The sequence below is a fragment of the Lampetra fluviatilis genome, chromosome 11, assembly GCF_964198595.1.
Source record: "Lampetra fluviatilis chromosome 11, kcLamFluv1.1, whole genome shotgun sequence".
Classification (NCBI taxonomy): Eukaryota; Metazoa; Chordata; class Hyperoartia; order Petromyzontiformes; family Petromyzontidae; genus Lampetra; species Lampetra fluviatilis.
This window is the reverse complement of record NC_136285.1, coordinates 13,807,735-13,933,598: the sequence shown is the minus strand read 5'-3', so window position 1 is coordinate 13,933,598 and position 125,864 is coordinate 13,807,735. Positions and strand designations below refer to the sequence as shown.

Here is a 125,864-nt window from a genome sequence, read left to right as displayed (position 1 = left end):
AAGGTACCAGCCACGCGGTGACGAGCCGACACTAACCACAATTGGCCAAGCTCTGCGTTGCTCTATCTATTCAGGTGTTTTAATCCCATTAAGGAGTGTTTTGTACACATTACAGCAGTTTCGTTGATTTCGGACATACGTATACAAAGGAAGGAACAAACACTTGAATATGCGTGGATTATGTAACGCATTCCAAATAGTTTTTTTTACAGATGCATTTAATTAACTGTAAAGAACGCGTCTTCCGCCATGTCTGTCTTTACAAGTACAGCATTTCATAATAGGTATGGAAGCGTCTGCACATTTGCAAAGTGGTATTTTTGTTTCTTCCCCATGGTTTGTTTCTCCAAGGGGCGCCGCTGCGGTGGCGAGGAGAGGGCATCTCCCTCGCCTGCAGGGCAGGGAGTTGCAGGTTCGATCCCGGACCCTGTTGTTATATTTGAAGTCCGCGAATTCTCTTTTTTTTCCCCGTGGTGGTCACGTCAATTTTTCTCCAGGGCCCTACGGGTTTTGCCCTCCACAGTAAGAAAACATGCGTTGAGCTTATTTGGCTGCGAAAATGCAGCCCACGTGTAACGATATACGGCACCTTCTTGGTTCTTTCGGTAAAGTCACGTAGAAGGGAAGTAATAAAATAATAAAAATAAAACATAATAAAATAATTCTCACGACGTTTCGGCCACAACGCAAGCAGCCGTCCTCAGGTGAAGAACAGGTATCTCGAGAAGACAGAGTCTGAACCTGTTCTTCACCTGAGGACGGCTGCTTGCGTTGTGGCCGAAACGTCGTGAGAATTATTTTATTATGTTTTATTTTTATAATTTTATTACTTCCCTTCTACGTGACTTTACCGAAAGAACCAAGTAGATGAATCCCTGCAGTCACGAAAGCTTTAAATCGAGATATACGGCACGTCAATGGGCTATCATGTGTGAGCATGATAGAAAAATAGCTCAAGTGACCAACCCCTGCTGTGCAAAAAGAGCTTCAGAGCTCATCGGATTCCTCCTCCAGTCTAAATAACAAAAACAAACTAAAGATTCTGGCTATGCCTAGGAAATAAAATGTTGAATATATAGTTTTAGCTGCTTCTGTTTAAATTAGGTGAAGCCCATGATAGCAACACAACATCATTCGATAGTTTCCTTAAAATCGGGGTAATTCTTTTACGATAGTTCTCCCAACCCAATAAACGCCTTTCTTGTAAGATAACAACAGACAAAGATTCCCCGTATAGCCTGTAAACAGACTGTTGGGGCAAGTGCTGTTAGCGAGCACCTATGAAGACCGGCAGGGCTCACGAAGGGGTGGGTGGCCAACACCACGGTAGGCCACCTTCGTCTGCCCAGTGGCGATGTTTACACATCACACCAGGTACTCATTTGGGGCTGAGTCTACGTAGGGGAAGCCCAGGACCGGTTCAGATAATCATCACAGGCGTTTGCCGTGAGCGGGAATAGAACTCGGATCGCCGGGTTCGCAGCGCAGCGCGCTAAATATGAACGTCCCTTTTAATTGGCATCGAACAGACGCGGCTGCAAGCAATGCGGTCCTCGAGATTAATTCACAAACGTGGCCACGAAAACGGGTGAGTATCGGCTCAGCAGCCGTCATGCTGGCAGCTCTCGTCATCGACGCGGGTGCCTTAATGATGCCCTCTCACGCGGGCGGGCCCCGCTGTCTGGAGAGGCCATCCGCCGAGGCAGGGAACCCAGAAAAACGTGCCTCTGAATAAACAACGCATCCACCCACGGCGCTCGATCCCATTGTCGACGGTGGATTTCGCCGGATTAAAGGGCCGTCGTTTGGCTGATTATACACGCGGCGTAATGCGGCAGTCTGACAGCTTAATTATTGTGAATGTTCGGGGTGGCGTGGGGGGGGGGTCCAAATCAGGACACCGCAAGGGCCGTTTGTTCTATGAGCAATTGATGTCGTCTAATTTCGACGTGTACACTTGTTCGTTCACTGTCGAAGAGAGAGAGAGAGCAGAGGACGACTCAGAGGCGGCAAGAGGAAGACCCACAGACGAGCAAGGAATGCAGCAGCAGCAGCAGCCAGACGAAGCTAAACTTTTATTTTATTCTACCAGGTAAGGCCGACTGAGTTATATAGCTCGTTTTCAGAAGAGTTCTGGCCGAAACTGATAGCTCAACGGAGTGCGGAAATTCATAGCAGCCAAAAAACTCTAAACGCACGTTGATTCTAAATGTGGAGGTAATACCCCGACGGCCCCCGAGAAAAATCCACGCGACCACGGGGAGAACATACGACCTCCAAATATACAGCAGGCGTCAGTGTCGGGATCAAAACCACGACCTCCCGCACACCAGGCGAGGGAGATAACATCTCCTCGTCACCCCGGCGAGATCAGCCGGCGCCAAATCCACCCTTTCCCAAGCTCCGCTGTCCTTCACATGTGGCGGTGTTATCGGCCAATGAGCGATGGTTTACACGTGGGAGGAAACCCACCCGTGCGAGGGAGGCGGCGAGTCTGCCCAGACGTGTGGAGGGAACACGTGGAGTCCACTCGCCGTAGCGCCATCTCGTGGCGAGCCACGGTAGGACACCTACTCCGCGCTCGCGGGATGGGAGTTGTTACACCGAATCTGTGTGTGAGCCACCAACCCCCGTTGCTGCCTCCAAAGCGCCGGACCACCGCCTCAATTTTGATCGCCTGTCATTTGTCTGGATTTCCAAAATCTGCTGGGTTGCGAGGTGAGAGACCGGCAGATGGCGGTGCAGCAAGCGGGTCTGACAGGATCTTTGCGAGGCGTGTCGGGTTATCTCATCATTATGTGTCTCATTCTCCATAGTTCCACCTATAAAACGAGGTCGAAAATGATGCCATATGCGTGGGTTCCGTAACGCGTTCCAACGAGAGCTTGCCAACACGCGTACGCCATCGGAATGACACAATCGTCTGGATTGATGTGGCAGTGGTCGGTGCAGTGTCGAGGGGGCAGCACGCGTGGAAATCTACAGCCCTCTAGTGGACAATGTTCGCCCTGCTGCTGCTGCTGCTGGAACCTGCACATTCCAGTAAAACACTTTTGTCTCTTTAGTTTGGTGTACCGCGAGGTGAGCACTCGACAAAACCGGGATTGAGTCTCGTCTGCAATAGGGACCTTTGTTGGCATCAGTCTGTCAGTAGGGGACGATGATTGCTGCTGTGTGCTGGGGGTATAATCCCAATTGAACAACCGACCGGACCCTGACGCCCGCCGCACGATGGCCCTTAAGTCTTGCGAATGACGGCCACTGTGAAGCGTGCGGTTTAGTGCACCCGCAGCCGCAGTATTCATCAGGGCGGCCGCTGGACTCGAACCGTGAACCTCTACGGACTTACCGCTAGGCCGTGTCACTGCCCTTTTGGTTGATCCACTGCTAGATGCAGGCCTCCCCCACATCGTCTCGGCCGTGCTGGTCGAATGCCCATACTTCACCGCGCCGGTCAGGGGGATGTCCATGGTGGGTCGACGTATTTACTCCCCACGGATTTTAAGTCGTGACCGGGAAACGGACTCCAGTTTGCTGGGTTCATCGCATAGTGCGCTAACCACTGCGCCACCCCTCCTCTCTGCCCCGTGAAGGTGCAATACAGACTGCAAGAGCATGTGACATTGGACTCGATGCAATAAATAATAAAGTTTAGAAACGTAGAATACCTCTCGTGCGAGTGGCTTGGGGAACACGTCCGGTCAACGGACATTTTTCAAGTTAATGTTCCTATCATTTAAGAAAAATCATCATCATCCTCAGCCATGGTCAATCCACTGCTGGATGAAGGCCTCCTCAATCCGTCGCCATCTCTCACGATCCAGCGATGTAATAATCCCACCCAGCACCTGCTGCACACGAGATGATTCCATCGCTCCATCTCTCGGTGAACTTCCACTCGAACGCGTTCCGTTCCTTGGTGCAACCGATTGCCAATTCGACAGCCTGCATGCCTGCAGCAGAGGATTGGTCATTGCTGCTGCTGATTATGATTGATCTAATTTAGTGGATTATAAATCTACGCAATATCATATTCATGCTGGAGGTTAGTGGGAAAAGACATTGATTTCTCAATATCAATAAACATCTCAATTGGCGCCGTTAACAACACTAGGACACGACACAATGCGAATCTCGACATTGAACCGCATCTGAAAGACGTCGTGATGGAGGTGTAATCGCTCAATTTAGCTCAATTAGATAAAGGACTTAATGTGACGCCCTAGCGATTCAAACGTGGCCCTGGTTCCAAGATCCTTCATCAGACAAAATCAGGGCGCTTAATGGCGAAGCACCACTCCACATCACGGTTGCTAGGAGACGTTAACTACCTCGCCTGGTATGCAGGAGGTCGTGGGTTCAATCCCGACCATGACGATTCCTGTATATTTGGAGTTTGCGGTGTCTCTCTCTCTCTCTCTCCGTTGTCGCGTGGATTTTCCTCCGGGTTTTTCCACATTTAGAAACATGCCTTTCGAGTATTTGGCTGCGATACATTTCCAAATGATTAAGCCGCTATCATTTGTGATAGCCAGGTCGCTTCCGAAAAAGAACTCGAAAGCTCAGTGGACTCATCCGCCTGTTCAATTCCCCCCCCCCCCAACGACCCCCTTTGTCGCCAGGTGCCAGCATAGCCCCCCCCCCCCGACCCGTGGGTCCCGGTGCAGTTGCACCGCCTGCGCACTCGATCGCTATTGCTGCTGTCGTCATCGCCGCCGACAACAATCGAGCTAGTAGAGAGTTCACATGCTCGTCGCCATCATCGCGGCACGGCTCGTGACGACCCGGGTAGATGAAAGAAGCATATTGTGGTGAGGCTGCCCCACGTGTGGCGATACGTTGACACCTACTACCATCACGAGCTCCATCTCCGTGGCGGATGTCCTCTCGGGCGTGTTCCCTCCGCTCGGCTGCCCGCTCCGCCCTTAGCCTCCACCGCCGACCACCAAACCGTGCCCAACTCGTACCCAAACCGTGCCCAAACCGTACCCAAACCGTGCCTAAAGCGTGCCCACTCGACTCGCGTTACGAATGCATCATTGGGGCTGAGAGCGCCTGCAAGTGGCGCTAAACGCACGGGACGCGTGTTAGTACGGCCACGTCCGCTCGGCAAAACTCACCCAGACCCCCGTACTCGACGCGACTTCAATTGCTCAGCCGATTAGCATGGCTGGCGAGGTACCGTGGGAAACAAGTTCAACATGCGTACGTGAAATTGGCGACAGAGGCATAGCCACGCAAGGGTTGGTGTACCACGCAAATATCTGTGAAACGTGCTGCGATAGGGACAGGGCAGTAAGGCAAGTGGGGTTGCGAACCCGTGTGCGTGGCCTCGTGGCGTGCATGGCGAGGTGCGGGTCACACGTCACAACGCGTGACCCACCTCGAAATGTCCCATGCACAATCGTGCACAATACACTGCTGGATGAGCGCCTCCTTATCCAACTACACTTCCCCCATTGCTGATCAGTGCAGGTTTGGCAAGAGCGGGCGGAGCATAGACGTGGGCTCATAGACGTACGGTACAACAAAGGAATGTTCGCTGCACTGCTGTAGCCCACGTGGCCCAGTCTCCTGAGCCTGCACAGTGCTCGAATGGGAGTTACGTTGCGGGCATCAGAGGGCAATGTCCACCGTTGTACTGCACTTCTAGGCTACTGCGTCTTTTGCTCAGCGCCTTCACCAACCGGCAATGGCCAACATGGTGAAGCGTGATCCGATGACCTCCACGACTTGTAGAGACGTGGGGGGGGGGGAGCCCTCGTGTAGCAGTGGGTTGACACAGGGCGGGACGTATCAATGCATCGCGCAGCATTCCCCTGCACGTGTCAATTGCTTGCCATGCCTTCTGCCGCGTTGGTGGTCTCCCATCCAAACGCACGATTCCAGGGCTCAAGCGCACCGCAGCTTCCTAGAGAGAGAGAGACGACGACGACGGCGAGGAGGAGGAGGACAGAGCCGGGCGCATCGGTCAGGCGACCGTGTAAATGCAGATCAGCGTACAAGCGCGCAGCGAATGAGCCATCACTTTTGTTCAGACTCACGCTGAATTATTTAGTCGTGGAGCCGCGCATTTGTCGGATATTGTGCGACTCGCGCTGCTCTCAGCGCGGTGGGTTACGTGCAATGTAAACATGTTCTAAACAAAGGGGGCTATTATATATATACACTGTATATATCCACTGATATACACACACACACACAATGAACATCGTCACACTTTAACTTGCGGTGACGTTTCGCGATACGCTGCTTTGAACAAGGTGCATGCGTCGTGTCACATGATGACGACCCGCTATCCTTCTCAGCGATAATCGTCGCGCTATTATGATTACCCCTACTATTATGATTACCACTACTATTATGATTACCACTACTATTATGATTACCACTACTATTATGATTACCACTACTATTATGATTATCCCTACGCATGCCACAGGCAAAGGCGCGGCCGCGAGCGAGTGCTTGATGACACGACCTGTCAGCGGAAGGGCCTCCGCTCGAGGAAATTCTGGAGAAGCCCCTCGAAGGCACTTGGCCTCCTCTTCCCAACGGGACAGATGTCGCGGAAGAGCCGGGGCAGCAATCCCACGCTGCACCCCACCGCAGTTCGTGAGACAGCGGATCGACTGATTGTGGTGGTCACACATCCATCTGTTATCTATCGACTGTCTGTGGAGTGGGATGCCATGTTTCGCCTGCCGCCCCGGGAGATCAACGATCGAACTGACGCCCTGTGGATTGTAAGGTCACTGTGACGATACTCACACAGGCTGACGATGCTCACGAAAACAATGCGTGTCGCCCCTTCGTCAGCCCATTGCTGGAGGAAGGCTTCCCCACGCCGTGTCGGCAAATTGGGATTTGTTTGAGATCATACTCCATGATGTTGATCAGCGCGGGTTGGTGAAGGGGCGGGGGGGCGATGACATCACCCGCTACGGATGTTAGCCGTGGCCGTGAATCGAACTCGGAGCCACCGGGTTCGTAGCGCTGCGCGTTAACCACTGTGCCCCCCCATCCCACAGTGCAGTACTTCAATTCTGTCATATAATACGGCATATCGCAAGTTATCTCAGTGCACACACGGGCGGTTAGACAATAGATTACACTTCTACGACGTAGGAGTGTCATTCCTCACATATTTATATTCTCAATGTCTCAAATGATCACGGGGATGGTTTCAGTCTCCTCAAGGGACGATGCATTATTGTTATTATCATCATCATCATCATTAAACGCGTAATTTGAGTCGTAACTTGTGATGTTGTGGCCGGTGCAACCAAATTTTCCCAGATTCGTGTGCTGCTGCGCTCCATGCAGACGACCCGGCGTCTGTTCAGTGCGGCCCGACGGCCAAAGGGGAGACGGAGCGACGCGGATCACAGAAAGCACGCGCGCGAGTGAACGCGCGCGAGAGTGAACGCGCGCGCGAGTGAACGCGCGCGCGAGTGAACGCGCGCGCGAGTGAACGCGCGAGCACGGACGGCGATGCAGAACTTCCGCGAGCAGGTGTCCAACTAGCAGTGGATAAAGACTGGATGGCGATTATAATGATCATTCTGCTGGTGGTGATGACGATAGTAGTGGTGATGATGATGATGATGGTGGTAGTGGTGGTGATGACGATGGTAGTGGTGGTGATGATGATGGTAGTGATGGTGATGGTGGTGGTGATGACGATGGTAGTGGTGATGATGATGACAGTGCTTGCTTGTAAATTACTACGTTGCTGGTGGTGATGATGCTAGTGGTGGTGATGATGATGATGGTAGTGGTGGTGATGACGATGGTGGTGGTGGTGATGATGATGGTGGTAGTGGTGGTGATGACGATGGTAGTGGTGGTGATGATGATGGTGGTAGTGGTGGTGATGACGATGGTGGTGGTGGTGATGATGATGATGGTAGTGGTGGTGATGACGATGGTGGTGGTGGTGATGATGATGGTGGTAGTGGTGGTGATGACGATGGTAGTGGTGGTGATGGTGGTGGTGATGACGATGGTAGTGGTGGTGATGATGATGGTAGTGATGGTGATGGTGGTGGTGATGACGATGGTAGTGGTGGTGATGACGATGGTAGTGGTGGTGATGGTGGTGCTGATGACGATGGTAGTGGTGGTGATGACGATGGTAGTGATGACGATGGTAGTAGACCCTGGTGATTATAATGGCGCCGGTCACTGTGACGTGCTGCTGATTGCGGGTCACTAGAATATGACGACTGATGATGCTTATTGTGATGCCGGTGCTGGCGATGATGATCGTGATTGTAGTTTGTTGGTGGTGCTGCGAACAATAATTGCACTCCTGATGATGACGGTGATGCTGGTGGCGCTTGCACTGATGATGATGTGCAACTGGTGGTGGTGGTGGTGATGAATGCTTGCTGGTGGCGATGCCGGTATAACAACAACATCACTAGCGATAATTCCGCTTGTACTGATGCCTCTGCCCGCACAAGGAGAGGGACGGGGGGGGGGCAGCTTTGATGATCCTCAGTGACGTCGGCAGACAGACCTGCGGGTGTTGCCCGCGTCTCTCCTCGCCATCGTGACGCGTGCGCAACCGCACGCAGATACAAGGGAGCGCCCACTCATCACAGACTCGCGGAGAGAGCACCACCACCACCCCCACCACCACCACCACCCCCACCACCCCCACCACCACCACCACCCCCACCACCACCCCCACCACCACCACGCGCGCGCGCGCTCTCTCAACAGTCGCCACGACCCTCGGTCGCACTCCGCGCGCACCGCTGAGCGCGCCGCTCATTGGATCAGTAATTCAGAACAACGAAACCACCACCAGCAGCAACAACAACAGCAGCAGCAACAACTGAAATAAAATAAAACACTAAAAACGAATAGACACCTGCTGGGCGGGTGCTTCATGGACCCTCGGATCCAATTGCTGCAATCGTTGTCGACGGTCCAGGTACGTGCCGATGGCAGTGTGCATGAGTTCCGTTTAAAGATGATGATGATGATAATACTATTATAAGTTACACGCGCAATATGTATTGTGCTCACACGCACTGATTGCAATGGCCACACTTGATACATCGCAGTAGCGGTTGTGAAGTGTGGGGATAATGATGTTGATGATAGCTATCGAGTGTGTGTGTGTGCGTGGTTTTTTGGGTTGTACCGCCGCGCATTATTCGGCAACGACGTCCCGATGTTTCGCCGGGAGCCCTGGGGGCCTCTTCAGTTCCTCGGAGAAGCTCATCGTGCCGTGAGCAACACGGGGGAGCAACCCGGACGCAACATCAGAGCGAATGATTCAACACGACGGCGGCAGCCTGTCACTGCACGGTGTTGCTGATTGTGGCAGAGCGCTTTTCTAGCGAATATCTTCTGCGATGAGGCACCGAGAAATTCCTGTGTGTATCGTGTGTGTGTCGTGTGTGTATGTGTGTGTGTGTATAATGTGTGCTACATTCCCTACTGTGTGCCCCGAACCCAATGTTGCTGCTGCTGATGATGATATCCATTGTGCCAATCCCACTCGGGAACACACGCGTAACGAGCACAGTACATCAGCTTGTTTATTTTTGCCAGGCCAACGTTAGCAGGCGGGAAGTGTTTAACAAGTGCACGTTGTGCCGATTTAGACCTTGTGGCTCTCATCAGCAGGCTTGTTAAAACAATGCCGATAGATCACCGAATGTTGCTGGCAAAATAGCACTGCACGTATCAGCAGCAGCATCCGCTAAAACGTGAGCCCTTTGAAGTTGCACGCCGTTTGCTATTTGTGGTAAGCTATTTTTGTCCGTCTAGATTTGACGAAATTTGGCAAATTAATCTCAGAAAATTATCACTAACGTGCAGCAATTAGCAGCGATGATGGCACCTTGAGTGCAGTAAACCGACGCATATATATATTGCTTTCGTGATGCCACTGCGTCGGCAGTGGGTGCACAAGCACAGACAACACAACCTCCACACATTCCTTCCATCGCACCGTCAAAGTGTGGACAAATACATATAACAGGTGATGTTTCGGGCCATGACCCTTCTTCGCAGCAGAGACATGAAAATGATCCAACCGTGCAGCGATTCGCAGCAGCAGCGGTGCTATAAATGGACGCAGTAAATAAAAAACACAACGATTTGTGTAGTAATTAGCAGCAGCAGCAGTAGCAGCAACAATAAATAACATGCGCATTCAATCCCCACGCAACCCCCCCCCAGTACCTCTGAAGATAAGATGCAGGGGATAAGCCATGCGGAACGCTTTAATCAGACCCGCTGGTTTAGAATCCAAATTTCGTCTCTCCCAGTTAACTGCTTGAGCAGTGTCGGCGAGAAGCCACGAGCGAACAGTGCGGGTCCCAAGTAACTCAAGGGGAAGCCGAATTCGTTTTACACAAATAGGGGGCGCACCGTATCTCAGCTCCTATTCAAATTCCCATATAGACACGCCGAGCTAATTGACGTCAAATATCGTTTAAACACTCTCGTCTCCACCCTGTTCGCATCTCACTTCTTCTCTCATCTCACGACACCGCTCAGCTCAGTCGACTAATCCTGCACGGCAGAGGCGCGGGTTGGTGTGCCGGGAGAGGGCGGCACAGAACACGTGGACTCCACGTGCTCCGCCTGCATGGGATCGAGTGTTGCCCCCTCTCCGGATGTTCCGGTTTCATCTCACGTATGAACACTCATCAATTGGCCGATATCGCCTTCACATATAGAGAGAGGACCGCAGCGCTTGGGTCAATTGTTTGTAGCGCCAGATCCGCGGTTCGTGGTTTCGGAGTCGTTTTGTTTTCTCCCCCCCCCTCTTCGAGAGCGAACGACTCCTCTGTGCCGGCGGCGCGTTACAAGTTTGACGTCATTCTTATTCTTACATTCATCTTATCTCACACACTACATCTCTAGCTATTGTGTCTATATATATCGTCATCTCGCTAGCCTTTGAAATGGTGGAGGAGATAGAATGAGGAGGAGGCGGAGGCAATTAATATTTGATGAGGGCCCTCCAATGGGCTAGCGTCATTGCACTGTTGCTCGAGGCTGACAGAGAGAGGAGTCGCGTTCACAAACACAAAAAAACATTTCCAGAAGGAAGCGAGGCTCGTGCCCACGTGCCCGCGTGCCCGCGTGCCCGCGTGCCCACGTGCCCACGTGCCCCCGCGATCATGCGCAGAGGCGACCGCGCCGCGACCACCACGGTGGAGGCGAGAGGCGACGTGCATCGTGGGTTGTGTGCGCAGCGTCGTGTCTTGCTTTCTCGTTGTGTGTGCGCACGAATGTTGAACCTCTTTCGCACCGTGCGTAGCCAACCGCGCTAGTCGGAGGCGCGCGGGGTATTGACAACAACCTGAACACAAAAAAGCAGTGCTCAATAAATGAGTTTTCTATTTTGATTTTAAAGTGCACAGCACCGGTGGCTTCCTAAAATCGGACGGAAGAGCGTTCCAGACGGCCGCAGAAGCGCACCTGCACGCGCGCGATGCAGTGACCGTCTTTGTTCGATGGCCAGCCAAAGCTGCCGTGAGGATGATCGGAGTTTGCGTGATGGTTTATACTCCTTAATCAGGGCCCTGCAATGTAGACGGAGTGCCCTTGTCAATAACATCTGGCAGCATTTGTTCCACAAGCCTGACTCCGCTGATGAGATCCAGGAAGACTCAACATCGGTCCGGAGCTCCCTTTTGACGAGGCACGTGTCGCTGGATAGACACCGCTCGGGAAAGCGAATGTCGGCGCTTGGACAACAACGTGTTTCGTGTATGTGTGTGTTGAACTTCTTTCGTACCGTACCTAGCCAACCGTGCCAACCCGGAGGCACGGTGCTGAGGTCTGAATGTAGCCACGATTACCCCGCGACGGCTAATTCGAATTGTGAAGCAAAGTAGGCTGGGGCAAGACTCGGGTGAGCACGCGTGTCTGGATGGAGCGTCGACCCCGGAGATGGAGCGATGGAATCCGCTCCGGTGCAGGTGTTTGGGTGGATCGTGAGATATGGCGGCGGGCTGTGGATTGACCATAGCCGATGATGATGACGATGCGATAATGAATCAGTTATTGAGTTAAATGGTTGAAGTCTTCGAACGCAACACTCGTTCACGTGTCAACAATAATCACTTCAAGTCGTTTTACAGCCGCCTTGTCAATCCCACTGCTCTATCGAGATGTCCCCGTGCGTTGCGCAACAGCCACGAGGACTGTTTCACCATACTTCACCACCGCTGCTGATGACTGATGATGATGATATCGTGGCAAGACGGCGGCTGCGTGTCTTTGTCTTCGAGTGTCTGTTTGAGTGTCTTGCTGTGGGAAGCGGTTCGAGCGCTGCGCTACGAACCCGGCGACCCGAGTTCGATTCCCGCTCACGGCCAACACGAGTGACGATTATCTGAACCGGTCCTGGGCCTCTCCTAGGTCGACTCAGCCTCAAAACGAGTACCTGGTGCGGTGTGTACTAAACATCGCCACTCGGGAGACAAAGGCGGTCGGGTGAGGTACTAGCCACCTCATCCCCTCGTGTACCGTTCCGGCCTTCATAGGGTGCTCGCTAACAGCACTTGCCCCTACAGTCTGTGAAAGGCTGCACGGGGTATCTTTGTCTTGCCGTGGGTTTAACTTTGAGATAAGATGACGATTACCCGTCTGTTGTAGTGTGTGTGTGTGTCCGCGATAAATCACCTGTTACGCAAATGCATTTTCCCCGTCTTGTCACAAGGCGGATTAAATATTAAAGCGCCGGCGTTGACAGCAGCGGAGTTCGAGACAAACAACCACAGCCACACTCAGGAGCATTGTCTGTAACGCCACAGCGATGTAGAATAGAACTACACTGTCTGTTCATGCTGCTGATGATCATGCTGCTGATGTCGCTGCGTTGGCAGTGGTGCACAAGCACCTAAAGTAAAAACAATATATATAACGTGCGACGTTTCGTGCAATGGTGCTTCTTCATAGCAAATGAACGTATGATATCGGATGATGTTTTTGGGCAATGACCCAACCTTCGGAGTTATTCATACTGCAGTGCGCTAAGCACTGCGCCGCCACTGCATCACATTGTGATATCACCACCCCATCATATATTGAACTGGAATAGAGGCTATCGCCTCGTTGACATGCGATAGCAGTCCTATGCTACGAGTACTTGTCGCCGAGAGGGGGGGTTTCCAGCCTTCTATCGGCGTATGCGTCACACTCCACGGCAGGTAAACAACTTGATGCTGTTGATTCTCTCTTCAGCACACCGGTGGGCTAAAGAAGTCAATTAATTTGTCCTTTGAAAACGTGACACATTTTTTACTGTTTGGCCGCGTCGGGTGGTGGAGGGTTACGACACATTTATAAATAACGCGATCTGACCCAAAAACCTATATTATGAATAATATTGGTCGCGAAAGCCTGCCACGTGTTAAATTGATGGTGGGACTCGTGTATGCGGGAGTGTTCAGCACGAGACTTGGAGCAATGCAAAACCTTAGTCCGACGCTGCACCACGAGTGAAACCAATCTGTCTCCAAGCTGTAATGCCGGGAGCCACAATGCAAACATTGTATTTGTATGATTAATTATAAGCACGTATTCATAATAAAGGTTTTTGGGTTAGATCGCGTAAGTATACATGTGTCGTAACCCTCCACCACTGGACACAGCCAGTAAGGTTTGTCACGTGAACAAAACGCGCCAAATAGTTTACTACTTAAGCCCACTCTATAGGCACATAACTTGATTATGGAATAAATTAATACTTTAACAACCTTTGTTCATCCACCGCTGGATGAAGACCTCCGCACGCTGGGTTCATAATTGGGGTTGGTTGACCATACTTCACCACGCTTGTCAGTGAGGGGTTGGCAAACGATCGAGCTCCAGTATGGGTTGAGATAACACTCGCTACTGATGTCAGCCGTGGCCGGGAATCGAACAATCCTCTTTTCTGGTTTCATATTGTGGTGCGCTAACCACTGCGCCACCACTCCTCTGTTCACCGTGCTGTTACAATACAGGCTGTAAGCGAACGTCTAGGTCGTTAGGCTCTCCTTAACTTCTTACGCGGTGTTTTTTTTCATGAATTGCACGAAACTATTCCCGACAGTCAACTCGACAAAAGTAATAATGGGAACAAAGTTAAGAAACGCAGAGGATTACGTGCCATCAGCATGGGGAACACGTTCCGTCAACGGACGTTTTGTAAATTATGTTTCAGAACGAATTTGTGTAGACAATGCTCAGGACCTGTTCAGATATCTCACTCGTCATTGATGTTAGCCGTGGCCGGGAATTGAATTCGGATCGCCAGGTCCATAACGCGATGCGTCAACCACTGCGCCACCGCTCCGACCCAGACGAAGCCACAGAATGCATCTTCCTGTCGCTTCTCAAGGGTCATGCGAATTGACGTCAGTCGCCCAGTCACATGCTGGTCTCTAGGCATTCGATGCCATACCTCGCGGTAATATTGTGGCATCCGAATTAAACTATTTTGGGTTTCGGATATTTCTGATTTAAAGCACAAACCTGACCATAACTATGCTTTGGTTCTTTCGGTAAAGTCTCGTAGAAAGAAATTAAGTAATAATATAATACGACGTTTCGATTGCAACACAAGCAACCATCATCAGGTACAAATGCATGAGAAAACAAACATAGTAAACGTGGAAATATAATGCAATACAACACAGAGAGTCGGCCAACACAACAGTCAACACCCCACCTGGTTGATTACGTTCCTCCAGAGATTGCTAAATTTGAGAGAGAGACAAAACATAGACACACAGACAGACACACACGCAGAGAGAGACTCACACAGAGACAAACAGAGAGAGACACACACATGGGCACACATAAAGACAACTTCTCTGTGTCGACCATAACTGTTCCATATTTCAGCTCACTGTGCCTTCTGGAAGACCACTACAAATGACATCAGTTGCTCAATCGGGAACGCCTGCATGCACGAGCTATAATACCCAGTTGTACATTTGGGTGACCCAAATTTAAACATACGCTTACGTGGTTCTAAGCGTATATCCGATTTTAATTGTCCCAAATTTCAGCTTCCTATCTCTCGTAGCACATCATTATAATTTGCGTCAACCAGTGGCTCCGTCGCGATATTCGATGCACACACGAGGCGTCGTGCGCAGTGTTCGAGGCTGCTCACATTCGCCCTGTCGATAAGCATTGTTTCAAGATGGCTCAGACTGCTCAGATGAACACGGCTTTTCCTTGCGCTAAAAAAGCGAGGCGGCCTGCTTTGAAATGGCACAGCGGCGTCGGCGAAGGGATAAGAGGACGAGTTACGTAACATCATCCGCCACGCTCTCCTAAAAATGACGCTGACCTTTGTGAATTACTATTTCGAGATTGGCATGTATCTGGTGACGAGGTTGGCAGTGGGGCACGAATAACAAAACTAAACAAAAAGTAAACACGATCGTCAATAAACACCGCTCGAGCCTCGAAAGGAAAACAAATTATGTGATATGCGACGTTTCGCACGATGAAGGGCCACTGACTGGAACGTCGCACATTGGTATGTTCTCCCTGTGAAGGCCACGGTGTTATTGACGAATGTGTTGAGCTTTGTTTGATATATAAATATAGAAAGAAAGAGAAAGAGGGGGCTTGTAAAATGCCACCCACGCCCGAAAACCTCGTTGGTGTTTGTGATTGAAGTACTTGGTGCGGCGAATCGCACCCACCCCGTCTGATCTGTTCCATCTTCGCCACCAACTGCTACAATTTTGCGGTAATGTTGTCTCCCCGAGACACAAAAAGGCGTCACTCGGGATTTTTTTCCAGAGCTCTTCCGTACCTATTCTGCGTACAGCACATCATCGCTCACATCATAGGACGGAAGCATTCTCTTTGCACGAGGAGTAGCAAGAGGCCTTCTAATCCTGATAACGAGCTTGCAGGACCACGTGTTGTGCAGCACGATGCCCTTTGCCAGCTCACTGCTCGGGGGCATTCGTCCAATGTACTTCACCACTACCGCTGCCCACTACTTAGCCTCCGCAGCCTATAACACCTGTTATTAACATATGAATGTATGTTGGACTTCATTTGCACCGTGTGTAGCCAACCATGCAAATCGGAGGTGCGTGGGAAGGACAAACAACTAAACACAACAAGTCGTTCTTAAGAAATGACTTTGTCAATCTAGATGATGATTTAAAAGTGCATAGCTCCAATGGCTTCCTAATGTCGGACGGAAGAGCGTTCCAGACGGCCGCAGAAGCGCATCTGAAAGTGCGCGATGCAGTGACCGTCTTTGTTCGATGGCGGCTGAGCCAAAAGCTGCTGTGAGGGTGATCGGAGTTCGCGTGATGGCTCACGTTCCATGACGAAATCAGCAAACTATCGTGGTTCATTTGTGACAAGTACTTTGTGTTTAATGAGCGCTGATCTAAGCACTCGCCAGGCTCAATTCTGCTTAGCATCGCAGATCTCATGAGACTGGGTGCGCTCCCGCTCATTCGGTCACAGGTATCCCGTGGAAAATCGACCTCAATACATTTTGACCGCCGCTCAATTATCACCAGCAGTTGTTCAATGGATGAACTGGCCTTTGCCATGGTAACGTGGAATTTCCATCACTGGATCAAGGTCACAAACAGAGATGAATTTCTCCATCACTCGATTGAGCACTTTGACTTGACGTCAAATATTGACGATCATGACGGAGTGACGCGGGCCTTTTCTAGATTCTCTAGAAGGGCCACTAAGATGAAATGTGGCACAGAAGTCGGGCAGTCTTTGCGTCACCATTGTTATCATCGTCCATTCTCTATCCACCGCTGGATGAAGGTGTCCCCCATGTCATCCCCATCCCTCCTGCTCCTACAATTAATGTTGTCCAATTGTCTTTGTCCGTGTTAACGATCCATATATCATGGCTGGCAACAAGCAGCGGTTGAAATCTCTCCTCACTTGTTCACACGGGCTAGCACGTGGCCTACAGCACTGCACCCTGCTCTTGTTCGCTCATTATTTGATCGTCTTCATCCCATGGAGTCCATCTTCATTCGTGGCCCTTCAGACATAATGATTTAAAACAACACAATTTTAAAATTTGGGCCCTATAGATATAGATGTATACATCCTGAAAGTTGATTGATTTCACTCATTGGGTACGGGCAGCCTCAAGTTCAACGTTACTTTAATGTTTCGTGAACACTCACAAACACACTATCCCCATTACTAGTGAAGCCAGTAATTCTATTTCGGTGGGATGTGACTCTAAAGGCAGTTTATAAAGACATAAATACGCTCTACAGGTGGAATTATATCACTGCGCGAGGTATGCCAAGAGCAGCTACGGATGATAGCTGACGATACAGCGATACAGCGAGCATCCCTGTCGACACACCAGTGCGTGATGTCGCTGTGTGTTTTGTCCGTGATTGCGTGTGTGTGTCGCTGTCCGTGATGTGAGTGTGTGCGTGTGTGAGTGTGCGTGTGTGCGTGTGTGAGTGTGCGTGTGTGCGTGTGTGAGTGTGTGTGTGAGTGTGCGTGTGTGAGTGTGCGTGATGTGAGTGTGTGTGAGTGTGCGAGTGTGAGTGTGCGTGATGTGAGTGTGTGTGAGTGTGCGTGAGAGTGCGTGAGTATGTGTGAGTGTGCGTGAGTGTGTGTGAGTGTGCGTGTGTGAGTGTGTGTGAGTGTGCGTGAGTGTGTGTGAGTGTGCGTGTGTGAGTGTGTGAGTGTGTGTGAGAGTGCGTGAGTGTGCGTGTGTGCGTGTGTGAGTGTGTGAGTGTGCGTGTGTGAGTGTGTATATGTATGCGCGTGTGCAAGGTGGGAGCGGTGATGCAGCGGTTAGCGCGCTGCGCCAAGAACCCGGCCACCCGAGATCGATTCCCGCTCATGGCTAACACCAGTCACGATTATCTGAACCGGTCCTGGGCCTCCCCTATGTTGACTCAGCCTCAAATGAGTAACTGGTGTGGTGTGTAAACATCGCCACTAGGGATACAAAGGCGGCCGGGCGTGATGCTGGCCAACCACCCCCTCGTGTGCCGTGCCGGCCTTCAGAGATGCTCGCTAACAGCACTTGCCCCAACAGTGTGTTAAGGTTATACGGGGAAATCTTGGCATTCGTGAAAGCTATGAATATGCTAATGTCGCATATATGCTCATAAAAGCAGATGTTTGTGTAAGCGTCTGCATGATAGTAATGTCAGCGCGTAAGGGGCCTTGCAAGGCAATCTCACCAGCCATGCGCTGCTCCGCAGGACGTAGACAGTGTTTGGATTGTGCCACTGTGTCTACTTGACTGGCAGCGGTGGGCCCAGGTATTTGAAAGTATCGGCGAGCATAGCATAGGGCGATCGCGTGGGCTTTCTAGGTAGCTGCCCCATGGCTAAGACCTCCGTCGAATTATCAGCAACGGTGCAGTCTTTGCTCATGCCACTGCTGGCAAGAGGGCCTCGAGAAAGCCACTCCAGAGGGTGCTTGGCCTACGCTTCCAGCTATCTTGGAAAAGGTGAGCGTACCCACACTTTACCCCACCACACGTACGCTGCCATGCGACTCTATTGTACCCAAACAAAAGGAGTTCAGATGTCCTAACACCAAATAGACACCGATACCAGGTTATCAAATCTGCAGTAACCATACATACTTATGGTTTTATAATGTATGCACTGTCCTTGAATATGATTGGCCTGCCCCAGAGACAGCTTCTATGATGGCTTTATCTCACCAGGCTAAAGCCCAAAGGCTGCCAGAAGGCGAGCGGTACAAGGACAACGCAAACACCAAAGCATCAATATCTCAGGTTGTGCAGAGCTTTTTATAATCATTCGATGCAGTGTCTCGATACTGGCGAAAGGGTCCTCGTGGAGGGATTCAAAGAAACCGATTTCCGCGGTTGGCTACGTACGGTGCAAAAGAAGTGCCACGTCCGTACGTACAGACCTTGTTTCAAACGCCGTGGCGGCAGACCGAATCTAGCCGCCTACCGCAGGATTGCAAGTTCAGTGCCCGAACCGTTACACCACGGAAGCCTCCCCGGTTTAATTACCAGCAATACACAGCACAACAAAATTGCAATCAACCGCACGCAATTAAACATCGTTCTTACCGCAATTAAACATTAGCTGCATATTCACTGTATGCAATGCATCAAATTAAATTAAAAAAATATATATATAACGCCTCTTGGAGAAGCGCTCCGGGTGATTTTATTTGAATGCAGTTCAGGGACGGTGGCGGGTATTACGGGCAATAAGTCAGGGCCACCGTGCAATTTTCATTGCCGTAATGAACGGACTGGAACCCGTGACACGTGTGGATATCTCCGGAGAGCCTACGACCGTGATCTCCTATCTCATTACAGCTTAATGAATTGTACCGTCCAGACATGAATGTAATTGTGACGTGCGGCAATTGTTATCTCACCTGCTCCTATGCAGCAGCGTCGTCGTCGTCATCGTCGTCAGCCACACTTTGATCCACTGCTGGATGAAGGCCCACCCACACCCCCCCACCCCCCCAAATCGCCGACACCTATCACGAACCTGCGACGTATCGGTCCACCTGACACCTGTGCACAACTACCTCGCATGGTATGCAGGAGGTCGTGGTTCGATCATGACCCTAATGCCTGCTGTATATTTGGAGTTTGCGTGTCTTTCTCTCCCCGTGGTCGCGTGGATTTTTTCTCCGGGTCCTCCGGTTTTTTCCCCTCCACATTTAGAAGCATGCGTTTAGAGTATTTGACTGCTACACATTTCCACGTGATAAGCCACTTCGTTGAGCTGTCATTTGTGTCCAGGTCGCATCTGAAAAAGAGCTACATAGCTCAGTGGGGCCTTACCTTGTAAAAGAAAAATTAAGTTTTAGTTCATCCCTCCTCGCAACGTGTCCTGCACAAGCCCCCCGCTCTACGCGTGTTTATTATTGAATAATGTCATTACCCTGTGGATGTTCTCGAGTTCAAGTGTTCCTCTTTCTATGGGTCATTGTGAGTATCCAACGCAATCGTGATACTGTATATAAAAGAAGGACCATGGCCTGAAACATCGGCCTGTTAACACTGCAGAGTGGTCGAGGTATAGATGCCTCACTGAGATATCAACAAACTTGAGATTGGTGGGAGACACGTAGATGGCTTTGCAATTAAAAATGTCTTTATCTCGATTATTTTACCCTATTTTAGTGGGGTGTCTACAAATGATTCACCCGATTTACATAGCGAGTTTTTTTTCTGTTATAAGGCAGTGGTAATAACTACCTATGCGATGGAAATATTCTAAATTTGTTGGGCAGCGGATGTGGCTCGAGAAGAGACGCAGGAATAACATCCAAGCAGCCAACTCCATGGAACAGTGGGACCCAGGGGGCAGGAACCTGCATGGCAAGCCTGTTTGGCTTCTCCCTTGCTATGCTTTGCCCCCCCCCCCCGCCCTTGCGGGAAACCGTTAAAAATGTTCAAATCTTCAGAATAATTTAACGTAGAAATAATTTTTGAAATATGGCAGGGAATTGAGTCACTATGGAACCTCTTGGTGTCGACAAAATGTACAACAGTCAAACTCTACTCTTAAAGAGGACCTAGGAGGGGTGCGGGGGGGACTAAACAGACGCCGTTCATCCCATCACCTATTTGTTCACTTCCGTCAGAATGGAAGTCTATGAGTCCCTATGGATATTTATATAAAATTCATGAGTCTCAGAGTATATGGGTCTCTTTGGCAGTACTCTATTTTTAATTGTACCTTCTCTCTGTGCGTCTGTGTTCTCCATGTAGGTCTGTGGGTCTTCTTATGTCTATATGGGTCTCTATGTAAATTGATGCAAATGTATGGGTGTCTATGTCAGTCTATGTTTTTTTTTTATGTAAATTCTATACTGTATATGAGTCTACGGATCGACTGAGTATGAGTGAGTTTGTGGAACACTCTGTCTGCAAGGACAGTGGATGTGGGTAGAGGAGAGGTGCAGAATAGAAGTTAATGGAGGGAATAGAAAGAAATGCGAACAGACGGCCCCCCGATGAAGCCACGGGGGGACTTCTGGCTGAGAAGAAGAAGTAGCGCCGTAACAGGCGGTGATGAATCCGCGACAGAATGAATGATACATTATGTTAAATACTCTGGCCCAAATATGGAGTTATTTGGCGTGCCTTCGTCCATATAAGAAATACTGGAATGGGAATCGGCCGATTTTTCACGATCCGACGCTCGATCGCAGCTCGGTCTATGCTCGTACACATAGACGCAAGACAATATCCAGAATGTCATAGCTTGATCAATACTGAAACACAGATGACAATTTGTAGATGGAAAGAGGCCATATTATCCCGCCCATTGACGCTGATTGGCTTCCCTGCGCATTAACATAAACGAGTCGTTATATCCTGTTGCAGCGCCCGCACACCCCAGCCTGGGGTGCATTCATCGTCACGGCGGGGGGGAAACGCGCGATTGCCTTTGCACGCCGCGGTTTTCGTCTTCGCGGCTGCCCCAGAGAGAGAGAAAGAGGGCGCGGGGTGGGTGGGGAGCGGGCGGGGGAGGAGGGCGGAGGAGAGAGGAGAAAAAACGGATCCTAAAACGCACGCGACATTTATTTGGCGGAAACTAATTACACCTGTAACAATTCATTTGGATGAAACGTTTTGCAATTAGGCTGAATGGAAATCCGGCGGCTGCGCGCGAAGATTTAGACGAAATGACATCCGCGATTCAAAGTAAAAAAAAAAACCTGTTGACTTTAACCGATGCATGAGCGTGCGTGTTGGTGACAGCCCCCCGCTCCCCCCCCCTCCCCCAACACACACCCCCCCTCTCGTTCAAATTCAACTTCGTTTGTTTAGCCAGGCGAGGTTGCATTGAAGTTCACCACCAATTTCACAACAGAGATCTACAGAAACTGCAGAATGCATACGGAGAGATACGTTTCTTGGCAGCTGCAGGTAATATTTGAATTTAGGATTTGAGCTATGACATCAGCAAACAGCAGCAGCATATGTACTCTTAAAATTAGCTCTATGGCGTTTGACACATCTGACTGAGCACACTTAATTTAACCTGGGGTAATCCACAAAGCCAGACGTCGGCGGAGAACGGGGACGACACGAAGCCAGATGTGGCGGTGAGACGATCACAAACGGCCCAGGGCCTGAAGTTTTTGACTCTTCAACAGTTACGGGGTCTGGTGGAACGGAATATTGATAACAGTGGCCTTAGCCATGATTAGCTCAGTTTGTTGTAATTTTCCCGACAATTGTATTTCAATCGTGCTATCGATGTTGCTGCACGACACGAAGTATCGATTCTGATATATGTTGCAGAGCTGGACGAAAACAACCCATGGAAGCGGATGATCACAGAGGTCCCTTCAAGCGGATTCTGGTCCACGTTGTGGGGCAGCATGTTCCCACCTGCTCTGCATATGAAATGTTCATCCCATCTCAGAAAATAAATACAAAATGTACCCCATTGTCAACAATTTATTGACGCGTTAATGATCTAACAAGTATAAGAAACGTGGATAGTTTGGGATCTCTGCTGACGGTTGCGTTACACAACGCACTTCTATTTTACAACAAGCGGGCCTTTTCTTCCAAAGGAATGACGTGCGATGTAAATAATGCGACGAGAAATCTGAGCGCCATCTCCGTCCGTCCCCTTCGTGGCGTCGTGCCGTGAGCACGATGGTGGCGGGGAGATGTTAACTACCTCGCCTGGTATGCAGCAGGTCGCCGGTTCAATCCTTGGACCTGACGCCTGCTGCTGTATATTTGGAGTTTGCGTGTCTCTCTCTCTCTCCGTAGTCGCGTGGATTTTTTTCCGGGTCCACTCCGTTTCTTCCCTCCACGTTTTATGAACGGGCGTCTGTTGGCTGCTATAAAATGTCCACATGATAAGCCACTCTCCGCTAAGCTATCTAGAATTCGTGACCAGGTCTCTTCTGAAAGAAGAGCTCTATAACTAAGTGGTCCTTAACTGGTAAAATAAAAGTTTCGTTTAATTCCGCTCGTCTTGTTGGATGTAACGGCCTCAGTCCACTTCGCGATTTGGATGATGATGATGATGATCATGATACTTATGATTATCATAATGATGATAATGATGATGATGGGGTTGATTTTTGCTTTGTTTTATCGTCTGATCGACGGCAAAAAATACACTCCACGCATGCTCGTTATTGGAAGATATTTCTTGAAGAATGTATCGCACTTATTGGATGATATAAAGAACACTTCACATCACCGCTCGTGCCGCAACATGGACACTGGTAAAGGGGAGCTGTTTTTGCTAAGGCTGCAGACAGGGAGGTTTTATGTATTGAAAGCGTTTGTTTATTGAGGACAGCCTCAGTGAGTTTCAATACTGCTTCAGGAGGGGCCTGTGCTGCTGCTGCTGCTATGCACCCAACTGATGATTGTATCTGAGTGTTCGTTTTTGACTTGGCACATGTATGGACCCTGACGGTGGCACGCGTGGGCTACTCATTTTCGAATAACATCGCGGAATATTTGAACCTCCACTGTGAAACGAGCGGCGGGGTCTTTTTTGATTGATCACTGCAGAAGGATTCACACACGGCACGGAGACCCCCCCCCCCATGCCTGCCGTTGTGTGCCCAGGTCATGACCCTTAGTCGAGGCTTTTACGAACTAAGACCCAACGGCAAAGCCCCATCCCGATAAGAGACAGACCCTCAACGGCGGTGACGGCGGATGAGCTCCGATGGCACAGAGAGCTCGCGGCTTGGCGTGGACGAGGTGTCTGAGAGGGACGATGGTGCGAGTCTTTAACAGCATCGCGGAGGAAGGCCACGGGGAAGCGCCCCTCGGCTGTGCTCGCCTCTGGTTTCTGTGACGTGGGGCGAGAAGGAGGCGGCCACGCAACAGCGATCGTCCCACCTCCGATGAGCACGTTTGGCTACGTGCGGTGTGAAAGAAGTTCAACATGAATCGTACATCGCTCGTTGACGGACGCTCGTTGGACATTGACCCTCGGTTACGAGGATGACACGAGGTAGATAGATGGAAGGGGGGGGGGATGGATTTCTTAAAAAAAGTAATGCAATACCGTGACATTTGCCACGCTCCGATGTTACAATTACATGGCATTGAGCGCTGGGTCACATTGGGCTGGGATTAAAAAGAAAACGCCGTTCCTACTCCAGTGTTGCTTGCAGAGACTGCCACGTGGTTTCACTCCGGTGTACTGCGGTCAATGAATTATTATATTAATATTATCGATGTGAATTGCCCCTGTAGTATAGAGAGAGGGAGGTGATCCATGAATAGAGACCCCGCGATATTAATATGGAAATTGAGACCGAATGAAGCCCTCGCGGTGGCTGCAGGAGAAGGATCACGGAGGGGAATGTCGCGAATGAGCTCACGGGACGTGCGGGAGGGTGGCGCTGCAATCTATGGGAGCGGCAGGAAGACGAGAAGGTTGCCGTCTGATGGAACCGTGGCACGCCGCAGCCGCCGTCAATGTTCTCCGTCAGTCGACGACAAAACTCGCGAGCACCGCGAGTCAACCGCCAAACCCCTACCGCCACCCCCACGACCACCGCAGGGGTTGTTTGATCTCTCTCCGCCGAACTATCGGTGGCACCGCTGCGCTTCGCGGATGCGACGGTCGTTTGGCAACGCGGGAACGCTGCCGCTGCTGAGCCACACTTGTCAGTGTGCCTTAGCTGTAGCTCGCCCAGCCGGCAGATGAGGCATTTACAGCGAAGCGGACACCAAAATCGTTCAAACCCAGCCAGGAATATTTGTGCTGTATACGCACAGCTCTTTAGACGACAGTCTCCCAGTGCCGTGTTGATCGTAAACCATGCTTGACCACGTTAGTCCGTTCAGGTAGGTGGAGGGCGGGAGTGCAGAAGTACAGCACAACCGTGTACATTTTGCCTCCCTGCAGATCACATTCGGGGTACAATCCAGAAGCGGCTCGCACGGCGGTCGCCCACGCAAACAGGTAGAGCACCTGCTGCTTAGCATCCACAAGGAATGCGACGAGATGCATAGAGAGTCTTTCAGATCGTATGCGAGCAGGAGAATGGGGCTTTGGATGAAATGCCACGGGGCAGGGTTCATTCTTTTTGATACGGAACTAAAGTGGGGGCGAAGCTGAATATAAATGAGACGCGATGCTACTCCGGCATTATAACGCCGCACGTGCGCGCGCGATGGACCACCCTCGGGGTGAGGATGAATCTTTGAACCCTGAGCTCGAGGCTGCCACGTGTTTGGGTAAAACACACACACACACACACAAAAACACCAACGCGTTAATACCGCGTGAGGCGCCCGATCCCGTCACGCAACGGAAGCTCAGCAGGTTTGATGCCTGGATACTGCTTGGACGGGAGGCGACAGTACGCGCCACGGGTTGTTATAGGATGCAGGTGATACGTGTCGGGCAGCAGAAGGCAGGGCAGCAATCCATTGCTGCATGAAGGCTTTCCCCATGCCTGTTTGTAGGTTTTTTGACCATACTTCACCAAACTGGTCAGTGCAGAATGCCGGGGTCATGTTTGTGGGGAGCGGTGGCGTAGTGGTTAGGGCTACGCTGCACAATGAGCCTGGCGACCCGGGTGCGATTCCCGCTCACGGCCAACACCAGTGACGATTATCTGAACCGGTCCTAGGCTTCCCCTACGTCGACTCAGCCTAAAATGAGGACCTGGTGCGGTGTGTAAACATCGCCACTGGGGAGACAAAGGCGGCCGGGTATGATGATGGCCGCCCACCACCTCGTGTGCCGTGCCAGCCGACACAGGTGCTCGCTCACAGGACTTGCTCCTACAGTCTATTAGAGGCTATACGGGGGATCTTTGTATTTGGTTATTTGACCATACTTCACCAAGCTGGTCAGAGCAGGTTGCACGAAGGCAGGCGCCTACTAGTACAGTACAACGGTGGGTATTGCTGGATGGTTGTCTGCTGCTCACAGCGTAGCCCTGCAGCATGCATCGCCTGCTGTGCGTGGCGGTCGCCCATTCGATGACTAACCAGACTCAACCCCCTGCTTAGCGTCCGAGATCTGACGAGAGCTGACGCATTTCCAGTGATTTGGCCATGAGGAATTTTGAATATATATCTATAAAATACGTGTGTGTGTGTGTATATATATGTCTATATAAATAGACTGTCAAACGGTGCCAATAACAACTCCTAAAAAACACCAACCGCAGATTATCCATGACGCGCTGGCAAAATGAAACGCGTCGCCTCGACGCGTGGAGTAACCGCGTTCTCCGTGTGTGTATCTTCAGCAGCAGCAGCAGCAGCAGGAGAGTTCACATCCGCCCCGCTTCGCCATCGCTTTTACTGGGAACTTCTAAACAACAACAACAACAACAACAAAAATCGATGTCTCAAATCCCCCGCGGACTCGACGTTCGCGTGGGGCCCTCATCCCGAGCGAGCGAGCCGGCACCGTCACCCCGCGTCACGGCCCCGCCAAGAAGCTCGCCCCGACAGAGGTGAGACACCGCGAGAGAGAGGGAGGGAGCCGGGAGCAGGCGCGCCGGGCCGCTCGACCTCCTCCGTCTCCCGCAGTCCTTGCCAGCTCCGTCAACTTTCCTAAACAAGCGCCGCTGCCGCCTCTGCCAAGTGTCAAGGCTTTTCCTGCTCGCCCATTAGGGAGTTTGGGGGCTTCAGCGCTGCCGCTGCTCCAGCCACACCGGCGAAAACAGCATCGCGCGCGTGCAAGCAGTCGATATTTGCCATCGATCGGCCCTCGCACCACACCGCGCGCCATTAAGCGCGGGCCTATTGCCGAGGAAATAAAACACCTTAAGCCGAGCAATGGTCCGTGAGAAATCGGGCGAGATTTACGCTACGCTTGGTAAAGAATACAAAATGCCGCTGCCGCGAGATCGCTGCGCGCGACGGATGGCAGGCGTGCCGGCAGAACGGGTTCTCTAATGTGACGCTCAAGCCCACCATGTGAGCCATTGCCCTCGTAACGACCAATAGACCACCGCCGCTAAGGAGTGAGGAGTTATCGCAGCGGCGGCAGCAGCAGGAGCCGCACTTCGGATGCCGCGTGGCTTATCCCCGCAAGTCCTTTCTCGAAACAAGACACGTGAAAGGTGACACCTCCTGACCTGCGCCGCGCCCATTACGAGGATTTACGGTCATAATAAGTCGCGGGCGCCACGATCGATACGTCCAATTTGAGCGTGTCCGCTCTGAGCGGGCGTCAGCACCAGGGACAGCTCCCCACCCCCCGCCCTCCCCCCACCACCCCCCACCACCCCCCTCCCCCGGCCGAGAGATGGCTCGCGACGGCGGCCCGCAGCGCCCTGCGCGGAGACCCGAGTGCCGCTCTCTCGCCGCCCGGCGTTGACGGGCGGCCTCGGGGCGCGAGCCGCGCCAAACCGCGCCGATGGCCACGACCGCGCGCCGGGCCAAGGCGTTCGTGTGGGAGCAGCTGCCGCCCATGCCCACGAAGCGCGTGTACTGCACCCCCGCGGCGTGCGCCGGGCAGCTGTACGTTGCGGGCGGCTGCGACGCGTCTGGCGCGCCCCTCGACTGCCTGGAGGCGCTGGCGCCCGACGCGAGCCAGTGGACCAAGCTGGCGCCAATGCCCACGGCGCGCGCAGGCGTCGGGGTGGCGGCACTGGGCAAGCGGCTGCTGGCGCTGGGCGGCGTGGACGGGCAGCAGAGGCCCGTGGCGGCCGTCGAGGCGTTCTGCACGGAGGAGCGGCGCTGGGAGAGGAAGGCCCCGCTGCCCGAGCCGATCATGGGCATGGCGGTCATCGTGAAAGGTGAAGTGAATTGTCTTGTGGGGATGCTCCAGGGTCTTCGTTTTCACTGTCATCGTCAGCTGCGGTCGCCATGCGCGATCGACTGCTGGATCAAGGCTCCCACCCCCACCCCTCATGTTACCGTGTCTCATTGTTCCTTCGTGTCAGCATTAATGTTGCTCCTGCGCAGGTGCTGATCGCGTTGCTCCATTTCCATGGTGGCAACGGAGCAACGAGATCAACCTTTGTCTTCCACTCTGTCACCGGTATCATCCATTTGTCATCATCATATCTAGGAATATGGCCTTCCGAAGTCACATCATTTATCCTCACAGTCACCACGAAGGCTTTAGTTTCCGTTATTCTATGATCCACATGCTTCTTTTTTCGTGCTCCCGGTGTAATTTTCCTATCCTCATTTGTGCAATGTTGAACTTTTGTTTCATATCATTTGTCAGTGTCCATGTGCCCGATCCGTGCGCTATGGGGTGGTTAAGCACACTGGTGACATTGTTCTTCATCATCAAATTCACCTCCCCGATAGCCCAGGTGTTGAGTCCGATATCCGCGTGGTCAAAGTCAACGTTCAGTAGGAAACGTGATGACTTAAGGCTACGATTTTGTCACGGAATTTTTTTTTTGGCAAATATCAGAATCAGACTATATATCTATACTGGTGGAATCTGATGAGCTATAAAGCTCTTTTTCACAGATGTCCAGTAGCGGCGGGTAACAAGGTTACAACAGAAAAAAATACAAAAACATCATAGCAGTGTAAAGTACAAGAAAGGTAAACAAATCACCCAATCACACACAAATGAAACCAAACCATCCCCATACTATACTCTTTGGTTCTTTTGGTAAAGTCACGTAGGTGAATAAATAAATAAATAACATTTAAATTAAAATAAATAAAAAAATAGAAATAAATCACGACGTTTCGGTTGCAACACAATAAATCATCATCAGCTGTGACAACCACAGCAATACATTTTTTTACTGAAGTGGGAAAGATGCCGGAGTTAAGGGGTTTATATAAGTCACAGAGGGCTATGGGGGGGGGGGGATGAGGAGAGGGGGAGCGTTGCGTGTGCACTAGGCACTGGGACGTGAGACTGGGCAGGGGGGGGGGAGTGGGCGGAGCTGTAAGTAACCTCACGCGGTGCCAGGTGCGCGGGTGGGGAGAAGGAGAGCAAACCATCCCCATACTTTTGATTTAAAGCTTTCGTGACTGCAGGGATTCATATTCTTGGTTCTTTCGGTAAAATAACGTAGAAGGGAAATAATAAAATAATATAAAACAATCAAAATTAACACCTAATGATGATGATGATTGCTTGTGTTGCAGTCGAAACGTCGTGAGAATTTTTATTGTTTTATATTAATATTATTTTATTATTTCCCTTCTACGTGACTTTACCGAAAGAACCAAGAATATGAATCCCCATACTATCAGGCAAAGCCCACTGAGCTATTAGTTTATTTTGCAGAAGCGACCTGGCCACACATGATAGCTCGACAGAGTGACTTCTCGTTTGGACATTTATAGCAGAAAATGAATCTAAATAATCTCAGTGGAGGCTAAAACCGGATGACCCGGACAAAAATAAAATCCACGCGAGCACGAGGCACGATACGTTCTTGAAGCGCCGAAATTGAGCGCGGTCCCGACGGCCAATTTTTCTTCCCGGCCTCTCGCGGACTTTTTTCCATTTCGCGATTTCCGTGACCTTCGTGACCTCCGTGCCCAAAATGATTACTCAGCGCCAGGCACAACGCACGCCAGCAAGGAATCTGCACGGGGCAATGACCTCCATTATCACTGTCATCACGTCATCATCATCGTCGTCGTCTGCGTCACCATCACTACCCACAGTGCAGGTGATGTTTGTATAACCACGGTGATGTTCCTAAATCACGGACAATATGTTCTTCGTATGCAGAATATCCCATGCCGCCGGCCCCCACATGCAATATGCTGATTGAAGAATTTGACGAATATCCCAGTGCATAACCCTCCGGCAGGGGCTTTGAGACTGAGTGAGGCGTCCCTGTGTAAACATGGGACATTATTAGTCTCAGAGCCATGATCCCACATCAACCCCGGGAATGTGACCTCGTCAGATCGCCGAAGCTAAGCCGAGCCAGGATATTGCTTTGTTGGGTGACCACCATGCACAACCAGGTTTTAATAATACTCAATAAAAGAGAATAATGATTTCAACTTGTCACACGGCTCCACGCTGTATCGTCCTCTATATACAAGGTGCTTCGAAAAAATATTTACACTTGTGGGAGTTTGCAACAATACCCCAAGAAATGTGCTGCCTCCGGGCTCTGGAGACCACCTGCAGAAGATTCCAGGCACGCGTTGACAATGGTGGTGAACAAGTGGAGACTCGTTGACTTTTTGAAGCTATTAACATGAAATTTGTTATCATGTTACAGTGTATTATGCGTTCTTTTTTATTAAAATAGATAGCCCCATATAAGTGTTAAAACATTTTTAAAGCACCCTGTATATATTAAGGCCATTTCGGCTGATGAGTCAGTGTTTACATTGGGTTTGTTATATGATGAGTGAGTGTTTACATTGGGTTTGTTATAGGGCTTGTGGAGCCACGTGATTTCCAGCAGAGGACATTTCAGTAAAATCCAATGTTGTATAGTACTATGCTCCAACATCTACGTTCCCCGCCTTCACCAACCGAAACCGACCAATGTAGTGAGGTATGGTCAAAGAAACCCGCATGACCCTTTATCCAGCAGTGGATTAACAAACGAGCGATATACCTGCATAAGTCTCATGTTCGTCGCCATCATCATCATCAGCATCACATTGCCCTTGCGTTAGGTCCGCCACCGCTGAGGAACATGCGACTCACGCCGTCCACACGATTCAATGTGCCGCTCAGTTGCTCACGAACCGAGTCATCCGAGTCGTAAAACCCCAGAACAAAAGCTACAACAACAAGAACAACAACACGCAACAATGCCGCTCTGTGCGAAGGTCCAAAGGCCAGCAACGGCACCTGCGCCGTGCGAATGCCACGTGACCGTCACGAGGGCTGCTGCCACGATCGCCAAAGCCGCCGCCGCCGCCGCCGACTTTGGCGTTACGGGCGCTGGCGGGCGGTGTTCGATAAAATGCGAAGATTTCCCACGGCGATTGTTTGCCGCTGCTCGCGCGCGCGCGTGCGCGTGCGTGCGCGTGCGAGCGTAATTGGGAGTCGACAAGACCACGGCGCCTCTCCGCGCCGGACGCGCGAGCGCGCGCTGCTCTCGCGATCCGTCAGCGTCGGGGCGCGGTGTCGTTCCCGTCGGTTCAATGACTCCTCGCGTGCAGCAGCCGCGCGGCCGCCGCTGTCGGTCCGGGAAGCACATCGCTGAACGATGACGTCATTTTAAACGTTGGTTGTCAATCACCGCGGATATGAGCGCGCGTGCAACTCGTGAGTCCCGTTCGTGTGCGCTAAGTTTGTTGTCCTTCCCGCGCACCTGCGAAATAGTTTCAACGTGCACGCAACACATATTGGCAGGGTCCAGCCTGGATCGTGCCGAGATGTGTGGTCGTCGTGCGCACCAGGCGATGTAGGCTGTTGCACGGCTACGTTGTCAGCAGAGGACACCCCATTGTTGTACCGTACTACGTTTTAATGGCTATGCTTCCCTGCTAAACTCGCTTTGAAGAGTGGTCACATAGCCGCCCACGACTTGCTTAGGGAGGCCCTCATCCAGCAGCGGATTGTATGATAGTATTATTAGGGCGTCAGACAAGCGACCAGCGAGTACATAGGTGAACCAGCAGTGAGTGGAGATCAATATCACCTGCCCGAACGGTGAAGCATGGTCGCACAAAGCCCTCTAGTCGACAAAGCGTGCGTGGAAGCATGCAGCAGTGGAATAGCCAAGAGGCTGTCATTAAATATAATATAGAGCTGCATTGCATACACAATATACACACGGCGGGCAGATAACTCACGTTTATTTTCGTGAGGCTGAGATTTGTGGGGCTGAGTTTCTTGATTTTAATCATTAAACTTCATGAGAAATAAGTAATACTGTTGACGGCTCATTGTCAATTTATCAAATAATATATCATGCTTGATTTATAACGGAGTAGAAGCTCTCCAGTTTTATTTTACGAGATGACTCATGACAGATTTATCAGATCTCCTCGTGGCCGATGTGTCAGATGTGTGACGGCTGACTTATCGGATACACCACGGCCGATTAATCAAAAGAAATGCCAATCCGAGATGTATTTATCAACTTCTACCTCATTGTTAATTCACTACATGTTTTTTAATGGGAGGCGTTTTTTTAAGATTATGTACATATTCTGTTTTCGTAATTTACATTCTCGAAGTCGCTGTGATGGACATACACTGTGGAAGAATGACCTGTGTGTGCGGATTTGTGAGTCTCGTACCCTGCTGTGCATGCCTTATCTCCAGATTCGTCAGTTTCCTCGCAAGTGAAATCTCTTTCCCTTTAAGTAATTGTCCAGAAATCCCAATGCGGGGAGTCTTGAGAGTGAGCAAGTCTTTGTTGTATAAATAAACACGAATGTTTAAATAAAACACAGAATAGCTTGACTTGGCTATGCATCATCACCGCTCCTGCCGTCAGTGACTGGCTCAGGCTACCACGCCACTGAGTGTTCGATCTGATCAGGTTATATATTCATACTGGAGGAGGAATCCGATAGGCTATGAAGCTCTTTTTCACAGATGTTCCAGTAGAGGCGGGTCCGAACGTCACAAAAACAAACACAAACACGATAGGAGGGCAGATTATAGGAAAAGTAAAGAAATTCCCTTTTAAAACATATACAATTAAAACGAAGCCACTGAGCCATTGGCTTGTTTTTTCAGAAGCGACCTGGCCACAAATGATAGCCCTCTGAGCCAACACTGCCGAGATCCTGGGTTCGAATCCAGGTCTCGGCTGTCTGCGATTGGCTCAGTAACGATTTAAGGGACACGCTCACTTCAGGCGTTTCACTGCAGCTGTTTCACGCAACTGGCCACAGGTTAAATTTCTGTTTAAAGCTTTCGTGACTGCAGGGATTCATCTTCTTGGTTCTTTCGGTAAAGTCACGTAGAATTGAAATAATAAAATAATAATAAAAACTCTGTCTCCTCGACAGACCTGTTCTCCACCTGAGGACGGCTACTTGCGTTGTGGCCGAAACGTCGTGAGAATTATTTTATTATGTTTTATTTTTATTATTTTATTATTTCAATTCTACGTGACTTTACCGAAAGAACCAAGAAGATGGCCACAGGTTCTCTAGCATCAACGTTGAGCAAACGTTGAGCCAACGTTGGTCAACGTTGAGCCAAGGTTAACCAACATTGGTCCGACGGTTTCAACCGCATGTCGTCGTTAACCCAACGCTGGCGTGTGCACTGGCTCGATGGTGTTTAACCTCATTACCAATTACTGTAGAGTAGATTAAATATATATATAATTACATTACACGAGGGGTTTTGCCTCTTCATTTGAAGGATTACAGCGAGGAGAATTAAAGAATATCGGTTTTATTGACATGCGGCGGACACTCTCTGGTAGGTACATAAAAGGCGTGACCCGAGTGCGCACAAAGATCCCCGACTGAAGTGACTTCAGAGAGCGCTGCTTTGATGTCTCGCCTTCAGGGGCCTCGTCTTCTTGGTTCTTTCGGTAAAGTCACGTAGAAGGGAAATAATAAAATAATAAAAATAAAACATAATAAAATAATTCTCACGACGTTTCGGCCACAACGCAAGCAGCCGTCCTCAGGTGAAGAACAGGACCGACAGACCTGTTCTTCACCTGAGGACGGCTGCTTGCGTCCGACAGACCTGTTCTTCACCTGAGGACGGCTGCTTGCGTTGTGGCCGAAACGTCGTGAGAATTATTTTATTATGTTTTATTTTTATTATTTTATTATTTCCCTTCTACGTGACTTTACCGAAAGAACCAAGAAGATGAATCCCTGCAGTCACGAAAGCTTTACATCGAAATGTAACTTCAGGGGCCTGTTCTCCAGCACAGGGTGGTCCACTGCTTGCGGCGCTCAAGGGTTCTTCGCCGTTGAGATGCCTCCTCCACCGTGGAGTCACGGGTTAACGCGCCCGGACTTGCAATCTAGAGGTCGACGGGTCGATCTCCCGGGACGGCAGCTGATAACAGGAGCGCAAGTTTATTAAATCCACCCCCCCCCCACCCCATTTTCCACCCCCCTCCCCCGACCGCCCATTCCTCTATCCATCCGTCAGTCTCCGCCAAACCTGCGACTAGCACGGTTGGCTACCTACGGCGCGCAAGAAGTTCAACACACACGCGTGCAGCCAGGCAACCCCGGGAGCTCTCGTGCGGACGGTGGGGGTAGCGTGCGGGGCGCTTCCCACGTGCGGCGGGCTACGTGGAGCAAGTGGGGATAAGTATGGGGCCAAAGCGTCCCTTCTCGGGCGGTGGGGGGCGGGGGCGTTTCCTGAGCGAGAGAGACAGTCATTCCACGGGAGAGGGGAGTGGGGGTGGGAGTTTGGGGGTGGAGGGGGGGGAGAACGAATAAATAAAGCAAAGACGCCCCCCCCCCCACCCCCCAGAAGTGCGTTGTTGAGTGTAGGGTCAGCAGTGAGTCCCCGGGTCACGGGAGTCGAAGCCAAAGAGGGATACTTGAAGGATGCTTTCAAGAGAATGACAATTTAACGGGAGGTGGTTATTGAATTATTTCGAGTGAGATTTGCCCAATTAAAAAGGTAATTGCCAGTATTTGTACCTAATAAATGTTTTAAATTAAAATCAATTAATGTAAAGTGCTTCCAGAGAATGTAATGTGTAAAATGCACGTGTATCATTTGCACTTGGCAATTATCCCACAAACCAGTAATGGGAGTGCGGTCGTATTCCAGCAGTACAGGTTTTGTGCCATTTTACATGCAAATTTAACTTTCACACAGTAATAACAACGCTACTTTGAGGTTCATCAACCATGACTTAACCTTGTCAAATCAAACCGAGAATAAAAGTTTAAGGCCCTGAAAGTGCTCGCTAACACCACTGCTGGCAAAAGGTCCTCCGCTAACGGGGGCTCTCGTAGGAGTACCCACACTTTACCCCACCACACGCAGCCTGCCCTCTTGACTATTTCCGGTGAGCCCATTTATACCACTGTGTGGACAGAGGTCGATGAACTTCCTTTCACCGGGAGAATGAGCCAGAGGCCTTCGAAGCTCACTCCCCCATCTTCAAGATTTCCCCCGTGGAATCGCCTCTGCCCACTTCTCCCCCTCTCATCTCTGTCCAAGCCTCCAGTCCACTTCCTGCTCAGTGGCACGTCGGCGCATTCTCCTCTACTGCCCCGACAATCTGGTGCTCTCTTCCTCCCAGCCGCCCGTGCTGTCGACACCCTGCCCCCTATTCTAGAGCAGGCTCAAGACCTTCCCTCTTCCTCTGTCGGCGACTGCCTATCTCTATGACATTAAATTTGCCCACTGTTCTGGTACAGCGTCTTGAGATGCAGTTGGCGATGCATTGTATTACATTGTCTTTGAACAAGGTGGCAGGGTGGACTCAAATGGTAATACTCGTGCCTTACAGCAGGAAGGACGTGGGTTACATTCCTGCCTCTGACGTATCTCTCTCTGTATGGAGTTGGTGTGTTCTCTCCCCTGTTCTGCGTGCCTTTCCTCTGGGTTCTTCGGTTCCCTGCCATGGCTGAACACATTCAGTGGAAGCGGTGTTGTCAAATGTGATTGGCGTTGTCCAATCAGCCCAATGCAGGGCTCACCGAAAAAACAAATCTTTGAACTCGCCGTGGCTTTCATGGGTAAGTAAGTCGTTGTTATTCGTATTAGACCTCTAACTAAAAACTACACAGACTATATATTAATTAATATATTTAGTTTAATGTCCTCTTAACACGAGGAAGAAAAAAACGCCTTTTGTATATATTTTTTCTTTACCCAGCCTGTTGCTCATTGAATAATACCACGAAAAGCTTCGGCAATTGAGGCACTTATTGGAGGACAATGAGGTTATTATATCCGGTGACAGCTACGACACACGCGGAATAGCCAAAAATAGACGGCTAAGTGCAAGACCACACACACTGCCAATATCTCATTTCAAACCTGCTGACCCTGCCAAATAAACAAGCGAGGCCGTCGTTGATTCATCTATCGATGTATCTATCTAGCGATGTATCTAACGATTTGTCGATGTATCTATCTAGCGATGTATCTAACGATTTGTCGATGTATCTATCGCCTGCGGCCGTGGCGCAACGGTTAGCGCGCAACCCTTTGGATCTGGCGACCCGCGTTTGATTCCCTGCCACGGCTAACAACAGTGGCGAGCCATACCGGAGCCGGCCCTGGTCCGACCGAGCCTCAGTCTCACGAGGGCCTCCTCACGGCATGCAGGCCCCCCGGGTGAACATTTGACCATACTTCACCATCCCGCGGGCCACCGCGGGATGGTGAACGACGGGGATCGCAGACGTTGGAACGTAGAGTGGAGGACGACAATCGACGTTTCGCTGCCCTCTCTTGACAATGTAGGCACGCAGAAGCCTATAGCACCTGTTTCCAGCATGGTGTAGGAAGAGTGGTTCCGAAACTCTCCGGATGCCGATGACCGCTGTCAGCGCTCAAAAAGTAATTCTCGTTTTTTCACCACCCTGGAGGGAAACGATTTCGGCGTTTTGTGAACAAACATGTAACTCCGAAGACCTGCAACTCATTATTTTACAACGCTGCTGCTGCTGCTGCTTTGACAGCGGTGCGCCCTCCACCGCATTCGTCAACAACAACAACACTATGTGGCCTTAAAAGGGAAAACAATAAATATTAAAATGAATAGGGAAACGATATCTGTGCGGACCACATCCTGGCGGTCCACACACGCGAAGTTGGGCGACTGGCATCGACGAATGCGGTGATTCTCACAGAGGACTGCGAGTTCAATTTGGGGAATAGCGTCCTGGACCCCCCTCCCACCGCCCCCCTCCCCTCCCACGTCAAATCCAATAAGAGGAGTGAGCTGTTATATTTGTCTCAAATAATTGTCACTTTATCAGTATTTTTTCTTCTATCTACGTGACTTTACCGAAAGAACCAAAGAATATCGTTGTCACAGTGCCACGCCTACTGATACGCTGCCTAGCCCAGCAGAGCCCAGAGTGGTGACGCCTGAGCAGCGGCTCGCTCTGTTGTGCCGTAGCCCTGGCCACGTGGCTCTCTCTCTGTCTCGCGACCGCCCCGCTCATCATTGCTCTGCGTCACACGATGGAGGCCCTCTGTGGGTGTTTAGAATTAATAATGGATTTTAAATGATCGTCGGGCGGAGAGCGCTCTGTTTTATCATCATTACCGCCACCACTACCACCGTCGCCATCATAACCACCTGCACCACAACACCTACGCTCTACGGCTGCAAGCATCATCATGATTGCAATCGTCGTCAGTGATATAAGCGTCACCATCACCAGCACGACCACTGCCAAAATATTCATCAGTATAATCAGCACCATCATCATCATCACCACCATCGTTTGTGGCACTAACGGGACGACAACCAGCACTCCTACAATCATCAGCATCATCATCATCGTTTCTAACACCGCCGGCGCTCCTACAAACGTCACAATCCTCAATGCCATCGTCACAACTATCATCATCGCCAGCGTCTTCATTCATTGTCTATGTTCTGCCGGGTGAAGGCCTCCTACTCCCACCGCACAAGACAAAGATCCCCCGAATAGCCTGTAACAGGCTGTAGGGGCAAGTGCTGTTAGCGAGCACCTATGAAGGCCCACGAGGGGGTGAGTGGCCAGCACTACGCCCGGCCGCCTTTGTCTCCTCATTTGAGGCTGAGTTGACCTAGGTGATGCCCAGGACCGGTTCAGATAATCGTCACCGGTGTTGGTCGTGAGCGGGAATCAAACTCGAGTCGCCGGGTTCGTAGCGCAGCGCGCTAACCACGACACTACCACCCCCCACGGCCACCTCCACCATTAAAGACACAGATCCCCCGTGTAGCCTGAACAGTCATTTGGGGCAAGCGCTGTTAGCGAGCACCTATGAAGGCCGGCACGGCACACGAGTGGGGGGGGGGGGGTGGCCAGCACCACGCGTGGCATCTCCACCTCCACCACGATCCACCTCACTGCCGGGCGCAAGGCCGATCGTCTCACCGCCGGAACCGTCTTCACGCGCCGCTCTTCCCTCCCTCCCTCCCTTCACGTGAAAATATCTTATCGCCGCTCGCTAATCGAGCATCATTGTCACCGCCGTCATTCCCAGGGGGCTTCCGCCTTCGAAAAAAAAACCCGCGCGACCGGTTGCCCCTTAATTGCAGTCGCATCGCGCGCCGCCGGTGCCGGACGGCGATGCGCGGCGGCCGTGCGGTCAGGGGACATTCGGCGCGGTAATTGGCGGCTGTGAGAGCAAACCCGGTTAACTCTTTCCTCTCTACCCCCCCACCCCACGACAAAAAAATATAGCACTGGCCCCCCACCCCACCACCCCCCCCCCAGACGAAGCGTAATCACCGGCAGAAGCCACAATCAATTTGCTGCGGGGTTGCCATGGTAGCCACGATTGCTCTCCCTCCCGCCACGCGCACGGTGGGTGGCACGGAACGGGGTCGGTCCCCGGGGGGTGGCGGGGACGTGGGGGTGGAGGGAGCTTCAGGGGGTTGGAGGGGTGACGTGGGGGTGGCGGGGACGTGGGGGTGGAGGGAGCTTCAGGGGGTTGGAGGGGTGACGTGGGGGTGGCGGGGGCGGAGGGGGCGGGCTGGGGGGTCCCTCGATGAGGACAGAGATTTGTGTCTGGATTTGGGCCCAAAATTGGGTGTGGGAATGAATGTTTGTTCTCGCGCGTGCAGCTGATTTGAGCGAACTCGGGCACGCGGGCTCGGGGTTCACGCTCGCGCCGTGCGGGGAGCACGGACGGTGGGGGGGGGCAAGACGCAGGGGCGTGAATGGCGATGGAAACGTACAAATAAATAGTTTCGTAAATAAATGATGCGCCAGAATATGTTAACCGTGATGGAAAGGATTTTTTCTCGCAATATATAAATACCGTAGCGAAATCAAATTTAAATTGAGAGGTGCGAGCGAGACAGACAGAGTAGAGAGAGATGAGAGAGAGATAAAAAAGCACAATTTTAAACTTGCATGGCAAATACAAATGCCGCTTGAAGAGGTGAATATCGCAGCCCGCGACGTTGACTGCGATTACAGAGCGCATGGGGAGCTTCAATATCGACCACGAAGACAAAGATTCCCCCGGTGTAGCCTTTAATAGACTGTTGGAGCAAGTATGGATGTATGTTGAACTTATTTCGCACCGTGCGTAGCCAACCGTGCTGATCGGAGGTGCAAGTGCTGATGAACGAACACCGATGCATGAATGCACGCACGTTGAACTTCTTTGGCACCGTACGTGGCCAATGGGAGGTGCGGGGGAAGGGTGCACGGGGAGGTGGTGTGGCCAATGCTACGCAAGGCCGCATTTGTCTCCCCACAGTGCTGATGTTGAGACACACGGCTGAGTCCACCTCGAGGAAGATTCGGGACCGGTTCGCAGATACGCCCGCTGTTATTGGTCGTGAGCGCTAACCGCTGCTCCCCTCCTCCTCCCCCATCGACCACAAAATAACAACAACAACAACCACCATTCGCCGCTAAGTGGCGGTGACATCACCACGGCGCTTGTGCCAGGCTAGGTGCACATTGAGGCCACACACGCACCGGTTGACACACAGTCACAGTGCATGGCGTAATAAAATGATAATAATATATAATAGTAACATAATAATAGGACCGCATTCCGCCACTCATCCCCAGCAGCGTGGCGGAAACGATTTCAACCGCGAGTTCCCATGGCAACCGGGACTAATTTGTATCAAACACAATTAGCGCCAATTAAGCCGCGGTGGTCTGCGTTAATTCGATACAAATGGACATCTTTCACGTGCGCGCCGTCGACGCTGGGCGCGGCGCGGTTAGCGAACTCGACGGAGCGAGCGGTCGTCTCGCGCGAGCACCGGCGGCAGAGCGCATCTCGTGCACCGCGAGTTTCACATTTTTGACACCGTGGTGGTGCTGACACTGGCCCATTGGGGGGCCCTAAGCAAAAATTACTTTCGGGCCTCCCATCACCACCACCCCTCCCTCCCACCCCCTTTCAATTTATAAACTCCGAGTGAGATGAAAGAAAAGATACAGCCATGAGATAGAGATGATAATAGGGGGTTTTCCCCTTTCTGACAATGAAACAGTTGTGTTAAGATGTTGAAATACAAAACTGAAACCTTTTGCAAGGAATCATGTCTGCATTAACCACATATACTTGTGGTGAAAATGCTAACAAACAAAAAACATGCTCTGACAGTATATGGTGCATTGTCTTTGAAACTGATTGGTCCACACCAGAGACAGCTTTCTTTTGAGCCTCGTCTCAAACGGTGTTAGACCAGAGGACGCCAAAAGGCGAACAGCACAAAGACAACGCCGCCATTAGGACATTGAGAGCTCGGGGTGAGCAGCTACATGATGAGACCTCCTTTGCCAGTATTACATGATGATAATAGGGTTTATGTGGTTAATGCAGACGTGATTACCTGCAAAGATTTCAGTTTGGTGTTTTAACATCTTAACACCTGTTTGATTGCCAGAAAGGGCGAAAAACTCTATTATCATAATTTAATACTGGCAAAGGAGGTCTCATGAAGAGATAGCGATGAAGTGAGATGAGAGGAAATGTATACGAGGTTCGAGCCCGGAGTGAGTGAGATGAGAGAAGGGGAATAACGGAGGAGATGTAGTGACGTGTGGGAAGTGCAGATGAGACGGAAATGGAATTCGACGAGAGGATGAGAGAGATGCAGACAAAACAGAGACGAGAGAGATTAATTCTCTGTTCGATGTTAATAAAAAAAAACAATTGCTGAAATAGGATGTGAATTTGAGCTGATATTTCTGATGCAACCCAGAGTTTTCCATCAATCCAGGGGCCCTTGAGCTGTTTGGAGGCGTCCGCTTTGGCTTGGCTTGCTGATGCCTCGCGCCGCCGCTGATTTTGCAACACCCCCCCCCACCCCCGCCCTAAAGTGGGCACAGAGCTTTGCAACACGCGCTCACATATATATATTTGTTTAACCCTTCTCATCCGTAAATTATTACAAGCAAAACAAAATAGTTTTACTTTTAACATTTTTACATCACGTGATTTCTGTATTCACGTAAATTTTCGCCCTCCGCCCCCCCCCCAAATGTTTTTTTTAATTCACGCAAATGCTCATCTAAATGTATTCACAAATTGTCAGATCGTGTCCATTACAGGGGGACATTGTCGCCAGAGCGCCGTAGTCGTGCACCGCTGGAGTGGCGAGCCGAGTTCGCCGACGTCGTACGGAGAGAGGGGGGCGACTCTTGCGCGCGGTGCAAGTTCCGATGCATGCCTCGATTCGGCCTCGATGCCAATAAATCCTCGCAGTCCACCCCAGCGGATGTCACACACACGAGGGATGCGGGGGGGGGGGTAATGTGCATATATATACAGCAGCGGCGGCAGCAACAGCAGCGGCGAAGCATGCCCCTATCTCTGAGATACAACAACAACAACAACAAAACCACGCTCGTTTCATTATTTACTTCATAGCGGATTGCAACGCGCATCAAAGTGCGGTATGGCGATCATTCTTACGCAGGCGAGGGCGCAGCAAAGCGCGCGGTGCAAGCGACACGGAAGCCACCGCGACATCGATGCAGCATTGCGGCCTCGGCCGACGGCGTGGCTTTTGGAGCGCACAGATAATTTATTCTTTTAAGTCACGCGTCGTTTCATCGTGCGAACCGTTTGTGCCAGTAGGTTGTGCGAGCACGCGCGCGCGCAAGAAATATAATGTAATAATGGTATTTATACAAAATATAAAGATATTTTTTACGGTTCATTATTATTTCGGCCAATATTGGAGGTTTTTGTTTGAAGTTGACTGTCCATTTTGCTGGCAATAGCATCGTCATATTACGTTCTAATATTGCATATCGTCATATTGATATGGCATCGTCATAATATAACGATATAACATCGTTATATGACCGCCCCTGTACATACTATAACGCAGTACTGAATACATGTATAAAATCAACACATTCGTCAATAACACGGTGTGGCCTTTAAACAGAAACGTATGTAATAAGTGACGTTTTAGGCAACGGACCGTCTTCACGGCAGTGAAATTATCGAAAATAATTGACAGCGCTCTGTAAATCAAGTGCTCAACGAAGGCATCCTGAGGATTGTTTGACCATACTTCACCACACTGGTCAGTGCGGGTTGGTGAGGGAGGCATGCGCAGGACTAATGCAAACATCACTCGCCACTGATGTTGGCCGTGGCTCCAGGGAGATGGACTTGTTTCGCCCGGTTCAAAGTGCATCACGGACAAACCGCTGCACCACCGCTCCCCCTCCTGAGAATGGACAGTGTTTAGAGACGAGACTATGCTCGTGATAATTTGCACTCACAAAGGCACCGTACACAGTGTCTCGGGGTGCCGTATCATGTCGAATGATATGAGCTCATGTGCCAGAGCAAGATTGATTATGGCAATGCTAGAGCGTGAGAGATGGCCATTAAGTGTGGGGGTGGGTGGGGGGCGTGGTGGGCGGCGGTCTGCATCCAGCAGTGGATGTATCACGCCTGCTGTTGATGTTGAGCAATGTGGCGCTTAATTGCTCGTCCGCCAAGCCACTCTCGCCTTACGCGAACAAGTTTGTGTGGAATCGGAATCGTTGAGTTTCAATGGCGAGGAAACAGAAATACCATTTTTAAAATAGGTCACATTCAGCGTGCGGCTCATCCACACGGAATAAAATGCATAATCAGTACGGCCAACAAATATGACAAGAGAATTAATTTTGCACAGAGAGAGAGAGTGAGATAGCTCCCTTTGTCTCGGTGCATTCATATCAAGGACGCGAGGCACACAACAGGAAATGAATTTGTTAAAAATAAATTTTGACGTTTGCAACCACCACAAAGAATTGGTTTTCTGATAGGTTTTCAAAAGAAGTTTATATATACACAATGTAACGCTGCAAACAGACCCACCTCCTGGGTGCACAGCTTTTCGGTGGTTCATGCAAATTAAGAATTGCACCACGGTTCTTGATATTTATACGTTAAAAGATGCATGATCTAAACGCGTAGCCTGCGTGAATGTATGAAGGCTGCATTAACCCAGCGCGCCTTTGAAGGAGTTCTGCAAGCAAAGATTGCCCACGCTTAAAATAAACCGCAGCTCCGCCACGATACGAAGGCATCGTCGCGGCTGAGAATAAAATAACATTACAGCAACAAAAAAACCCCAACAACAACAACAAAGCCACCAACGATAATGGAAGGGTCCACATGCCCGACAATGATGTCATCAAGCGCGTGGAGCTCACGCGATCAAAGCCGCGTCAACGCGACCTCCCCCGCACGCCCATTACAACGACAAGGGCGCTTCCCATTCATGCGTAAATCCCGCGCAATCATTGGTACGACCCCAGTTAGATTCCTCGCCACGGCTGGCGTCAGCGGGTGGCGAGTTCTAACGGTGCAAACCTGTGGTATGTACGTGTGTTGAGCTTCTTTTGCACCGTACGTAGCCGACCGTGCTAATCGGAGGTGCCACTCGAAGCGACACGAAGGCGACGCGCTGGTTTGGCAGATATCCAAACGCGGTCTTTGTCTCAAACACGACCGGGATACATTTTGAATTTGGGTGGGGAGAGGTGGGCAGAGGAGGGGAGGAGGAACATGAAACAATGAGTGCTGCTCTATGAACCTCAGCAACCTGAGTTCAATCCCTGGCCACGGCTCACAAAGTGGCGAGTGATATTTGAACAGTTGCTGGCAATTCCACACCCGACGCTTTCAAGAAGCCGCGCAGACCAGCGTGGCGAAGTATGGCCAAACGACTCGCGATGACCAGTGGGGCGTGGGACCTGCAGCGGTTTGACAAAGGGTTGTAAGTTATGGCAATAATAATCATAATATTAACAATAATAATCATAATATTAACAATAATAATCATAATATTAACAATAATAATCGGCGTATGGCGTGTGCGCTTGTCGCAGGAGTTTACTTAGCAAACACGGAGAGAGGCTTCCAGCGGAATCAACGAGCCTCTTTGACGCACGCCGCTGTCCCCGCCGCTGTCGCCGCAGAAAGAAGGCGGCCACTTTGCATTCCTGGGCCACGTTGACATTTGCTCGCGTTTCATAATCAAACAACACGGGCGCAAAGTGCGCCGCAGTGGTAACATATATTTAGTCTTTAAATTGAAACCGCTACCGGCATGTTTATAATGTTAGTGATTGGTGACGCAGGATGCATGGCATAGGGGTGGTTTTCTTCAGCGCGGGTATTTTTTTTATTTTTTATTAACTTTTTAAGCCAGTACATCCCCTCTCATATACCAGAAATGTCTAAATGACCCCGCATTCAAACAATACAAATTCTCATTATTATTTGAAGAAGAAGAAATACATTGCCACATTGCCCTCTCGAGAAGGCAATGAAACTCACGCAATGTGACGGCGTTGTGGCGGAAACTTCGAGTAGCGCGATGGGCTACGTACGGTGCGAAAGAAGTCCATCATGCATACATGCATCCATTTAAATGCCCCCATGTTGATCGAGTTTCCGTGGCAACGGCGGGATTTTTTTAGCTTTTCCCCGACTCCACGTGGCGAGTACCGGCGTCTCCTGGCGCTTCGTGCCGTGTGCACAACCCCTCCACCCTCCCCCCCCCCCGTGCAGGCGTATCGCGATCCCAGGCAACGTGAACGGCGCGCAGATTTGGGGGCTCTGCGGTGGCGAGATGTTAACTGCCTCGCCTGGGACACAGGAGGTCGTGGGTTCGATGCAGACCCTGACGCCTGCTGCTGTATATTTTGAGTTTGTATGTTCTCCCCTCCCCCACCCCGCGGTCGCGTGGATTTTCTCCGGTGTCAATTGCGGGCGGCCGAAGCCTGGATTCGAACCCATGTTCTCAGCGGTACCGACTCGGCGCTCTTAATCTCCCAGGCCACCCATCCAGCAGGCCTCCTCTTGACGAGCGATGTTCAAACTCGTCTGGCCACGTTCACAATCTCGGCGACCCCGCGCCGATGTCTCCATTGGCCAGCGTCGTCAACATGTGGCGGCGCTCGCCTTGGGGGGGGGGGGGGGGGGTGTCGAGCGCGGCGTCGGTGGGAGCCCGTCGAGTGATCAGCCGCGTGCACGCGAGCCGTGTGGGCGCGCTTCCCTGCGTGGGTGTCTGAGCACGCGTGCGTCTGTGTGCGTCTGTGTGTCTGTGTGCGTCTGTGTGTCTGTGTGCGTGCGTCTGTGTGTCTGTGTGCGTGCGTTTGTTTGTCTGTGCGCGTGCGTCTGTGCGTCTATGCGCGTGCGTCTGTGCGCGTGTGTCTGTGTGTCTGTGCGCGTCTGTGTGTCTGTGTGCGTGCTTCTGTGTGTCTGTGTGTGTGCGTCTGTGTGTCTGTGTGCGTGCGTCTGTTTGTCTGTGCGCGTGCGTCTGTGCGTCTATGCGCGTGCGTCTGTGCGCGTGTGTATGTGTGTCTGTGCGCGTCTGTGTGTCTGTGTGCGTCTGTGTGTCTGTGTTCGTGCTTCTGTGTGTCTGTGTGCGTCTGTGTGCGTGCTTCTGTGTGTCTGTGTGCGTGCGCGTGGGCGGACTTCTGGAGCGGTCAGTACACTGCGCCCCCGAAACCCATCGACCCGAGTTCAATCCCCGCTCACGGCCAACAACGGTGGCGTATATCTGAACAGGTCCTGGGCATCCCCTAGGTCGACTCAGCCTCAAATGAGTACCTGGTGTGATGTGTAAACATCGCCACTAGGAAGACAAATGCGGTCGGGCGTGGTGTTGGCCACTCATCCCATCGTGTGCCGTGCCGGCCTTTAGCGGTGCTCGCTAACAGCACTTGCCCCGACAGTCTGTGAAGGCTACACGGGGGATCTTTGTCTTTGTGTGCGTGTCGCGTGCAGACTGCCGCGTGTTCGTGGCGGGCGGCATGGGCGCGGACACGACCCCCCTGGCCACGCTGTGGGAGTACGAGGCCGTGCGGGACGCGTGGCGCGCCCTGGCGCCCATGCCCACGCCGCGCTACGCCGCCACGGCCTTCGTGCGCGGGGGCAAGATCTACGTGCTGGGTGAGTTCCCAATTCTGCCGCGTCGTCGTCGTCATCGTCGTCGTCATCATCAGCAGCACCAGTAGAGTCAACATCATCAGCGGCGCAGTAGCGTCGTCATAATTACCATCATCACCAGCAGCATCGCCATCGTCATCAGCAGCAGCAGTAGTAGCAGCAGTAGCGTCATCATCATCAGCAGCAGCACCAGTAGAGTCAACATCATCAGCGGCGCAGTAGCGTCGTCATAATTACCATCATCACCAGCAGCGTCGCCATCGTCATCAGCAGCAGCAGTAGTAGCAGCAGTAGCGTCATCATCATCAGCAGCAGCACCAGTAGAGTCAACATCATCAGCGGCGCAGTAGCGTCGTCATAATTACCATCATCACCAGCAGCGTCACCATCGTCATCATTAGCAGCAGCAGTAGTAGCAGCAGTAGCGTCATCATCATCAGCAGCAGCACCAGAGTCAACATCATCAGCGGCGCAGTAGCGTCGTCATAATTACCATCATCACCAGCAGCGTCACCATCGTCATCATTAGCAGCAGCAGTAGTAGCAGCAGTAGCGTCATCATCATCAGCAGCAGCATCGGTAGCATCATCAGCAGCACCAGTAGAAGCAGAAGCAGCAGGATCGGCACAAATATTATTACTACAGTGGACTACCCCTGTGAGTGACGTCATGGGTTCTTGAACGTCCACTGTAAATCAGATGGCGCGGAGTGTCTGTGTGGTTAATGCGCACACCGCAGTATTGATCAGGGCGGCCGCCGCGTTCGAACCGTGCGCCTCTTCAACACGCGGACGAATGCGCCACCGTTGGTCACAAACTCCACAGCCACACGGCGGCGGTGCAGTGATTAGCGCGCTGCGCCGTGAACACCGGTGACCCGAGTTCAATTGCCAGCCACAGCGAACATCAGTGGCAAGAGAGATCTGAAATAGATTACCGTTAACCACAAGAACAAAAAAACTGCAATTTTTTCTACCAGATTCCCGAACATTTAGAAATGTCTAGAACAATAGAGATAACGTGTTTAGCTTGTTTTAACTGATTATATCTAAGGGAGCTGCCACGGTGGTTGAATGGTGTGCACACGGGACTCGCCGTTCAGAGTTCGCCGGTTCGACTCCCATCTCCCAGCGCTGCAGCCGAGACAGTGATGCAAGTTGCAATGAGTGCGATCATTCCTGAAATCCACTGGGATTGGTTACCGGTTGTCGTTTACCAACTCTGATCTGGATTTATTCTGTTCCCCCCATCCGGGGCCTATTACCCCCCCCCCCCCCACACCGTTCACCATCAGCACTTAAATTAAAATGAAGATGCATCTGAAGACGCTATAAACAAAGAGTGGAACATCACGACGAGCCACCAAAAAGAGAGATACGTTTAAAATATATATTTAAGAAACTTCACTGACAGGTGACAGTCCTAAGCAGAAGACCAGAGGGAGGCCCTGAGCGTGGACTCCAACAACAGGAGCAGAGCGTCAGCAGCACGGACGGCTGAGCGAGGTGGTTTCAGTCACGGGAGCAAAGACAGAGAAGCTGAGACCTCATGGGTCGGAGGTCGCACGAAAGTTCGCTGATCTCAACAGAACCGTTCCATTTTGCACAGATGTGTTCAGATCAGAAGCCCTCATTTATGTACTCGTGGTGGGTGAAATGTGAGCCCGTGTCTGAACATGTCTCATCAGAACAGAAGGAAATCTGAACAGAAGGAAGTCTGTTCCGATAAAAGGACTCTCGATTTACAGCTGGGCGAGGTTCATCCGGCCTCAGTGGCATTCGTGGCTTTGATCTCCACAGATCTGTTCAGACTTGAGCAGATGTGTTCAGATCAAAGGTCCAGATTTACATCTCCGTGGGTTTCCTTTGGCAGCGTTCACACAAGCGCCTCTGAACTTCACAGATCTGTTCACGTTGAACAAGTCTGTCTACATCAAGGGCTCTGTGACCGGAGCAAAGTACAATTGTTTTAAAGCCGTGTTGATATTATTCGTGCATTTACATATTATTCGTGCATTTCCATTCATCCCGTCGTTTAGATTCCCGCGTGTGCCTTGTCAGTTGTCCTATTAGAGTGACCGGTTTGGCCGTGAATTCCTCGGATCTGGCACTACCCAGGAATATCTGTTGCATGAATAACCGCCGTGTGTGTTTAGTTTGTGAGAGCAAATGTTGCAAGCAAGCCCCGATTAAGGACGGCACGGCACACGAGTGGGACATTTTGAACCAGCACTTGCCCCAACCATTCATAGGGCGACAACGGGAAACCTTTGCCTTCCTTGCATTTAGTTTGGCGCAGAATTCTGACACTACCCATTTCTTGCCACTAAGGAAACAAGTCCCCACTTCACAAAGACAAAGATACCCCGTGTAGCTAAACAGAGTGTTGGAGCCAAGTGCCGTTAGCCAGAACGTATCAAAGCCGGAACAGCGTACAGTGAGGTGGAGGGGCGAACAACACCCCAGGGCAGATGTTCAATGGAGGCATCAGCTGCTTATTGCAGGCCGAGTCAACCTAGGGGAGGACCCAGAATAAGTGCAGATATCACCATTGATGTTCGCAATGGCTGGGGATGTTGACCAGGTGGCTGCGTGGTTCAGGCAGCGCAGGAACAACTACGGCGCCGCCCCTCCCACACGCGCGCGCACAATGTCACGTGGCCCACGCATCATCATGCACAACCACAAGGTGACCTCTCCCTTTGTGTGTTTGCCACAACGGTAGCGGGTGCCCCAGGTGCCGTGGTCGCGCCGAGACGCTGGGATGGTCCGCGTGCTTACCCGTGTGACTGACTGGTTTCGTGCAGATCGCGGTTTAATTTGCAATCCAGCAATTTTCTAGAATGTCGCGTTTTGGTGGTCGATTCAAATGGGTACCTGCTAGATTTGAAATTTTCGTGACTGCAAGGACCCATACTCTTTGGTTCTTTCGGTAAAGTCACGTAGATTAAAAAAAATTACAAAATTAAAATAACGAAATTAAATGTAATTAATAATAAAATGAAAATAACTACATTAATTTAAAATTTTATTTAGTTATTTTCATTTTATAATTTTTTTCATCTACGTGACTTTACCGAAAGAACCAAAGAGTATGGGTACCTGCTGCAGTGTTTAAGCATCGTCACTAGGGATACAAAGGCGGCCAGGCTGACCACCCAACCCCTCGTGTGACCGTTGCCGGCCTTCGCAGGTGCTCGCTAACAGCACTTGCAACCAACAGACTGTCGAGGCTGTGCGGGAGTCTTCGTGTTTTATTGTGGCCACACCAATCGTTGGCAGGCCGTCACTTCCAACGGTGGCCAATTAATCGCTGCAGAGGCTTTTTATTTTAATTGAGGGGGGCGGGGGGAAAGCAGCCACAGAAACTGTAGCACGGTGGGGTATCCACTGTGACACGTGCCCGTGTACCCGCATGCATAATGCGGCATTAACGCGCGTGCATGCACAAAGACAAAGATCCCCCTCCCCAGTATAGCCTTTAACAGACTACACTGGGGCAAGTGCTGTTAGCAAGTACCTATTAAAGCCGGCACGGCACACGAGGGGGTGGGCCTTTGACTCCCCAGTGGCGATGTTTACACGCTGCACCAGGTGCTCATTTGAGGCTGAATCGACCTAGGGGAAGCCCACGAGCGGTTCAGATAATCGTCACTGGTGTTGGCCGTGAGCAGGAATCGCCGAGTTCATAGCGCAGCGCGCTAACCACTACACCACCGCTCCCCACATCCACACACACACACTCACTCTCACGCACATTGCATATATGAATTGTGGACAAAATTAGTGAACGTGGTACCACATGTAGGTGGTCGGGATGTCCCCTTCACTTCAACCACGTGAGCAACGATTGAGGCCATGGGCCTCCTTTTCAAAGGAGTCCTGGGTTGTAGTTGATGTTGTCGACAACCTGCACCTTCCCACTGCGGGCCACACGTCCTCCCACCACTCGCCAGTCAAGTAGTGGCCTGCGGACTCTGCGATGTCGTCTCGCTTCTGCTGCTTCTGCTGCTTCTGCTGCTGCTTCTGCTGCTTCTGCTGCTTCTGCTGCTGCTTCTGCTGCTGCTGCTTCTGCTGCTTCTGCTTCTGCTGCTGCTGCTTCTACTGCCGTGTCACCTTCCGCTGTCTCCCCCTGCTGCTTCACTCTTCCCTTGCTCCCTCGGCCTCCACTCGCACGGAGTTTCGTTTCGTCCCTCGACTCTTCATCAGCTGTTTTTCGTGACGTGCCCTGGCCCAATTCCACTCGTTTTAATGCTGCTGCAACAGCAGCAGCATCGGTGACCTCTGCTCCTTTCCCGACTTCTTAATTCCTTAACCAATCTCTTGGACTGACTCCTCGATCCTTGACAAACCCGAGACACCGATGGGCACACGGTAGACGAGTACCAACGAGCACACAGGAGTTCCCGTACGTACTCGGCACGAATGCACACGCACGAGGAGTCGAGGAGCACGAAGACTGCCACACTGCACAGAGGCGCCGCGGTCATTGCCGTCCATTCATCTTTCGCGTAAGCTAACGATCGGCACCAAACGCGTCCCAGTGGGCGTCCGAGAACCACTAATGAGACTCGGGCCCGCGGGCCCCGAGTCACAGCGACTGCGTCCGCGCGTGGCACGTTTCAAAGGGAAACTCCGAGACTGGCATGCGCACGCGTCCATCGAGCCAAAGTCCAGAATTTTTAGATTTTAACGAGGTAGAGTACGCGTTGTTCTGAAACGGAAACTAAGAGTCAGCTGTCATTTTCATACTCTGCTCAAGATCCTCTCCTGTACTCAAATTAATCTGCCCTTTTTCACGGATTAAAATTCCAAGACGATACGTTTTGTGAGTTTTTTTTTAGTATTCTTTCTGATTTAAATAATATTCTGGCGAAAGAATTACATCGATCGGAGGGCAAATTGAACATTTAGAGCTATTTTAAAAAACAATGGGATATTTCCCAAGCGCGAGCTGTAAAACGTTCGCGGTGATGCTGACGCGATGTAATCCGATGGACGTGAAATCCAGAGGTCGCTGGTTCGAATCGATCCCTTGGCAAGGAAGTTGACACATTGGGACCAGTTTCTTAAATCCACCCCCCCCCCCCACGTCTGCCCACCCACAAGTGATGGGTTGGCAGGTCCCTTGTGGAGGGGTAGAATGCGGGTTCGAGTTTTAAGTCGACAGTTTTGTTGTTGTTGTTCGTTTCAATCCGGCGAGAACTCAACAGGCCAGGGTGAGTCTCGTTTTCACAAGAGTTCCCTGCTTCTCGCCAAATCGGCGAATGCAAAACAAATAAAACCGCAGGTTACTCCCACCGCTTTAAAGACGTCTCACCAGGCGTGGAAGCAGTCGGGCGAAATTATCCGCTGGAGCCCCCTCGAGTAGCGGAGGCCTTTCCGCCAGCGGTGTCATGAGCCCAGAAATTGCAGGGGCTGCACCTGTACCCGGATTTTTTGTTTATATTTATTTATTTACGCCACCGTCTGAATTATGAACGAGTGCTCGCGGTGGCGGCCGTATTTGCGCGGCCCGTGGTTTCATTTCGCTTCGGGGCCAATTTCACCTCTCGCTTCACGAGATATCCAGAGGCGAGAACGAATTTTTATTTATTTATTTTGTTGTAAGACATCTTTCATGGGACGCCGCTTAACAGCGCTACACAGCAACGAGCGCGCCGAGGCAACCTGCAGAGCATTCGTCGTCTAGTTTGATCTGCCCCCAGAAAAGAGCAATGCGATGGCGTCCGATCGAGGTCTCTCAAAAATGTCGAGAGAATCGAGGCAGAGATGGCACTTAGGTTCGACGCGTGCGCTACGGTGGGCCTACGTACGGGGCGAAAGAAGTTCTGCATGCACGCATACACGGCCGTGGTGCCATCGCAGTGGCTAGCGGTGCCACGTGAGGCATTGTGCGGATTGTATCTCGGTGATTCAGCTGTCAACGTTCGTTGATACATTCTTTACTCGCGGTTGTGCTTGACATCGTCTGCTTACACATTGGTACAAAAGCCACCCTTACGTCTGTGTGTTGTGTGCGCGATGTAACCGTGAGAGATGGTAACCGTTTGGCGTAGACCGTCATCCCAGTAGCGGATGTGCTATGATCAGTGTAAAAGTAATCAGTGTTAGTCGATTTACACTGCAGATTATGTAAAATCTAACATCGATTTAGGCACGTGCAATATTTTCCATTTTTCATGTGACACGCGCATTTTTGCTCTGATTTCCATTGGCACCATTGCTGGACTCTACGTGGTATGATAATAGGGTTTTCCCCTTTTTTCTGGCAACAAAACAGATGTTAAAACACCAAACTGAAACCTTTTTACAAGGAATCACGTCTGAATTAACCACAATGCGTGTGGTCAGAATGCAACAAAAACATACTCTGATAATATATGCATTGTCCTCGAAGCTGATTGGTCCACACCAAAGGCAGCTTTCTTTTGAGCCTCGTTTCAAACGGTGTCCTCTGGTCGAACACCATTTGAAACGAGGCTCAAAAGAAAGCTGTCTCTGGTGTGGACCAATCAGTCTCAAGGACAATGCATATATTATCAGAGTATGTTTTTAGTTTGCATTCTACGTGGGTTATTTTGGCTTTTGTCACTTTGGGGACCCAGGTAAAACTCTGGTAAATTAGATTCATCCTCTTATCCTCGAGTTCTCTCTTGGGTAAATAAAATGACATTCAATTGTCTTGGCAATTCGTTTTTACCTTGGACACCGATATATTTTGTTGCCATTCTATTTACATTTTTGAGACAAATATGGTAAATGGCATAGGCGCTGCTCGTTCACAGCACTTGCCCAAACATTCTGTTAAGGCTACGCGGGGGATCTTTGTCAACGTCAGTGACGATTATCTGAACCGGTCCTGGTCCTTCCCTGGATCGACTCAACCTCAAATGTGCACCCGGTGTGTAAACATCGCCACTGGGGAGACAAAGGCAGTCGGGCGTGGTCTGGCCTGCACTTGCCACGTGAAGTCTGTCGAGGCTATGCAGGGGATCTTTGTCTTCGTGGCTTCTGTGTGCGCGGGTCAACGACATCGCGGCAGACGAGATAAGAACTATTAAGCCAGGCGCCAGAGGAGCTTTCTGTGCGAGACGATGTTGACAATCACGCGACTGTTCCACTCGGAAGACATGTGATCGTGGGGGGAGGGGGGGGGCTGGACAAAACAACGATAACTTTGAATGCTGCACGTGTCGAAGGACGGGGAAAACAACAAAGAAATCGACTTCACTGTCGCGCGCCACCGTCTCGTTTCGTTTCAGGATAAATAATTCCGACGCCAGCGCTCACGGCCCTGAGCAGCGCGCAGAATGATGAGTTTACGAGCGTCGTCCGTGAGCTTCCAGATGGCCCATTTCATGACTAATGAGGCTTTGGGGGATGGAGCGGCGGTGCGGTGGTGAGTTCACGGAGCTACGAAAACAGATCATATCGAACCGAGGTCGATTCCACGGCACGGCTAACAGCAGTGGCTTGCGATGTCGAAACCGGTGGTGGGCCCCTACCCCCGCCTTCCCCGATCTCAGAGTCAGACTATTTACTTATCCTTGAGGAATCCGATGAGCTATCAAGCTCTTCTTCACGTATGTCTTTGACCCAGCGGCGTAGTGAAGTATGGTCAAACAAATTATTATCATATATTTTTCTCCCCCAATACCTCCGATTAGCACGGGCTGGCTACGTGCGGTGCGAAAGAAGTTCAACGTACGCGCACGCATCACGAACTACGATTGCTCGCGTTTGCAGAGTGATTTCGAGGAGTGGATAACTGCGCCCGCTTTGGGTACGGCCCAGGCGCGTGTCCAGCTAATCTGCGAGGCTGTGGCGAGCGTGTGTTCACTCCCCCGCCCTGCTGACCGCCACGCGGGTCAAGTGGAAGCATTGAGGAGGCAATGGTCATTATCGTGAACGAGCCCAATCCCAGGGCTGCAGCGGCTGGGGGAGAGCGCCCGAGATTTCATTAAAAGCCTCCTTCAGACAGCGGCGCGCGCCACAACGGTGGTGATAAAATTATGGACTTGGACTGTTGCAGAGATTTAATTTGGGAATAAATTAAATATCGCTTCCGAGCATAGGAAACGTGTGCGGGTGTGTGTGTGTGTGTTTGCACGTGTGTGTGTGTGTTTGCACGTGTGTGTGTGTGTGTGTGTTTGCACGTGTGTGTTTGCACGTGTGTGTGTGTTTGCACGTGTGTGTGTGTGTGTTTGCACGTGTGTGTGTGTGTGCACGTGTGTGTGTGTTTGCACGTGTGTGTGTGTGTGTGTGTTTGCACGTGTGTGTGTGTGTGTTTGCACGTGTGTGTGTGTTTGCACGTGTGTGTGTGTGTTTGCACGTGTGTGTGTGTGTGTGTTTGCACGTGTGTGTGTGTTTGCACGTGTGTGTGTGTTTTTGCACGTGTGTGTGTGTGTTTGCACGTGTGTGTGTGTGTGTTTGCACGTGTGTGTGTGTTTGCACGTGTGTGTGTGTGTGTGTTTGCACGTATGTGTGTGTGTTTGCACGTGTGTGTGTGTTTTTGCACGTGTGTGTGTGTGTTTGCACGTGTGTGTGTGTGTGTTTGCACGTGTGTGTGTGTTTGCACGTGTGTGTGTGTGTGTGTGTGTTTGCACGTGTGTGTGTGTGTGTTTGCACGTGTGTGTGTGTTTGCACGTGTGTGTGTGTGTGTTTGCACGTGTGTGTGTGTGTGTTTGCACGTGTGTGTGTGTGTGTTTGCACGTGTGTGTGTGTTTGCACGTGTGTGTGTGTGTGTTTGCACGTGTGTGTGTGTGTGTGTTTGCACGTGTGTGTGTGTGTGTGTTTGCACGTGTGTGTGTGTGTGTTTGCACGTGTGTGTGTGTGTTTGCACGTGTGTGTGTGTGTTTGCACGTGTGTGTGTGTGTGTTTGCACGTGTGTGTGTGTTTGCACGTGTGTGTGTGTGTGTGTTTGCACGTGTGTGTGTGTGTGTTTGCACGTGTGTGTGTGTGTGTGTGTGTTTGCACGTGTGTGTGTGTTTGCACGTGTGTGTGTGTGTGTTTGCACGTGTGTGTGTGTGTGTGTTTGCACGTGTGTGTGTGTTTGCACGTGTGTGTGTGTGTTTGTACGTGTGTGTGTGTGTTTGCACGTGTGTGTGTGTGTTTGCACGTGTGTGTGTGTGTTTGCACGTGTGTGTGTGTGTGTGTTTGCACGTGTGTGTGTGTGTGTCTTTGCACGTGTGTGTGTGTGTGGAGCATGAGTGTAGCGGTTTCGTGCCCTGCGCTACGAACCCGGCGACTAGAGTTCAATTTCCGCTCACGACCAACGCCAGTGACGATTATCTAAACCGGTCCTGGGCCTCCTCGAGGTCGACTCAGCCTCAAACGAGTACTGTATCTGGTGCTCTGTGTAACACATCGCCACTAGGGAGACAAAGGCGGCCGGGCGTGGTGCTGGCCTTTCATTGGTGCTCGCTCACTGTACTTGTCCCAAAAGCCTGTGAAGGCTATACGGGGGATCTGCGTCTCGTCTTGATTGCGTGTGGACGGACAGTTTTGGTGGGTGGGGTGCTTTTTAGAGAAGGAGGTTGGCACTTGCTAACCTCGCAGTGTGAATCTCGCCAGGGCATTGTGGGGATATTTCCCCCGACAATTTCAAGCACAGCCGAATGTGTCAATCCGACGCTGAATGAGGGCCTCTCCCGACGCCGTGCGGGTCGCGGGCGTGTTTCACCATACTTCACCACGTTGGTCAGGGAAGGTGGGGAGCAGTTGGTGAACGCGGGGAGCATAGCTGCTCGAGCATCGTACAGTACAACATTGGATATTGCCGCACTGCCGAATATACTGTGCATCGCCTTAAAGTGTATTCTAGAACAGCAAGGACAATTAAATGTGTGTTGATGGCCGCAAAGCACACAATCCAAAGCAAGGACATGAGATAAGCATTGTCTCAATGAGCTCGTACCTGCTAAGGATTATCGATAGATCCATCTATGTTTTACCATAGTAACGCGTCTTTGGTGTTCATATTTTCGTGAATAAGGCTTCACATGTATATATATTATTTACTTTACCAGGTAAGGCCCATTGAGCTCTGTAGCTCTTTTTCAGAAGCGACCTGCCCACAAATGACAGCTCAACGAAGTGGCTTATCACGTGGAAATGTAGAGCAGCCAAATACTAAAAACGCGCGTTTGGAAATGTGGTGAGAAAACCAGAAGGCCCGGAGAGAAAAATCCACGCGACCACAACGCCGTAACGCAAGGACCCTGCATCACAAGCGGCAGAAAACTACAAATTATGAAAAGGCAAAATGGAAAGGGGGGGGTGTAAGTAGATGGCGTCTTGGGTGAAAAGCCAAGATGTGGAGTAGATGTTAGTGATAGGAATATTGCTCGGGCTAGGCGCTGATTGGATTCCGTGGGATATCATTGGTGATATAAACAACTATGTATTTATTTATTTTAACAGGTAACCCCACTACAGATATGTAGCTCTTTTTCAGAAGCGACCTGGCTATCACAAATGATAGCTCAACGAAGTGGCTTATCACGTGGATAATGTCTAGCAGCCAAATACTCTGAACGCATGTTTATTATAAATGTGGAGGGAAAACCCGGAGGACCCGTAGAAGAGAGACACACACCGCAAACTCCAAATATACAGCAGCAGGCATTGTCAGGGTCGGGATCATACCCACGATCTCCTGTATACCAGGCGAGGTAGTTAACATCTCCTAGCCACCGTGATGATGAGAGAGAGACACGCAAACTCCAAATATGCAGCAGGCATTGTCAGGGTCGGGATCGTACCCACGATCTCCTGTATACCAGGCGAGGTAGTTAACATCTCGCCACCTTGGCGCCGTAAAGAAATGCAAATTAGGGTGATGTCTCTGCGCTGATTGGCGTGTGTGCTTAGCAGTGGCGTGGCCATCGGGCGGATTGTAGACGGTGCAAATGGGCGAGTGCCTCGCGAGGCGGAGAGGCGCCCGGGCACACGAGGAGGAGGAGGGGGTGAATTCGGCTGGGGTCGCAATTTAACCCCTCTTGCCAAGGCCCCTCGCCAAGCACGCCAAGCCACTGCTGGTCACGGTGAAGGTTAGTGGACTAATTAGGATTAGGCTCTCGTTGGCGTTTTTTTCAGTTATGCTGAGCGTGTGAGTGCGCGTTTCCCGTACAGCAGTAATGCCCAGAGTAAAACAAAAAAATCCTTGGAATTCCTTCCCAAAAATAACACTATCGTGTGCATTTTACTTGGAATAAAAGTTGGAGAGAAAGCACACAATTGACTGGATTAGCGATATGGGGCAAAGGGCCTTGAGTAGTGGGCGGGTCTCCCTGAGCGGTGGGTGGGGTTGGCAGCCGAGTCAGCGGCGACTGAGCAGTGGGCGAGGACAACATCCGAAAGAGCGAATCCACTCACCGTGTGCGGCGCTAGTGATTGAATGGGCGTGACCATGTTAAAGTAGGCGGAGCTGAGAGAGAGAGACACGGGGGGGGGGGGGGAGACTTTCTCAGCTCACAACTACGTGTCCCGGTTGAGCCTCCCAAGAAAATCCAGTGGCTTTACCTTCACAGTGCCCGCTGCGTGGTTGGCGGAAATCATCGCACGATCGATTTGCTTCACGCCGTGCCCGGCCGTGCCGTGCCGGACGCATGCGGGAAGGGGGCACGGCGACACCAGCCGCTGCCCTTATTGGGGGCTCCGCGACACAAAAAATAAACGAACGAACTCAACCATCGGCAGGCAATCGGGCGGCCGTGCCAGCGTTGGGCGGGAGTCGGCGTCCGCGCGCCCGGGCAGTGCGACGATTACCGCCCACAGCCCGATCTGCTGGGACGGCAGCGGCGGCAGTAGTCTCGGCACGTGAGCAGATGGCTCCCGACGCCAACGCCGCCCCCCCCCCACTCCCTTCCCCCGGGTGGCTGTGCCTCATCCACAAATGTGATCATGCTCCTCCTCCTCCTCCGTTTGAATTTCGTGCAAAAAAAATACAAAATGTATTCGAAGTAAAGAAAAACTAAACGGCAAGAAAAGAACAACAACAACAACAACAGCGACACAGCCTCTTTCAAACGGCATAAGCACCGGATCGTGACATAAGCACGCACGCCCCGGTCTCTTCTCGGGAGCAGGGCCGCCGAGAGAGGTTCTCGGAGGCCAAATTCCAGGTGCCCCCCCCCCCGCCCCCCTTCATGCCCGATTTGCGACCCTCTCTTGTGCGAGACCCAGGGCTATGCTTTGTCCTTGCGCCCCCTAGTCTGGGCAGCCCTGCTCGAAAGCGAAACACAGTGAGCGTTCCGTCATGACGATGTGATTAAATAACAATGATGGATTTATTCTCCCAAGAAAGACTCACTTTGGGTCACAAGACTCGCTTTCAAGAGTTATTTTGAGTTATCGTGATGTTTGGCCTATTTAGTTCATATCGGTGGCGAGTTAAATCGTTACAACCTGTCCTATGGATGTCTAACCTCGTCCACACTGTACCCAACCAGAATCAGACTATGTATTTATGATGGAGAAATCCGATGAGCTATGAAGCTCTTTTTAAAAATGTTGCCCACGTGAACCATCCATCCAAGGGTCGAACTCGATCGAAATTAAAGGATGCCAAATCTGGGCTGGTTTTGCATTGTTATGATGAAGAGCTTCTGCCATCTGATGAATGTGCATTGGTTTCATGTATGTATGTTGAACTTCTTTCGCACCGTACGTAGCCAACCGTGCTAATCGGAGTTGCGGGGAGGGGGGGGGACATCATGACATTCCTACGAATGAAATTCTAATGTTTTACATCGCAGGCCTTGTATTATCCTGCGAAGCGCGTTAATTCCTAGCGCGTGGTCGGCGAGTCTCGAATAATCCCGTTCACACCTCTGCAGTGAGCCTCAACCGCATTCTCAATCCCCCGACTGTCGCATCAATCAGTGATTCAAGGCAACGTTTTTAGTTAATCCACGCGAGCGAGATTCCCGCGAGACAAACGCAACTGGTTTACAAGAGAGAGAGATTGCAAGGTGTGAACGAGAGAAGGATACGTACGGTAACCACCTCATCCCACCACGGCATTAGTGCTCTGTGGCTTCCGAAAATCCCACCGGCACATTTTAAGTATAATAATAACAAAGTAAATGCATAACAGGGAATAAAAATCATGCATATGTATGGATTCTGTAACGCTTTTCAACGTACATATGTTTTTGGAAGCGATTTTTTTTGTCAAATTTACGGCAGTCAGAAAACAGGCACGGTAACGAGGCATACAGGAACAGCAACTGGAAAGTACCACAACGAAGCGGAGAGATTCGTGCTGGGAATCACATTGAGAGAAACAATGACGCGTGGATCAAGGAGAGAGCACGGAGCTTGAAGCCATGGCATTGATTGTCGAGGAAATGCACGTGGGGGTTTGGCTGTGACAACGTCGCGAGAGGGGGTGACGGTCGATGGTCAAGAATTCCTATTAAACTAATTAGACATTCTTTTTGTTAAGGCGCTCTTCTCCCACCCCCAACCCAGCTTATATGTAAGCTCCTAGCTTGGATTGTCTCATTCTTCACCTGAGGACGGCTGCTTGCGTTGTGGCCGAAACGTCGTGAGAATTGTTTCATTTTATTATGTTTTATTTTTATTATTTTATTACTTCCCTTCTACGTGACTTTACCGAAAAAACCAAGAAGACTAATTAGACATTTTTTTTTATTTAACCAGGTAAGGCGCACTGAGCTGTAAAGTTATTTTTCAGAAGCGACCTGATAGCTCAACGAAGTGGCTTATCATCATCATCATCATCACGTGTAAATGCCTAGCAGCAGACAAATGCTCTGAATAACGTCGGAGTTGTTAGCCAAGGGACGGAGCGAGTCCGAGAGGACGAGCCCCTCTCGCTGTGCATGGAGACATCGGCTCGATCGTAGGTGCCACGTGGACCGTTACGCTGCTCCGACAGTCCGTCGAGGCTATACCGGGGGGTCGTTGTCTTCGCCGCGTTGCGAGACCGCTGTTCCCAGCACCCTGAACGATGGCTGTGGATTGGGGAGGCCTTCTTAGAGCAGCAGCGGATAGATCATGGCTGCTGCTGCTGATGATGATGAGTATTCCAACGTTTCGCAATAGGCGACTGGGGACAGGGACCTGGGGCACGCCAAAGGTCACCACCTGTCCTGACACTTCCAGCATCGTCCTCTTGTCGAAGCAGTTGTCCTGAGTCACGTGTCGGTCTTCCCCCGTGCTCGTCCGCCGCTTTGCTAACACCCCACTCAAGACGGCGAACGTGCACGCAACGCAGCTCTGGACCTCCCTGTGGCATTGCGAGATGTTCATCTTGCCATAGCGCCGCACTCCGACGCTCCTGGAACCTGGTTTGTTTTTCTGCGGCTTTTTTTGTTGTTGTGGTGGCAGCGGCGGTGGCGGTGGTGGTGGTGGCCCGTTTTTGCTGTGAGCACTGTCAGCCACCATTACACGCGAGGCCGTTTCAAATCGGCCGTGGCAGCGCGCGGCTAAATCTGTCGCGACGGCTGGCGGTCGATTCCTGGCGGCAAGGCGACTCACACCCCCGGTGGCGGCGCGCCAGCCTCGTCGCGTTACTCGCAGCGCGCGAAAAGAAAACGGGGAAACAAATATGCGACGGATAAAGTTTCAATAATCACGCTTGGTGTCCGGCCCCGTGGAGCTGTGGCGGAGAGTGTGACTTGCAAGCGTGTTCCGTTCAGCCGGCGGATATAATAATCGTCAGGATCATCATCATCATCATCATAAGTTCGTGATGTTCATCTAACTCTTGTTATCATTGTCATAATACATGTTATTATCATTATTAGATCCACCACCACCACCATGATACATTCATCATTGTCATCATATAATCGCCACAACATTGTCATCTTCATTATCATCATCAAACTTGTATTGTCATCATCTAATTATTGTCACAGTCACATGGTGATCTGTATTAGTTTTTGTTGTTGTCGGCATTAGCATCAACAACAACAGCCGCCATTCACCACGAAGTGGTGTTGATGTCACCACGGCGCTTGTGCCAGGCTAGGTGCACTCCGAGGCGACGTGAATTGTTGAAGGCTCGCTGCTGGCAGGAGGTCACGGGACAGAGCCAGCAGGTGCCATGGGTTGACTGACTGAGATGAATGGCAGATGCACCACCAGCTGTGACCCCCTACTGTGCCAACTTTCTGCATTTAAGCCGCCTATCACCATCGCCAGCACCACCACTACCATCTTCGTCGTCATCATCATCATCATCCCCTGAGTCGATACACTGGTGGGGAGCCAGCGGCGTGTGTCCCACAGGCTGATTGTGAGGCACCGCGCCTCGCGCCAGCCACGGTGCAGGCCCTGAGCTCAGAGCGAAATGCGTGGCGGTTTGGGCTGTGCAGCGTGCGGGTTCGTTTAAAATAAAGCAAACGAGTCGACGGCTGGTAATGGATTCCTTTTGTATGAACCAAAAAAAAGTCACCATTATTATCAAGTCGAGATTCAATTTTCGATTTGCCAAATGGAATTCATTGCAAAGAAACTTGTGCGTAGTTGTTGGGGGGTCCCCCCCCCGCCCACTTAATTTTTTGCATTTGACCACTTACAGAGGCTTTATAAATTAAAATCTCGGGTTGAAGGATTGTTTGTGTGAATGTGGTCATTACATTGCAAGCATTATTTATGGCGCAATCGTAATATAAAATATAAAAATTGTGCAAATTAATTTTCCTTTGTCCCGGTCACTTTTCAATGTTCTCTCGAACTAATTTAATTGGCCGACCGCTCGCGTTTAACCACGCGGTTATCGGCAATCTCGGCACGCAGGACCGGTCGCTGCGTGGTTCATTTCCGCGGTGGCTAGGAGATGTTAACTACCTCTCCTGGTATACAGGAGGTCGTGGGTTCAATCCCGACCCTGACGCCTACTGCTGTATATTTGGAGTTTGCGTGTCTCTCTCTCTCCCCGTGGCCGCATGGATTTTTCTCCGGGTCCTCCGGTTTTTCCCCTCCACATTTAGAATCAATGTGCGTTTAGAGAATGTCTGCTGTACATTTCCACACGACAATCCACATGGTTGGGCTACCATTTGCGGCCAGATCGCTTCTGAAAAAAAGACCGATATAGCTCAGTGGGCCTTACCTGGTAAAAGTAAAAAAACGAAATGTTTTAAATTTTACTGCACGATCCGACCGCGCGACGTGGCTGGCGCCATGGGACGCGTGTTCACATCCGTGGCGATCGCTGTCCTGCCGAGTCGGTATCGATGGCGCGTGCCTGCACTGTGCACGTTGGGGTGACCTACTTAGACGCACGGTTGCCGCTGGTTGTTGCTCAGATCAGGTGCACGGTGCCAACGCTGACATCTCTGTGCGAGCGAAAGGAGGTCGCTCCAGTGATCCGATCTCGACGCAGGGAAGGAAGCCACTGAGTGGCTTCCGTTGTTGTTTTTTGGTCAGATTGCAGGCGGGCTCCGTGAGGTTCGCCAACCACTTTGCCACGGCTAGGAGTAGTCCTTCGGTACGATGATGACATTGAATCTAAATAATGCATTGGTTGCGAGGGACTCAGTACCGAGTGTACAGATCGCGCGCTACTGCGTAATGTAAAGGTTCGGTCATCAGCACAACCAGCATCTCTGTCACCCCGTAGAAGAAGGGAGAATAACGCGGACTCGGAAAATGCCAGGAATTTTATGTTGTCCAAATTCTTGGGGGTGTCTCTGAGCCATTTTTGAAAGTTGTTGGGGCGTGTCCAGACCTCCCCCCACCCACCCCCCACCCCGTGACTACGCGCCTGTCAGTTGCACGTGAACACATCACAGACCGCTCTCTCTCTCTGCCCGTACTGTGGGGGGCCTGCTGTAATTACGTGTTGCGGGGGGGGGGCTGGATCGGTATAATTAGCGGCCGCGTCGCCATCCGTCTGCCAGAAATCTGATCGACTCCTCCCTAACACCCCCCCCCCCAATACCCTCGCCCGCCCCCCACTCGGACTGCCGGAGAGACTGGCGACACGGTTTTATGAAGTGAGGCAACAGTTTTCTCGTGCAGGCATTGGTTGTAATAATAATGATAGTGTACGTTTTGTGCAGCGTCATCCGTGCGTATCGCATCTCACAATGACGCTGTACAATCATGGTAGATGCTAGATCGCACACGTGGCGACAGCCTACTTATAACGACGATAAAGTAAATGAAGCGCTCAGAAAAGAAAAATTTATTTACTAAATCAAGAAGCGGTATGAAACCAACGTATATTTGCCCTATAGCGGAACTGCCGGATTAAAAAAAAAACTTCAATCGGGCAATTCCTCAAATTAAAACTACCCACCAAGTAAAAAATTAGATAACGACCCAAGGAAGCAGACACTACAGAGCTACCTCAGAAATAACTTTAAGTGACCTCTGGTCCATACAGAAGGCTGCTCTCCAACTGAAATAATATATGTGTTGTATCATCTGACACCTAAAGGGTGTTAATATTCTTAATCCCAAGAGCTGGAATTTATCCATATTCGTGCGCGGGCCCGACACCACCAACTCCCCAGACTTTTTGAACTGGGTTCAAGCTCAGGCCGCCGAATCCTGGATCCGAACTCGGGCTCTCACGGGTGCCAACTCAGCGCCCTTGACCTCCGCACCACCCGACCCGACTCACCCAACGTGAATTCTGTTCTCCCTTCGCCTCCCGTCTTCCCGTCAATGCCCCTACAACCCCACCCACAACTCCCCCACCCACCCCCACGGGGTGCCAGGCGGGCGGCAGGGCAAGAACCCCGTGACGGCCTTCGAGGTGTACGACGTCGAGGCGGGAACGTGGGCGCGCTTCCCGGACCTGCCGACCAAGCGCGCCTTCGCGGGCCACGCGCTGGCCGATCGGGCCCTCTACAGCCTGGGCGGCCTCGAGCAGCCCGGCCTGCACAACTACTACTCGCGGCCCACCTTCGTGAGCACCGTCGAGACCTTTGACTTCACGCAGGGTGGGTGCCCCCCATCCACCCCCCCCCCTCCCCCGTGCCCCCCCCCCCATCCACCCTCCCCCCATGCACGCAGCGCGCGACGCTGGCCGATTGAAGATCGTCGCGGGTGTTGTCGCACCTGACTTTGGGGGGAGTTCTGGGTGTCGCCACCTCCAGAGGTGTAAACAAAAACGCGGGGACAATGAAATAGGTTAAAGCAACAACAGCAATAATAATGAGAATGGTCAAAGTGATTTCTTGCTCAAATGGGCATTGACAGCTCGTTGGAGGACGTCGGGAGAACGGCGTTGCGGCGGTGTATGTGCGCCATGAGTGAAGTGGAGCTCCTCTCGCGTGTAAGGAGATCGTGAATCACTCGCTCAATAAAATGTAGGCCGCGAGCCCAGGCCAGATGTCTCACTTGTCGGTACCACGTGAGGTGGCCGAACAGGTGTGGTTACACTGTCTCTACGAGGCCAGTAAATAGTGAGTTATGCGATAACCGCGTGAAGTGAGTGAGATTAATCAAGTAGTTCACTCATTAGGCACATTTATAAATCGGCACTGCTACAATTTTGTTGCCTTAGGTGGTACCGATTTCTGCTTTGGCTCATGGCTAATGGAATTACCGAAACACCCAAAGTAGCAGGGCCCTCCTGAAAGGCAGTCTTGAGACTCGGTGAAGCTTTCCTGGTTAAATAAATCATAAGTCAAAGTCAAACCATATTTCCGAGGTGAGGCTCATCTATTCACAGACCTGAGCCAGTGGTGGAAATCCCAGATTCCTATGGCAGGGGCAAGCATTCCCTTAACACGCCGCACACCGCACCCAGCACGCTTACCCAGCACCCAGGACGCCGCATCCAATACCCTGCACCCTGCCCCCTGCACTCAGCATCCTGCACCCAGCACACCGCACCCGGCACACCGCACCCAGTCCACTGCTCTCGGCACGCCACTCTGGCTGCGCTGTTCATCCACAGGGCCGCGACAAAGTTCCCTGATAGCACAGTCGTGCCGCCCGCAGAGAGCCTTGGGTGCGTCGTCGGACGCGTGGCTCTCGCTTAAAACGCCTCGTCGGATCGACAGGGGCCGAGAGAATAAAAATCTACCGAGAGATAAAGGAGAGTGACACGCGGCATCCTGAGTGCCACCGTCTCCACACACGCCCCGCCTCCAACCTTTACCCGCCGTGCCACTGCGAGACTCAAATGTATGCCACAAACGACCCTGAGCCCGCGTTCCGATTAATTTAAGTGAAGCGAGACGGCGCGCCGTTAGCAGGACTGCGTGCGAGCGACAACACCGGCGCTTAAGAGACGCAGTAGGCGGCGGCCGCTTAATCTCATCATAAATCCAGTTAAGGGGGGCTTACGGGAAGGGGGGGGGGGAAGAACTTATAATTAAAAGTCAATTACATTAAGCGCGGCGATGTCGCTTCCCCGTAAGGCCAGCGTACACGTTGGGGCCCCGCGTCTTGCACGCTGCCACGGCTGACACGGCTGCCACATTCACCCCCGAAGATGGAACGGGTTTGCGGCAGTAATTTCTGGCTCGCGGCGAAGTGTAAGATATCATTTTTTTTTCTTCACGGAAAGCATTATTATTATTATCGTAAAAAGATATTCTTTTTTTTACACACGTAAGGATTGGGTTAGGAAGTTTTAAAAATGAAACGGTCCGCGTAAAAAAAAATCACATCAAGCGGGAAAATATTTGGCGTATTTTGTGGCTTCTGGCATCTGCTTATCATTTAATAGACTAACACCGCTCGCGTTAAAGGCCGCTATGGTAATAAAAAAAATGCACAGCGCATGTGAAATGTATATATACGGTTCTCCAAACTTTCTGACAGCCTCTTATATGCGAGGATGCGCCTGCACATGAGTGTTTCTGTGCGATCGTCAGCGTGTGGTGTGGTGTGTGTGCATCAGCGAGTGTCTTTGTGCGTGTGAGCGCGTCTGTGCACGGGCATGAGTGCGTGTGAGTGCCTGGGCGAGATTTTGTGCGCGCGCGCGCGTGCGTGTGTGCGAAAATGTGTGGGTGCTCGAGTGTTTGCGTAGTGCCTGAGTGAATATTTGTGTGTTTGCGTGTGTGTGTGTGCGTGTGTGAGTGGGGAGCGGTGGTGTAGCGGTTAGCGCGCTGCAATACCAACCCTTGCGACCCGAGTTTGATCCTCGCTCACGGCAATGATCTAAACGGGCCCTGGGCCTCTTCTAGGTCGGCTCAGCCACGCATCGCACCACAGTACCTGTGCTCGCTAACAGCACCTGCCAAAACACTCTGCTACAGGCTACACGGGGGCACGGGGAGGAGGGGGGGTGGCCTTCGCGTGCGTGCCATTGCTGATGGTTGAGTAGCAGACGAGACGGGTCCCGGGCCGCACGCCCGCTCCGCCGTGCGTGGAGCTGCGCGTCAGCGTGCGAGGTCGTTCGGGCTTCGTGAAGCGAGAGTGACAGAGGGGGGGGGGGGGGGGTGTTCGTTGGCGTGCACGCTGCGGCCCAATCCCCAGGGGCCTCGTTTAATCCTCGTCACGCACCTCGTCAGCAGTCGGTGCCGATGCTGAGCGATGGATGTGTTGAGTTCATCATCATTATTATCCCAGTTGGGGCTGGACTCGGCCCATCACTTTGTATGGGGTCGATAAAATACGTACCGCTTCGTGGACGAGTCAACAGTCGTTGCCCAATGGTATTTAAACCCACACCCGTCATGGGGATGTGGAATTGCCACCGCTGACTCGTGGCTGTGAACGCGAGATCAGCGTCGCCTAGGAAATCTTTTGACTTTGACTCGTGATTGGTTTCTCCGGGGAAGTCTCTGATGACTCTCTTTCTCTCCACCAGTCGTCCCGCGACATTGCGACGCTTTGGTCAATGCCATTTAATGAGTGATTAATGATCCCCTCGCAGGCACGGGAGTCGCCCAGTGACTCTCGCTAATGACCCAGAAACCTCATCGCGTTCACGTCCTCGGGGCAGTCCGCGCGAAGTCGCCGCGGTGCGGGGACGAGAGTGGCTCAGCCGCCGCGTGTGCTGCATCGGCACGTTCTGCCGACTCCGTTAACGAGCGATTGGCTCCGCGTGGCTTGAGATTTATCGGAGAAGCCCCGTCAATACCCACCGCGCACCGTGCCAGCGGGCGACACTAAAAGCCCCCGCATAGGTGGATTCAAAAATTCATTGTTGTAAGGCGCTGCTGACAGCACGTGCCCCCGAAAGTCTTTGTGTGAAAGGTGCAGGGTCCTTTGACTTTTTGCGTGCGTGTGTCTACGAGTGTGTGTGTGCGTGTGTCTACGAGTGTGTGTGTGCGTGTGTCTACGAGTGAGTGTGTGTGTGCGTGTGTCTACGAGTGAGTGTGTGAGTGTGTCTACGAGTGAGCGTGTGTGTGCGTGTGTCTGCAAGAAAGTGTGTGTACGTGTGTCTACAAGCAAGTTGCGTGTGTCTACGAGTGAGTGTGTGTGTGTCTACGAACGAGTTTGTGTGCGTGTGTCTACGTGCGAGTGTGTGTGTGAGTGGCTATGAGCAAACGAGTGTGCGTGCGTGTGTGTGTCTACGAGCGAGAGTGTGCGGCAATGTGAGTGTGGGAGTGCATTAGTGTCTGCATGCAGCCGGTGATGAATGGGCGATTGGTGCACGGGCACGCGCGAGCGGTTTTAAATCTTTGGGGTGGATTTGACCTTGAAGCATCGGCGAATTTGGGTAAATTTAGGTTCAGGGAGGGAGCCGTCAACTATTTCTAAAGCGTTTGCGTCACTGCGTTTGCGCACGTGCACCCGTGCGTGCACATCCACCTTTGTGTACACGTGTGCGTGTGCGTGTATGTTCGCGTACTGTGAGCAGCGGTGGTATAGTGCTTAGTGCATCGCACTACAACCTGAGTTCTTGTCATGATGGACATCAGTGATGAGCAAACTCTCAACCTGTATATGGGATCCTTTTTTGCCGGTATCAAGGTGATCGACACAGCCTCAAATAAGCAGCCGGCGCGGTGTGTAAAAAGAAACCCATCAGCACTGGGGAGACAAAGGGTGACGGGGGCGTGATGTTGGCCTTAATAGGCGCTCACTAACCGCATTGCAACGGCTGTCCCGCCGCGCTGCGAACCCAGCGACCCGAGTTCCATGTCAAGCCGACGGCTCCCGTCAGCAGGCGATGCTGTCTGCTCCAACTGCTTGTGTTTGTGTGTCTGTGTGTCTGTGTGTTTGTGTGTCTTTGTGTCTGTGTCTGTGTGTCTGTGTGTTTGTGTGTCTGTGTGTGTTTGTGTGTCTGTGTGTTTGTGTATCTGTGTGTTTGTGTGTGTTTGTGTGTCTGTGTGTTTGTGTGTCTGTCTGTTTGTGTATCTGTGTGTTTGTGTATCTGTGTGTTTGTGTGTGTCTGTGTGTGTCTGTGTGTCTGTGTGTGTCTGTGTGTCTGTGTGTGTTGTGTGTGTGTGTTGTGTGTTTGTGTGCCCAGGTGGCTGGGTGAGGTCGTCGCGAGCCCGGAGTATGCGCGAGCGCCGGGCCGACTTTGTCGCCGGGTTCCTGGGCGGCCGCGTCTTGGCCATCGGCGGACTCGGTGAGTTTCTCCCCCCCCCCACTCCTCCACCCCCTCCCCCTCCTCCCCATCCTCCCCCTCCTCATCCCCCCTCCCCTCCTCATCCTCGTCCAATACCAACACACAGCCGCCATTCGCCACTATGTGGCGGTGACGTCACCACGGCGCCTGTGCCAGGCCAGGTGCACTTTGAGGCCACGTGAAGTGTCGAGACCGCATCCTCCTCCTCCTTCACCACCACCACCACCTGTTCACACGTCGAGAATGGCATCACATGTCAATCGCGCTCCGGGATGATGAACATCACTGACCGTGATTTGTTTCTGATCGAGCCGCCACCCTTCACGCCGCGGCCACCTCGGAGCGCTTCGCTCGCGATGCGCGTCTTGCGACGCACGTGCGTCACACACCTCGGTCGTTCCGATGCCCGGGTGTAGCTTTTCTCTCTTGAACCCAGGGGGGGGGGGGGGCTGACTGACGACTGCTGTCTCTAGAGGGGTCTCTCCAGAGCTCCCCCTCCAGAGCTCCTCGTTAAGTGGGGGCCCTTACGGCCAGCAGTGGCGTGAGCGAGCACTTGCAGGTGCTGCGCATCTATCTATTCGACCAATCGTCGTCAATTCGCTTGGACAGTCGAGGCCCGCGGCGTTGGCTCGCGATGTCCTCTGCGTGCGAACTTGTCCCGAGTCTCGCTGACAGCAGCAGCAGCAGCAGGAGGCGTCAGCGGTGAGTCGGTGATCCAGGATGGGTGAGGGCGGGCGCGAGGTGCCACCCAGGTCAGCGAGGGACCTCGGCCTGATCGTACGCGGTCTTTAGGGTTCGCATCATCATCATCATCGTCATCGTCAGCAGCTCTACGTCGTCGAGTGGCATCGTGTCACGGGACGGAATAATCCGAGTTCCAAAAACAAAAACTCTCTCCCCAGAAGCAGTCGCACCCGCCCTGTGCTAGCGGACGACCCCGGGAAGTTGATGTCATAGAAGTAGTTCTGAAGGCCTTTCAATGGGCCTCTTTATCCGCACAGACGCTTTGTTAATACACCCAGCAAAGAGGGTTAATTACATATTGATTAGAATGTTAATCTCTCTCAGAGTCGGCGTGATTCCCTCTTCAAATGAGCATTGCAGCGGTGCCCATCCCACGTTCACAGCCCCCCGTGAGTGATGGAAATGTCCTATTCCTATTTACAGGGGCTGATTCTACCCACGGGTCAACAACTGTTGACGTCCCCACAACGTGGTACATTTTTTATCGACCCCGGAGTGTGATGGTGGAGGCCGAGTGAACCCCCAACCAGAATTTTAGAATCAGAGCATTCCTCCTGGAGGAATCCGACGAGCCTCTAAAGCTCTTTTGTTCACAGACGTCCAGCAGTGGGCGGGTAACGACGCTACAACGCACAGATGTGAACCTTCCGATTGCCAGCCGGCTCAAAGGCCGAGCCACCCGGTCGGTGTCGTCGCTCTGTGACCCAACTAACCACGACGTCTCTCCCCACCGCGTACCCTGCCCGGTTTGGCACGGCTTGGCCTGGCACGGCACGGCTCGGTACGGCTCGGCTCGGCACGGCTCGGCACGGCGCCAGGCAACCAGACGTCCCCGCTGGCGTCCGTGGAAGGCCTTGACCCGGAGCGGGGCCGCTGGGAGTCGCTCGCCTCCATGCCCACGCCGCGCTGCTCCTGCTCGTGCGTCGCCCTGGACGGGCGCCTGCTGCTCGTGGGCGGAGTCAGCCAGGGCCCCAGCGACGCCGTCGAGGCCCTGGGCGTCCGGGACGACGTCTGACGCCGGCCCGACAGACGTTGCCGTCGACTGACGCGGGGAGGAGAAGCCCGGGCCACACGCCGCGGCCATCGAAGGCGGAAAAACGAACGACGTGAGGGGGGGGGAGGGGGGAGGATGTTTGCGTTGGGACGCGCTGGTGGCGGGAGGCCCCAAGCGAACGAAGCAAAAGTGTAGGGCCCCCAAGCGGCGCAAGGAGCCATGGCTGAATAAGCGGAGATGCACCCAAATATCAGCTCGAGTTCAGATGCTATTCAACGTAGCGAGAGAATGAATGTGAATCGACAATTCACCTGTCATCCCTCCGTCTCGTCTATATCTCTCTCTTCTCTCATCGCATTACACATCGACGTATCGTTTGTTTTCTTTGTCCACATTTTTCTCACGTCGCTACAGCTCTATCCGCCATCCACATCTCGTCTGGGTCATCCCACTCGGAGTTTGTCATTGAAAGGGGGCGAGGGGTTAGCGGGCCGAGCAGTACACCCCCTCCCCCCCCCCCCCCCCCACATTTTATTTCAGCTTCGGTCCCCCCCCAACCGCCACAATGGGCCACTGGTGCGAACGTGGAACACTCACGTGGCGACATTCACACTCACGCAGCCCGGCCTCGATCGCTCGCTCGCTCAGCGCCGTCGGTGGGGGGGGGGGTTGCGAAAACGCCGCGCGGTCTGCGGCGACTGTGGGCCAACGCGGAGGCGTTTGCGTCGTTCTGTGGTGCTCATCGAAGGCGGCTTTGAGCCACCGATGAAAGGCGGCGTGGCGGCGCTGGAGCCTCGTTACAAAGCGGCGGCCGCTGCCGCTGCCGAGGAGGAGGAGGAGGCGGGCGGGTGATGAATCGTGGCCGTGACGCGCGCCGGTGTGTACCGCGGTGCGGTGGGGTGGGTGCCTGACGTCCCCGCGTAGCTCCGCCGCAGAGAGGAACAGAGGGAGGGGGGACAAGTCGTTTGATGCGGGGGAATCGAGGGCGAGCGATGGCTAAAGGGGAGGAGGTGGGGGGGGGAGTGAACGGCGTTTTGACGGCACGCGTTTTGCGAAATGCTAAACAGCGACAAACCGCGGTGGTCCTTTGATTTGGATTGAAAAACATTGTAAAATATATGTGTGTGTGTGTGTGTAGAGTGGACTGGCGAATTGACATATACAGGGACAATGCTGTACAAAGTAAACATGTAATGTGTACAGAATGCACAATGTGTGTATATTTACTCTATACTGTGTATACGCACGCACAAGGGCGGCAGGCGTAACGTCACGGCGTATTTTTCATATGGATGTGATGGGTGTATGTCGCATCGTGGAGGGTTAGGGTGTGTGGTGTAGAATGGAGGTGGTGGTGGTATGTGGTGTAGGGTGGAGGTGGTTGTGTAGGGTGTGTGGTGTAGGGTGTCTGGTGGAGGTGGTGTGTGGTGTAGAATGGAGGTGGTGGTGTAGGATGTAGGGTGTATGGTGAAGGTGTAGGATTAGGGTGTATGAAGGTGTAGGGTGTATAGTGTAGGGTGTATAGTGTGTGGTGTATAGTGTAACGTGAATGGTATAGGGTGTATAATGTATGGTGTAGGCCGGAGGGTTATGATGGTGGAGGTGGTGACGGAGGCTGCTAGGGACGGTGGGGGCAGATCGCTGGCGGTACAACCGTCTCCTCCAAGACCAATGCAGCAGCTGCATCGCCTGCGCGCGTACCGTCCGTAGGTAATCTTGCGTCCGTGGGCAATCGTCTCGTTAACAAGGAGACCCAATTAAGCAACTTCGCGCGGAAAGAGAAAGCGGGTTCGCGGGGCAGAGCAGTGATTTCGTAAAACAAAGCAACAAATAAAAAAAAATGTAAAACGAATTCTGGTTCGGGATTTCGATTGTGTGACCACCCTGCGGAGCACGTGGATGGCAGGGGCCCGTCCCGTGGTGGTCCAGCCAAAGAGAAACATTTCCCGGTGCCTTCACCAAGCGCTGACCTTCAGAAAAAACTGGGTCAGGTTTGTCTCTGGGACGCCATCCATCATAGCGCGGGAGCCCGCGGGGGTTGACAAGGCAAGCGAAGCGGGGTGGTGGCGGCGGGGAAGGAGGCATGAAGAGCGGGGAGGGAGATACAGCCAGGGACAGAGAGTGCGAGAGTGAGAGAGAGAGCGTGAGAGTGAGAGAGAGAGCGTGAGAGTGAGAGAGAGCGTGAGAGCGTGAAAGAGAAAGAGAGAGTACGAGGGAGAGAGCGTGAGAGAGAGAACGAGGGAGAGGGAGAGAGAGCGAGAGTTAGAACGAGACGGACACGAGCACAAAAGAGAGAAACGCAAGCGATTTTTATTCTGGAGAAATCTCCGTATTCGGACACGAATATTAATTTTACAACAATCAAGACACAAGCAAGAGGGCTCGTAAACGTATATTACAACAAACACATGTCCCAAGATATAAATGCACATTTATTTGTGTTGATAAACGGCGAGCCGCTGCCGCCGCCACCCTCGTTATTCGGTCAAATTCATGGACGAAATCTCGGCGTCTCGCGGGGTCGGTGTGCACAGTGAGGACGCCGCGCCACTGGAAGATGTGCCGAGTAAATGCCAGGAGGAGCAGGAGGAGCAGGTGGCGGTCGAGTGGAAAATAAATCACACGGCCCCGCGGAACGATGCCCGGAACGAACACGTTCCCTAGCTACCTCCCCCCCCCAACCATCCAACCCCCACCAGCAGCAGCAGCAGCAGCCTCCCGCCGGCGAGCGCAACGGAAAAATAATCCCGTGGATTAAATTCCGGCGCGTTTACTACATTTTGTGTTCATTTACGCGGACTCAGACAAGCTTTTCGGTGTGCGCGCGCGTCCCTGCGTGCGTGCGCGCGCGCGTTCGTGTGCGCGCGCACGCGTGCGTGAGAGATCCCGTAATCGAGGAAGGATCTTGACCGTCCCCGCGTTGTAGGCGACCGCCGATGTCCGCCGTCACCTCGCGAACGAACGACGGCGCGCGCGGCTCGGGCGCGGAATTCACGCGGGCAGGAGGCGGGGGGCAGGAGGCGGGGCGGCTGGAGAGCCTCTGTCGGAGTTTCGTGCGCGATGGGCAGCGAGGGGCTGCCCTGTCTCGCCGGCTACGCGATATGTCTCCGGGCGTTTTCTCAGGGGTGTCCGTGCGTGTCTCCTTCGCCTCGTCGTCGTGTGTCTTCTCGACCCTGGCCGTCCGATGCGCGAGGGACATCTCGTTGCAATGCTGCCGCTGCTGCTTCTTCTTCCCGTCGGTGTTCCCGTTGGACAGCGCAGCCACACGCACACCACGAGGGGGGAGGGGGGTGTGGGTCTCCCGTTCGTTGCCGTGCCTAAGAGGAGTTCTGCTTCGAATCAGAGTGGGAAGTTCTTCGTTTCCCCGTCGAGCGAGGCCCGTTGTTGAGCTACGAAGCTCGCTATGAAGGGCGACACGGCGAGCAGATGACAGCGTTCGGCAGCAGAGTGTTGGACATTTTCAAGTTATACGCGGGTCTTTTAAAATCGATAACTGCAGGGTGGTCCAGATGTCTTGTGACGACAAATTAATTAACATGCTTTTTCTCCCTTTGCATATTCATTTTTGTTTTACTTAAACCGTACGCCAAAAAATATTAAGTTAGAGAATGAAATAGGGGTCACGTGACATCTGAACCACCCTGATATTAAATTCACTCAACTACTGTCTGCTGCTGACTCAGTTCTGCGTCGGCTGTTCGTGCGCTGCTGTGCATTTGTAGAGCTTCCCAATTCGCACTTACGTCACCGAGTCGAAAGCGAGACAAACTCCCCAACAACAACAAAAACCCAGACTCCCCAACAAAAACCCAGACTCTCCACAACAACAATAACAACAACTAAATACCATTATTTGTTTTTGTCGTTCAAATTTAATGGGTGTCTCTGAGCAGCATCGTAACACGTTGAGGTTGTCCAGACACTCACAACACCCATAGTGTGCCTGTGCCCGTGCTTGGGAACATTCCAAAAATACTGCATCTATTTAAATATAAAAATGTGAATCCGTGCGTCAATTCTTGGCCGCTGATAAGCAATTCAGAGCACACCCTGTGTTGTCGGCAAAACGAATATTCCAACACCTTTTAAGGGCTTTAGAAATAAAAAATTGTATTTTAATTGACGGAACGCAACGCAACAGCGGTGTTGTAGTTATTAATCGCTTTCAACTCACGCGGGCAAGGCAAGAGTGGTTATTGTAAAACAAAACAAAGACGAGTGTGTGATTGAACAGCGAGAGATGGAAGTTTTGTTAAAGGGAGGCAGCATTTAAAACAACAACAAAATATACAGGGCCTCAAGGGATGCTCCGGAATTTTTTTTTTTAAAAAGCTATTGTCTGCTATTTCCCTCCCTTGGCGTAATGTTCATCGTCGCGAAATAAAAACCAAAAAAATTCTGGAAAATAACGCAACTCCGGAAGTCATTCGTGAGGCTCTGCGCGAGGATTTCCGCTCATCTCGGGCCAATTGCCAGGATTTGAAGTTCAATTTGATACCACCACAGCTTTTTCTTCAACGAATATTTCCTGGGTCGTTGGGTGCCACGGTGGCTAGGAGATGTTAACTACCTCGCCTGGTATACAGGAGGTACGTGGGTTCGATCCCGACCCTGACACCTGCTGTATATTTGAAGTGTGCATGTTTTCCCCGTGGTCGCGTGGATTTTTCTCCGGGTCCTCCGTTTTTTCCCTCCACATTTAGAATCAACGTCACGTATTTAGATAACTTGCCCGCGACAAATGTCCACGTGAAAAGCAACTTCGTTGAGCAATCATTTGTGGCTCAGGTATCTTCTGGAAAAGAGCTACATAGATCAGCGAGCCTTACCTGTTGAAATTAAAAATAATTTAGTTTTAGATGCCACAACCATAGGGAGAGGTAAACTGGATGTGGTGTGCCAGCGTGGAGACGCTATCTGGGTCACCGACCTGGCTGTAATTCAGCCCTGGTCCCCGATGTAAGTCCACGGAACGCTGTGCATGCCTATGGGTCTCGTGTAGCTCCATTGTTCCGAATTGCGGATTCGCCACACGTTGAGCCCCGACTCTCTCCCCCGAACAGACAGGCGTCACGGTGGGGATCGTACCCACGACCTCCTGTATACCAGGCGAGGGAGTTAACATCTCGCCACCGTCGGACAGCCGTACCGCACAACCGCGACAACTCGCAGACGTTATTTCAGAATCACAATCCTCATTTATCCTGGAGAAATAGCGACGAGCTACGCAGCTCTTGTTCACACGCGTCCAGAATGGACGGTGAGGCCCACGGAGCCCCAACGGCGCTTCCTCGAGGAGGACCAAACCTCACGCGGTGGCCACTGACAGCTCCTTGGCTTGAACGCGCAGCGAGCGGTGTTGCCGCCTGTACACGTGGCAAAAATCGCCGATTCATAATCCCCGAGGAGGTCACGCACTTGTAAGAGCGTTATCTGCCCGACGGTAGCGCGCCGCAAATTTATTTTTTAATTCGCTTTAAAAAGGCTGTCAGGATTATGAAAAAGCAGAAATCCCAGCGGGTAAGTTTTGACAAACCGAGGACGTTCGAAGAAGAAAAAAACACCCACAGCCACCGCCGCTCCGTCGCTCCCGCACCGCAAAACCAGTCGCTGCGCTCGCTTGTTCTGCCAGCCGTCGCTAAACATGCTAAACATGCTAAACATGCTAAACATGTTAAACATGCTAAACATGTTAAACATACTAATCCGCGCGCTCCTTTTCCGCTGGCATATCTGGGCCGCGACAGTCCGGCGGCTCGTCGCGGCCCCGGGCCGTTTCCCGTTGGCTTATTTGTCGAGCCGAGCCAGAACCAAACTGTGCTGAGCTGGGTTCAGAAGACGTCTGATTGGCGCTGGGGGGCCAAGCAGGGCCACCCGGGGCGCCGTGCTCACGATGCATTCGTTGTTGCGCGAGGCGTCTCTACTTCGGCCAAGGAGGTAAATCGTCCAGCATGCAACCCATCTCGCCGAGGTCTTAGAAGCTTACAGTGACTGAGCTTTACGATCTATAACAAGATATATATTTTTTTGGGATAGATCGTGTCGTTAAACCCGCCACCAACCGACACAGCCAATTAGTAAGGTTGTCACGTCAACAAAACATTACAGTTCGTTACTAGTACAGCACACCGGTGTGTGGGAGAGTAAACCCATCCTGTGCTCTCCTCGTTACGAATTGCCATATTTTGATTCCGTGACAAAGCTTACCAATTGGCTGTGTCAGGTGGTGGCGGGTTTAACGACACATTTATATTTTGATTTAAAGTTTTCGTGACTGCAGGGATTCATATTCTTGGTCCTTTCGGTTATTATTATTTCCCTTCTACGTGACTTTAATAAAATAAAAATATCTTTTTATTATTTTATAATTTCCCTTCTACATGATTTTACCGAAAGAACCAATAATATGACGCATTTATATTTACGCAATCTGACCCAAAAAACCTCGATCGTGGATAATATTGGTCGCGAAAGGCTGCTACTACTACGACCACCACGTGTCAAACTGAGTCGAGGGTGTTGCTTGGACGGGCGGCCACCATGCGTGCACCTGGTACTGTCGGCTGCGTGGCTGCGCGGTTTGGCAGCAGAGGGCAGTGCATCAATATCCAGAGTTGTACTGCACTACGCCACGCCGACTGTCCCCTGCCTCGACCCAAAACCCGCACTGACCATCGTGGTGAAGTATGGCAAATTAGCCCCCACGCCCCGCACGTATGTATGTACGAATGTTGAACTTCTTTCGCACCATACGTAGCCAGGTGAAGGGAGGCCCTCGTCAAGCAGTGAATTGACAAAGCGCGGTGTATTCTTTATTCATTATAATAATCGTATAAGTATTATGACTACGCACGCCCCATCTCCTCTCGCCCACTCTGCAGCTGATGCGGGCGCGAGGGTTTAAATCGGCCGCCCTCCATCACACTGAGAGGAAACAATCCCCTTTAGACTCCGCCACCACCACCACCATCAACACCACCGCCGCGTGTCTGGACTCGCCCGGATTCACCAGGGCCCGATTAACCAGGCTGCCAGAACAATCACTCCGGCGTTATTATTATTATTCTCCTCTTTAATTAACTACCCAAGCTCCATCGCGAGGGGAGTTCTCTGATCCAAACGTAGATAGATAAATACATCAACAGACGAATTAATAAATTCATCCCCACGTCCAAAACATGTCGTGTCGGAGACTCATCGGCCCATCGGGACGACAGCTCTTGCGTAACCGAGGCGCGGTGCGCGCCTTGTGAGAGCGCCTTTCCGAGCCGTCGAGGAGTGTGCAGGCGGTGCAACTGCGCCCCGGCTAACGGGGGCCATCGTGGCCCAGACGCCGGGCTACGGAGACGGTGGAACTGAACAGTCGGCTGCGCCGGGTCCCAAGCCAACCACGCTACGTCACTGCCCAAGGCGATCCCCCCCCTCCAACCCCTCTCCACCGAATGGAGTCCACGAACTATTTTTTTAAAATATTTTTTGCTAAAACTCCGTCATATTTCTCGTCAATAAACATTTGGCCTCCCCTTGAATTTTTTTTTTATCCCGAAATGGCTGTCGGAGTTTTGCAGCGCTGGCTGATCAACGGCGCGGGCAGCCATACGGATCCCTCGAGGAGACGGGGGGGGGGTTCAGGCCAGAGGTCGCAAACGGGTTTTGATTCCTTACCCGTACCCGGCCGCACCAGGGTCGCAAACGGGTACCCGTACCCGGCCGTACCCGTACCCGGCCGGGTATCGGGTAGGGTACGGGTACCCGATTGCGACCTCTGGGATGAAGCCATGTTGCAGGCACGGGTGGGTTGATTCTAGGAACTTGAATTGTGAGAAGAGACAAGACGTTGGGAAATGAGTGACAAACGGTGACTCACCAGTGACTCACGGCCTACCCGTACCCGTACCCGGCCGCACCAGGGTCGCAAACGGGTACCCGTACCCGGCCGGGTACGGGTAGCCGGGTATCGGGTAGGGTACGGGTATCGGGTACCTGGTTGCGACCTCTGGACTTCAGGCGCGGGTTCAGCGCATGGACGGCCGCCCCAACTCGCAGCCTCGGGGCAGCGAGAGGGGCGCTAACGAGCAGCGCGCGCGGGTGACGGCGGCGGCGGCGTTCGCCTCGCGACGTTCGAGACGTGAAGCGTCGCGGTCGGTCGCCGGCCATCAACGCCCGGCAGCGCAGTCGCCGTGACTCCGGAACGTAATGGGCACCCTCCACCTTCCCCCCCCCTCAGGGTTGAGTGAGAGCCTCGAGCTAAATTTGAGAGGTCATGGAGATTCCCATCGGCCGCACACAACCCTGAGAGCGCGTGCTTTGTCGGCGTACAACCGCACCCAGGAGCCGTGTCGACATTCCGTGCCTCTCGTCGGCAGAGTCAGGCTCGCTCTGACCGTCAACAAATCGATCGGTGCGGCTCGATTCGTCCAGGGATGGCGACGGAGGGCTTCGAAGATGAGGAGCGGCGCTGGTGCCGGTTTCCGAGTGATCATCAAGCGCAGTGGCGTTCGTCTTCATCGTTGTGACCTCAGGGCCCCCCCCTTTCCCGGGTCTGTGACCTCGCAGCCGTCGCGGCTCCGCGGCGCGGCGACGTTTCAGGAGGCGACCCTCAAACAAATTGACGGGGGAAACACACGACGGCGCAAATCGGGGGCGGCTTTCGATGCTAAGCGGCAGCAGACGCTCCATTAAACACACGCGGGAGATTTAATTATGAGCAGGGCAGGGGTAGTAGCCATGCATGGCAAACATCTTCGTCTCCAATTCCACAAATTGCGAGCCAGACCTCCACTGTCGTTGTTGTTGTTGTTGTCGTTGTTGTTGTTGTTGATCACCACGCGGGGACAACGATTGCGGGAATTTCATCGGCAGCATCAGGGCTTCATTTTTAGCGGGAGCTGTCTCGGGGAAGAGCTCTGGAAGCAAAGATTTGTCTCCGGGTCCTCCGGGTTTTCCCTTCACATTTAGAAACAACATGCATCTAGAGCATTCGGTCGCTAACAATGTCCACGTGATAAGCCACTTTGTTGAGCTGCCATTTGTGGGCAGGTCGCTGCTGAAGAAGAGCCGCATAGTCTCAGTGGGCCGTATCTGGTAGAATTACAAATAGTTTATAGTTTTCTGGATTAAATGTTGTATCGTCCGTCCTGTGCCGCCACCCTCCCTCAGCTTCAAGAGTTGCCCTTTTGGAGGGCAACGGAAGAATATTCCGTGAGAAATGAAGCCTCCGTGCGGATCGGCATCACCACCGTGTGCATGGTCCCCCCCATGCGCACAACGCTCAAAGAATTCTGTAGACAATCGAAATCAAATGGTGGGCGAAGACGGAGGAAAGGTTGACGCCGGGCTAACGGCATCGTTCTCACAAATAAATAAATAAACCCACGCGCGTGCGTGATCAAGGAGCCACTTCCTTAGCGCAGAATTAAAGAGCGGAGGGGTCGTTACCACGTGGCATCTGTGGAGCGCTCCGGCAAGCGGCCAGGGAGCGCGGAGTCAAAGCGAGCCGATGAGTGGGCAAGGGACCGGGGGTGGGGGGGGGGACGTCGTCGTCCAAGCTATAGCAGGCGGTGACCTGTTTGAGAGAGGCGAGGGCTGTCGCAATCGGCGTGACAATCGGGCGGAAATCATCGGCCGCGAGTCGAATCTTTGTGTTCATGGTGCTGTATAGGCTGCTGTCCTGGTCGTGTGAGCAAACAACGAAATATTTATTTTAATAAAAACCAGAGAATCAAACAACGAATGTGTGTGTGTCTGTGTTTGTCTGTGTATGTCTGTATCTGTGTGTGTCTGTGGCAAAGTTGGCACAGTAGGGGGCACAGGTGGTACATCAGCCAGTCATCTCGGTCATCTCAGTCAGTCGACCCGTGGCACCTGCTGGGTCTGCCCCGTGACCTCCTGCCAGCGGGCGTTCGACACTTCACGTGGCCTCAAGGTGCACCTGGCCTGGCACAAGCGTCGTGGTGACGTCACCGCCACTTAGTGGCGAATTGGGGCGGTTGTTGTGTCTGTGTGTGTCTGTGTTTGTCTGTGTGTGTCTATCGGTGTGTGAGCGCGCACGCGCGTGGGAGCTCGAGTAGCATTTGTTGTTGGTGTTGCAAGAGTGAACAAATTCCGGGGCTTTGCCACGCGACACAATTACACGTAATTGCTGCCCCCGCAGATCGCGCGCGGGCGAGACCGCGAGCGTTTGGCCGCGTCTAAAAGCTGTCGCCTGATGCGCAGTGGGAGGGGAGTGGGGTGGCACATTGGGTCGCGATCGCAAACCCGGCAATGAAAACCAGCGGCCGATTGCGTAAGGCGCAGCTGCGTGCGAAATGTCCAGAAGTCGATCGCCTCGAGGCGTCGTAACGGACTGCGTGGTACGGGGCTGCGGTACGAGAGAGAGGACAAAAAGGGGAGGAGGGGCCGTCCATAAATGACGTCACGCACCTGGGGATGGGGGCAGATATTTGTGACGATGTGTGACGAGGGGGGGGGGTGGAGAAATGTGACGTCACATCAAAATGCGCAACTTTAAATGAATATAGACAACACGTTATACTTAATTATATATACTATTTTGATAAATGTTTTCTCCTACAACATCAGAGTGCAGCGCCACATTAAATAAACACTACAATGACAATAGTTTAAAGCCATTTGAAGCATGTTTTTTTTTGGGGGGGGGGGGGGGGCAGAGCTTTGTGACGTCACATTTGAGGGGGGGTCTGACTTTTTGTGACGCCGTGTGACTAGGGGGGGGGGGTCAAAAATCGTCCAAAATCGTGTGACGTCATTTATGTACGGCCCCGGAGGACGAGGGGGAGGAGAGGGGAGGAGGACGATGAGGTGGGGGGGAGGAGGTGGAAACTTCGCCAAGTTTTGAGAAGCTTCTTACGAAGGAGAGGGAGCCGCTGCCAATGCCGCCTGTTCTCAGCGAGCCGATAACGCTGACTTCAGTTTTCGAAGATGCTCCCGCCACGAAACGTCGGACATTGCGCCGAACGACGCGCGGTACACTCACGAAAACACATCGGACAGATGGAGATAAGTATGTTCGCGAGTCTCCAAGAAAACGTTATTCTCTACACTTTTTTATTAAAAAAAAAAGATTGTGCTGGGTTGAGAGAATATATTTTTGGGACAGTCTTTTCGCGGAGCTGACATTAAAAATAAGAGCCCTCTCGGGGGTTACCACTGTCCATTGATTTCACTGCATGGGCAACCTACGCACATCATCGGTGCTTCTGTGCACACTCACTCCGCTCACCACATTCACTGTTACTGGTAGGAACCCACTGGTTCCACCAGCCCACAGGGGATTATTGTGTCCGTCCGTCCGTCGTGCAGGGGGTGGCTGGGTGGGGAGGGAGGGTATGGGTGAGGAGGGGAAGGTGGGGTGGGGAGGGGCTGGTGGGGAGGGTGGGGCTGGGTGGGGAGGGGAGGGTGGGGAGGGGCTGGGTGGGGAGGGTGGGGCTGGGTGGGGGGTGGGAGGGGTGGGGCTGGGTGGGGAGGGGCTGGTCACCCCGTGGTGCCCTTATAAAACTCAACGTTTAACCTACTCACGCCGGCTTGTGCCCGCCCTCACAGTCGGGCATATTTACGGAATACACCACGCCGCCGTTGACCCTGGCCATTGACCGAGCAACCCAACGTTCCTACCAGCTCCCTCCGCAGGACAATGTGTTAAACAAACCGCCCTCACTTGCGCTCACGCTCACCACACTCACACTGCTAGGCACATTCCACTCACCACACTCACCGCAGTCACACACTGCACTCACTACGCTCACCACACTCACTGTTGAACGCTCTGCCCTCACTGCGCTCACGCTCACCTCAATCACACTGTTTAGCACACTCCGATCAGGACGTCCGACGGTTCACGCCACGTGCTTGGAGCTTATTCAGGAACTGAACTCCCAACAACAGAACTCCTGAAGAAGCGCCCACCGTGCTGGTGGTAGAGCGAAACGCTCGGGCGCTTTCAGATGCGCTTCTGCGGCCGTCTGGAACGCTCTTCCTTCCGATACTAGGAAGAAACTGGAGCTCTGCACATTTAAACCATCTTAATCGCAAACCTATCTCATTAAGAACTGCTTTTCGTGTTTAGTTTGTTGTCCTTCCCACGCACCTTCGATTAGCACGGTTGGCTACGTACGGCGCAACATACATACTCGTGTGTGTCAGGTAAGGCTCTACCATACCTACATTTACTGACTTGAATAAAATAATTTATAATAGGGGGGGGGGGCGGCTGTGTCTTCAGCAGGAGGGCTTAGCCCCCCCCCCACCCCCCCACTGGCCCACATCCCAAACCCTGCGGACGGAAGAGCAGATGGTGAAAGCACTTTCATCATAAAGTCACTGGCCACACGAGTCAGAGGCTTCCGTAGATTTTCCATGAAAAAAAATCAACGGCAAAGTGAAAGGGGCTCGCGAGTTCCAATTTATTTGGGGCAGAAATTCACACACGGAGACCGATATAACCCCTTGCTCGTGGTCTCCGGGAGAACCGTGACCACGGACGGACATGAATTTCACATCCCCGGTGTTGAATTGATTTCCATTCCGCCGCAATCCACTTGGTCCCATCTCGCGAAATTCAAATTTTTGAGGGCCGCACGCGCGCATGCCCATGGGCGCACACAAAGACAAAGATTCCCTGTGTAGCCTTAACGTACTGTTGGGGCAAGTGCTGTTAGCGAGTAGCACTTATGAAAGCCGCCACGGCACATGAGGGGGGTGGGAGGTCAGCACCACGCCCGGCCGCTTTTGTATCCCCAGTGGCGAGGCTAAGTCGATCTAGAGGGAGGCCGTGGACCGATTCAGATAATCGTCACTGGGTGTTGGCCGTGAGCGGGAATCGAACCCGGGTCGCCAGGTTCATAGCGCAGCGCGCTAACCGCTACACTACCGCTCCCCCCCACCCACACACTCACTCACTCACCCACCCACACATTCACCCACACACACTCACCCACACACACACTCATCCACACACACTCACCCACACACTCACCCACCCATACACTCACACACACTCACCCATCCACACACTCACCCACCCACACACTCACCCACACACACACCCACCCACACACTCACCCACACACACACACACCCACCCACACACCCACCCACAAACACACGCACGTGTGTTTGTGTCCTGTGCCGTTTGTGCGGCTCTCGAGCGGACGCGCGTCCACGTGACACACGGATCAAGTCGCATCTCTCTCCTCCACCGAGTGACATTTACATTTAGAAAAATCGCCTGCCCCGAGTGGATTTGCATAGCTTGCATTTCTTGACATTTACGCTTCCCGATATTTTTTTTCACAGAAGCGGCCATCATCATTAGTGACGGGCAACTGACTAAACCGTTGTCGTCGTGGTGGTGGTGGCTGCTGCTACTGTGGTGTGGGTGGTGGTTCTGGCGCCACTGGCCCTGGTGGTGGTGGTGGTGCTGATACTGATTCTGGTGGTGGTGGTAGTGGTAGCAGCGGCGGTGGTGTTGAAGATATCGATGATGTTTATTATGGTAGAGGTGGCTATGACGGTTGTGACAGTGATGGTGGTGCTGGCGATAGTGGTGCTGGTAGTGGTCCTGCTGGTGTTGGCAGTTCTAGTGGTGCTGGTACTTGTGGGGAGCGGTGGCGCAGTGGTTAGCGCGCTGCGCTACGATTCCTGCTCATGTGGTGAGCATTTGAATTTGTCCTTGAGCCACCCTGAAGTCTACTCAGCCTTACATGAGTACCTTGTGCGGTGTGTGTACATAAGCGCTGAGGAGACAAAGGTGGTTGATGTTAGACACCCACCCTCTCGTGTGCTGTACTCACTAACAGAACTTGCCCCAACAGTCGGTTTAAGGTTATACGGCAGCTCGTTATCTTTGTTTGCTGGATGCCTGTGGTGCTGGTGGTCGTGATGGTAGTGCTGGTGACAGTGGTACTTGTAGCGGTGGCGGTGCCACTGCTACTACTGCACGTAGCGGTCGTGTGGGTAGTGGTGGTGGTGACTTTGGGAGGAAGTCTGACCTCACAGGGTGCCCACACGCTCTCTGGAACAGCGAACGCTGACCACCATATTTCCAGCGAGGGCCATGTAGGGTGATGGGTGCTTTCAGGTCATGCCCTCTGGGCCCCCTTACTCGAAGCGTCACTTGCACATCCGCGCGTAAATGAGGTTAACGCAAAAGACTTACGATGTTTCATCTATGCGCACTGTACCCGGCGGCTGGGACATCGACGGAAGCGATTTAAGAATTGGCCAATTATCTCGACTTCCGCGCCTGCAGATCGGATGGAACACGGCGACCTCTGGACTGCAAGTCCAGTGCGCTCGCGTCACAAAAAAAAGTGTAACTCACTCCGGTTCAGTGTTCACCAGTTGGGCCGTGAAACCGATCCCAGGACGGTTTTGAAAAAAAAAACAATTAAACACACACAGCCAATACATACATATGTATCTATATATTAAAACAACTCATTGGAAAAGTCCACACCCAATGGTTACATTCGCATCAGCTATCGGGAGGATGCACACCAACAGCCGTGACAGTGAGTCGTACAATTTTGTGCGATAGGGAAGGTGGGCGGGCGGGGAGATGTTGGATGATTCAAGCACATCCCTTAGGGGCCCATTCCTTACAATATCTGAAACCACCGGATTGACTCAAACCGATGCCATCAAATTCACGGCTTGCAGCCGTCTCCCACGGTCTCAGTCATGGAGCTAAGTGGTGTAAAGGGTGGAAGATGGGGTGGGGGTGGGCGGGAAGTGCACTGGGTAAAATAAAAATAAAAATATATACACACACTGTCAGGAAAGGCATGAAATGGTGGCAAACGGCTCATTGGCGCTCTTCCTGCTGAACTAAATACAATCTAAATCTGCCTCGTCAGTTCATTGCTGGCGCAGTAGTTGCACTTGCGCCTCGCAGCAAGATGCCGGTGCCTCTGTGTGTGTCGAGTTCGTATTCTCTCCCCCCCTCCCACCCCACCCCCCCCTGTTTTGTATGGATTCCTCCAGCCACTCCGGGTTTCTCCCTTGGATTATAATAAATATAATAGATAAATAAATATCAAAAAATGTTTATGTTGTCCAAAACATTCCAGTGCTGAAAACTTCACTGCAAATTGCACACGGCAGCGGCAGCGGCCCTGACTGCAACAACTTGGTAGGACCTTCCTGAAAATGAGCATTGAGACTCAGTGAGGCTTTCTTGGATAAATAAAATCTGAATCATGAATTATAACAGGCGGTAGGGAGTGTTGGCACGCGAGGAGGCAACACTCTCCGTACAGATGGAAACAGATGGAGATTAAATTTCGATTTAAAGCTTTCGTGACTGCAGGGATTCATCTTCTTGGTTTTTTCGATAAAGTCACGTAGAAGGGAAGTAATAAAATAATAAAAATAAAACATAATAAAATGAGAATTGTTTCATTTTATTATGTTTTATTTTTATTATTTTATTACTTCCCTTCTACGTGACTTTACCGAAAAAACCAAGAAGATGGAGATTAGTCCACGCGCTTTACCACTGCCTTCTCCTGGCGAGCCAAGGTATTGCACTTTCCTGCAGATCGTGTACACAACCGCCACCATCCATCACAGCCCCCTGCATGCTGGACATTACCACCTCGGTATACGACGTCCCCCCCTTAATCCCCCACCAAGCCATGATAACTTGATAGAGCAATCGTGCTGTGACGGTTCCACCTGAAGAGGGCAGCTTGTGTTGCCTCTGAAACGTCGTGATTTATTATTTTATTTCTATTATTTATTCTATTATTTTTATTTATCTTTTATTATTTATTACATATGTATCTATATATGTTTTACCTACGTGACTTTACCGAAAAAAACCTAAGAGTATGAATCCTTGCAGTCACGAAAGCTTCACATCTAGAAGAAGCCATGATAAGTTGGAAAATTCAACGGATATTCTTCGGGTCTTTCAGTAAAGTCACGTAGATAGGTTAAAATAAAATGACAAAAAACTACGACGTTTCGATCGTAACACGACCGCTTGTGTTGCGGTCGAAACGTCGTAGTTTTTTTGTTATTTTCTTTGAACCTATCTACGTGACTTTACCGAAAGACCCAAAGAAGATGAATTCCTGCAGTCACGAAAGCTTTAAGTCAAGATTTTAATAAACGGATGTTAAATTCTCTGATATCGCTGAATTAGTTTTTGATATTTTGAAGATCTGTTTTTTTTTTATTTACGATGAAAGTAAAAATAAGCAGAGCTCCATCCTGTCTGAGCGGGAATCGAACTCGGGCCGCCAGGTTCGTAGTGCTACGCTGCACACGAACCGCTGTACTCCCGCTCCCCGCGAGCACACATCAACACGCGCGTTTACACGAACAACTTACGGAATCGTTTTAATTTCCAGCGCAATAATAAAGCATCTGCCATAACAACTTAATGAGAAACGGTAAATGAGAGCACGCTACATTAAGCAGCGCGGGGATTTCCAGTCTCACGAAACGCACCGAATGCAGCAGCCGCTGCAGCCATTCGGACGTCAAAAGTTTTGCGCGCAATGCGGCGTTTTGAACGTTTACACCGGCAATTAACGCTTACGCCGCTTCGTCAATGTTATGATGCGGGATCACAAGATGCTCGCTGTTTGTTTGTCACAACCTGCCGTGGCAAAATGAACGTTCTTCACGTTTTCCGCGACGACCGCACGGCACGCCATGCGTGGCTCAGCCCGCGGCCGCTAATTGTTTCCTCTGTTCGCAGACGCCCACGACGTCGAGACGCAATCGAGCACGCGGCACGTTCGCGGACGCGTCTGCGCTCACGCGCTTGGGACCGACAGCGGAGAATTACGCGACGTTTTATAGACATTTGACGAGATTAATTTATCGCTGAATGTGTTCTGGGTCGCTTGGTGCCCTGGAGTGAGCACGTGGCACGCGACTCGTAGGCCAGATTTCCTGGATCGCCAGACCAGAGAGACCCCGGATGAGATGAATCCCTGGACACGAGCCACTGCAGGACAAGTCTCCCCTCTGATGTTTCATTCGCCGTTCTGCTAAAGAGTTACGGCCTTCAAATCAATGACACACAGAGCTTAATTTTAGCGTGGTCTGTGCGGGTTGGCGAACCAGCAAATATAGTCGCATTGGGCCCACCACATCCAGTGTACCTCTCACGAAGGCTGTGGTTTTCTAGTCACTCTGCTACCTACTCCAGCCTACCAGCGGCCGAGTTAATATTAAATGGGAAATTAAGTTCTCGTGAAAGCCGTGCTATTGGTTGATGCGAGACACGTGCCTCAACCCTAACATTCACAGTTTTGAATTTACTCTGAAAAAGGGCCATGACCTGAAACGTCAGTGTACGACATCTTTTTTTTCAGGCATAAACAAAGGTGCAAGGCCTTTAGTGTCTTGCTCACGCCGCTGCTGGTGAAAGGGCCTCTGCTCCAGAGTGGCCCCCTAGAAGGGATGTTGGCCTCCGCTTCTACACTGCCGTTCACACATCTTGGCCGATAACACCTTTATATACAGAGGCTCGTAGAGCTTGGGGGGGGGAGATTTCGCACCAGTCGCTGCTTCGCCACTTATCTGTGGTTCCACTGCTAATCTACTTAACCATGGCATTCCCATTTATACAGCTGGGTGGACAAAGTCGGGAGAGAGGGAGGGAGGGAGGGGGGTGCTGGAGGCGAATTTAAGAAACTTGCCCCTATCGTTTCAACTGGCGCACCAGGCTCTAAAATCCACGTCTGTGGACCCGCAAGGCTTCAGCGTGCGGCGATTGCACCGCAGCGGCGTTCCGCTAGAGCAAGGGTCGGCAAAACTGCGGCTCTTTAAGGACCGCTTCGTGACGTTCTTTGTCAAGGACCGTCACCGTCTCGCACTCACCGCGCAGCGCATTGCGGCTCGTCTGATTGTTTTTGTTTACCGAGCCCAGCGCGAGAAGGCAAGAGGCATTGGCGAATGACGAATGTGGTGGTTGAGGCAATGCCATTTGTTGCGCGCCGCTGGGGGTTCCCGATCTCTCCGGGTGCCCGGCAACCGCGATGCCGCTGACCCATCAACTGTGGCTGGAAATTCCAAATTTGCACCGCCACTGCAGCGGGCAAAGCCGTCAACACAACCCCCCCTCCCCCTTCTCTCGCTCTCTCTGTGCGCACATTTCTCAGTCGTTTTACGCGCCAGCAGACACAACTCCCCCGCCCGTGCGTTATGAAGATGGACGATCTCTCTCTCTCTCTCGCCCATGTACCAAGCCGAGGCTACTTAACCCCAAAACTTAACACCGATTGCAAATAACGCAGCTCGGCCACGCGCTCGCTAAACAAATTATAAATCATACTTCAGCGATGCCGGGGTCTAGCAAGAGATTTCGACTGAATTCGCCCATCTTAATTTTGCGCGACGATTTAACAACAACAACAACAACAAAAAACTAAGTCGAGATCATTGCAAGATTCGTGCCGGTTTTTTTACACCGATCGACGGCGACTGACGACAAAGGTGGAGTGGAGGGCGGCGCCCCTCGAGAGAAGACTTCGTCACGCGCCGCGCACGTGGCCACTGCTTTCATGAGCCGCTCAGCAAGAATTCCCTATCCCCCCCCCCCCCCAAAGACAAAGATCCCCCGTATAGCCTGAACAGACTGTTGGGGCAAGTGCTGTTAGCGAGTGACACCTGTGAAGGCCGGCACGGCACACGAGGGGCTGGGTCGCAAGCACCACGCCCGGCCGTCTTTGTATCGCTAGTGGCGACGTCGTTTACACACCGCACCACGTGCTCATTTGAGGCCGGTGTGTGATGCACACACACGCAGACGCCAACGTCCTAGAGGCCCAGGACCGGTTCAGATAAACGTCGCTGGTGTTGGCCGTGAGCGGAAGTCGAACTCGGGTAGTTCGGGTTCGTAGCGCAGCGCGCTAACCCCTACACTGACGCTCCCCCCCCTCGCCTACTCACCCACTCCCCCACCCCCCAGGCCCCCCACCACTACAGGAAATAATGAGCGTGGCCCCTGTGTGCACGCGTGGGTGAGACAGCGTTCGGAGAACCGCGAGTCTTGACCGAGGCACAGACGACTGGGAGGGGGTGGTGGGGAATTCAAAAACGGAGGGGAACATCCTCGTCCACAACGTCACATTACCGTCCCCAATCAATATCGTCGCCGTCCTCGCTGTCAATCGTCGGGTTTGACTGAAGCGAGACGTCGTCCGGGAATTCCGCGCGAATCGATGGCGGTGGTGTGGGTTGGGGGGAAGCGGGCAGTCAGTCGCTCTTTAATACTAACAAATGTTCTGCAATAACAACAATAATAATGAGGACGATGCGTGCCACAAGGGGCCCAGTGCGGACGGCTGCACCGCGATATAATCCACCCCTCCATCTGATCGCTGGATTCCCCGCGTGATGTAATTGCCAACGTTCGCCGTTCCTGAGCGGCTGCACCACCCCCCCCCCCACCTCACTCCCTCCGGGACTCCGACATTGTCGAGGAAGACAAGAAGCCCCCCAAGTCACGCTTGGCTCGGCACGCTCGGGTTTATTTGTCGGTGGCGAACGCGTTTTGGAGGTTGTCAATTCGTAGATGCTTGCCTGTGCGGGAAAGCTACAAGCCACGGGGAAGTAGGGCTCTTTACCGCCGCTGACTTAAAAAAAATCAAGATAAAAAAAAATGGCATGCAGTGTAGCGGTGGTGCAGGGGTTTTGTACGATGCGCTGTGAACCTGACGACTTCCAATCGATTCCCGGGCACGACTAACATCAGTGGCGAGTGACATCAGAACCAATCCTGGTACCCCCACCCCACACCCCTTCGCCACTTTCACTCATCCACATTGACTAGCACGGTGAAGTATGGTCAATAACACCCCCATGCTCGACACGGAGCGGGTGGTTCTTGCTCCGATTCATCCAGCAGCGGATGTAACGAATTGTGGCGTCGATTTGGAACATCGCATCTTTCCGAATTGGCGTCGCACGCACGCGGTTTAATTTTTGCCAACACGGGAGTGAGAGAGAGAGCGAATGGAAATTGAGCTGATCCATTAATAACGAGGCCAAGATTTCATCCTTCAGCCGAGACGGCGCTAACGAGGCGCCGGGGCAGCGCCGCTGAAAGGGGTCATCCTATTTCGTGTCAAAAGCCCACAAGCGCCCGCTCATCTTCTACGGTGGAACGGGGTCCCCGACGATTAATTGCGTCCGTCGCGTCGGCTCCGCGTCTGCCCCGCGCGGCCCGCACCGCACCTCTCCCCCACCGCCCGGTCGTGCCGGTCACCTCGAGTCCCCTTGATCTCACGAGAGATTGGGGGGTGGCTGGGGGCGTGGGGGGTTCGGTCGTGTGGCCGCTCACAGAATCTGCAGACGTTTATTTGATTTAACACGCACCTCGCAAGGCCCGGAGATGGCCCATCTAACCCTCGTCAACGTTGCGTGCCAACGGGACGTGACGTGACGTGTGTGTGTGTGTGGTTATCTATCGCGCGTGGTGCTGGCCATCCAACCCCCTCGTGTGCCGTTCCGGCCTTCATAGGTGCTCGCTAACAGCACTTGCCCCAACATTCTGTTAAGGCTATACGGGAGATCTTTGTCCATGCGGTTTTCTGTTGGGATCAGCTTCAAAATGGGTACCTGGTGCGATGTGTAAACGCCGCCACTGACTGGGGAGACGAAGGCGGCCGGGCGTGGTGCTGGCTACCCCAGCCCCCTCGTGTACCGCGCCGGCTTTCATGCATGGCGCTGCTCGCTAGCAGCACCTGACCCTAAAAGTGTGCTCGATGCTATACGGGGGGAATCTTTGTCTCTTGGGCAAAAAAAAACAAAGAGTGCATCCATCGGCCAGGCCAACGCTGCCCACATTCTCCCTCCCCTGGTGGGCACGTGGTGGGGAGGGGAGGACGCGGTTGACGGCGACGATTGCCTTTGTGTTTTGGGTTGTTGCTGCTGCTGCTGCGAGAGATTTGAATGCGGATTCAAATCAAAGCCACGATGACGACAGACGGTGCGTCGGGAACAATGGCTCGAAAGATAAAGCAGCAGCAGCAGCAGCAACAACATCAACAAAACCCCACGCCGCCGTCCTCTGCATTTTCCTCAACGTCACCGAGCGCACCCTGGAGCTACGAGGAAGCAGCGGCGTAGCTAGCGAGTGCGCAGGCAGTACAACTGCATCGGCGGCCTCGCAGGCTGGCAGGGCCCAGCGGGGTGCGAAGAGGAGGAGGGGTGGTGGAGCTCATTTCATTCCTTGTTCCCAGGATTCTCACAAACCTTGCGGTGCCAATGCTCGGAGGGTTTTTTTTTTAAACTCCTGTACAGGGAGTCGAACGCCTCTGCAGGGAGAGGGGGACACAAGAATGTGAGTGAAAGTGATGCAACGGTTCATACTCTTAGGTTTTTTTCGGTAAAGTCACGTAGGTAAAAAAATAAAATTTAAATTAATAAAAGTAATAATAGAAATAAAATAATAAATCACGACGTTTCGGGGGCAACACAAGTATCACTTGATACAGTAAATTCAGCTGTGACGGTCCCACTTGATGACGGAGACTTGTGTTGCCTCCGAAACGTCGTGATTTATTATCTTATTTCTATTATTACTTTATTAATTTTAATTTTATTTTTTACCTACGTGACTTTACCGAAAAAAAAACCTAAGAGTATGAATCCTTGCAGTCACGAAAGCTTCACATCTAGAATTGATGCAACGGTGCCCAGCGGCAGCCTGCACCGTGCATCCCGCGGACGGCTACGTCGGCCGCATATCTCCGGATTATAAGACGCACCGCCCCTTCCCCCCCCACCTCCCTTGTATTTTACTGTAACCCGTGTGTGCTTGCGTGTGTGGTAGGACCAGATTTATTAAACATGATTTTATAACGAGCGCGAGTGTTGGGGTGCGTCTTACTTTCCGGAACGTTTAAGCATACGGAGAAGACATGTTATGGGATGAAATCTCCACTCTCATCATCAATGTTGAAATGTAAAAAATTATATATCATCAGTATTTGTTTTTTACGTGTGAGCAACAAGAAAATTAAGAGGGCGGAGGGAGGGGAGGTGTTGGACTAAAACAATTATATTTTCTCAAAAACATTAATCGTAAATTAGCAAAATCGCGTGTGAAGTGACTGGGTGCTCGATGCATTATTTAACTCTCTGCAAAAAAAGAATACATAAATAATCAAAGAGAAAATATTGACTGAGAGACAGGACAAGGAACATACCTCCACGGAGAGGGCATTAATAATTCAGTCGCAGAAATCTATACTGTACACGATTGCGCAGACAGGCCTGACGTTTCATAACACTTGTTCACATTTATAATGAATCCGTGAAATTGTTTTGTTAAGTAACCATTAAAATGCTAGATATGACATGAGGCCCCCCGTTTTTTGTTTGATTTACCGATGGTAAAATCAAGACACCGACGGTATTGGTTAGGGGTGTACGGACGCAAAAACTAATCGATTAAAAACAATGACCGACCTCGCGACACGCGCGTGTGGCGAGTGACGACACCGCGTGGGAATCGAGAGGATTGAGTCGTAGACGCTGTACGTCATCGGGTCGACAGCCCCTGCCGCAGCCACAGGAGACAATCGCCACGATGGTTATTATTTAAAAAACATAATCGATGACTTAATCGATTAGCGATCGTGGATCGTGAGAATGCAATGGATCGAGAGGGGGGTGAATTTAACGAGAGATGGCTCAATTTCAGGCGACAAATACAAAGTGGAGCGGTAAACGTGACTCCCTGAGCCAGTCGTTGTTATCATTACGTAACAAAAACATTCAACCAGGAAAGCTTTTTGCACTCTTTTTTTTCAGGAGGGTCCCACGTGGAATGGCTGGCCAGCGGAATTATTTGGGCACTTTTAGTAACCTGCACTGAAGCGATGAAATCAGCTCGGGTGCAGGTGGCCAGGTGACATCATTACGTCTCGACGTTGTGAGGAACAGCGGCGTCTTGAGCGGAGGTCTTCATCATCATCCGGCGGTAGATTGATCACGGCCGACGATGATAATTCACGGATGCACGTTGAACATCTTTGGCACCGTGGGCAGCCAAACGCGCTAATCGGAGGTGCGGGGGAAGGACAACAAACTAAACACAGATGATGATGATGGTGATAATGGTGGTGATGATAAAGACACTTCAGGCAATTGTAAATGCAACCGCACCCCCGCTCCCTCCCCCACCAACGCGAACAGAAAATCAAAAGGTGCCACTAATAAACGCGCCAAAGCCGATGGGCGGATCGAACGTCGAGGCGGCGAGACCCCTCGTCCACAAAGGGAAAGCGATCGCGATCAACATCTCTCGGGACCGCGGCGGCTGCGACTTGCGGCGGTTTCTCGCTGGCGGCCTGGACCTCCAGCGCTGCGGCAGCGACCGCCATCGATCGGCGCGTGGCGCGCGGCGCGAGTCACAGCAGCGAGCGAGCTTCACACAAAAGGCCCCCCGCGGCGACGGGAGGCAGAGCCACCAATCCGTCGGTGATGGGAAATCACCCAAACCCGCGGGCAGCGGTGGATTAGCGCCGAGAGCAGCGGGGGCCTCCGAACGGGGCGGTGCTAAAAACCCACGGGGGTGGGGGGTGGTGGGGGAAGAAGAATGCCTCTACTCTTTGGTTCTTTCGGTAAAGCCACGTAGGTAGAAAAAAAAATGATAATGCAATAATATTTTTATTTTATTTTTCTACCTACGTGACTTTACCGAAATAACCAAAGAGTATCGATTCCTGCAGTCACGAAAACTTCAAATTAAGAAGGATGCCGTTTGACGGAGAGACACAGGCTGCGGCATGGATACCGTGCAGGGGATATTTTTTTATTTAAACCGAGCGCACGGCGGGGGGGGGACAAAACGCACCGCTACGTGAAACGACAGCGAGCGGCAGGGATGTTTAATTGCGTGCCACGAGTGCGGGGGATGGGTGCTGCGGGGTGGTGTGGGTGACGTGCGGTCTTTATTGGCGGGGCCGCCAAACCAACGAAGGCTGAGAAAGTTACCAGTCAGTGCTCTGAACCGATAGCCAACAACGCGAGCGAGAACACTCGGGCGAGAACAAAAAACGCAAAACTCAAAACGCGACTGTGGGTCATCCAGAACAGACCCTTCAACGTGTAACGACGCTTTGCCCCGATCCGCAAATACCAAGGAGACATCACAGCGACACGACTCCGCTGCCCCTGCTGCGGTTGTCTGGCTTGACCACCTGAATGTGAAATCGTAATCTGTTGCTCTGCATCTACATCAGCCACGCGACAGGAGAAAAAGAAGAGCCGCAACGTCACGTGCACCGTGACACCACGTCCCGCTCGCTCTCCCAACTTTAACTCGGCGTCTTCTTTGCCATTGTGACGTCACGCGACGACGTCACGGTATTTGCTGTTCGCTCACAGCGTGGCTGCGCGCACTGTTACGTTACAGCGGCCCCTGGAGGTTGAGGTGGGGGGGGTGGTGAGGTGGGGGGTGAAGGGGAGTTCCATTTTGTCATCGTGTGGTTAGGAATCGAGGGTATAAAGTACGTTCCGATATCTGGCGGTGACAGTTGAAAGCCCCCGGTCTAGAAAGCCTCGTGTTAAGCCTTGAAGGTATAGTAATTGCAATACTGTATACAATGTATCCCACATACACGGATCTTCTCCTCTGAGGTTGGTGAATGTATTCATTCATTCCCTGTGTAGTTGCGCCAAACTTCAAAGCTCATAATTTAGAACGGGTGCACAGCGGCAAGCCTCGTGTAATACCGCGCATCAAATATTAACTCTGCTGGCATGATTTTACTTGTACATGCACGGCTCTATCCATCAATCCACTGCGAGATGAGGGCCCCCTTCGCAGCTTTGCGGGGTTTTGAGAGTGACGTGACCAGGCTTCGCCACGTGGGTCGGTGAGGCCCGGTGGAGGTGGTGTGGTGTCACCTTCGAGGTGCCGGCCTTCTACGTAGCCTCGCAAGCACCTTGGCAACCTGCCCGTACACAGTGGCCACCCACCCAGCAGGATTCAGGCTCAACCACGCTGAGCTGCTGGGATCTGACGAGACGCGTGGGGCACATTCCGGGCGACTTGGTCACGATTTGGGTTTGTATCGTTGTCTTTTCTTCTCGTGCTGGAAGGATTCGTTGCATCGCAAGGACACGAGGAAGGGCGCCGGCTTAGGGGGGTGGGGGGGGCTTCATCCAGCAGTGGATTGATCACGGCGCTATAGAAACTACAAATTCCCTTGGCAGCGATGTTGGAGCGACGAGGACCACGTCCACTGCGCCAGAAGTTCAGAAGGGACGGAGGACACGCGGCCGACATTAATCCTACTCGGAGGGAGGGGGGCGGGGGTAGGGGAGGGAGGGGGAAAGGGGGAGGGAGGGGGAGAAAGGTGGGGTGGAGAGGTTCAGCGGCAGCTAACGAGATACGAACTCCGAGAGCGACGAGAGAGATCGCGCGAAAGGCGAGGCGAGGCGGGCGGGCGGGCGGGCGCCGGTGGTGCCCGGGGTGGTGGTGGTGGGGGCGTCGTGGGCACCGAACCTGCGCCCCGAGGAGTCCCAGGCGGCAACGGAGACTCGACGCGTCACGCCCGGCCCAGCGCGGTGGGGCCACGAGGCATCCCAATCCGGGCGAGGCATCATCACGGGGCTGGCTGCCTGGCTTCCGCTCCCAATTCCCCACCAGGGGCCCTCTGAACCACCGAGGCTAATATCCCCCCCCCCATCCAAATGTCAGAACGAACAGCGGCACAGCCGTAAGGGGCGACGGTGCAAATATTAGAAGAGGAAAATATCCATCTGACCAATGTCATTATCAGCCGCGCTTATCCCGTGCGCTAGGGAACTCGCTACTGTTGTTGTCTGGCCTGATAATCCTGATTCACGTGATTTATCACCAGCATCGGGTATATATAGTTGTTTAATATATATTTTATTTGGCGTCTATTTTCAACCATAATGTATTCGAATTGTGTTACCAGCATGATGTCGCGAGACGATGAATCCATACGAAAACATCGCAGATGTATCACTGTGCGGGAAAAAGCGAATGTCAAAAATGTGAACAGGAAAAGTAGTTGGGTGGGTTCTCTGGCAGGGCGCGTCGCTGGAAGTGGTCGAGGCTGGCGACGGAGCGGCAGCCAAAGGATGAGGGCGTGCACGACAGAGCCGCGCATCACAGAGATGAAGCGATGAAGTTAGCTCGGGGAAAGGAGCGAGATGGATTGCTGGATCACGAGACTGTGAGAGATGATGACGATGATGGTTTGGGAGAGGCCTTCATCCTGGCTGATGATGATAAACCACTTTTGTGATGCACAGCACCTTGGTTGCGTAATTACCATATTCATGATCGTGCTCTCAATTCGGTTTACAATTCAGGATCCGCGTCTCGCATTGTCGAACGACATTCATCCGCTTAACACAGCAGGCCCATTGTGCATTCAAAATGCGTTTGGGTGACTTGTAAAACTTACATAACGCGATGAGTTACTCGTGCCGTGGGACGCATTACTCAGCGCAGACGCAACACAGACGCTAAGTAATCACCGCACGATCTCTCAAGCGCTGGACATCGGAGCCGGTCACCGCGGCGGTCTGCATCTTCCTCATTGTTCGGAGCCTTAATTATCCTTGACACCTAAGACAATGGAGCAAAAATAATAACAATAAAAAAGGCCAGAGAGCGGTGATTAGGAATTTCAAATAACCTGTTATTATCCGCACTGTGAAAGTGACCCCACGTGTTTACAACTGCTCTCCATGCTGTAGTTCACGAGGTAGGGAGGGATACAAGAAGGGGTTGGGAGGGGGGGCATTAAAACCAAATCTGCGAGCCAGCTCTCAAGCAGACTCATTACCACTCAAGATGTGTCACCTTCACAATGCTAAGTGCGCTCTGACCGATTTATCCTGCCAGATTAATGAAAAATGTACGGTTATTGTTGTTAATACGTCTCACGCCAAGGCGGCTCTTGTGTTTTTTTTCCTTGCACGGCAACGTCTCGTGCATCAATAGTGCAATATCCAGAGATAGAAAGAGAGAGAGAGCAGCATCGTTAATTGGAGATTCGCCCAAACTCTGGGGCGTTCGTGGCAGCACAACACGGGCGGCCCCTTCGCCTCGAGCAGGGCACGTGGCGTACGGAGCGTTGAGCAACCAGGGGGGGCCTTGCCCCCCCCCACCACCTCGCCACAACCTCCTGGTGGCCAAATTTACGAGTTGGGGGGGGGGCCTTGACAACCACCGTGAAAAATATTTTCAACAGCAGTGTAAAAGAAGAGGAACGCTTATTTAAGACGCCGTTTAAATCCGTTTGACTGCGAAAATGCTTTCACTTAGTCGTGGCTGCATTTTGCGAAGACGGCGCGCCCCATACAGCGTTAAACGTGCGAGACCGTGATCGTAACGCTTGTGATTAGATCGTAACGATTGAGCCGCGATATGCGGATAGCCTAGGGAACGACCGTGCGATACACATCAACATATCGGCACGCTAACTTAACAAATGCCGCACTCCCCCGAGCTGATCAAATCGTTGCAACGGCACTAAGAGCAGGGAGCAGGTCCCTCTGTCTTTCACGCACAATCATGCGCGTTCAACCACGTGACACCTCCCATCTCTTCGTGATCCACCGACCCCAACTCCAAGTCGCCGGACGAGAGGCGTTCGCCAATCAGTACAAGTCGAAGTTGGTGCTCACCTCCCGTTGACCACCCTGAGACAATGGGGGGGGGGGGAAACTCCACATTCCTATGGTGGGGGAATGACTTCGTTTCCTCGCAAAGTGGTTACTAGTTGTATCGGCCTTGGAGGGATGATGGGCTGAGCCAAACTCCCCCCCCAAACCAGGATTTGAACTCGCAACTTTTTGCGTTTGTGTCCTGCCCGGCGCTCTTACCGCTTGAGACACGTGCCCGGTTCATTCCACACACACCCACGAAAAAGCATTGCATCGTTCCAATAGTTTATGTACCTTAATTCTAGATTTGAAGCTTTCGTGACTGCAAGGATTCATACTCTTAGGTTCTTTCGGTAAAGTCACGTAGGTAAAAAATAATAATAAAATAAAATAATAATAAATGAAAATAACTTAATTAAATCACGACGTTTCGGAAGCAACACAAGCCTCCGTCATCAGGTGTAACTGCTCCAGTAAAAATAACTGTAGCTACAGTAATTTTTTTCCGAAACGTCGTGATTTAGTTTAGTTATTTTCATTTATGAATATTTTATTATTCATATTTTTTTCCCTACGTGACTAATTTACCGAAAGAACCTAAGAGTAGTTTATGTACCATTTTCATCCTGCCCACTTTGCCACAGCACCTCAATCGTTTTCCTAAACGTGCTGCTGTTGTTGTTGTTATTATTGTTGTTTTGCCGGCCGAGCTTGGTCGAACAAGGGTGACGTGACGTCACTAGAGCGAAATCGCGCGATGACGTCATGCGGGGCCCGGATGACGTCACGGCACGTTGACGTGGGGCACGTGGGCGGTGAGCGACTAAGAAAAGCGCGCGCTTTTCTTAGTCGATGTCGTGAGGGGAAATTTTAATCTATAAAATATAAAAAAAAATTGTGTTAGATCGTGTAAATATATAAATGTGTCGTTAAACCACCACCCGACACAGCCAATTGGTAAGTTTGTCACGTAAACAGAACATGCCAATTCGTTACGAGTACAGCACACCGCTGTGTTGGAGAACAAATCCACAACATTTACAGTCTGAATACGTTTCGCCAGTACATTGTTGTAATCTACTCAAGATGTGTTTGTTTGCTTCAAAATAGTTGTTTAATCACTCGTATTTTAAGAAAGTATCGTATATATTTTTTTCCAGCACAGTGGTGATCATTTAAATTGTGATGACAAAAAAATACTATATTCTATGGCTCTTGCGGTAAAGTCACGTAGACAGAAACAAATAATAACAATACAATAATAAAAATGAATAAAAATATTTAGACGTTTCGATCGCCATCCTAGTGACGATTGCTTGTGTTGCGATCGAAACGTAATATTTTTTAAATTATCTTCATTTGTATTTTATTTTTTCTTCTATCTACGCCAATTTACCGAAAGAACCATAGAATATGAATTCCTGCAGTCACGAAAGTTTAAAGTAAATAAAATGCTATTTATGTTTTCCGTTCAGTGCCACAGCAGCAAGTTTGTGGTATTTAATTTTCGATTTAAAGCTTTCGTGACTGCAGGGATTCATATTCTTGGTTATTTCGGTAAAGTCACGTAGAAGGGAAATAATAAAATAATATGAATAATAAAATAAACTATCTTTTATTATTTCCCTTCTACGTGACTTTACCGAAAGATCCAAGAAGAAGTTTGTGGTATTGAAGCCGCGTCAGTGTTAGGCCGCAGGATATTATCCGGATTAGTGGAACTCGCAATTTATTCCGTCGTGTACAGAATTTTCACAGCAAAGTTTAAGTCTTTATTTGAAGCTTTCGTGACTGCAGCAATCCATACTCTTTGGTTATTTCTTAAAATTAACGTACTGTAGGTAAAATACAATAAAACACGACGATTCGGGCACACCTGATGATTGACGCTTGTGTTGCGTGGTTTATTTTATTTTTCTACCTACAGTAAGTGACTTTACCGAAAGAACCAAAGAGTAAGCAATTGTTAGGTTAATAATATTTCAAGGACAGTGCATACATTATCAGTTGTGTTTTTTTGCTTGCATTCCGACCGCAGGTATTGTGGTCAATGCAAACATGACTCCTTGTAAAAAAAGGTGTCAGTTTTGTTGGCAGATAAAAGGGTAAAAAAACAATTATCATATTTTGCTACTGGAAAAGGAGGTTCAAATGGTGTAAATATTAGATTGTGTCACTTCAAATCCGGTGGGTTTGTGTGTGGTCCCTGCCGTACTTTCCGAAGGGTCTTCTAATCCGGTGTTTCAAAACGTACAGACGTCGCAATAAGTTTTTTTTACTTATCAAGTTATTTCTTATTGCCAGTTTCAGATCATACGCGTTTTAAAAAAAAATAAAGATAAACACTTAACATGTTTTGTAACTTCCCTCAAATATTACGCGTGGCCTACTTAACGCTTGATTCTGTTAATTTATCGCAATTCACAGCAGCGATTGCATGAAATTGTTTATTTGAATCGTCTTGTTGTTTTCTTGTTATTTGTTTTGTACCGATTTTTATAAACCCATTTCATATTTTTTTAAACAGGTGAGAACTCCCAAGAGACCTGATACATGCAAGAGTAACTGGGTATGTGTGTATATATATCACTGAACACAAAAGGTGTATAACAGGCTAATACTGTAGACCATGATTCGCATGTGCAGTCATATTGTCAATCCACTGCTGGATTGTTTTGCGTGTCTGTGTCTGCACAAAGTGTCAGATCCTCAGAGTGACTTGGGAATGGCCTTTCCCTCAGACAAAGAAGATGGGTCCAGAGCATTCGTGATGAGTGATATATGCATTGTCTTTAAAACTAATTGGCCTACACCAGACTTGGGTGCCTTACCACAGGTATCTATTTGGTGGTTGAAAATCTTAACACCTGTTTTATTTCCAGAAAGGATAAAGCCTATTTTTATTTTTTCATGGCATCCATCCTCCCTTTACCATATCCCCATTTCTCGCACCTCCTTCCCCAGTAGCGATTCTTGGACCCAAATAAAGGGGATACTTCGAGGAGGGACCCATAGTTATACCCTCAACGCAAAGGTGCTGAAGGTCAAGGTATTGAGGGTCAAGGTGTTGAAGGTCAAGGTGCCAACCATAATTGTTCGCTCTCCCAACGCTGGCAGAAAAGTCTTCACTCGGAGGATCTCAAGAGAGCCCCCCTTCACTGGATCGTGTTTTGGTCTACTCTTCCACGGTGGCCAGACGTCTCGAAAGAGGTGGGGCGTTACCCACCCTTTACCCCACCACACGCGAATTGTTGTCAAATCGACTTCAACCTAACAACTGTGGTTGTACCCTTTTATGTTGCTGGATGACGGACAGAGGCGGAGGGATTTAAGAAACCTACACCGTTTCAACCGCCACGCCGGGAGATCGAATTGAAGAGGTGACCTCTTGAACTACAAGCCCAGCGTGCTCATCATGAGGAAGTCGAAAGTGATTTCCTGCTCTTAATGAGCATTGAACTAGTGGTAGAAATTCCACATTCCAGTTTGTAATTACGAGACTGCCAGAGTTTGGAAACTGTAGCCCACGGACAATATCTTCTGACTAGCCTTTTGCCCGTCCAAGGATGGGTGTATTGCAGTAAATCTGAAACTTGCAACTGAAAAGCAGCCTGCAACTTGATATTAATTGCATCAATTCGTGTGCAATTTGTAAGGTCGTGGTGACACAGACTTAATTCATTTAAAGGTTATAATCCCTTGTTGATCAGGACATCCTTTTTACTTCTATGTCTCAATAGCGTGATGTGAGGGTTCTGCCTTTGTAGTGAGGGTTGTAAGTTGACGCTGAGGGGGGGGGGAGGAGACGCCTCGCCCCCCCATGTGTAGTGACGTCGTCGGCTAATGAGTATTAATGAGGGAGGGTCCATGTGGAGGACGTCACCTGTTCATTATTATTGATGAGGGGGGCTGGCCGACGTGGAGTAACGTCACGTGCGGGACACAGCCATTCTTGGCTCATATTATCCGATGATTTGTGACTTCATCTCATAAGGGCATGCAGCGACATGAGGCCTCCCACTCAGAAATACCCCGCAAATCATATTTAACCATCACTGCAATCATCTTGGCTGCAATAATCAAGTACTAGAGGGGGAATCTTTTCCATTAGGTAACAAAACTACTTATAAGCTTAGTGCGCTCAATCACTTCCCTCATTGAGAAAGAGACCCTTGTAATGTCAGAAGTGAGTGAGGTGTGTTTTAATGTGCGGACCCGCGAAAGGTGTGTGGAAGTCCTGGTCATCAGTGAGTAAGGAAATCGTTTCTCACCACTGCTATAAGCGCAGAAAACACTTTAAGGCCAGGTGTCAACTGCAGCTGCTGTATTATCCGGTCGATGAAAGTGATGAGGTGCAATGATCATTAATATCATTCAACATTGACCCTCTAGCTTCAACAATAGTTTTCCCCCATCCACCCAGAGTAGCCTCAATGGGGGGGGGGCGGCACTGATGGCACTGCTGTTCATTAGTAGAGGGCACACACACCCGAGTAGGTGCTACATTGCTCTTACCCCTGACCACCCAGTCTGCCGAATGAATTATTGATCATTGCCCCATCTGCTGCTGGCCCAAGACGCTGAACTGAGTCATGCGCTTTCACTTTTGGGGCCAAGGGTGAAGGTGATTCACAGTGGAGGCTAAAGGAGCATTCTGCACATCCTCAGGAATTGAACGGTTGTCAGTTCGTCTTATTAGGCTGCCTCGGTTTGGCTGCCAAAAGCTTGGGTAGTTGCCTACATTCATATGGAGTCCATAAGAATTCGTTATTCTGCAAGTCTTGCTTTTTGAGTGCATGTTTGTCCTTTTATACAATACTGTATTTATTGTGCATTCACCTCTGTGTAGGTGTGGGAACTTACCAGTCAAAATGAACACTCACACCTGCAATGCAAGTGATTTATACAGCCTTAATCCAAGGTAAGCGTAAACCTAATATACATTATTATGGCGCGGTATAGCATGTACATTACCAAAATGATCACTTCCTAATTACCAATTATTTTCACTCACTGATTAAATGAAGACAAATGACCATTTTATCGTGATTATTTTAAACAATCATTCACGCTGACTACCTATGTTTTTTTTTATCTAGGAGGGAATCTTCACCTCGTAATGCATTATCCTGCCATGACAGTATGGTGTCAGGGGAAACCTATTAATTTTGCCATGATATTTTTTTAAATAAAAAAAACGTGTGAAGATATATATGTGCATGCACAATTGTGTAACAATTCAAGACGTGACAAAATAGGCAGCGGTGAGCCCATCGTATATCTTTAAGGGGGACAGGGGTGGCGATCTATGCAGTCGCTAAGTGAACAGTCTCTATGATGATAGACTGAGCTGCCAGGGTGGGGGTGAAATTTGCTTTGAAAGAGAGACTTTTCCCCCTCCACCCCACATGTGACACCATCTCCAAACCATTTTCAAGCACAGTATCTGGAAAAAAACGTGTATACTTTAACACATGTAGGTACATCATAATCTAATCTGACAAAATTGTGAGTACCAATTAAATATAAATACTCTGTCGACAAATACAGAATTATCAAATGTGGTAAGGACTTTTTAAGACTGCATTCAGAATGTGAATGAGTTTTTTTAGTTATGGATTTATATAGAAACGTTAGGCCCTTATCTAGCAGTCGAATGACCATGGCGTATTATGATCTTTATATATGCTGCATGTCATGTTAAAAGAGGCATCTGCATATATTTTAGTAGGTATAAATTAAATATATATGTTTCTATATATATATCATAGGACCTTTGCCAGTACCAAAATATGAGAAGAGGTTTTTTCCCTTTTATCTGGCAACAAAAAAGGTGTTAAGTTGTTAAAACACCAAACTGAAACCTTTTATAAGGAATCACGTCTGCATTCATCAAAATACTTGTGGTCAAAATGCCAACAAAAAACATACTCTGATAATATAGATCCCATGAATGTTAATTTATTATAGCCTCAACGGAGGTCACAATATATGTTTCTCCACTGTAAACCCATATTTACTGTTGATGGTGGTATGGATTTAAAGGAAAAAATTACACATACTTTTAAGACAATACTATGTCAGAAATATCAAAGGGCTGTGTTGATAAAAACAAAGTACGATTTTGATTAGACATTCGTGCAATTTTGTATAATTTCCACGAATATATTTTAATATATGGCAACTGCTATATAAGCTCCCTCGGCTCAAACCAGCATAACAGGATAAAATATAAAGTTAACATCCCGGTGTAAAATTGCAGCTGCACTGGAGTTTTGAAAGGTATTTATTATTGATTTCTCCGTTATGATCAATAATACATCTAGTGCAAATAGGTTGAAATTGGATGGGCTGTCAGGTTGGGTGAGATTGAAGGCATTGCTTGTATTTTTGCCATTTTAAATGATTGATTGTAAATTATCCGAGAGCAGCCATAACATGCATTACACTCATATTTATTTCTAGAGTCTTTAGAGGTCTGCCAGTCCAAGCTTTGATTTGTGGCCCTTCAAATCCCTCTGAAATATTGTTCAAACCCACGTGATGTGGTTGGAAATATTTGCGGCAATAATAAACCATGAAATAGAACTCCAGGCAATAATGGTCCAATTACACAGTTCCTTTAGAAGTTAAAACTGGAGGAAACATTTCGAATTTTAATGGGCCATTTATATTCCTCGATAACAGAAAACATGAAAATGAAAAATATACGTATATACATTACAGCATCTAATCAAATACATTGACTACAGTTACGTTATTTTAACAAAATGACAGTTCACCTACGGTGTGTTTATCATGATCACTCATTTTGTGTTTGAGAATTTATAATGTACAAATGTATGTATGTTATATCATAATAAAAAATAAAGTATTTGTTTTAATCCACGAAGTCCTCAATGTCTCACAGTGCATTTCTCTACATATCCATTGCCCAATACATGCAATTTTTTAAATCTCGGGACAATGTTATTGTTGAATGTGCCAAGTTTTTGTTCAGTGCATTGTGTTTGTCCACATGTAAGTTTTAATATATGGCTCATGAAATAGAGTCGACTGCAGATCAGACTGAACGAATTAGACATCACAACAAATAATTAGAAAAAAAAGAATCAGTTCTTGAATTTGTGATTCCTGTACCTTACAAGTCATCAAATCACGGTGTGGATGTTACTAAAATTGACAAGGCTTCACGTTTCCTATTATGTGTGTCCCTCACATTCATCCAACTCCAGCAGACTCGCTCTGAGCCTGAGGCACGAGCCTCCAAGCAATTACTCGAGCCAGGGGGACTCACAACTTCTCTTCAATTCCCAGAGCATGGTGGAAGCTCAGGCCAGCAATATGTACTGTCTGCCATCACAGATGGAGGTGAGCAAATAGTTAAAATTGCTCCAGGTTGCTGAAAGCTGTAAAAGTATGCATGTTTATCTCTGGCAGTCTCGCGAGGGAATTAAGGCATCATATGCCTGCGTGATCATTATTATTTCTGTTGAAAGGCAGTGTAATGTAGTTAATGTTAATGGGAATTATCCAGAAATGAATTTACTTGCATAACAAGTAAAAAAAATGAAAGCAAATTAACTGTTACAAAAAAATGACATTTTGATGTACCTGGAAGTAAAATTTATCAAATTTGTGGTCGTAATGGAACATTAATACTCTGCTTACTTGGCTATTAGCATCTGAACAGTTATATACCAATATACAATCTTGCTTGGTGGCATATGCCTGGTATCCATTTACTAAATTAATCCTACAGAGGACCTTTTAGTGAAGCATATATACTTTGTGAAGGTAATTTTGGTTTGCGACACTAGTTTGCAATCATAGTGTGCAATTGTAGTGTTGTTTTTGTCTGCATTACCTACCCACAGGCTTTTTGCCTCTTCCATTGTACAGTCACAGGTGATGTCAATAGATTTGTCTTTTGTACAACCTTTTAATACTGAAGTGCATCTGTAAACAGATGGCAGTTTAATTAAAGTCTGTGCTACATTTGCATATTATGAAGTGCACATTTTGCAGTAGATGTTGTTGCTGTCGCACAATCAAGTTTATATGCATGTGCATATTATTTCTGGTGCATCAGAATTAAATTGGTTAGTAAATGTGTTACACGCATGACTGATTATGCCACTTTAACAGGCAGCTCCAAGCAATGCTTTGGGGACACATGTCCATGCTAACTAATAGCACAGCAAATGCAGTGTGAGCACTGGTCTTCTGTAAGATACCACAGGGCAGTGTAATATTTGATGACAGTGATAACAAATGTATAATGGTGATTAATAAATGTATGGTTTCCTGCAATGACTTGTATTTAAACCGGCAAATTTTGTGAAAGTCAATCGCGAATGGTGGGGTTATACAGGATTATGCATATACAAAAAATATGCAGAACCGATTAGATTATTTCATATGGAAAGAGCAGAGCACATTTTTCCCCCACAAATGCAGAATAGCAAATAACATAGTAATCAGATTTCTTCACTATTTAAATCAATCATTCTTTCTGAGAACATGTTCATAACTCCCGTGTTACTGACTGCAAGGTCGTGGCATAGACATATTTTGCCCTGTGGCCCTGGGATCTGAGCTAAAAATATGCAATCGCTGCCTTGGGAATAAATTTATCCAGGACTACAGGTAGGCCAATTAGCAGTCAATTTTGGTATCAAGTTGAATCTCTATTCTGCTAGGTACAAGATGTCCATATTTGGCATTTAAGTCGGTAGTCTTATAATTTAAGGTTGCCAATATTCCAATCGCCTGTTCATAGCAAGGCAAATGTGTATTTTGTTTATTTGGTTTTATCAGATTCTAATTTTTTTTCTAGTGTAAATCATTATCCTCAGCAGCTATGAACTGCTGTGACTTTAATGGTAAATCTGTGTTATTGCAGGTGTATATTAATGCCTAAAAACAATGAATTGCAGTACATGGTCTGAATAGCTTTTGTGTTTGTACTTTTCAGTCAGAGCCTTTCAAGTACCATGACAAATACAAGTCCTTTGCACTGTTCCACGGTGCAGAAGGCAAGGAAATTGCGTCCATTTACCAGGCACAGGGGCAGCTGCCAAAACAATCCTCCAACTATGTTGAACAGCTGGAGTATTTAAAGATGATTTCAAAAGAAAATGAGAGAAGGTATATATATACTTGATTTGAAGCTTTCATGACTGCAGGAATTTACCAGTCTTGCTGGGTCTTTCTCTCCCCCTGCCACCGCGGGGTGGATTTCCACACAGCTCTCTCATTGACATGCTAATTTCTCTGCTCCAGCAGACCCACCTCTCTCTCTGCCCCCCCCTCTTTCTCTATTTAAGACCACGACACAGAGGCATTGGATCACTATGTGCCTATGTTGTGTCTCTCTATGTCTGTGTCTCCGTGTCTGTGTTTTGTCTCTCAAATTTAGTTCTACCTGATGATGATTGCTTGTGTTGCAATCGAAACGTCGTATTCTATTATTTAATTTATTTTCTTTCTACGTGACTTTACCGAAATAACCAAAGAGTAAGGTATATATAATAATGCAATTTTGCCATGATCTGTGTTCATATAGCAACATGCCATTAACCTGTGGCATTGGTACCATGGTGATGTTTAAGGGTTTTAGCCATTAAGTTATGCAAAGCATTTTCTCACCTTGAGCAATCCTTATGGTTTCACTTGCCTTCACAGCCAAGCTGACATTTTGCAGACATTTTGTAGTTTCTAATTTGAACACGAAAGTAGTATGGCCATTCTGGAGTTAAAAAATATATTTTTAATGTTTCCTGTATGAAAATTAGCTCACCCACAATTCTATGCGAGTGAAACTTCCCTCGTCCACATGGATGTGAGTGAACTTTTATCCTTTTATCATAGCCTTTTAACAGGATTAATGGAACACTTTCGGAAGATTACTGTGTGACTCATTCACAGATGCCTGTTTCCATAAGTGCAGCAAAAATATTTGTTTGAAAAAAGCTCATTGGATGAACAGAAACTTACCCATTGGCATTTCCTCAAAACTTAGCCTGCAATGTATTTTGCTATAAGGTAATGTGAAAATTACAATGATGAGTATTTTGTCTGCTTGTGCACCACTGCAAATACAATTCCCAAGTTTTATTTGAACTCATCTTCTTTGCTTCTAGGGAAAACTTGGAGCACATTTTGTTGGTTATAAGCAACATGGAACAAAAGGTAAAAATACATGTTTTTATGAAAATAAAATTCATACTTGATATCCACTGTGGGGGAGCAGTGGAACATAGTATAAACCTGGTTATCTGTTTGATTCCCAGCCATGGATAACATCAATGAAGAATATCAGTATTGGTCACGGCACCCTCTCCACCAATTTGTACTGACCAGTGTGGTCAAGTATAGTCAAGCAAATTCCTATGACAAACAACATGGAAAGGCCTTCGTCCACTGAAAATGTCGCCGGCATTACATATCCAAATTTGCATCAGGATAATTTCGTCATAATGTACCATTTTAAATAATAACATTCAAGAACGCGTTTGTACACCAAGGTGATTGTACATTTGAGGGTAAAAAAAAATAAGTTAATAGCCAGAATCATTGTCTTAAAGACATTAAATAATGACAATGCAAAGCTTCATGACATTACTGTATAATCCAAATAAAAAACCCTGCATAAATTATTTTATAGAGCCTTATCGTTACATGCCAGAACAGCGCCATCTGCTGTTATCCAGCCTGGCTTTGAGCATCCAGTTTATGTGCTTGTATATTTGTGAATTCAGAAAACTCACTTAAATTCTTAGCTCTTAATTGTTTTATTAAGAATTTTGTTTTGGTAAAAATAGGTTATAAAGATCGTACACAAAAAAATGTATGTCTAAAATGAAATCCCAAAAGCGAAAATGGCTATAATCTTGGTCTGCTAGTGCAAATTTAGGATACATGAAAAACTGCCCTTTGTACCCCCTTGTGTCCAATTCATGTCACATGCATTTGCCTGAGGATGACCTTGCTGAGGAGTTTAAACAGCACGATGCTTTTGTAAAGAATAATTTACAACCTTTTTGACAACATTTGTGAAGTTGCTGTATGTGGAGATTGATCATACTTCATATTTATGGTCAGCACAAGTTGGTAAACTGAGGGGCTGGTTAGATATCTCTCAAAACTGATGTTAGGAATAAAACTTAGGTTTGTACATTCATTGTGCAGTGCACGATACACCTCGGCCACCAAATCACTGTGCCACTTTTCCAAGCCGCATGCTTTTCTAATTTTTGGGATGGTCATATGCTTCTGTGATTATCTTCAGAAATTACTTTACTCTTTTCAAATGTTTAAATTTCACAATTTAAGTGCTCGTTTGCTTGCATTCCTGATTGTCAGATAAACGAACTTCAAACGGAGCTGACGAGAGAGCGGGAGAAGAGAGAACTGTTGTACTCCGTGATATCACAGATGAACAATCTGCTGCAGGGACTTGAAACCAAAGTTGCCAAGCACAATGAGATTCTGGGAGAAGTCCTAAACCAACAGGTAATGATAAATGGGAACTTTCAGAATCACCAAAATAACTTTCACGAATTCCAGAGTCGTCTGCTGGGTGGGCAGGCACACTTCGAAGCACACATGAGTGAGCTCCACGAGGAAATCAAAAGCGTAGCAGCAAACCAGAAAAACTTGGCATTTCAACACGGCTTTTCCCAAACCAACCGTGATTTGTCCACCGAGCAACCAGCCAGATGCATGCCTCAGGTAGTGTGTGGTAATAAAGTGGTGAAAGTGGATCCAGTTACAGATGAGAAAGTTACAATGGAACTGAAAGAACAGGTGTTGCCGAGAGCTGTCAAGAGATTGAGTTCACAGGAGCAACCTACTAGGACAGTTATCAATCCTTTGTGCTTAGAAGACGATTCGGATGACGATTCTGATGACGAGGGGTTTCCTCTTCGCCTTATACAGTTAAAAAAAAAAAATCCTGTCGGTGAAATAAAGTGTGGAAATAGAAAGGCTCACCCTAGCTGGAGACAAAAAGAAAAGCCTGGAAAAAGAGTTAAGCACGCAAACCAAAAAAGTGTTGTAAAGTCACATGCGTGCAGTTTCTCTATGGCAAACCAGGTTTCATATTCAAAAAGGAATAAAGTCAACGATGTGACACAAGATAAAAACATCTCTAGAGAGGGCACACGTGTTACCTCAAGTCCAAATTGCGAATCATCCGGGTCATCAAACTCCGGCGAATCCAATAACAATGGTTCGTTATATTCAGATACAGGTTCAGCACGCAGTGGTGGTATAAGTCGAGAGCAAGAATTGTGGGATCTATCTCCCACCACCTCACCTATGTCAACAGCATGTAACTATACCTCATGAATTTCATATTCACAACAGACATCATTTGACAAGGTCCCTTGCCTGTAACATCTGGCAGATGAGCATTGATTCAAGCAAGTCGGACTCCTCATGAGCTGCAATGAACGTCAAAATTTATCCAGTTTCGCTTCTATTGAATGCTGCTAAAATTAGGCACTCCCAAGAGGCCGTGCAGCCAATGAGCTGTGTAATAAATATTCTATTTTCATGGAGACATGAAAGACTTGTCTGCATGTTATATTCTCCAATGCAAATGATAATTTTTCAGTTAAACATTTGATTATTTTCAAAGAGAATTTACTGTTTACAACATATTTTGACTGAAATCTTGTATCTGTTCAATGTGTTAAAGAGTTCAACATGTAGTGATGTGTTAACCAGACATTAGCTTAGTTTATTTTCTTATATACCAATGGGCTTGATGGCATAATCTCTTTAAAGTACGTGGTTTTCAATTGCATAATTTTACATTTCTTAGCAACGTTGAATCACAAAGTACAAATCTTTATAATCGATTTGAATTAATCTGCATGTTAAAATTGCTTACCGTATTTATATTAAAGAAAACCCATTTGTTAAAGCCAACAGTTTTACAGATAGAAAATGTAAACCACGTTTCCCAGAAAAGTTGGATTTTTTGTTCAAACGTTAATCCTTCCATGTTTTGCATTTGTTGTTGGAATAAAAATATTCACATTAAGATATTTTCGTTGGTACGTGTTGTGGATAAAACGCAATCCAAACTCATGACATGTCATCCTTCAGTTCTTTATTTAGATTTACAACCATGATGCCAATGTTTTAATTCCTCATCAGAACATGATAAAGATGACCATACTATCGATACTACTGTGATACATTGTTCAACTTGAGGATCATAACTGTAATAACTCGTTAAAGATTAACTACGTTACTATATCATTGCACAACGGCTACAACACCAGGCAGTTATCACGCTACAGTCTAAAATGTGGTCCAGTCCGCTTCTTTAAAGCAGCAGGGCAGTTGCCGAATAAATTACAACCGTTCGTGGTTCACTTTTTGCCACACCATGTAAACTTGCCCACTTTAGCAGGAATGTTCGTTAAAATGAGTGCTTTTCAACTTAGAAAGTGCAATCAAAACTCAACTTCAAAAGGAATTTGTTACTCTTAATACTGTACTGTTTTACTCCAAACAGATTCATGGTTACTTCATGTTTTGGACCGTTATCAGTGTCAAACCTCTGCGTGGGAAATCACATCTGCTGCCGCCAGCTTCTCTGGGAAGCCAACCTAAGCGTGTCAATTATCAGCCATTCTTTTATAACTTGGGGTAGCTGTAGTGAAACATTTGAATTAGGTTCTGTACAATTCACTTGGACCACCTGCAGTTGTAAATTCGCAAGTAGGGTACGTTAACACAAATATAATTACATGCAAATTGCACCGTTAACTCTTGTCCCAAAAAAAGATGTCACGAGTGTCGTTCTAGCTGAATTTCCCTACAGGACTTCATACAGTTGCAACATGGAGACTTACGTACGTCACTGGTGAAGAGGTGTGAATTGGTGTGGTTTATTGGCTAGGCTGTACCGACAGCCCAACTCGTGGGAGTGTTGGGTGTAAGGAGGGGAGTGGGAAGGGAAGAGTTTGGGGAAAAAGTGAAAGAAGCTTGATAGGGTTTATTACTGCTCCTCTTCCCCAAATATGTCGTTCTTCTTGCGCTTGACTTCTTCAAAGTCGAAATCTGCGCCCGTCACGCGCTTGTATATGTCCTTGATGTCGTTGCACGTAGTCTCAAAGTGAGTGGTGGCGTCGTAGGAACGCGAGATGAAAATCTGAACAAGTGGAATGAGACATTACAAATCGCAATGTTACGTTGTACAATGTTTATCCAAGGTGCAGACACGACTGCTTCTCAACTCGCCGTTGCAAATAGGCGAGACATGATTTTCTTTTGAGCAAAGGGAAGAGATTTTTTAAACTGATTTTTACAGGAAGATCAGAAGGGAGCTTTGAGCAAAGGAAGTGAACATTTGCTCTCAAAAGGAAGATTCCACATTGCTGTAATGATGCCAAGTTAATGAAATGTTCTGGACAGATGTTTTGATTGGTAGAACAGTATGTAAGCTTCAACAGTAACATTCTTCCAGTCATGACTGCAGCATTTCTATGACGAACAAGCAATGCACCATTACCTGGCTTTCGAGTCCAAGATCGGTGGGTTCGTACATGTCACAAACAGTGACAAACCTGCAAAGTGAGAGGTTCAAAAAGCTTAAATTAATACTTAAACCGCACAAAGTGGACACCTACTTGAATAAACATAACAATGGATGTGGTTCCCATCTTCGCTGCGGAAGTTTGAATATCATCTGCTCGTATACGTGTCTCTCCCAATGTAACTTAGGGAGAAGTGGTCAGAAATTCCAATGTAGTTCTCTACTGATAATGAAGCTACCAAACTAATTGCTTTAAAAATGACATGTAAAGGTTATAGTAAATTATAATAATAATTAAGCTGTTCACTTGCACAAATCCAGCATGCTTGGGTGTTAGAATAAAACCACTTAGTCTGGCACTTAATGGCATTGCAAAATTAATCCCCTTTAAAACGTCTGACAATAAAATTTAAACAAATTTGCAAGCTTATGAATTATAATTATAGTGCAAGAGCAGTGTGGTCACTCAGTGCAAGTTGATGGAGAAGCTAGTCATGCCCTCCAGGTTTGTGGCAGTACCCCAACTAGAATACTTGACGAGAACTAAAGAGCCACTTCTATTGCGGCGACAATTTGGCATCCATCGATGTTCACTTGTCCAAGTCAAAAGAGTACCCACTTGGACTTTGAGAGTCAATTTAAAGGACTTAAAAGCCATAGTTTTGCTTACGGACACCACCCACAGTGGGTTCTATTGATTTTTTTGGCACCATGGAAACAGAACTTGAGTTTTTGAAAAGGGCAGGTGCTAGGTGGCCTGGTGACTCGGAGGTCAGCAAGCTGAGCTGGCAGTATTGAGATCCTGGGTTCAGATCCAAACAATCGGCCGTGATGAGGCCGGGTTTGCAAGTTTTGCGAGTTTATGGTCTCAGCATGATCACCGATGTCTGCACACTAAAAATAACTAATGAATTTGATTTTGCACCATGGATACATTCCAGTTCTGAAAATGTAAACATGAGAATGACAAATGTGACAATTATTACGATCATATGCAGAGCAGAAGAGAAGTGCTGCTCCCTACTATGTGGACCAGAGTTCACTTAAAATTATCTCACAAGCAGGCGTTACATCGACTTTAACCGATTAGATTGTCCCATGAAATTACACCGATATTTATTTTGTTTTATTTTTCCAGAAAGCCACACCGAGTAGTCAGAGCTCGTTTTCATAAGGATTCTCTGCATTGGGTTTTATTTTCAGATGTTTTCAGCCAATTCACGTGTTTACAAATGGGAGGAAACTGGAGCGTCCGGAGAAAACCCACGCCTTGCGCGAGGGGGCAACACTATCCCCGTACAGATGAAAAACAGATGGCAATTAGTCCACTTACAGGAACTACCTTCTCCAGGCGAGACAGGGATATGGCACCTTGCTAGCAAAAAGGTGGTAAACAGAGAAAAAATCTAAACAACAGGTGGACCCGATTGGGTTGCCACAGTTGACCCCGCTTGAAGCACTGCGTCTCCCCAGGCAGCTCTGCTTGCTGCTCACTTCTGATCGATGGGCTCGAGCAGCTGCAGGGCCGGCAACACCTCGGCTTCGGGGTCTTCCGTCTCCACGGTGGTGCTGACGATGGCGATGTACTTCCCCTGCGCCGCGACGTTGTGCGCGAACGAGATCATGCACACGTAGATGTCTGGGGGGGGGAGGTGGCAGAGGGGAGAAAACGCGTCGTTAGTGCAGCGGTGATCCCATTTGTCGTTCACGGGTTCAACAGTCTTGTGCGAGACAAAACCCACAAACATTTCTAAAGCACAGCTGCAGAAGCACTTTCAGACCAACAGGATGACGATTTAGCCAGTTTTAGAGTTCACGAAGACCACAAGTCTCCTTTCTATGGGTGCAAGTACAAGACAACAGATATTCCAATAAGTAGACAAAACACAACACACACAATGCTAGATGAAGGCCTCTCCATGCTGTCAGTCATGGTGGTCATTTAAGCATGCCTCAAGCTGGTCAGTGCGAGTTTAAGTGGGGAAACGAGAACAAGTAAGCGTATCACCACCGACGTTAAGTCATGGCCAGAAATCAAACTCGGGTGGCCTGGGTTCATAGCGCAGTGCGCTCACCACTGCGCCACTGCTCCAACCCATAAAAAAGATTCATAAATATTAAGTAACATATATAGTAAATATATTGTTTTTGCAGCACAAAGATTGGTTGTAGTTATATGTTACTAACATGGTTCCTGGAATATAAGCACATTTGGAGTAACTTAATAGTAAAGGACAACCATTTAGTCTTCTCAACTTCTCTCAGAACTCAATTATGTTGTTTATTTGCCGAAATACATGAGGGATGACAAATGCTTGCATAATTCATTAATATACTTTTTATAGACTTTTTTCTTTTTAATGCTCTTTGGAAGTGACATTCACTTCGTATACTTGTACTTTTTATGAAGAAGATTAGCACTAATTAAATACTGTCATTTGTTAATTAAATATATTCAGTGAAAGCATCCTTCATCTCAGCACAGCTCTATGCAGCTATTTTAAATGTCCATAAATCAAATTAAGAACGTGTGTATAAAGCATTTGCATGTCCAACTACAGGAAAAACCGAGGAATTATTTTATAATACACTAGCTTTACGATCCGGCTTCGCCCGGGACTTGGATTCACCACACCCGGCCGCCTTTGTCTCCCCAGTGGCGATGTTCACACCACACCAGTTACTCGTTTGAGGCTAAGTCGACATAGGCCCAGGACCAGTTCAAATAATCGTCACCAGTGTTGGCCGTGAGCGGGAATCGAACTTGGGTCGCCGGGTTCGTAGCGCAGCGCGCTAACCACTACACTACAATGCGTCACTTGACCTTGATGTGCAAAAAATATATTCATTTTTGAGCTCCTCCCCCCCCCAAAAAAAAGTGTATTTTGTTAATTTTTGCATGGTGTACAGTCTGGAAAGTACCCACATGGCAAATTTCCAGTTTCTTGCATGTCGGGAAGTACGCTAAACATTTTGGACACACATTCACAACTTTGCCTTTTAAATATATGGAGATAGAAAATCTGAGGCTTGTAAAAATTCATCATCTCTTGTACTTGTGCCTAAACAAATGCCAAGGCCATTTGTGTAACTGCACAAGAAAACCATACCACCTCCATTAAAATGCTTTGAGGATGCACAACACATCTTCAGTGTGGCACCATGGTCTATGAACAGTGACACCTCCAGTGTAGGTGATGGTGTACCTCATTACATTTTAATGCACTGTGAGAATTGTGGGCTTTGCTTTTAAAAACCTATTTGGGTATTTGTTCTTTCTGCAATGCTTTTGAGAAAGCAATCTTACCATGTCAATTTCACTTAATGCACCTTTACTCTGCAACAGCATGATAATTGCAAATCCCTGAGTGAAGAACAATTTTAAAAAACACGTAATTATGTGGGCGAGATTGAAGCAGGAGTAATCTATCTGCATGCGGCAACAATTTGAAAATTGCGAAACAATGCCGCGTGTTCCAACTTGAAGATATTCTGAAAAATGATTGGGATGATAGAAATGTAGAAGACTCGTGAAATTTCACAAAACTTGCGTTAATTCGAGTTGCTGCACGATTGTCAACCTAAGCGCGACACCCATCCAACCACGTCCGGTTCCGCTCCCGTTGTTGTGATTTGATGAGGGTGACAAGGTTGGTAAAAGTGGAGGAGTAAACTTTAACTTAACTTAATATAGCATATGCAAATAACCAACAGATTGCAGTCAACAGATGACACATCGGGAGACCGTGTTACCGTTAAAATAATACCATTTTCAATTATGTCTTTGGGACCCAAGTAAGCCACCAGTCAGAAGCACTTAGCCAATCTCCTCTGAAATTTAATTTAACCGCTCCTTAGATTGCTTTAACTGCAGAAGCTGGTCAAACTCCTTCCACACAATCATCTAAATCATGTCAACTGCACATTAACCAAAAAAGTAAAAGGTCTCATTTTGCTGTATTAATTTAACAGCACAGACAACTACATCAGAAACCACAAGGGGATGACTGGTAACACTTTGCACTGATCAGGCAATCTCTCTTTACCTTCTTGGATACAGTTTGTGCACAAGTGGATTATAAACTCCATTAGAGTCGACACACTCTTGTCGCTGTTGGAAAATTAATAACTTAACTGATGCGAAGCAAAGACAGTAGGCGTCTCTGTTAGCCAGCTGTTATTTTTTCCGCGCTCACTTCGGTGAGAACATACGTGCGTGTGCTCACCTGACTTGCGGTTGACCTGCGTCTGAGGAATGATGATCTGGCAGGAGTTTGCATCGTTGGTGTCCTTGATGGGATGGCTCAGGATGCAAATGACACGCACCACCTGGCCCGACTTCTTCACGTAGTCGGCCGCGTAGCTGGCATCGCAGATCACCTGCTTACACCGCGCCACCTGCGCACAACACAGCGGCGGCACACATCATTCTCACGATGGTTTCCCCTCGAACAAACGACGTCAACACCGCTTGGCTGAGAAGCGGCCGATGGGATAACAAAGGCTTGTGGTCAGTTTAAGTCAGCCGAGGCTTTGGTTAACCAACAAATTATTACAAGTGAACAAAAAAATGGGAAGAACTGGCAGTGGTGTATACTGGACATGTGAAAAAGAGATACAGAGCTCATCGGATTCCTCCAGTCCAAGTAATGATACCGATTCTGTATAGGCACAAAGCACTGGAAAGGGGACTATAGAAATCCGAAATAGAATAGAAAGCATACAACAACGCATCACCTTTATCAATAAACACTGCCTTATAACAAGAAACATAGGCTCACGTTTCTAGCAAAAGCCATTTAAAACAATGGCCGTGAAATACTATATTCCCCCAAAAACACAAGCCTATGATGTATGTTTGCGTTATAACACAACGGAAATGATGATACCGAGTGTAGACAATTCAGATGCTGAGTCACTTGAACAACTACCAAAATTGCCCGGTCCTTACCTGACCCTCGGACTTGACACCAACCACCCGGCCATTCTCCATCACAATCTCCTCCACGGGCTTGTTCAGCATGTACGTTCCACCGTAGATGGCGCTCAGCCTGCGGCAGAGGACAGCCTCAGACAACCCTAATTCTAGATTTGAAGCTTTCGTGACTGCAAGGATTCATACTCTTAGGTTTTTTCGGTAAAGTCACGTAGAAAAATAATAATAATAGAAAATAATAAATCACGACGTTTCGGAGGCAACACAAGTCTCCGTCATCAGGTGGGACCGTCACAGCTGAATTTGTGAACCTTCCCGAAGCCAACTCCATATTAGTCTCGGATAATGCGGTCACTACTACAAGGACAAGTCGAAAAATGTAAAGGCATAACTTTTTCATTCTTTACAATCAAGGTTGAAAGCGTTGATGTAATAGCTGTCCATCTGTCCATAACGGTGGTGGGGGGGGTGGCAATTCTCGTGAAGATGATCAAATATGAAAGATGGACTTGCCCCTTGGAGAACCAGCCCAACTGATCAAAGCAGTGGCCACAACATCTTTTATTCTAATCAGAGCAAAAAAAAAGATGTGCAAATATGAAAATGCATTTTCCCGGAGAGTTACCTGTCCCGCTGCTGTACTACCAATTAAATACTTCCAAACACAAACACAAGTTGGAGAGAGCTACACAACCCATGTGGCCATGATTTTTCCTTAAATGTTGTTTCTGAAAAGTTGTAAAAATTTGTGATTGTGAAGGTATTTTCACCTAGAAAAAGAGATTTAACAAGAACTAAATTTTCTAAAAACAAGTGCAGAGGTGATTCAATGGATTGTCTCTCCATTGATTTTCAGCGATATCCCTCAAATACACGAGTTTTCTCCAAATTACCCCCACAAACATTAACACTCAAACGGAATTGGCCAAACATCCCTAATGCAAGCCCTTTGCTGACAAATAATCTCGAGAGACTCTCGGCTTTCCTGGGTAAAAGAACATCATCGTTGTTCGACGTGCGGCAATAAAGGGTCACACAAACCTGGCGAAGCCCTGTGGAAGCTCCCCAAGACCGTAGAGAGGGTAGAGGTAAGGGCTCTTCCCGTAGCGTGCCAGCGACTCGCTGTACAGCTTGATGCGGTTGATGGTCTCCAAGCATGGCTGATCCAAGTAACTGTGGCACAACGGCGACTCTGCTCGGTGAAATTTGTCGCCGCTCGCGTTCGCACGTTCAGCCACCGCGCACTTACTCATCACCATAAAAGTCATTGCAACACTCACACGTCTCCTTACTGGAATTCTCAAAATTGTGTCGGTAATTGCACGTTTGTGTACTTGCACAATTACAGCATTGAAATGGGGTTAAAAGAATAAGCTTGTAGTTAAAACTGCTATGTTAAAATTCTAAAGTTATTAAAAGTATGTAACATAGTAGTTTAAATAGGAGACTGCATGGACAGTTATGTACCCCACAAATCAACATGCATTAAACTCACCACGTTCACAAACACTACAGTATAATTTTCAATTGTATATATCGTTGGATAATAGTTTGAGCAATGGCCCTTCACTCGTAACACAGTTTCTTATATTTTATGGCATATTTTTATCTGCATATATGTTGAACTTCTTTCGCGCCGTACATAGCCAGCCGTGCTAATCGGAGGTGCCAAAAGGCAGTGATGAGGCAGTGTTGACAAAAGTGACAGGTCATTTCTGATTAAGGGTCACAATCCTGAAAAATCTGTTTATATAACCACTGAATAGGCAACAAGAAAAACTTGATCGCATGCGTTCGGCTGCAACCGCTGTTGATGTGTGCACTGGAGGCCCTCACTCGTCGGTGCGGTAGAGTGCCAACGCGTGGCCCGTGAAATCAATGACATCTTGTCCCAAGTCAAACTTCTTGTAGACATCGCGCATGGTGGTGGTCTGCGGGTCGACGCCCTGGTGGGAGTTGGGCTCCTTCTCGTCAAACTCTGCCACAAATACCAAGAACTTGCGGAAGCGGCGCTTCTCGAACATGCCCATCAGGTCTGCACGCAGGATAAAGACAAATACACCCCCCCCAAGTATAGCCTTAACAGACTGTTGGGGAAAGTGCTGCTAGCTAGCACCTATGAAGGTCAGCACGGCGCACGAGGGGATGGGTGGCCAGCGCCACGCCTGGCTGTCTTTGTCTCCCCAGTGGGCACACATATAAGCACAATCGCGTAAACGATAATATGCTATTCCACAACTGTCCTTTACGGCATGCCAAAAGCTATTTTTATTAATGCTTTCTAACGAAGCTTGAAAGAGTTAATGCATTAGCTGTCTGTAACAGGAGGGCATAACTCTCAAAGGTGATCCAATAGGAAACAAACACCAGCCAAATTGATCAAAAGGGTGCCCGAAACTTTGGAGCCAAAACCAGCGCTAAAAGGGTATAATTACACTGACGTCATCTCACGACGCCACACGTCGCACACCGTGAAATAATTGCTGCGTGGCTTTAAACGTAACGTTATCATTGCCAATATGTATAAACACTCATTAATTATCTGAAAACATGGTAATATATAGAAGAATGAAGACCTTTGGAAATTCTTGATACCAGCTCGCTTCCTGGCCTTTCTGCTTGTCTGTGGTTCGTTAAGGTTGTGAGATGCAATTTGCATAAACAAGATTGCATAATATAAACATAATTTTTTGAAATGCTTTCGAGGACAAACGCCCATTGGAAAGCATCACTGAATCGATGCACGTGCATGATCCTTCTTCCTTGCTAATATAGTCGAACAAGAGTAAAAAATGCTGGTGCAAGTGCAGGAGGGGACGCTGCTCACTGGAGGCGAGGGCCTCTGTCTCTGTGGATGGAACCTTGTAGATCTTGCCTCCCTTGTAAACAAAGCTGCCGTCCACCACCTTGAAGTCGAGGTAGCGCGTCACCTCCGTGTACAGCAGCATCTTCACCAGTTGGCCTGTGGAAGAGGGGAACATCCAACCACACACTAGTGTTAACAACAATCACCCGACGGAGCTTCCTGTTGTGCATGGACAAATACAGTTCTTTGTCAATCCACTGCTGGATGAGGGCCTCAAATTATATGTTGTGTGAGATCGTAAGAATATCCAATGGGTGTGCATCAATATTTATACAAATGTGTAATGGAAATTTACACGCATGGAGGAAAGGCAGATAAACAGCAATACTGATATATTCTACAAGCAAATGGTTATCTATGCTGCCAATTATTAACCAAGGCATATGCATATTTGTTACATTCTAGCAGGGAATTAACATGGAAACTCAAGAACAGACAATGCCCACCTTGAACCTTGACAAAAAACAAGTAGTTAAACCAATTTTACTACACCCGATTCAGTAAACGGAGCAATCGTCTCCAACTATTTCAGCGAGCAAAGAAGTGTGGTATGAAGTGATGGCGGGTTCAACGGTTGCAGAGTGACGTGCCCACAATGGCTGCAGCACGTGCCATTAGCCATGAGGAACTTTGGGATGAGGTCGACGTTCCAGTCACGTCCGCGGCCCATCGACTCCGGGGGCCCGGCAGGCAGGGTGAACCGCTTGTACAGCTGCGGAAGAGCGCACGCGTGCCGGCTGTGTGCAACAACTCCATAGAGAGCGATGCTTAAAATATGCCAGCCACCACCAAAACAGGGGCTTCTCTTCCTCTAGAGCAGGCCCCACTTGAACATAGCACGAGCAGCACATAAGCTGCACAAAGACGCAGTAATTTATAAATCGCCGAAGCGTTTCGTGGCTATCAGGCCCAAAAGTAGAGATGGCAGTGGTGGCAGTGAGACAATGGGACGTGATCTCCAACCCAATTAAGTGGTGTCAGCGAAGGGATTCCCACAGTCAGGCGTGGATGCTACTCTGCAATGTAAGTACCATTAACTCAATTAAAATACCAACACAGCCATCATGGACAATAGACTCGGGATTTGTAAAAAAAAAAACCTCAAGCTTTCAGCATCTTCCCAAGTTAAACTGAATAAATTAGATATTAATTCTGAGATGTATAAGGATACTCTTAAGCATCGGTGTTTTTGTGAGGGCAAGAAAATATTTGGCTTGTTTTTTTTCATGGACAGAAGCTTCCAACTATTGTTATATAAGGCTGCAGTTGGTGAACATCTTGCGTTGTGTTGCAGAGAATTCAAAGCCTGAGCTGCAACTGCCAAACATTCCACTTGACATTTTATTTTCAAGTGCTTGGGTTCATGGCATTCCAATGGCTGCTTGCAACTAAGGGCTGTTTGTGTGAAATGGATTTTATTATTTGTGAATTGTTATAAACACTCATAAAACATTACTGCACATGATCTTGCACACGTTCATGGGACCGTAGTGTCTTCACTCTGCCTCACAAAAATACATGAAGCCCTTATTTATATGCCAGCCAACCTCCTACATTTGAGCGCAAACCTTGGTTCAACGCCAAAGGCCCACACGTAAAAACCAAAGGGAGATAGTAAAAAAAACAACCTGCAGAGAATGAGCCAAGCCAGTGTTTGCTATGTGGAGGCATTTAGATTTAAAATGGACAGATTAATTGTTTCAACTCAGGACCGTGGCAGATGGTGATAGCTCACGGAGACCTACATCCAGCAGTGGACCGATTATGGCTGATGGTGATAACGATGATGGGAATGCACAGAAGCACAGCTGTTACATATACAGTGCTGCAGAAGTCCAAGTGGATTCATCTGGCTAATCAGGGCCTGCATAATTCCCCGCTCACAAATGTACATTCAAACATACCTCCTCCAAGGGCGTGATGGACGCGCTATCACCACCGTAGTAAGAATTGCGATCCATGTGCAAAACCTTCTTCCCGTTGACGGACATGATGCCTGACAGAATACATTCCTGCAAATGATGGAAACAGTCAGTGCATCGCCATGACTACAAACATACAAATGCAATTTGCGTTTCTGTATATTCATGCTGAGTGTTGCCTTCGGAGGAAGCGGCAACACAAGCACCCAATATAATTTTCATGTGCACGCACCTAAAAACAAATCCCATTTCTAGGAATGTCTGTATTGTTCATTGTTCTTCTCCTTGGGTATAATATACACATGTCTTAACACATTTGACTGGGCTATTATTAGCTGCACCAAATGCTGCAGGCTTACTGTATCTCAAAAATAATCCAAACATGGACAACCGATTTGCCAGTTTGCACACAATGGATGCCTTATTAAACAGGCAGTGTATATATTTCACAGTTTGCACTTGCATCATAACTCATTTTCAGTTGGCTTTTAAATTACTTGGGACTCCTGCTATAAAACACCCATTTCAGTGTTTCACCTTATCTGCCTTTCATGCACCAATAATGCAAGCATTAAATTAAGTGAAACAAGCATATTAATTATGCAAAACGTAACTGTACAGAAGTGCGGCAGCTGGTGGGTGCTGTACATTACGGCTACACCCAACGGAAATCCCCCAAAACCTCCAGGGTTTGTGCCCTTAAACAGTTAGCACGAGGCAGGCGATGCGTGATTTCATAGCCCAGTCTGGAGGGGTGGCTCAATATATGGTGTTAATCTGTCACTGCTGTATGCCATTATTGATTGCAGGAAAAAAAATATCTGTTTCATCTATATAAATGATAATAAAAGGCTTATTTTGGAGGCATGCCAGAAGAAAATGTTGCTGAAAGCATGTCTTCTCCAGTATCACTCAATGACCAATCTCTCTGCCAGTTCACCAATTATATCAGACGTTTGGTGGAAAAATGGTGAGGCGGTAGCTTTTTGCACCAGCGTTAAATCTAAATTTTAAAAATCCCAACGCATTTGGCAGATAAAAATAATGTTTAAATAAATGAATGGTGGTGAGTGGGGGGGGGGAATAATGATCCCGTGTCCTGTCGTCTGGACTATTCAAAGTGTAAAAATGAAAATGGCAGCAGCTGCTGCCCAGTCCGCAGGGGTGTGTGCTCGTACAATGCGGACGTTTCCCCCACAAGCTAATAGAAGACATCAGTGGCGGCTCTCTCCTGGGAGGGGGGGGTGGCACAACACAAATAGCCAGTGCCGCACACCTCAGCATTGTTCCAGAAGCCGCATTCGAGACAAATCAACAAATAAAGTCAAAGCAACATTAACAAAAAAACCCGATGCTTTGCATGTGTGTGGCAGGGTGTGGCCAGGTAAGAGCAAAAAATTGTGATTTTAAAAAAAATTACGATGGGTGCCTTTTCCCAGTGCGAATTCTCAACCCAAATTTTCGCAGCAGCATCAACATCTGCTGCTCCACCAGCAGCAGCAGCACCACTGTGTAAATAACAGCAAGTGGCACACGAGGAGCCACACCTAACACACACGTCTCTCGCATCCGCCATCACCATTCCATATGGACATTTAGAGATACGGCGGGGTTATGTTGCCCGTGATTTGGGCAACACGATTGCGTGCAACACAGCCAGTGGCAATTGACGCCGTGTCAAAAGCAACATTTACATCCGATTTGCCGCCTCAAACAACAAAAGCATAATTCTGTCACACGTACCCTGTTTTTATGCCCCTATGGTTTGTGACGGTACATTGTGACGCCCAGATAATAAACAAATGAATGCATTTGCAATTGGTAATGAAAGAAACAAGACACTTCACCGCTGTGTGTTTTGCAAAGAACAATGTTTACATCTTAAAGCCTCCGATTTCTAGACTCAATTCCACAAATCGATCAAGTAGCCCTATAAATTTGCTACGCGGTATTTAAACAAAACCTATTAATGACAACGCACCCGCACTCTACACAGTGCACTGTGACATCAGATAAACATTTTATCTAAAAGACTAAATAATATTACATTACATTGAAGGCGAACGATTCCGGTTGTCCGTCACTCTGCTGCTCTGAATACCTGACACGTCATCGCTTCCAACACCGCAAATGTCACCGCCTCGACAGACGGACAAACCACAACGCAGCACAATCACGACGCAATTTGCTCAAATTTACACATTTTATTTCGTAAAAGGAGCTCCCTCACGGCTGATTTAGCGATGTTATTTATTGTTTTGCTTAAAGATAACGGCCCGGCAGCCATGAAGGCCCGTGCGTCTTCCGCGGAGCCTGCGGCCTCGCCTGAATGCCCCGCCGAGCCGCGCGGCCCGCGACCTCGCAGGGACATCTATCCGACAGGCGGCGTCTCCCTTCGGCCTACCGACCGCTGCCGTTCGATATCAACGGAAGAGAAAACAAAAAAATCTACCTCGACAAAATGTGCAATTATTATATTTAAAAAAACAATTTGTACATAACCTTGCTGAACGTGAATAAGCTACAGCATTACCGTGAGGCCGGTGCCAAGCACAATCACATCGTATTCTTCATCCATTTTGCGAAACTGGCGGATCGGAGGAGACTCGACGAAGGAGGAACGGGGAGCAGCGGGACGAGGACGACTATGATGATGAGATGGAGCGCCGCGCCTCGAGTCTCCGCCGCCGACTGGAGCCGCAATGCCGCCTGCCGGCTCCTCCCCGGTGCTCCTCCCTCTCTGCGGGCACCCTCCACGCCCCCCCTCACCCCCTCCTCACCCTCCCCTCCTCACCCTCCCCTCCTCACCCCCCCCCTCCCTCCCCTCCTCACCCTCCCCCTCCCCTCCTCCCCCTCCCCTCCTCACCCTCCCCTCCCTCCCCTCCTCACCCTCCCCTCCTCACCCCCCCTCCCTCCCCTCCTCACCCTCCCCCTCCCCTCCTCACCCTCCCCTCCTCACCCCCCCCCTCCCTCCCCTCCTCACCCCCCCCTCCTCACCCCCCCCTCCCTCCCCCTCCTCACCCTCCCCCTCCCCTCCTCACCCTCCCCTCCTCACCCCCTCCTCACCCTCCCCTCCTCACCCTCCCCTCCTCACCCCCCCCTCCCTCCCCTCCTCACCACCCCCCTCCCTCCCCTCCTCACCCTCCCCTCCTCACCCTCCCCTCCCCTCCCACCCTCCCCTCCTCACCCTCCCCTCCTCTCCCCCCCTACTCTCCCCTCCTTTCCCCTCCCCTCCCTCCTCCCCTCCCCTTTTTGCCCCCCTCCTCTCCCTCCCTCCTCTCCTCACCCTCCCCTCCTCACCCTCCCCTCCCCTCCTCACCCTCCCCACCCCTCCTCACCCTCCCCACCCCTCCTCACCCTCCCTCCCCACCCCTCCCCTCCTCTCCCTCCCCTCCCTCCTCTCCTCACCCTCCCCTCCCCTACTCACCCTCCCCTCTCTCCCCTCCTCACCCTCCCCTCTCTCCCCTCCTCACCCTCCCCTCCTCTCCCTCCCCTCCCTCCTCTCCTCACCCTCCCCTCCTCACCCTCCCCTCCCTCCTCTCCCCTTTTCCCCTCCTTGCCCCCCCCTCCTCTTCCTCCCCCCCGCTACTCTCCCTCCCCCTCCCCTCCTCCCCCATTCAATGTTATGGTCACCAACACACGTGAAAGTCATGCACACAGACGGCATTCAAACAACATCTACACACGTGTAGATAGGAAAGAGGAGGACCACAATGTTACTACTGTACTATCTCAGCAAATGCAGATTTTTTTTTTGCCCATGCAGATTTTACGAAAAGCATATCACTAAATTTGGCCCTTTGGGTAATTTTCTCTCCATTGTTGACTCTT

The 125,864-nt window shown here is 49.9% G+C and overlaps 2 protein-coding genes across 3 annotated transcripts; one reads left to right on the top strand and one right to left on the bottom strand.

Moving 5' to 3' along the window:
* Positions 1–27,201: 27,201 nt before the first annotated feature.
* On the top strand, positions 27,202–70,625 carry LOC144934848 (kelch domain-containing protein 8A-like). Of its 2 annotated transcripts, XM_078861059.1 has the most exons (5): positions 27,204–27,729; positions 45,744–45,908; positions 63,613–63,837; positions 68,271–68,372; positions 69,935–70,625. In XM_078861059.1, the coding sequence occupies exons 1-5, from the start codon at positions 27,348–27,350 to the stop codon at positions 70,129–70,131; spliced, it is 1,071 nt and encodes a 356-aa protein (XP_078717185.1). In that variant the 5' UTR covers positions 27,204–27,347; the 3' UTR covers positions 70,132–70,625. The 2 variants fall into 2 exon arrangements, with proteins under 2 accessions (XP_078717186.1, XP_078717185.1); XM_078861060.1 differs by lacking the exon at positions 45,744–45,908 and having other exon boundaries at positions 27,202–27,729.
* Positions 70,626–110,858: 40,233 nt separating this feature from the next.
* On the bottom strand, positions 110,859–124,776 carry LOC144934847 (rab GDP dissociation inhibitor alpha). Its single transcript, XM_078861058.1, has 11 exons — positions 124,567–124,776; positions 122,016–122,123; positions 120,724–120,823; positions 120,073–120,207; positions 119,082–119,280; positions 118,287–118,418; positions 117,261–117,360; positions 116,536–116,707; positions 113,804–113,948; positions 112,286–112,340; positions 110,859–111,925 (listed from the first exon to the last, which is right to left on the bottom strand). The coding sequence occupies exons 1-11, from the start codon at positions 124,609–124,611 to the stop codon at positions 111,773–111,775; spliced, it is 1,344 nt and encodes a 447-aa protein (XP_078717184.1). The 5' UTR covers positions 124,612–124,776; the 3' UTR covers positions 110,859–111,772.
* Positions 124,777–125,864: the final 1,088 nt, after the last annotated feature.

Coding starts and splice junctions, on each gene's coding strand:
- LOC144934847 (XM_078861058.1), bottom strand. CDS start 124,611: ATGGATGAAGAATACGATGTGATTGTGCTTGGCACCGGCCTCACG. Junction 120,824..122,015: donor CCATCACGCCCTTGGAGGAG/GTATGTTTGAAT, acceptor GCTCTTCCGCAG/CTGTACAAGCGGTTCACCCT. Junction 111,926..112,285: donor ATCTTGGACTCGAAAGCCAG/GTAATGGTGCAT, acceptor CCACTTGTTCAG/ATTTTCATCTCGCGTTCCTA.
- LOC144934848 (XM_078861059.1), top strand. CDS start 27,348: ATGGCCACGACCGCGCGCCGGGCCAAGGCGTTCGTGTGGGAGCAGCTG. Junction 63,838..68,270: donor GACCTTTGACTTCACGCAGG/GTGGGTGCCCCC, acceptor TTGTGTGCCCAG/GTGGCTGGGTGAGGTCGTCG. Junction 68,373..69,934: donor CTTGGCCATCGGCGGACTCG/GTGAGTTTCTCC, acceptor GCACGGCGCCAG/GCAACCAGACGTCCCCGCTG.